The sequence below is a fragment of the Drosophila innubila genome (assembly GCF_004354385.1).
Source record: "Drosophila innubila isolate TH190305 chromosome 2L unlocalized genomic scaffold, UK_Dinn_1.0 5_B_2L, whole genome shotgun sequence".
NCBI lineage: Eukaryota > Metazoa > Arthropoda > Insecta > Diptera > Drosophilidae > Drosophila > Drosophila innubila.
The window spans coordinates 6,020,518-6,157,560 of NW_022995373.1; the positions used below are offsets into that span (position 1 = coordinate 6,020,518).

General features: G+C 37.3%; 25 protein-coding genes across 28 annotated transcripts; 11 read left to right on the forward strand and 14 right to left on the reverse strand.

Annotated features, from left to right (window-relative positions):
- Positions 1-14,087: 14,087 nt before the first annotated feature.
- Positions 14,088-15,236, forward strand: LOC117782741 (protein unc-50 homolog). The gene is made up of 3 exons (XM_034619772.1): positions 14,088-14,482; positions 14,544-14,903; positions 14,964-15,236. Exons 1-3 carry the CDS (start codon positions 14,152-14,154, stop codon positions 15,098-15,100), a joined length of 828 nt encoding a protein of 275 aa, XP_034475663.1. The 5' UTR covers positions 14,088-14,151; the 3' UTR covers positions 15,101-15,236.
- An 8-nt stretch (positions 15,237-15,244) lies between these two features.
- Positions 15,245-16,393, reverse strand: LOC117782738 (39S ribosomal protein L19, mitochondrial). The gene is made up of 2 exons (XM_034619769.1): positions 16,238-16,393; positions 15,245-16,176 (listed from the first exon to the last, which is right to left on the reverse strand). The coding sequence occupies exons 1-2, from the start codon at positions 16,299-16,301 to the stop codon at positions 15,311-15,313; spliced, it is 930 nt and encodes a 309-aa protein (XP_034475660.1). The 5' UTR covers positions 16,302-16,393; the 3' UTR covers positions 15,245-15,310.
- An 816-nt stretch (positions 16,394-17,209) lies between these two features.
- Positions 17,210-18,979, reverse strand: LOC117782734 (zinc finger protein 283). Its single transcript, XM_034619765.1, has 3 exons — positions 18,274-18,979; positions 17,634-18,203; positions 17,210-17,571 (listed from the first exon to the last, which is right to left on the reverse strand). Exons 1-3 carry the CDS (start codon positions 18,819-18,821, stop codon positions 17,310-17,312), a joined length of 1,380 nt encoding a protein of 459 aa, XP_034475656.1. The 5' UTR covers positions 18,822-18,979; the 3' UTR covers positions 17,210-17,309.
- Positions 18,980-19,025: 46 nt separating this feature from the next.
- Positions 19,026-20,365, forward strand: LOC117782742 (putative riboflavin kinase). The gene is made up of 3 exons (XM_034619773.1): positions 19,026-19,348; positions 19,447-19,703; positions 20,103-20,365. Exons 1-3 carry the CDS (start codon positions 19,264-19,266, stop codon positions 20,226-20,228), a joined length of 468 nt encoding a protein of 155 aa, XP_034475664.1. The 5' UTR covers positions 19,026-19,263; the 3' UTR covers positions 20,229-20,365.
- A 752-nt stretch (positions 20,366-21,117) lies between these two features.
- On the forward strand, positions 21,118-23,313 carry LOC117782733 (amidophosphoribosyltransferase). Its single transcript, XM_034619764.1, has 2 exons — positions 21,118-21,215; positions 21,281-23,313. Exon 2 carries the CDS (start codon positions 21,300-21,302, stop codon positions 22,944-22,946), a length of 1,647 nt encoding a protein of 548 aa, XP_034475655.1. The 5' UTR covers positions 21,118-21,215; positions 21,281-21,299; the 3' UTR covers positions 22,947-23,313.
- Positions 23,314-24,035: 722 nt separating this feature from the next.
- LOC117782728 (ER membrane protein complex subunit 1) lies at positions 24,036-28,171 on the forward strand. The gene is made up of 12 exons (XM_034619759.1): positions 24,036-24,284; positions 24,350-24,992; positions 25,056-25,202; positions 25,271-25,583; positions 26,143-26,477; positions 26,553-26,747; positions 26,802-26,879; positions 26,941-27,142; positions 27,209-27,361; positions 27,425-27,595; positions 27,658-27,891; positions 27,951-28,171. The coding sequence occupies exons 1-12, from the start codon at positions 24,178-24,180 to the stop codon at positions 28,109-28,111; spliced, it is 2,739 nt and encodes a 912-aa protein (XP_034475650.1). The 5' UTR covers positions 24,036-24,177; the 3' UTR covers positions 28,112-28,171.
- Positions 28,172-28,612: 441 nt separating this feature from the next.
- LOC117782736 (28S ribosomal protein S9, mitochondrial) lies at positions 28,613-43,954 on the forward strand. The gene is made up of 7 exons (XM_034619767.1): positions 28,613-28,745; positions 28,833-29,051; positions 29,106-29,279; positions 29,343-29,428; positions 29,490-29,850; positions 43,565-43,727; positions 43,806-43,954. Exons 1-7 carry the CDS (start codon positions 28,650-28,652, stop codon positions 43,895-43,897), a joined length of 1,191 nt encoding a protein of 396 aa, XP_034475658.1. The 5' UTR covers positions 28,613-28,649; the 3' UTR covers positions 43,898-43,954.
- On the reverse strand, positions 30,446-37,984 carry LOC117782727 (transient receptor potential channel pyrexia). 2 transcript variants are annotated; one of them, XM_034619758.1, is made up of 3 exons: positions 37,806-37,984; positions 33,307-34,651; positions 30,446-32,460 (listed from the first exon to the last, which is right to left on the reverse strand). In XM_034619758.1, the coding sequence occupies exons 1-3, from the start codon at positions 37,922-37,924 to the stop codon at positions 30,961-30,963; spliced, it is 2,964 nt and encodes a 987-aa protein (XP_034475649.1). In that variant the 5' UTR covers positions 37,925-37,984; the 3' UTR covers positions 30,446-30,960. The 2 variants fall into 2 exon arrangements, with proteins under 2 accessions (XP_034475649.1, XP_034475648.1); XM_034619757.1 differs by lacking the exon at positions 37,806-37,984 and adding an exon at positions 36,199-36,714.
- Positions 43,432-45,895, reverse strand: LOC117782732 (probable arginine--tRNA ligase, mitochondrial). Its single transcript, XM_034619762.1, has 4 exons — positions 45,825-45,895; positions 44,609-45,773; positions 44,186-44,552; positions 43,432-44,120 (listed from the first exon to the last, which is right to left on the reverse strand). Exons 1-4 carry the CDS (start codon positions 45,858-45,860, stop codon positions 43,967-43,969), a joined length of 1,722 nt encoding a protein of 573 aa, XP_034475653.1. The 5' UTR covers positions 45,861-45,895; the 3' UTR covers positions 43,432-43,966.
- A 237-nt stretch (positions 45,896-46,132) lies between these two features.
- On the forward strand, positions 46,133-49,273 carry LOC117782730 (vam6/Vps39-like protein). Its single transcript, XM_034619760.1, has 7 exons — positions 46,133-46,290; positions 46,357-46,829; positions 46,901-47,126; positions 47,181-47,428; positions 47,486-48,369; positions 48,425-48,827; positions 48,893-49,273. The coding sequence occupies exons 1-7, from the start codon at positions 46,221-46,223 to the stop codon at positions 49,190-49,192; spliced, it is 2,604 nt and encodes an 867-aa protein (XP_034475651.1). The 5' UTR covers positions 46,133-46,220; the 3' UTR covers positions 49,193-49,273.
- Positions 49,274-54,424: 5,151 nt separating this feature from the next.
- On the reverse strand, positions 54,425-55,074 carry LOC117782744. The gene is made up of 2 exons (XM_034619776.1): positions 54,753-55,074; positions 54,425-54,693 (listed from the first exon to the last, which is right to left on the reverse strand). Exons 1-2 carry the CDS (start codon positions 54,909-54,911, stop codon positions 54,529-54,531), a joined length of 324 nt encoding a protein of 107 aa, XP_034475667.1. The 5' UTR covers positions 54,912-55,074; the 3' UTR covers positions 54,425-54,528.
- Positions 55,075-56,760: 1,686 nt separating this feature from the next.
- Positions 56,761-60,117, forward strand: LOC117782616 (vam6/Vps39-like protein). Its single transcript, XM_034619637.1, is given in 8 exon segments — positions 56,761-56,830; positions 56,897-57,287; positions 57,289-57,364; positions 58,159-58,384; positions 58,439-58,688; positions 58,723-59,280; positions 59,336-59,738; positions 59,805-60,117. Coding segments are annotated over 8 exon segments (2,274 nt in total). The 3' UTR covers positions 60,105-60,117.
- A 118-nt stretch (positions 60,118-60,235) lies between these two features.
- Positions 60,236-64,429, reverse strand: LOC117782735 (homeobox protein B-H1). The gene is made up of 3 exons (XM_034619766.1): positions 63,934-64,429; positions 63,535-63,891; positions 60,236-60,818 (listed from the first exon to the last, which is right to left on the reverse strand). Exons 1-3 carry the CDS (start codon positions 64,427-64,429, stop codon positions 60,307-60,309), a joined length of 1,365 nt encoding a protein of 454 aa, XP_034475657.1. The 3' UTR covers positions 60,236-60,306.
- A 23,326-nt stretch (positions 64,430-87,755) lies between these two features.
- LOC117782673 lies at positions 87,756-89,422 on the reverse strand. Its single transcript, XM_034619701.1, has one exon. It carries the CDS (start codon positions 89,382-89,384, stop codon positions 87,987-87,989), a length of 1,398 nt encoding a protein of 465 aa, XP_034475592.1. The 5' UTR covers positions 89,385-89,422; the 3' UTR covers positions 87,756-87,986.
- Positions 89,352-90,103, reverse strand: LOC117782674. Its single transcript, XM_034619702.1, has 2 exons — positions 89,799-90,103; positions 89,352-89,743 (listed from the first exon to the last, which is right to left on the reverse strand). The coding sequence occupies exons 1-2, from the start codon at positions 90,008-90,010 to the stop codon at positions 89,386-89,388; spliced, it is 570 nt and encodes a 189-aa protein (XP_034475593.1). The 5' UTR covers positions 90,011-90,103; the 3' UTR covers positions 89,352-89,385.
- Positions 90,104-90,621: 518 nt separating this feature from the next.
- LOC117782675 (DNA-directed RNA polymerase II subunit Rpb4) lies at positions 90,622-93,235 on the forward strand. 2 transcript variants are annotated; one of them, XM_034619703.1, is made up of 5 exons: positions 90,622-90,822; positions 90,943-91,780; positions 91,850-92,310; positions 92,373-92,636; positions 92,714-92,834. In XM_034619703.1, the coding sequence occupies exons 1-4, from the start codon at positions 90,759-90,761 to the stop codon at positions 92,606-92,608; spliced, it is 1,599 nt and encodes a 532-aa protein (XP_034475594.1). In that variant the 5' UTR covers positions 90,622-90,758; the 3' UTR covers positions 92,609-92,636; positions 92,714-92,834. The 2 variants fall into 2 exon arrangements, with proteins under 2 accessions (XP_034475594.1, XP_034475595.1); XM_034619704.1 differs by lacking the exons at positions 90,943-91,780; positions 91,850-92,310; positions 92,373-92,636 and adding an exon at positions 92,955-93,235 and having other exon boundaries at positions 90,648-90,822; positions 92,714-92,894.
- A 742-nt stretch (positions 93,236-93,977) lies between these two features.
- Positions 93,978-95,811, forward strand: LOC117782656 (protein AAR2 homolog). The gene is made up of 2 exons (XM_034619683.1): positions 93,978-95,274; positions 95,335-95,811. Exon 1 carries the CDS (start codon positions 94,143-94,145, stop codon positions 95,268-95,270), a length of 1,128 nt encoding a protein of 375 aa, XP_034475574.1. The 5' UTR covers positions 93,978-94,142; the 3' UTR covers positions 95,271-95,274; positions 95,335-95,811.
- On the reverse strand, positions 95,296-95,694 carry LOC117782657. Its single transcript, XM_034619684.1, has 2 exons — positions 95,536-95,694; positions 95,296-95,474 (listed from the first exon to the last, which is right to left on the reverse strand). Exons 1-2 carry the CDS (start codon positions 95,668-95,670, stop codon positions 95,340-95,342), a joined length of 270 nt encoding a protein of 89 aa, XP_034475575.1. The 5' UTR covers positions 95,671-95,694; the 3' UTR covers positions 95,296-95,339.
- A 4,088-nt stretch (positions 95,812-99,899) lies between the features above and the next one.
- LOC117782661 (14-3-3 protein epsilon) lies at positions 99,900-105,427 on the reverse strand. The gene is made up of 4 exons (XM_034619687.1): positions 105,176-105,427; positions 100,617-101,086; positions 100,370-100,550; positions 99,900-100,269 (listed from the first exon to the last, which is right to left on the reverse strand). The coding sequence occupies exons 1-4, from the start codon at positions 105,237-105,239 to the stop codon at positions 100,202-100,204; spliced, it is 783 nt and encodes a 260-aa protein (XP_034475578.1). The 5' UTR covers positions 105,240-105,427; the 3' UTR covers positions 99,900-100,201.
- A 1,438-nt stretch (positions 105,428-106,865) lies between these two features.
- LOC117782659 (ribosomal protein S6 kinase delta-1) lies at positions 106,866-109,913 on the forward strand. Its single transcript, XM_034619685.1, has 3 exons — positions 106,866-107,083; positions 107,146-108,792; positions 109,300-109,913. The coding sequence occupies exons 1-3, from the start codon at positions 106,988-106,990 to the stop codon at positions 109,516-109,518; spliced, it is 1,962 nt and encodes a 653-aa protein (XP_034475576.1). The 5' UTR covers positions 106,866-106,987; the 3' UTR covers positions 109,519-109,913.
- On the reverse strand, positions 109,903-113,812 carry LOC117782660 (transcription factor mef2A). Its single transcript, XM_034619686.1, has 2 exons — positions 112,815-113,812; positions 109,903-111,520 (listed from the first exon to the last, which is right to left on the reverse strand). Exons 1-2 carry the CDS (start codon positions 113,810-113,812, stop codon positions 110,593-110,595), a joined length of 1,926 nt encoding a protein of 641 aa, XP_034475577.1. The 3' UTR covers positions 109,903-110,592.
- Positions 113,813-127,924: 14,112 nt separating this feature from the next.
- LOC117782715 (malate dehydrogenase, mitochondrial) lies at positions 127,925-130,649 on the reverse strand. Its single transcript, XM_034619744.1, has 4 exons — positions 130,486-130,649; positions 130,091-130,298; positions 128,789-128,985; positions 127,925-128,731 (listed from the first exon to the last, which is right to left on the reverse strand). Exons 1-4 carry the CDS (start codon positions 130,549-130,551, stop codon positions 128,192-128,194), a joined length of 1,011 nt encoding a protein of 336 aa, XP_034475635.1. The 5' UTR covers positions 130,552-130,649; the 3' UTR covers positions 127,925-128,191.
- A 137-nt stretch (positions 130,650-130,786) lies between these two features.
- LOC117782714 (ralA-binding protein 1) lies at positions 130,787-133,282 on the reverse strand. 2 transcript variants are annotated; one of them, XM_034619742.1, is made up of 4 exons: positions 133,076-133,282; positions 132,870-133,008; positions 131,915-132,808; positions 130,787-131,702 (listed from the first exon to the last, which is right to left on the reverse strand). In XM_034619742.1, the coding sequence occupies exons 1-4, from the start codon at positions 133,170-133,172 to the stop codon at positions 130,892-130,894; spliced, it is 1,941 nt and encodes a 646-aa protein (XP_034475633.1). In that variant the 5' UTR covers positions 133,173-133,282; the 3' UTR covers positions 130,787-130,891. The 2 variants fall into 2 exon arrangements, with proteins under 2 accessions (XP_034475633.1, XP_034475634.1); XM_034619743.1 differs by having other exon boundaries at positions 130,892-131,702; positions 131,915-132,805.
- Positions 133,283-133,433: 151 nt separating this feature from the next.
- On the forward strand, positions 133,434-134,379 carry LOC117782717 (COMM domain-containing protein 2). Its single transcript, XM_034619747.1, has one exon. The coding sequence runs from the start codon at positions 133,603-133,605 to the stop codon at positions 134,296-134,298; it is 696 nt and encodes a 231-aa protein (XP_034475638.1). The 5' UTR covers positions 133,434-133,602; the 3' UTR covers positions 134,299-134,379.
- Positions 134,312-135,560, reverse strand: LOC117782716 (ribosome production factor 2 homolog). The gene is made up of 3 exons (XM_034619745.1): positions 135,455-135,560; positions 135,175-135,390; positions 134,312-135,112 (listed from the first exon to the last, which is right to left on the reverse strand). The coding sequence occupies exons 1-3, from the start codon at positions 135,472-135,474 to the stop codon at positions 134,407-134,409; spliced, it is 942 nt and encodes a 313-aa protein (XP_034475636.1). The 5' UTR covers positions 135,475-135,560; the 3' UTR covers positions 134,312-134,406.
- Between the last annotated feature and the right edge of the window lie 1,483 nt (positions 135,561-137,043).

Consider the following 137,043-nt stretch of genomic DNA (forward strand, 5'->3'; position numbering starts at 1 on the left):
TTTTTTTTTGGTTTTTTTTTTTGGTACATTTTGCTTTTTTTTTTTGTAGCATGTGAATAAAAAACAGGTAGTTGCCTTTGTTGTTGATTATATTTTTTTTTTGTATCTTTCAGTAACAGATACTTTTTTCTTAAGGAGCACATGTTGTTGCTGAATAGATGTGGTCCCAAAACGGTTCGACTTATTGGTCTTTGTGAGGCCAGAAGTGCAAATGTCAGCTGGAAAACTGTAATGTGAGCAATTAGAGATGCCCCGACGAGGTATCATTATTAGTCCCAAACAACTTACAGGTGTCAAATGATATCTCTAAAACTGTCTAGTTCTTTTATCTGTAAAGTTGTCAATACGACTCACATATCAAGATGGGCGGATATGGGTATCGAGTTTTCGTTAACTGTTATGGGAGAAACCAAAAATCAAGTTTGTAAACCGATTCCGAGCCAAGTTTTAGTTCGAACATGTTTTCCGAACCAAAATTTTAATCGAAGCTTTACAATGGTCTACCACTTTAAGCAGAACCCGAACCTGATTCTTTTTTTAAAATAATAGTTTGGCTTAAAAGAAAAACTTCAATTTGTAAAAAAAATCTTACTGAACACTGTGACTAGCGTGATAATATAAAAGTAGCAATACAATAGCGTTACTATTTTAAATTATATTATTTTAAGAGTTTCCAATTTGTTTTTTTTTTAAGCAATTGAGAAAATGAAAAAAATTCCGAGTATACAATTAAACTAATAGCAAATCCTTGGATTCACGATTCCTTTCAACATGGAAATTAACAGCTGGAACCACAAGCCTTTTCTCACCAGGTCGTTAGGCAGGTGAAAACATTGACTGTCACCGCATCCATCAGAACTGTCGTCTATTTGTTTAACATGAAGTGCATCCATTATGTTTCACATATTTTGCTTGGTTATTGATTCAATTGTCTAGGGTTAAGCACATTTTCCAGCTGGTCACTAATTCAATTGAATTGTTGCCGATCAAAAGGGGGCAGCAACGCAGTTTTGCCACATTTCCATGTGCCATTCATTTTTGCCACATCAGCATAGCGCAACGAAATCATTTTCTTGCTTTTCATCCAAAAAATGCGAACATTTTGCATTGCACAGCCAAAAACCCCTCAAATAAAGGTGTCATTTTGTCAAATTTTGAACCCTTTTTCTAGTTTCTATTGTTGTGCGGGTTAACAAATCTCAAACATTTCTGGTGGTGACTTTTCACATCCAAATGCTGGAAATTGAAACAGCTGCTTGGAAACAGGATTGGAATTGGGATCATTTTCCCTAGCTGGATCAGTTAGTTCTTTCGAAAGCAATACTATATAACGAAGAATGAGTTACTAAACCTCCTCCTCCACTTTTCCCCATCCTAATTATTTCCAAAATTTCATTTAGTAAAGTACTCTCGGTTGATCCACTCTGAAAATAATATTGAAAAATTAATTGATTAAAATATATTATATGCATTTATGAAAATGGTACTTTAGTCTAAACTTGATTGCCCAAATTATTTATATAATTTGTATATTTTTGATAAATATTTAGTTGGTTAGTTGCTTAAAATCAGGCGGATTTCACAAAGCTCTGGAGCTTGCAAATGTTTTAAAATACCACCGTTCAAAATGTCAGTGTTTCTTTAATGTCAGAGATTTAATTTTTTCAAACAATATTTCGAAGTCACAAATTTAAAAAAAAATTATTAAGTTTAGACATATTTTATACAGTTAAAAAATGTTTAAAAAATTAAATTTATTAATTTTTTTAAAATATTTAAATTTTATTCAATAAATATTACATTTTGTCGTAGATCTTAACAATTTTTAGACATTTAAAAGCAATTTAAATGTTTCTTTTTAGAAACAACAACGATTGAATTTGGGTTCCATTTACGCTGCAAATCATAATATTAATATATATACCATTTTCCAAATTGTGACTCTGTTCGAATTTTTCGAAAAGTTAAAAACCAGTCGAAACTAATAGTCAATCAGTTCTGGAATTGTAAAACACTCAGATAATATACCTATATTTAGTCGATCGCCATTTTCTGTTTCTCGATCGAAACCCAACCCACAACCATTGAGTCTTCATTTTTCACCCACACATCATTATAGTTTGTCACACACACACACAAAGTTTCTACTTCCAATTCCCCCTTTTCCTTGTACCCCCTAAATAATCCCTTTGCGCACACTCCAAGTCGCCATCGAGGGGAAGAAAAACTCCAAATTAACGGCGCACAATAAAAACAAAATGAGATGAGACCCTGAAAGTGCCGAAAAAGAGTTTAAAGTGTTTGCTTTTATTTATAGAACACTTCTTCTCTCTCCTCTCGTCGCATTGTTTAAGATCACGTAAGAATGGATAAACATGGCATAATGGCGGGCCAATCAATGTGAGGGGATTACACGGAGCTGTCGGCATCTTTGGGCGCGTGGCACCGCAAGATCCCCGGCATTGAACTTGAAAATCTATTCGAAACGTGCTGCAGCTACTTTACCCTTTCAACACATTGGGCAATCAAAGAAACGCATTGAGACAAACCCTTCGACTGTCACACACGTCTTTATAAATAGCCTGATCCGAAAGGGAACCCTTTATTCCTGTTGCTCTTTTTAACGCTGAGACTTCGACCCGTGCCACATACTTTTACTTGTTGCATCATTATCGACATTGAGCTACCCTCATCACATCGAGTGCACACTCAAATTAACCACCAATAAAAAGGCAGCACTTCATAAAAAAAAAACAACTTCCGTTTTTTTCATTTTTCCCCTGATCCCTTGCCCTTTGTTTAGAGCCTGTTGCTTTCTCCCCTCACCGCTCGCCAGTTTTTTAAATTATGTTGTAATCGAGGAGTCACATACACACCCTAATATGGTTCTTAGCGCCACTTATCACGCACTTTTTATAGGGTGTTTTTTACATACACGATACAATTGACATGGTAATTGGTGTAGATATCATGTTCCATCTGAGGTCTCATTATGTGATTAACCTTTTGAGTGCTTTCTTTTTTTAAGGGTGTTCGCATGGGGTGTGGTTGTGGGATTGATCATTTTTTATGATGAGCATCGATAAAGACATCTAATTATGAAATCAATCAACGTATTAGTTCTTGATAATGGATGAAATTTTTTTATAAGTTAAATATATAACTTTTTTTTTATAAATTCTTATTTTATTATTATAACTCAAAACAACGATCCTTTATGAGAATTAACATGAAGACTGAAAATTCTTCTTTGAAGTTGACGAAGTGGATCAAAAATTGCAACTTTAAAACTACACCTTGAAACAAAACAGTGGGTTTAAAAGAAAACATTACATAAATTTCTAAATTTTTATAGTTTACCTATAGTACCTATAGTATAGTACCTAGTTTATCTATAATTTTATTTAAGCGTGATATAAAATAGTGGAGCATTAATAATAAAATCATAAACATTTCTTAAATAAACAAAAAATTATTATGAAAACAAGAATTTTGTAGGCTTGATTAAAATGAAATCATAAGATTAATTGAAGTCTTTTGAATTTCTTTATATAAAAAACCAAATTAGTGCAGTGTGCATTAGAGATTAGATACTTTTCCAGCTAAATGATTACCTTCGATCATCAAATATATATTCTAAGCTATTTTAATTTAATCCCGATAATCGAGTAACTAAGATGCTTATTGTTTGGCATCATATAAAATAGTAGAACATTAATAATAAAATCATTATCATTTTCTAAATAAACAAAAAATAATTAAGAAATCCAGAATTTTGTAGACTTGATTCAAATGAAGATCAATTGAATTCTTTGGAATTCCTACACATAAACAACCAAATTAGTGCAGTGTGCATTAGAGATTAGATACTTTTCCAGCTTAATGATTACCTTCGATCATCAAATATATATTCTGCGCTATTTTAAATTAATCCCGATGAATCTGAGTAACTAAGATGCTTATTGTTTGGCATCATCTGCTCATTCTCGGACTGCATAATGGAGTGAGTCATCGCATAATATGCTGATGTGCTGAATAGCTCTCGGATCGATCCTACAACAAATTGACGCCCATGCAAGCCAAACAATGAATCGGCAGCCTGAATTGTGATTCAGGTCTCTGCACAAATTTAAATGTCATTCAAATAACGGTCGTCAGCACAATGACAGTGCCAAATGGACGGGCACGCGGCCAGAAAGAAAAGTCCGAGTCCGAGCTCGAGCTCGAGTTGAGTGCGTGTAGGAGAATAAGAACCACGGGGCACAATCAGCAGTGTGGCAGTGGCTGTGGCAGTGTGGCAGCAACGCCTGCATCTCATTTCGGGGCAACTCGGTTTGTTGTTGTCATGAAAATAGGTTTTCAATGTGGCAGCGCGCCAATATCCTGGCACAGGATACGCACTCATATTGTTATTATTTTCATGTTTCATCCGGTTTCATATGCCCGCTGCCCGGTGTGACATCTACTGCGGGGCTACAAAAACAACAACAGTAAAGGACCTAAGAATGCGGATGAGGAACTGAAACTGAGCCAGCGGTCCTTTGAGCTAAACCACAACCTAAGCCAAAGGCAGAAGCAAAAGCAAAGCCAACTGCCATCAACCAGCCTCGTCCCATCCCCATCGAGATAAGCGTGACATTTTCATATTGTTGGCGATCTGAATGTGAGTCTCATTCATGCCACTGTCCACCGATTGAAATCTCCAAGTCGATCTGAGCCTGGCTGAGCTGCAGCACGCCAATCACACGCTGACGGGATTAGTTGAAGTGCAATTTTTTATCTTCTTCAGGCTGACGATTGTCCCGGCCTAATTGGTCTGATCGTGACATGGCCGATAGCCGTGAAATCGAAATCCCCTCTCGATAGTACAGATAAGTCATAGGTTTCTTCCTTTTTTTTACAAAATGTGCAATTGGCGTTAAATACGAGCTGACAACGTCTTGCCAAAAACTCTGACACACCACTTAATAAGTTCAACAAAAAAAAAGTAAGAAGGCTGTATTCGACTTGAAACACTCGGTAACCTTTACACAAGAGTGTAATATCTCAAAATTTGTCATTTTAAGTTTTTTTTTTTGCTTAAAAATGTTAAAATTTTGAATTGTTTTTCTCCTGTGCAAAGGGTGAGATGTGTATATATATAAACAGATAAAAAAGTCCATGTCCTCGTTTCAGAGATGTGTTTTTCTTCAGGTTGTTTCCTAAATTTTTTTAGATCTCTTTATTGGATCGACGGTCGTGATTAAATATATAAGCTTTTGTCATTTATGAAGAGTAAAATATAAAATCCTTTATAAATGTTATTTTGCTATGTTTTTTTCTTGACACGAGTAGGATTTGAACCCGTGCCTGCTTTTATCTGAAGCGGCGACTCTAACCAGAGCGACACGATTCCAAAATTGTTTTAACATGAAATATAACATATTTATACTTTCCTAATATTAATATTAAATATTAATATTAAAATTAGTAATATGGTCTTAAAATTTCTTTAAAGAACACAATTTTTAAGGTTAATGTTCTTGATTTTAGAGGTTGGTCTTATTTCAAACAAATTAAAAGACGCCTGTATCCTTTAGTTTCATTACCACATACCGAAAAGTACATGTTAAGTAGTTCTAACTCTCCATCTTTTTAAAAAATTCTCTACACAACAGGAGAACACACACATGCAGAAGCAATTTTTAACACATCGCTTGAAACGAAAGGCAACAAATTTTCATGGCTGTGAAATTAAGAAAAACTACAAGAAATTAGTGTCCATAACGCCAGCTTGGACAGATGTCAAGTTGCCAAAGGTCGCGCTAAAGACATACACATTGCTGGGTCTAACTTAACCCCGCGCTCATTTGAATGTCACTTCTGTAGAAACACAAACAAACCCCAAAGGACGAAGCATAAGAAAATCATTTGTGAGTCAACATTAATTCAAGGCAGACCCAACATGCACTTACTCGTTTATTTGAACTTCACCCCGGGGTCAGGCTACGCGTCTTAAGCATTGCTAAGGAAGCGTGTGCCGAGGGCAGCAGCATCAAGGGTCGCCAAATGCCATCAAGGGTCGCGACATTGGCGCGCAAGATTTGTGTGTTTCCGGAGTGAACCTCAGTCAAGGAATGTGTCGGGATCCGAGTCTGCAACTGAGTCTGCCTGTCTGCCTAGGGAATGTTATAGCGTAAACATATAATGGGAGCGTGTGCTGCGCACGCGCAACATTGAATCATCCAGAATATCTGAGTCTTAACCTCACGTCGGCTCAGCTCAGGATCTTCCCCTCGATCGCTCGTGGCGTCATTGTTTGATTTCCTTAAGGATTTGCGTGTCTGCATCAGCGTCTTATGATTGATTGAATGCTTTATATGCATTGTATTTATTGTATTTTGACGATCTTTCATGTCCATGATCACAATCTTGTGGCATTCTCTACAGAGCATGAATAACTTTGTGGTTTCTCTTCTGGGGGACTACAAAATATGTATAGAAAAACTGTTCGTGATTTATCATAACGGAAGGAGTTGATAAACCAACAGAATAAGTTGCTACAGAAGAGATTATTTCAATGAATAATATTTGATTAAAATGAAGAAATACTATTACGTAATGACGCACACTGATAAAAAAAATTTTCTAAAATCAAGATTTTGGTCTCAAAATTAAGAATTTTGGTCTAAAAATGCGTCGAGAACATAAAATTCTTTTATTTAGAAAACACATCTTGGTTTTGAGAGCATTTTAAATAAGACGACGCTCTTGTTGCCTACACTCAGAAAAATAAATCAAGATTTCCGTACTTCAAGTACAAACGATCTCAAAAGCTGTCTAAGTTCGGAATTTCTAAAGTTGAGAACAAAAATCTAATTTCAAGTTCGGTTGTCGTAAGAACAGAAATCTTTAAATGAGATTTTTCGGGGATACTTAAAGTACGTTTTGGGTTTAATTCAAGTCTGTAAAAATTGAAAACACACTAAGTACACAAAAATCTTGAGCTAAATCCAAAATGTAATTTTTTGTAGTATAAAACATTGTAATAATTAATTAATTTTAATCTTAAAACATACACTAGTATGTATACTAAAATTTAGTAGTCAAATATAATTATTATAAAACATTTTTTATTTAATTCTATAAATCATGACTTTTCAGATAATGGCTTTGAGATTTAAAGAGGCCCAACTACTTCAGCAAAGTATACAGACTTATGTAGATAAAAATTGCTATAGGGAGTGTTAAGCGTCGTTGCAAGTTTGTAGTATGTTGCCGCTGCCACACATGTGGCACAGTTAGCACCTCCAATTCATAATGAATGAGTTAAGAGCATCAACAAACTAAGCATTAACATATCGCGCAACTACTGCGACCTCTGACGCCTTGAGAATAATGTGTGTATGCAGGAGTGTATGCATGTCAGGGATACGCCCGCATGGATGCGACAGGACATGTGTTAATCAAGTAGCAGCCTCAGCAGCGCATAAGTCAACTGTAGCCTTAACTGTGACTATAGTAAGTGTAGCCTGCAGATGTAAGAGAAGTCCCCTTAAAGGAAGGAGGAGAACGAGTAAACAGCTGCAGATCGGATACCAAAGGAACTAAAAATAGTTGGTGGCAAGGTGCAGGGCAAAGTGCTGCTCCTCCCAAAGGGATTTATGTGACACAATTCTCATGTTTACGCTTAATTTTCGTTTAATTTTTATGGGCGCCAAGAAATGGCGGCTGCTCCTTCTGGTCCTTCTCCTTCTCCTGCTGCTGCTGCTGCTGGATAGCCAATTTGGTCATTTGTCTTGTTGCCAGGATCAGCTCTGACATGGATCCTTTTTATGTGTTGAGCAAACAAAAAACGTAACATGATCTAAAAAACCAATAACCGTTGGCAAAAGATGAATACAGAAAAGGTGACAAACAATCGGAAGAAACAAACATGAGAAAAATATATAAAAGTGCAATTGTTGCAACATGACAATTGTATGAAATCCGGAAATGTCCTATTCTGCCTGGACAAGATGGATCGCCCAAGTGGCAATCCAAAAAACTCAAATCAAATGCGAGAGAGAAAGAGAGACAGGCAAGAGGAATGAGTGATTAAAATTCCACCCCTGTTTTGTAAATGGATGCACTCAATAAGCAAAGGCATAGTTTGAGTTTTAGCTCAAGATCATTTTCTTGGGTAAGTCCCTAGTTGACCTCTAAGGCGACCTCAAAAAGGTGTCCGTCTGCTGCTCCTTTTGTGCATTCGCCGATCTTTTCTTTGACCTTTTCTGCTCCTGCTTCTCCGTCTCGTTCGCCTTTGGCACCCGCTTCCCTTTTGTTCTGTCTTGGCCTGATGTCAATGCCAAAGGGCATTGCAATAAATGTGATAAAGATTGCTTATTGTATTTTTATTTTTTTCTGCACAATTACTGAGAGTCTGTGCCATAAATTGCCCCTAGCCAGCTGATCGGAGTTTGGTGATCGGTGACCGTTGAACGTTGACCGTTGACCGCTCCGCTGATGTCGCACAGCGTTGAAAAATGCATTCAATGATGCCTTAATTGTGGCGCATTGCATTCGAAGGAGCAGCAGCAGGATCGACAGCTGAATCTGAACACTTCCATTGAACTCCTTTTCTTTATGCTGGAACAGCAATTGTGGGAGTTTAGCGTATGTTTTACTTCTGCTTTGTTGGCATTTTATGGCAGGGGATTTATGACCAACTTCTTGGCGTCTTACACATGTAATACTCGTCGACCATTGTATATATATGCTTTATATACATATACTAAATGAGAAAACTTAATATAAACCTTGAAAAAGCTTCGGAAAATATAAAGTTTACAAGAATATAATTAGTATTGCAACCATTTAAACGGCAGAAAAATATAAATCAATTAAAAAGCCATAGATAAAAATAGCAATAATTATAACAAAAAAACTAAATAAATAGGTTTTTGTTTAAGCTCATAATAAATCTCCAAAATGCAAGCCAAAAAACCGTTATTGCATCTGTAAAATGTTACCTGAGTACTTTAGATAAAAAGCTTAAAGGTAAAGCCCTTTCCAATGATATATAGGACATGTCTGTATCTTCTATGGCTTGGAAACTGTTGAGGTTCAATTTTAGCGGGATTTAGCGTTTTCCCGCTAAACTAGCTGTTTTTTTTCAAAAATTCGTAGAGCAAACATTTCTAGATTTTCGAAAAGGAACAAATCCCCATCATTACATCTAAGCTTCTTTAGCGCTTTGATGCAAACGGACAAACAAACAAACAGACAAACAAACTGACTTTTCATTTCATTTTGAGAAGTCCACTAAAATTTTCAAATTTATTTATCTTTTGAACCAGTTATCGGATTTGGGTGATTGAGGAATCAATCGACGCGTATTTTTTTTATTAGAATTTTAACAAAATTTTACCAAAAGGCCCCAACAGCCCCATTAGATGCAATCATTTAAGTTTTTCCCCTCCCACTTACACCCCCGTATCTCATGACCCAGGTGAGTTAGAAAAAGTTATTTTGTAAGTTAGGACTATACCTTTTGATCGGTATATAACAGTCATAGCAAATTTTCCAAATTAGCTGTATATATAGTTAGTCGCCTTTCGCACCCTTTGTGGTGCTTTCGTCACAGGCGCGAACTGCCGTCCGCAGTGGTTACGGTCGTTCAACAAAAATTGAACGAGCAAACTCAATTCTACAAATTAACTACGATAAGCAATCCCCAGTGAGCTGTTGCTTTTTTTTTTGGAAAAAATCAAAAATCAAAAAATCATAACTCTCTTAATTATATATTCCCAGTGGACCAAAGTGCGGACGGTGAGCGAGCATGTCGCAAAATGTTTGAAAATGAGCTTAGAATCGGACAAGTTGCGGACAACAAATGATCGATGACTGAAGTTCCGCAAAAATCTCGTTTTAGAGCTTAAGAACGGTCGGTAACCGGATCGTAAGTGAGCGAAAACTGGAGGTCCGGTTACCACTCGCCAGCAAGCTCAACAGCGCGCAGGAAACGGACATGAACATGTTGCAACTCAAAATTTTCGTTCTGTCGAGTGCGATGCTGCTTCGGGACGGTAAATAAATGACTTCGGCCTACAGAAATAAGTTTCGGCCCACGACACGACAGAAAATGTATTGACAACAATTGTTGTTTCTGTTATGTTTTTGGTTGTGTCGTCCGTTGTGTTGCGTTCTCTATGCAGTTCTACATTTGTGTTCTTTCAAATTTTGGCAAGGAGAGCGAACATGTGTGCCGTTTTTTGTGAAGAAAAAGTAAGTATTTAACTGAATTCTACCTATATGTTTTATACATTGGTGAAAGAATCAAAATATTAAGTTTTAGTTAGTTGTGATTGTCGTGCGCGGTTCACTTTTGATTATTCGCGTGCTGCGCCGCTGCGGAGTCTTAAGCAACAACAACTTAATAGTTTGAGAAGTATTGCTACATTTATAACTTGTATTATTGTATTATACCCTTTGCTTTTTTTTTTAAAATTAAAGCATGGAGCAATATCCCTGCTATGATCGCTATAATTTGAAGGGGAGTATATTTATTTTTATAACATATACATATATCTATATATATATATATATATATATATATATATATATATATATATATATATAAATATATAAATTATAAATAGTAATTGTTCTTTTTTTATATTCGCAGCGGCATTTAAACAAAAATTTGCGTTGGAAGATGGTGATTTCGATCGGACTACACAGTAATTTTTCCAATACGCCCAGGAGCGTTTGTCCAAATAAAGCAAAAAATTAAAAACAAACAATATTATTTAGATATAGTTATAGATTAAAAAACGAATTTGTATTTTTAGCTTTAAATATAAAAATATATTTTTAATCGTGGAAAAGAAAACATAAAATTATTGCAAATTGTATTTTTTTCGAATTACAAATGATATCATTGCCGATACTGCTTCGATATTGTTTACGAGTTAAAAACAATATCATTTAAGATACATTTTTAATATCATTAGCGTGTCATATAATCAATTACTCCCGACTCGTTTTTAATATGAAAAGCGTCCGACAAAAGTATCGGAAAAGGCTCGCAAACAATATTTTTGTAAGCCATCGCGAACGAGCGTTTCGCTGCCACAAACTAAGTGACAGATGATTCGTTTTATTATCGTTCTCGGATACGCAACTGAGAGTTGTGCACGTTTTAGATCCGCAAAACTTATCACAAAAGGATCGCAAACGATACTTTTTCGAGCTATCGCAAACGAGCTTTTCGCTGCCACAAACTGAGCGAGAGGTGATTCATTTTCCTATCTTTCGTGGATCTGAAAACGGACGTTTTGTCCGCTTGAAGCCCGCAAAGCTATCATAAATGATTCCGTCAACGAAGTTTCGGACCACTGGGATGATTCCGTCAACGAAGTTTTGGCCCACTGGGTTAATATAAAAAATGAAAATTTTTAACACTGCTTGTAATCCGGTACTTGAAATGCAAGCAGTGCAATCAAGGAAACCATTTACACTGCTTTCATTGTCCAAAAACCATATTTATGGCAAAAAGACAAAAGGTGGTGCTCTAAGTGATGTCGCGTGCCGGCCCTGTGGCGACATCTAACGACAGGATGCAAAACTAATAATAATACCAGAATATAATATTCAGCCTTGGCAGACCTGGAATATATCGATAGAGCTTGTGAACCGACGAAATTTTAATATTAGTTTAGTCAATTTTGCAATACATTAACATTTTGATATAAATTTGAATTACGAAAATAAATAAGTTAAATTTTTGTTGAACGAACTATAGGTGGCTAACTTGTTTTGTCGATATTGTCGCCCATCACTGATAAAAAAAACTAAAACAAAAAAAAAAAAACTACATGAAAATTTTAAATTCGAAATTTTAACGAAGGTTTGAAGTTCGTCAGCTCTCTGGAAGAGAAGTTCAAAAATTTAATTTAAAAAAATATGTAAAACAATCGAAAAAATTCTAAAAAACATTTTTAAAAAATTTACATATTCGAGCTAAAAAAATTGTTTTTAAAAAGGTAGAAAATTTCAGAATAATTTTTTTCGGAAATGTACTTGGTTTAAAAAAAAAAAAAAAAGTGGGAAAGGCTATAGTCGAGATCCCGACCATAGGATACCCGTTACTTATTTCAATATATATAAAAGTACTTTAAAGAAATTACTTGTATTAATTTCAAAACATTAAATTAATTTTCTGATATTGATGCGAGTTAGTAATAGGTAATAATAACATATTATATATAACAGTATTTACCATAAAATACGTATAATCTTGTGATGGCCGAAGTAACGGGTATAAAAATCAAACCAGATCTGAAATGTTATTACTTGAGTGGCAACACTCAATTTAAGGACGCTGCGCAGAAAACAAAGGCACTTTTCGTTCACTGAACGAATTGTCCTATCAGTGTTGCCAAGTCAGCTTTTTTGCAGGGACCATAACTGTTATGAGGAATATCCAAAATAGTCACTTTTAATGGTTATTTTAAGACTTTTATTTTATAAATACAAATTAATAGTTATTTTTATTTTTAAAAAAATAAAAATTAAAGTTAATCATTATTTTTGATTTTTATTTTATTAGTCTTTAGTAAGTCTTTCAAGTATTTTTTGATGAATAATTTAAAAGTCTGTAAAGACTTTAATTTCTGATTTTAAAATTTTAAAAGTCTCAAGAGACTTTTATTTTTGAGGAATAAAATAAAAGTCTTTGAAGACTTTTGTCGTATGAAAACTTTTGAATAAAAGTCTTTGTGAATATCTCCGCTTATAATCAAGATAAAAATTTCAAAATTACACACTTGGTTCTCTTTTATTTACACCAACTATGGAAAAGTTTTCCCCTATTACATTGTAAAAAAAAGTACTGAAGTAGTTGGAAAAACAGAAAAATATTATATTATTATAAAATAAATATATAAAAAAGTTTTCAAATCGTAAAAGGCTTTAAAAACTTTTATTTTATTTATCAAAATAAAAGTCTTCAAAGTCTTTAAAGACTTTTATTCAAAAAAAATAAATCAAAGACTCTTATGAAAGATTAATAAAATAAAAATCAATAAAAATTATTATTCTTAATTTTTTTGATCACAAATAATTATTAAATGTGATTTAAAAAATCAAGTCTTTAAATAACCATTAATTTTGATTTTTTTTATTTTATAATTCAAATAAAAGTTTATTAGCTGTTTGCAGAGATATGCAAATAACAAAAATTTTGGTACATTCAAAACAAAAATTGAACTTCTCCTTATGGTTGATTTTTTATGTAGATAATTTGAACAATAATCATTATTTTCAGTCCCTGCTTTTTTGCGTCATATCTGACGTGCTTCGAATGCAAAATGCCGCACAATTGTAATCTAGCGGGTGACGGGAATACTGGATTTATTGAAAGTTGCAATGGCTTTGTTGGCTTTTAGAACGTTTCTGGTAATATATCAAAATAGCAAAGCATGGCATAACTTTTAATCGATAGCTGCTGCAATAATATCAGTATCTGTCGGTTTACCATCTTTATTGTACTTTTCCATCACTGGCAAAATATTTTACAATTTTTGATTTGCGAGCGCACCTAAAACACCTAAAATACAATATAAACAAAAACCGCGAGAGACCCAGATGCATGATACCTCATTTACGAACTGGCTATCTCTTGATCCAGGGAATGAGACAAAATATTATTGTAGGTATTGCATATCAACACTAAGCAAATAATAATAATAATAGGTTATTTGCTTAGTGATATCAACCATAACTGCAAATCTGAGTGTTATAATCGTAAAATCTTAATTTGAAATTGAGACAAACCAATCTGTATAGCTGAGATCGACAATTGACTTTCATTATTTAAACTATAATAAAAACAACTTAAAACTATAATGGCTTTTTATCTGGACTGTTTTGAAAATTTTCTAGCTTATTTAAAATGTTATAGCTTTTTCCGACCCTGAAGAGTTGGCAGCACTGGATCCTATTCACTGAACGAACTGTATTGGAATTTTACTCACTGAACTAAATGACCTACAGTCAGGGATTTAGTTCGCTCGTTCACTCCAATGACTAGTTCAATAGAACTTAATCCGAACAATTCCAATCAGCTGTTAGTGCAGACAAAAAATGCGAGACGTTTACGTTTACATATTTAGATGTTAAACGCAAAAAATGAGCCAATACAGTCACGTTAAGTACACCACATCGCCAACGCCATCCGTGGTGTCTGGCTATTCTAGTGCATCGCGGCTGCAATCGCCGTTGCCACCGCCAGTTGGCTATCGCAAGGATTGCCTCTCAGCGACATCAAAAAGTTACAAATATCTGCGACGATTGCTAAAATTCAATCAAATGGATTTTGAATTTGCGCTCTGGCAAATGATCTACTTGTTTATAGCGCCACAGAAAGTGTACAGAAATTTCAATTACAGGAAACAAACGAAATCTCAGTTTGCTCGCGATGATCCCGCATTTCTGGTGCTGCTTGTGATTTGTCTATGTGGTAAGTGAACACCTATTGACATCCAATTAGAATTACATTAATAATCTTATGTGACTTTCAGTAACCTCTCTGGGATTCGCATATGTACTTGGCCTGTCCATTTGGCAGAGTATTTCCTTTATTTTCTATGTGGTTTTCGTCGACTGCATCTTTGCTGGCATCATAATAGCATCATTTTTTTGGGCCGTTACAAACCGCTATTTGCGAACCAGTAATCTAGAACCGGACATTGAGTGGGGCTATGCATTTGATGTGCATCTCAACGCATTCTTTCCGCCGCTAATGCTGCTGCATTTTATTCAGTTGTTCTTTTACAATTGGCTGATAAGTCAGACTTGGTTCATTTCGCGTTTCCTGGGCAACTCCTTCTGGCTGATGGGCATGAGCTATTATGTGTACATCACTTTTCTTGGCTATAACTGTGAGTAGACCCTCAACGGCTGAGGTTTTAAAGAAGTAGCTAATGATTTCATATTTACAGGTATTCCACATTTGAAAAACACGCGTCTTATACTCATTGCGCTGCCCATTATCTTTCTGTTGTATCTCGTCGTCACTATCATAGGCTGGAATGCAACAATTTCGTTTGTAAACTTCTATAAATATCGCGTGTATTGAACATTACCATAAGTGACGTGGATTGTAAATTATTTTGCTTTTAAGCTCTTAGGCGCTCCCTACAATAATGACTAATAATGTAATACTATCAACTGTAGCGTAATCCATGTTGAAATACATATTTAACTTCCCATAAGAATCAAGTCGATTTCTTGTTGGTTTTATTAAACTACAAATAAGAAAAACAAATGCCGTACTTTCGTATCGGATCTAAGCCAACTGCTTGGGCTTGACAAAGGTACGTTTCCGTTTGTTACGCTTTCTCTGCAGTTCTAAGGTATGCAGTTCTGTATGGACCTCGGCAAATATCTCTTTTTGCTCCTCCTCGGGAATGGTGGAACGGTACTGCTTCATGAGATCATATTTTTCCCATGGCTTTTGTACTTTTTCAGACGACTTGCGATGTTTGTCCTTTAGATACTGATCAATGTTGGCCACACCTCTCAAGTTTTGACGTTCCCAGCGTTCTAGCCAGGGACGAGGACGCAGTACAACTTTGATATCATTAACGGGCACAGGAGTGCCATCCTCCAGAGCTTCTGCTTCCATATTCTCATCAAAAGTGCTGTACTCAGGCAAGGCATCTCGCAAATAAAACAAGCTATCATCGAGGCGTTTCTCCACACGCAGCACCTCGACTTTCTGAATGGTGGGATCGTACAGCTCGTAGACGACCTCTATTCCCTGGTGATCGATAACGTTACGCAGAATAAATCGAGCACGTAATCCGCAGCGCTCACGATGAATGCAAATTCCCACAAAACGACTCGTTTTACCGGCAGCATGGGGATCGGAACTGGTCACAGCCAGAATGGAGCCCACATAGAACTCGGGTAGGTCAATTTGACGACGTCGGTCCAACATATCCAGACGCTCCAGCTTCTCGCGAATTGTATTTCTCCATTCCACTTTCGGATCAGGCAGGAACTCAGGGTACACAAAGCGATAATGTGAAGGTACAATGGGCTTCCGAGCTGAAGGCGCAACTACATCCTGCTGTTGCTGTTGTTGTTGTTCTTGCTGCGGCACGGCTGCTGCTGCTGCAGCCCGTTGTGTCGGCTTAGTGGAAAATGTGACTGAAAGGCGAGTTTATTTTATGCGGGGTTTCAACATAGACTTCATCAGATAAAAACTTACCAATCCGTTTGATAGCACATTGTTGCGCTAATCTATTAGTCAGAATTCTAGCGTTTACGTTCATTTTACCTTACAATAAAATGTTTAGATAATCACAAAATTTACTCTGTAGAGAACAAAAAACCGAGGGTTGCCCATCCGGTAAAAGTTTCCGAACTGGCTCGATTTTTTGTACTTAAAAAAACAAGTACATTTCCGAAATTGGGTGTTTTTTATTTTTGTACTTAATTTCGGATTTTTTATTTTCTAGAATTTTTAGAATTTTTGCATAGTTTTTTTTAGAATTTTCTTGATTTTTCGATAAAATGTTAAGCTTAATTTTGTCTCATTTCCAAATTTTAATTTTCATCAAGTTTATAATTTTTTTATTGAGTTTTTTGCATATTAAAATTTTCATTTTTTGTCTAGTATTTTAGCCCTTTTGCATCGCAATTTCAGCTATTGTTTGGAAACTTTCCCGCCAGAAAAGCTATTATGGCTGCAAAAACATCGCTGGTCTTACAAAATTTTCGATTGATGATTTTTTAACCATCGATAAATTATTAAATGTGGAGGCGCTAAAAATTTTTAAAGTTAACAAAATGTAAGAAAATTCATTGCATTAATTATGAAGTCCTTAAATTTGTCACTCTTTTATATTACTTAAAGTTATATATATTACTACAGTTTTTATATTAACATAGTTTGTTCCATGCATCCTTCGATATCGCAGATGGAGTCTCTATCGATGTCTTGCAGCCCTGCGCAGTTTTCCGATAAAATATCGCTACATTTTGGAAATTTAATTGTAACCGAAACCGATAGCTCGCAAGTACCCAACTTTCACAAACTGGATTAGCATTTAATATTTTTAAAATTTTATTTAAATTAGGCGAAGTTAAATTTGTGTGGTTAACAATTAATATGTCTAAATAATAATATTAATAATAATTTTTAATTCTGCACTCTACCTTGTATGAACAGCTTAAAACATTAAGAAAATTCCCATGCTTGTTTAAAAATAAATAACAAATAAAAAAACTAAAAAATGGAATTCAGTTTGAAACACGCCAGTAGATAGCGCCTTCCTCAGTCAATACGTGAGTACACACGGCAGTTGGACGCGGGCGACTCTAACGACCACTCGCTTTATCGGCGGAATCTGCAGTTCCTTGTGAGCGAATTTACTGTGAATCCTGCCGACGTGCCTCTTGAGAGCATGTCCCTGGGTAAATGCACTCGGGCAGTAGCTGCATTTGTAGGGACGTTCGCCGGTATGAGTTCGATTGTGTTGCGTCAACGCGTATCTTCGGGGGAATCCCTTGCCACAGGTGTCACAAAAGTGAATTTTGTGTCTGTTTATGATAAATAAAAGGTAAATAATGATTGAATTCATTTTTCATTCATCTACACTTACTTATCTTTGATTTTTGAAGAGTCTATTGGCTGTTTAGGCTCTTTCTGACTTTTGATTAGAGCCATATTTTTGGGCTTTTCGAAACTTTTTTGTTTACACTTTAATTTGGTCGGCGCAGTGTAATTATCGTTAAGTTCACATTCTATATCCAATTCCTCGTATGAGACAGGCGGAAGTTTATCACGTAATCCACGCTCTAAGACAGTTAATGTCTTTTGTGGTTTTTGCTGCACAATAATCTTAGTATTCTGCATTTTACCCTTAGTCGCATGTGTCTTTACCACAGTTTTTTTAACTGCATTAACAGGTTGTCCGTGCGAGACGGATTTATGTATTCGTAGCTGAGATTGCAATTTAAATACGTAGGGACAATGCTCGCAGCGAAAATCCTTCATTGTGTGATTTTGCATATGAGTTTTAAGAATATGCTTTTGGATGAAGGATCGTGGGCAGTGTGGACACTGGAACCGTTCACCGGTGTGAATACGAGTATGTATCTTCAGATCGTGACCGCGGATGAAGCCCTTGCCACAAGTGGAACAAAAAAAGGTTTTCTCTCCAGTGTGGCGTCTACATAGGAGTATAATAAAGAAAAGAAAATAGTTAAGTTGATTAATATATGCTTACGTACACTACTTACTTCTCGTGTAATCGCGTTGGATATAATCCGTTAAATCCTTTTCCGCAGAATTTGCACTTGTGGGTATATATATCTGTAGTTTGTTGGTTGCGCCTGATCTTTTTATTTATAGTATACCGCGGTTGTACCGATCTTATTATTGGTTTCACATTCAATTGAGGTTGCACAGTGTCACTGGTAATTGCTACATCTTGATGAGTTGGCTCCACCTTGATGCAATTCAAGTTCACCGGAATCTCCTCAGCTTGGTAGACAGCTTCTACGCAAGGAACTATGTACTTGGTACTGTCCTGGTTTCTTATCGCCAGCATCTCCAATAGCTGGCGATTGCTCTCCTCGCACGTCCGTTTGAATCTGTAAGCATTTTGCGCCGCAAGAACGCAGGACAGGCATATGGTCTGAGGCAGCAAATCCTTCGGTTTCACCTCGCAGAATTCATTGAGCATTTCAGCCAGGCTAGGGTCCTTTTTTGACGGTTGCAGCCGTTCGGCAAATATGTCAACCAACGTAACAGAACTGTCCATACAAACACGACAAAGTCGGTCCATATTTCGATATTTAACACTACGTTAGAACCATTCAATAATATTTTAAAATTCTACAGGACGCAAAATTAGTATGTACACAAACATATGTATGTGTATACATGTGTGAGTAAATTCTTTATGCTCAATTCCGATAACCGATAGCCGATTACAACTCATATGCATCCATGCAATCAGCTGATTTTGCTGTTCATTTCTACTATAAATATGATTGTCAATGAGTTATTGACAGTTTTGTTTTGCGGCATTGTTACAATAACATACGCCAATTCTAATGCATAATTGACTAGCTGTTTCAGGAAATTGGCGAGTAATGTGATCACGGCAATTCTACGAAGCCCCATAAGCAGTAATTGTATATTATTAAACCACAAAGCAATCGAAATTTTTGTTTAGTTCCGACATCAGTAAATCGCTCAACCCGTACACCAAAAATATTAGAATAATGCTAAAACACTTGCCAATCTATGCCTGCGGTGAAATTGTTCGCGGCTTTGGTCGTGGCTCCAAAGAACTAGGAATACCAACAGGTGAGTGTGTAAGCGTGTGTGTGTGTGTTTGTACCGAACTTCAATGTCATCATTCACAGCTGATAATTAAACTCAATGTATTTGATATTTATTGATAGCAAACCTCTCTCTGGAAGCGGTAAAGTCGCTGCCAGATTCCCTGCAAACCGGAGTCTACTACGGCTGGGCAAACGTCAATAACGGCGATGTTCACAAAATGGTACTTAGCATAGGCTGGAATCCATTTTACCAAAACAAGGAAAAGAGTGTGGAAACTCATATCCTGCATGACTTCAACTGTGATTTGTACGGCCAAATCTTAAAAATATGCATAGCAGGCTATTTGCGACCTGAGCAAAACTTTGACTCATTGAAGGCTCTAATTGACACTATTAAATCGGACATTGATAGTGCAAAATCGCTTCTGGACACTGTGGAGAATAAAATGTTGCAAGGGAATTCCTTTTTTACTAACAAATTGGAGAAGTTTTGAATATGTTGATAATCACGGCAATGTTAATGTTATCTTTAAAGTACTTTGAGTATTCGAATAGAGATTCACGTACATGACAAAATGTAGCAAGTACTTAAGATATATTTTTATCTGGGAATTAAATGCAATTATTTTCATCACGTAAACAGATTGATTGATTACATTAGTTTCAGTTATTGGGATTTGAGTAGACGTATTTGACTAATGAATACCGTATGGAGACACATACATTTGTATCTGTGTTACAAATGTTTAGAAATCTATTTTTTTGACTAATTGAAGGTTCTAATTGACACTATTAAATCGGACATTGATAGTGCAAAATCGCTCCTGGACACTGTGGAGAATAAAATGTTGCAAGGGAATTCCTTTTTTACTAACAAATTGGAGAAGTTTTTAATATGTTGATAATCACGGCAATGTTAATGTTATCTTTAAAGTACTTTGAGTATTCGAATAGAGATTCACGTACATGACAAATTGTAGCAAGTACTTAAGATATATTTTTATCTGGCAATTAAATGCAATTATTTTCATCACGTAAACAGATTGATTGATTACATTAGTTTCAGCTATTGGGATTTGAGTGGACGTATTTGACTAATGAATACCGTATGGAGACACATACACTTGTATCTGTGTTACTAAAATCCTTCATAGTATTTCAAATACTAAAAATCTATTTATTTTTTTTCACATAAATATGAGTATTTGATCCCATATGAATTGTGACTACACGTGATTTACTCGTGCTCCGTACTGTACTATTATTTTAACAAAAAAATATATATATAAAGCTGGACTGAGATGGTGATCCCAATCTTAGCTTAGGGCCCAATCGGCAAGCGCTAAAAGGCTGAAATTTTTACCCTTGTCATATTAAATTGGGTTCACAATTTAGTAATTCAGCATGACCATGAAATTAAATTTAGATTTCTTATTGCACTTACTGGCAATAATGGTACTATAGTTCTTGGGTTCATCAAACGGTGGTCTAAGGAATTTGACACCACAAAAATACTTTATACTTCTCTTGTGGTAATTCTATTAATCTGATTGAATATTTATATTTTTTTTAATAGTTTATTTTAAATCGTGCTTAATAACGTTCTTGAAATAACATTTGGTTAACTTGATACAAATAAAGAAAAAAATAAATTACAAAAAATTTACTCCGATCTTGAATAAAAAGCCCATTTTGATTTTCTCTTATGATTTATGTTACTTTTCCGTTATTGTTGATCAGCAGCTCATTCAATACTATCGATATTATGCAAATAAGCACTATCGATAATATCGTCAATCGATTGGCATCGGTTGCTTATGATCGCGCTAAGTTTTCTGCGTGTGCTAAGCGAAGATTTGTGTATATAAAACCGTTGCATAAATCAACAGGTAAATCAGATGAAAACTTTGCACTAACTGCACTGGTTAACAATAAAATTCCATCAAACACACAGCGATCGCTACAGTAACACTATGTCAAGCAACAAGAACGTGTCATTAGCGTCGCAGTCGCAGCCGCAACATGTGCGCATCGAAAGCCACAAGCAACAGGTGGAGGCCGATGCGCCCACGTTGGCGTCGGCGACGACGTCGACGTCGACGTTGTCCATAAGCGAGAGTAAGGAATTAACCGGTTTGACGCACGAGTGTGGAGTTTTTGGAGCCATTGCCTGTGGCGACTGGCCCACACAGATTGACATTGCGCACGTGATTTGTTTGGGTCTGGTGGCCTTGCAGCATCGGGGCCAGGAGTCAGCGGGCATTGTGACCAGCGAGGGAAAATGCTCGAAAAACTTCAATGTGCACAAGGGCATGGGTATGATCAGTACTCTTTTTAATGACGACTCGATGAAGAAGCTGCGAGGCAACTTGGGCATTGGCCATACTCGTTACTCCACGGCAGGAGCATCGGAGGTGGTCAACTGTCAGCCATTCGTTGTACATACGGCACATGGAGCCATGGCGCTGGCTCACAACGGCGAGCTCGTCAACAATGAATCTCTGCGCCGTGAGGTGTTGGGTCGAGGAGTCGGCTTGTCCACACACAGTGACAGTGAGCTGATTGCCCAATCGTTGTGCTGCGCACCTGAAGATGTCTCGGAACACGACGGACCCAACTGGCCAGCACGCATCAGACACTTCATGATGATGGCGCCATTATCCTATTCACTGGTCATCATGCTGAAGGACAAGATCTACGCTGTTCGCGATACCTATGGCAATCGACCATTGTGTATTGGAAAAATCGTTCCCATTAACTCTGGTCACACGGGCAACAACACGGAAACACATGCTGACGGCTGGGTGGTATCCAGTGAGAGCTGCGGCTTTCTGTCCATTGGTGCACGCTATGAGCGCGAGGTGGAGCCTGGCGAGATCGTGGAGCTTACGCGCAGCGGCTATCGAACCGTCGACATTGTGGAGCGTCCCGAATTTAAGCGCATGGCTTTCTGCATCTTTGAATATGTCTACTTTGCCCGAGGAGACAGCATCTTCGAGGGTCAGATGGTGTATTCTGTGCGGTTGGAGTGCGGACGCCAACTCTGGCGTGAGGCACCCGTTGAGGCGGATATTGTGAGCTCTGTGCCAGAGTCTGGTACTGCGGCAGCTCACGGCTATGCCCGGGAGTCGAATCTGGAATTCGCCGAGGTTCTGTGCCGAAATCGCTATGTAGGTCGCACCTTTATACAGCCCTCAACGCGCCTTCGACAGCTGGGCGTTGCCAAGAAGTTTGGAGCCCTGTCGGAGAATGTGGCTGGCAAGCGACTGGTTCTAATCGACGATTCCATTGTGCGCGGCAACACTATTGGACCTATAATTAAGCTGCTTCGCGATGCTGGAGCTCGGGAGGTGCATATTCGCATTGCAAGCCCGCCGCTTCAGTATGCCTGCTATATGGGCATCAATATACCCACACGCGAGGAGCTTATCGCCAACAAGATGAACGCCCAGCAGTTGGCTCGTCACGTGGGAGCCGACAGTCTCGCCTACCTAAGTGTCGCCGGTCTGGTGCAAACGGTGCAACGTAAGCATGTGGCATCCACCAAGCCAACTGGGCATTGCACTGCTTGTTTAACGGGTGAATATCCTGGCGGGCTGCCCGACGAGCTAAGCTGGTGAACAGCTCTATTATATACTTCCCGAACTATATCGAAAACTACAGTATCACGCCAATGAGTGCTCGAAATTACTGTCACAAATTATGTACTATATCTGCACTTTTGCATTTAACTACTGTGGGAGCGTGTATCCATTTCCATTTTGAAAGTCTTCTATAAAGTTACCTAAGTTCAAATTATACACTTTACATTAAGATTAAGTAGCTCTTCAGTGAAAAGCTCTTTCTTTCCCTATAAAAAGACATTTTTTTTGTATAAAAAATAGCCTTCAATATTGCCACCGAAATGGTCAATAATTCTACATTGTTATCATTTATTGTTCTGCTTTGTAATTCATGATTGCCAATAATAAATGACATTTAGCACAACTATCTTGAATAACAGCTCAATAGATGGGTACAGGCCAAGGCGCTCTGCAATCCTCATGCATCAGATCACATCCAGATCAGCACAAAAAGAAAAATAAAAAACCAGTCGAGAAATTTGAGATACTAGTATCAAATCAATTTATTACATAGACCATCGAAATAACTACCTATCAATCTAATATAAATTAAGTCGGTTTTCAATTGTTAGAATTTTTTCAAAATATTGATATATTTTAGAGTCGAATTATATAATTTCTCTCCCCGATAAACGACAAAATTCAAACCTTCATTAAAGTCCACACCTTTATTTTATCTAGTTTATAATTTGGAAATTTTTTCTTTGCATTTGAATTGTGGGCCGTTCATATTCAGATACAGTGTAAACAGTGTTAAAACGGCCAAGAAAAAACCAGTGCTGCCAACTTTACTAGAACATATATCTGTTTCTGACTGGAACGAATTTTTCTGTACACTTTTGGAAAGTTTTAGTAGAAATACTAATAGCGTAACATATTTGCATACATATTGAAAATGGCCATATTTCCGGGTATTAGCAATTTTAAAATTTTTATAGTGATCAAACTCTGAAATAGCCAGTGCTAGCTATGAAATAGCTGAGTTGGCAACAGTGCCGTTAGTACACATTACTATGTTATCGATGGACTAGAAAAGTTTTGAATTATCGGAATCGATATAGTTGAGAAGCTACAACCCTGTTGAAATTGTCATCTCATCCCCCTTTTACTATGACGGAAAACACAAATTACTGACGTTTTCATTAATTTATAACATAAAAACGTGTCGGTTACCGCAATATTCGTGCCTAAGATAGTTTAAAAGAGGTTTCATAGTGAACCACACAAAATGCGTTTAGCACTGCATCCAGCCGGTACGCTAATCTCACTATCGCTTTTACTGTTACTGAGCACCTGCTCTGCGCTATACGAGGACCAGATTAAAAAATTCGACTGGTAAGTGACACAAGAATTGAACATTGATCGTTAATCGTTGATCATTAATTAACACTCTGCCTCAGGCGTAGCGTTCATGTTGGTGCCTTAAAGCAGGTCCACGTCGACCTCAACCATTTTCAGCCGCGAATATTGCTAAGTACGAATGAGCAAGTGGTCGCCTCATTATGTCCAAAATCCGGAGAGATTGTCTGGCGACAGGTGCTAGAGCAGAAGTCAAGAGGCGACGTGAAGTTGTTGCAAGTAAGCGGATTCTCCGACGATAGTAGTGACACGGCTGCCGCTCCAATGGGCTCCCGTCTAGGCTTTGACATGCTGACTGTTCAGGGTCATGCGCCCTCTCTGGTACGTGGCTGGAATACTAACATTGGTACAATCGAGTGGGAGTGGTCCATAATGCCATTGAATACAGAACGTGCCCAGGACGCGCTCTGGTTTTATAAGAACTCGGTGCTGTATCACGTAGTGCCTGTGTGGCGGAGTCATCTAGAGGTAACTGCCTACTTTGCCACCTCAGGACACACAACCGGCAGCACGAGCAAGATAATGGCAGCATGGATTAAGTCCGACAGCTGTTTGCTCAGCGGAACCTACTTTGTTTGTTTGGATGGTAAACAGCTCATCAGCTTAGATCTGCTGGCCAAAAGTACGCAGGTTATTGCCACGCCTCTTCTAACTGAGCCCAGTGACAAAATCCAATCTCTACCGGTAAATCATCTTTAAATATATACCCACTAAGTAGCTGATTGACCTTATATAACCTTTCATTAGGGTCTAAACGGTGTGCTTATTGCCAACAAGAGACTTATTAGCGTTAATAAGGAACAAGCCGTGTGCTCTGAACTGAATAGTGCCAGCTATGTTATAGGAAGTTTCAATTACCGCAAAGTTGTGGCCTACGCGGATTTGGCAGACGGCGTAAGTGGCTTAAGATCCACATACCGAAAGATTGCTGTACTCAATATTTGTTTTTTCTTTATTTTCAGAATCTCAAAATTAACGCTGTTTATTTGGACAACTGCTCACCTGTCCCAGAGCTACAAATGAGCTTAGCCTTTGCTGATCATTATGGAACTCCTAGTCTGCGTTCCTTTGACTGCAAACTGAAGCGCAATAGCGATGGTAAAAGCTGTCTGTTTCTATTTGCCACTAGCGCCGAGTCCATTGTTGCCGTACAGCAAGGACGAGTACGTTGGGCACGTGAGGAGTCGTTGGCTAATGTTATTGATACGCAGTTCATTGACTTACCATTGTCTGATACAGAGGGCACTCTGGAGAACGAAATGAAGGGCAAAGCGGGTGAGTTTCTACACCAAACTATTTTTAAACTTAAGCAAACAAATACTAAATTTTCTAAAATAATGCTTACCAAAGTGGATGCCAGTAATTTGAAGCGTAAGTTAAACGATATCTAAAATTCTGAGATCTTAAATATAAGTATATTCTTTGTTTGCTCCTATATACTCACCTTTTTTTTAAGTCACTTTGCGCAATGTTATTTAAAATGTCGATCAAGTGTGCAAGCAGTTAAAATTTGCACCAAATAAGCTGCTGATCTCATAATTTAATCCAAAATGAATACAAACAAGTTTGTAGACTAGTGAAATAAGAAATTCACTAACGATAGATATTTTAATTATTCAGCGAGTCATTTATTAAGAGATCTGCTGTCCTCTGTGATTAGTATTTCAGTATCAATATTATCTTTTACCAGTGAACGTCAAGCTTTTGTCATAACGGAAACAGCTCTGTGATCTTTTTTCTCTGTTCCTTTATTTATTTATTAGGTTTCTTCATTTTATTTAACGAAAGTTGTTGTGTTCTTTTAATCTAATTTTCCCAATTCTGTATCTGATAGGCGACATTGTCAGTGCCTTTATGCGTCGAATCACCACACAAGCGCTCCAAATCAAAAGCCTGTTCCTGCATGTCATCGGACTGGGCCCACCACCTACGGATACGCAACGTGCTGGACTTGTGCGCGACTCTTTTGGTCTCCACAAGATGCTGGTGCTGTTGACACGCACTGGCAAAATATTCGGCATCGACAACGTTGCTGGTAAACATCATTGGAAGTTGTATCTCCCAAATGTATCGGGCTTTGAGAATGCCGAGGAGATGCGTCTGATTGTACAGCGAAGCTCCAAACATTTCCCATTGCAGCCACTGTGCGCAATTGTTGCCAAGTTTGCAGTAAGCCAAAATTCACTTTATTTACTACATTTATATATACGCATACGATTATTTTAACTGCCCATTTCTTTGCAGACTAATGGCAATGGAGTATTGTTTCGCTTTAACCCCATCACTGGTCTCGCCGCCGAAGGCGGACTCCTGCAGCTGGATTATCAAATCAAGCAGCTTGCGCTTTTGCCTGAAACGGAACAAGACTTTGTTAAGGGCATACTGATGCTGGACGCTGCCAACAAAGTTCATGTGCAGCCCAAGCATGCTACTCCACTGGTAAATTATACATTCAAGCAATTGAGCACATTATAACTCACAGTATTATTATAGGCTGATGGTATGTACTTGTATACTGCCGATGTAAAGACTGCTGAACTCGAGGGTTACTTTGTGAAATATGCGGGCAGCGTAAGTGTTAAATTGAAAACTGTATAGCAAACTGTATAGCAACAGAAAACATTTCTTGCAGGAACTATCTTGCACGCCCATTTGGAATGTGCGCCTTGGAGGGCACAATTCGGAACAGCATATTATTGGCGTTGCCAGCAAGAATCCCATCGAGCACGTTCACTCTCAGGGTCGTGTTCTGGGCGATCGCTCCGTGCTTTATAAGTACATCAATCCCAATTTGGTCGCTTTCGTAACACAGGCTCCAGATGCCATTCACAAATGTAAATCAACCCATTTTTCTATACCTTAATCAATTCTAAGCTATCTTTACTTTTAATTTAATGCAGCTGTGCTCAATTTGTATTTAATTGATGTTGTCTCCGGCTCCGTTATATTCTCTATGACACATCGCAAGGTGCGTCCTCCGCTTCATATTGTGCACTCAGAGAACTGGTTGGCCTACTCTTATTTCAACGATAAAGTGCGTCGCACGGAAATCAGTAAGTCAAATAACTTAAATATGAATATTAATTTCTTAACTAAAAGTTCTCGATTCCCAACAGCTACCATCGAGCTGTATGAGGGTAACGCCCAGGGCAACAACAGTGTCTGGAGCTCCTTGCAGGCACCTTCTATGCCCCTTGTAGAACGTCAATCTTACATCATACCTACCATTGTTGAGGCCTTGCGCGAAACTATCACCGAACGCGGTATCACCAACAAACACGTGCTAAGTAAGACTACCAATGATCAGTTTATTGTGAGCGCAATTCACATCCTTCTATTTATTTCACAGTTGGCACAGCCAGTGGCGGAATCGTTGAAATGCCCTGGCACCTCCTGGACCCACGTCGTCCGATTTCATCGACCACACAGGGACGAGAAGAAGGCGCCATTCCTTATATACCCGAGTTACCATTGCCCACAGAGAATCATATAAATTACAATCAGACCATTGCACGTTTGCGTAATATTTATACCGCTCCCAGCGGTCTGGAGAGTACCTGTCTAGTCGTGGCCACTGGCTTAGGTATGTCTATAGCAAGAATAAAATGCAATCATAAATTAACAATCCTTTTCTCACTTCAGATTTGTTCGTTACACGCGTTGCGCCTTCCAAAACGTTCGATTTGTTAAAGGAGGATTTTGATTATATACTAATATCCATAGTGCTAGTCGTGCTCACATCGGGCTCTTTGATTGTTAGGCATTTAGCGTCGCGCAAATTGCTCAAGCAGGCGTGGAAATAGACGCGACACTATTAAAAATATGTAATTGCTTTATATTAATTGTACTACGACCAAAAAAAATTAACCAGATGAAACAAGTGGAGTAGAAGTGAGAGATCAAATTGTAGTAGCTGCATTTTAACCAATGATGCAATTGATAACAATTTTTTTCTCTAAGCTTAGGCAATTAATTAAATATATAGCGTAAAACAAGTAATAAGCTGTTGAAAAGGTTTGCATTTTATGTTTTCTGTTTATTTTCCACACTACAAATATCAGCATTGAAATTGTGTTTATGAAGTTTAGTCAATAAAATAAAAAATTTGTAAAGGATGACTATGGTAAATAAAATAGTTTCAGTTTAATTAGAGAATAATAAATAAATACAACTTTTACTATGAATTAACAAGTTTTATTTGAATAATAAATGTTGCCCGAATTTGGCGGTCATTTGGCGTTGCCACCTAGCTCGTGAGGGTTATACAACACTGATACCGAGAAAACAGCTGACAGAATTCTTCCTCTTGGTAATTCATCGTGCTCAAAACACACAAGAACGATGGCTCTGCGTGTTTTTGGCTTAAATTTAATAAAAACTAACAGAAATCTGCTGCAAAATGCTGGCAAGATCAATGGAGTTAGCAATGTGCAAGCGGTAAGTTTACTTTAAGTATTGCAATTGGATTCATAGCCTTATTATGGACATGTGAATTCTTTTGGTATTTGTTTCATAACATTTCAGGTAGCAGCGGCAACATACGCTACGCAGGTGACCGTCGAGGCAACACCGGCAGCGGTCCAAAAGCAGAAAGTCAGCAAGGCAATGAAAGCTTATCTGAAGCGGGCCAACGAGCACGATGAGTTCATGAAAACACAGCACTTGGATTTTCAAATTGGCAAGCGACATTTGGCCAATATGATGGGCGCCGATGCAGAGACATTTACTCAAGAAGATATAGATGTGAGTATGTAGATCCATTTTACCTGTTCATCATCTAAATATCAACAATTGCAGGAAGCCATCGCCTATCTATTCCCTTCCGGTCTGTACGACAAACGGGCTCGTCCCGCCATGAGGTCTCCGGACGAAGTTTTTCCAGCGCGAAAGGCAGCCGAATTCGATGAGACAGGTCGGCCATTTCACAGTATGTTCTACACGGGAAAACCCAACTTTTTTCAACTGCTGCACGTAGGTTTATCCTTTGCACTCGATCAGAAAATTGTCAAGGTTAATCAATCATCTTTTCGATAGGACATTGTTACGGAAACCAACAAACTAAACGATTTCGAAGAACGCATGCTGCGACGTGGTAACAAGCCCGATGACAACCAGAAGCTGTAAGTGTACCCTTGACTTACGTAATGCAAAGAACTCGTAATTATACATTTTTTTTTCTAGCGAAACGGCTGGCTTTCAGCTGCTGCCGAAGGAGCAACTGGAACGTCTGCTTGTGGAGCATATTGCAGACATTGAATACCAGAATTTTTGCAGCAGCATGGATCGTTTAATTGCCTCACCGTATGCATACAAGAGCAAGGCGTTTATTGAGCGCTTTCTAAAGCCATTGATTGATCAATCCAAGCAACTCGAAGTGCCCAAGCCAAAGATCGATGAGCAGGGCCGTCAATATATAACCACCTATGAGTGCCTGCGCAAGACAGCACGTGCCGATGTCACTGTGCGTCTGCCCGGCACAGGAAAGATAACAATTAATGGCCATGATATCTCGTACTTTAGCATGGAACAGAGCAAAGAACAGGTGAGTGCAGAAGATCTTATCGAAATATATATCTAGTAGTTGCAGCACCTTTAAACGCAAGCGACATTTTTCCGAAATTTGTTTTTTTATGTGCTCAAATGTGTTCATTAATACCAACAGCATTTGCACCCAAAGTATTAATTTTGTATTGTATATATTTACGGAGATATTGGCCTGTCAATTATAACGTTAGCGGCACACGATAATTAAAAAAAAATTCGTCTGTAAAATTAGTTTTTTGTCGCTCCCGTAATTTTTTTAAATAGGGCTCGATATATTTTTAATCAGGACATTGAACTGTGTCTATATAGCCATGTCCGAAACTATTCTCTTAGATTTAAAGCTATATTGATGAAACTTTGGTACTGCACATAGAGTCGTCTGGATCGGATCTCATATCATATAGCTTTCATAGGAGCAACGGTCGTTAAGCAACCTTTAGAGTATTAAACATATATGCTAGCCAATCTTGTACGTCCTCAAGAAATGTGTCGGAGTAGCTGTCCAATAGATTGGTTAATAATATGTAGAATACTGGGCTCTGCAAGCCAATCAAATCTTTTACCTTTTTGAAAATAAAAAACAAATGCGTGAATTTATTTCTTTGTCAAATAATTACTTGACTAACTGTATATAAGAATAGGTGTATACATAGATAGTTTATTATTTAACGTATAACTTTGCATAATTAATCATCATTTAAACGCTTCTCATACGACAACGCCAAACAACAAAGACAAAGACAAAGACACAGCCTAAAGCCAGGCACAAACAAACCTGCCAGCTTCTCGCCTCTATAGTAGCCTAATAACTAATTATATGTATATTTCTATTTATATGTATGTAGGTATGTATATATTGTAGGTACAGTAGAGTAATTGCATAAATACGTAAAATGTGCGCCAAGCGCTTCGATATCAAATGTGTTAACTAAAACATAATATCAACAATATTCTTGGGAACTTGGGAGCAAGAGATTATACACACAAGTCAAGTCAAGTCTACAGGCTAGGAAGGTCAATTTTAAACTAATTAATTGAATATACTTGTAGTTAGTGATAATATCAGTAAATGGCATGAGGGGCGGGGCGGGGCGGGGCGTGGCAGCTGCTATTTGCGCAGATTCTGCTTCTGTTGATTGGAGATGACGATGAGCAGCTTGTCAATCACTTTGCTTGCCTGTTGTTGTTGCGATATCAACGCTTGCTTCAGCTCCTGAATCTCCTGAGTGAGAAACTCTATGCGATCCGCATTGTCATCAATTTTATTCGTTAGCGTGGTGAACTGTGCGGATTCTGGATCCGGATCAGGCAGCGCGTATGCAGTTGATACGCATCCATTGGTATTGTTGTACTTGTTCTTGTACGACAGATAGTTCTCGGCTGGATTCTTGGATGAAATGGTGTGGCCAAAGTGCTTGCGCATCTTACCCACCTCGTAGGCCTTCATGAGAATGTCACGTGGCAGCCGTTTCTCGCTGGGATTGAGGGGCTTCACACACAGCACTACACGATAGGCTTGTGGGGAAACCAACGCCGTGTAATGCAACAGATTGCGCAGCCAGGTGGGCAAATATCCATTGAACAGAGCCGACTCAATGTAGCTGATCAGCTTGGTTTGTCGCACCAGCTTGGACAGACCGGCGGTCTTCTTGAGACCCTGTATATCGTGCACGGCAATGCCCACCAGCAGATTCATCAAAATTATGGTCACAAACAGCAGAAAGAGAACAAACGTAATCTGTGCGCTGACCTCAAGTAGAAAAGGTGGATCCTTGCCATCGGGATCATTGATCAGCAGCGATAGATCCTGCTCGCCAATCATCATCACCAGGACTGTGATGAATCCCATAAAGGGATTGGCAAACGATGATGACGATGGAAAGATGACACAAAAGCTGATGGTGAATCCAATCAACATACAGGAATAGGCCATAAACAGTTTGGCAAACTCGCCCTGGACCCGCGTGTACATGGCCACGTATACATCGAAGACTGGGAGCTGGCCAATCATCAGCATGAGATTGGTCCAGCCAAGCAGGACGGCAAAGGCGCCAATGTGATTCTGGAACGTGTACGTCTGCTTGGTGTAAATGTATGAGATGACAAATACGCTGGTTATGACGAACCACTCCATAATGTTCTCCACCTGCGTCACATAATGTCGAAACGAGGAGTAGCCTGTAATCCCATACAGCTTCCGGAATATCTCCACTATGGTTATGGCTACCAACACCCACCATTGCATTTCCATGACAAACGGATTATTACGCAGCATGTCTCCCAATATGGACTGTTTCTGGCACAGCTCCTGCGCCTGGATCGTTGTATTGTCGTCCTTGCTGCCGTTGTAACAATTGTGCGCCAATGCCGTCAGCACATACAACGTCAAGAAGAGCACAAAGCTGAAGCAGAAGATCAAGCGACCTATGTAGTATTTACGTATTTTGCCCCACTTGATGTACAAAAAGGAGGAGCACAGTGGATGTTCCAGTATCTCCTTCTGACCCTCATCCACGAACGTGTTCAAATAACTGATCTCTCGAGGATGACAATGCTGCAGGAGCTGTCGAAAGTCTAGCTCAAGTTCCACCTCGCGGTTCACAGGATCCTATAAAAGGGATAAATAATACAAAAAAATTAACGGATTGAATGAATGACGAATATTATTATACCCCATTTGTACAACACACAAGTATGTGTAATGAACATACTTTCTCTGGATTTTTCATTTCTTTCTTAAATAGCCATAGTTTAAACCATTAAGTTTTTTAAATTGGTGTCACAATGCCGCCCCAGAAAGCCAAACAAAACCCAGCAAATGCTCAGCTTAGAGTCAAGGCGCTGAACACTTATCATTTGTGACCCTGCTCGTAGTAATTACAAAAACAAAAATTGTTTTATGGCTTTAAAGAGTTCATTTTCGGAATTCAAACGTGCCTTCCTCGGCTTTATAAAATGAGTATAGTTTTTAAATTTAAGAGCTGTATTTCAATTGTTTCCATTGTAGTTTTGTGTTGGTGTTGTGTTTATTGGTTAATTTTAATATTTTTTTCTTTAATTTAACTTGTTGCAGCTAAAACTGGAACTTTCTTATTTTACTATTAAAAGGTTTTCCTCTGTCCACAAAAAAGTTTATCTTTTATTGAAAACTAACATTTGGTAAAACTTTAATACTTTTTGCTTGAAAATAACTGAGTTCGATTCTTACCCTGTCATGTTAACGAACAGTCATATGTAACTACATAATAGTGTCATATGTTTTCAAACATGTGTTCTTAAGTTCGTTGGAATGAATCGCAAAAAAAACAATTTCTTAGTAATTATAAAAAATATAAGTGCATACACTTAGTAAGTAAGAATGTGCAATTTAAATGGAAATATGTATGTGCATACTTAAAGTAGCGCAGTTTTGATATAAGCTGTCACATTCTTGAGGATTAGTTGTCAAACTCACCTGGGAATGGTGCAGTGTGATGGCAGCATCCAGTTTCTGACGTATCATGGCCACGGATGCAGGCGTCTTGCGTGTGATGACATTCAGGGCGGAGGTGCCCTTCTTGGACTTGGTTGTGACATCGGCGCCATGGAAGATGAGCATCTCGACGCACTGAACGAGTCCATCGAGAGCCGCCAAGTGGAGAGCGGTGAAACCGTATATATCCTTGTGGTTCACATTGGCGCCCCATTGGATGAGAGTCTCCATGATATCATAGGCATTCTCAGATTTGCCGACGGCCGCATGCAACGGCGTCCGATGATCAAAGTCCTCGGCATTGGCATCCGCATTCCCGTTGCGCAACAGAGACTCGACGCACTCCAAGCTGGAGGTTCGTGCTGCCAGATGAAGTGGCGTAAAGCCACGATGGTTCTTCAGCTTGGCGTCGGCGCCTTTGGAAAGCAACAGATCAACGCACTCCACATTGCCCTCATCCGCAGCCAGATGCAGAGCCGTCGACTCCTTTTCCCGAATGCAGATGCGGACATTGGCATCGGCATTTGGGGCATTCAGCAGAGCTTCCAGGCATTGGAGATGGCCCAGATCAGCGGCCAAGTGAATGGCATTGGTGCCATTTGGCTTTAGAGAATTCACGTCAGCTCCCTCTCCAATGAAGAGCTGCAGGCACTCAAGGGCATTGGATCGCACCGCGCAATGGAGCAGGCTCTCCTCGCAATTGGGCTTGGTGGTGTCTTTGGTGATGAGAGCGCCACTATTGATGAGGAACTTGGCCGCCTCGACGGCATTGCCAAAGGCGGCGCAGTGTAATGGTGTGTAGCACTTGGGCTGCAGATTGACATTGATCCCCTTGGACACGAGTAGATCCAGTGTGGCCAGGCAACCGCTGAAGGCGCCCAGATGTAATGCCGAAATGCCATTCTGATCGCAAAAGTGCAGATCGGCACCTGTGTTTAGTAATCCCTCAAGCAGATCCCATCGCTTGAGAAATGCTGCCCATAAATAGCTGAGATTCTTCTCCAGCTTCGAGGAGGTCTCAAAGTGCGTTCCCAGCCCCTCGGCCACCACGTTGCCCTGCTCAATGTCCTCCAAGAGGCGCACACGTCCCGCGGCACTCTTCATCTGGTCTATAAGGCTAATCCTAAGCGTATCATTGCAGATCTGAACGCTCAGCTCGCTCGTCGGCTCCTCAAAGCTATCGTACATGCTCGGCGCACTCTCCGCCGGCGGCGATGGTCCACACTCCATGTATTCGAATTCTCCAGCTGTCGGGTACTGGGCTTCGATCATGGCGTCAGTGTTGTTGCGCCATCGCACCATCAGATTGGGTGGAATCGATTTGAAACTGTTTTGCAAACAGAATATTCTCATTAGTTGTGCCAGTTATTACAAGAATAACAAACTAATTAATTGATTCAAGCTATTAAATTAACTATTAGAAATTTTAGACAAGTTTATTTCCTTTGTTTTCCAACATGCACAAGAGTTAGATAATCTCAGTTTTATTGCTGAGATTTCTTAGAACTTACTAGTATGATCAATTAAATTTTTAATAGATTCAAAAAATCACTTGAATTAACAAAAAGTCTGATAATAATTATTTTGTGAACTTTTATTATCATTTGAAATAGTTTTTAATCCAATATGATAAGTCCTATAAACAACAATAAACGGTTTTACTCATAGTACACAATTCGGCGACCTTTCAAACTTTCGGACTATTTTAGAGGGAAGATTTCTATCGCACACTCTACAATTTTAACGTATTCTATCATTTGTAATCAGTTATTAATCCATAAATTCATTATTTCGGATTAAATTTCACAGTGAAAACAAACGATTTTACAGATTGAATCAATTGATTAAATAGAGTTAAAATAAAAGCTCTTATGCTGACTTTATCCTTAAATTAAACAGCTTTCAGAATTTAGAACTTAGCTTTAAAGTTAATGTTACCATTACACAAATTGTTATACTTTTTAATCAAGCTTAGTTAATTGATTTCAGAGTGAATGGTAATGAGTTTTTCGTTGCATAAAGAATGAATTGATTAATAAACGGGTTAATAAGAATAATTTTAGTTCGAATATTTTCATAAATCTTGAGATATTTTAGACTAATTTTTGGAGTGAAAATTATATTTACATAATCAACAAATAAATTTTCAAATTGTGTACAAAGAAGTGTTTTTCTTTGCTAATCGCTTTTAATCCTATTCAAAAATGCAGTGATCTTTCACCCTTTACCGTTACATTTTGTTCGATTATTTGATATAAATTCCGTCATCACATAATGTATTTGGTCGATATCGTATTCATTTCAAATCGGTATTTATTTACAACAACTGGGACTGATGGATCACGTGTACTTAAAGTTTTTCTTCTGAATCACATAAAGTATGTATGCATAAGTCATACATTTGTATTATTTTGTTTTGTTTATTTTTACTATCTTCTCAACTTGTTGTAAATATTTTTGTTGGAATATTGTTAAAATGACACTGAAAGCTCGTAGCTTGCTGCTGACTTTGAAGCATGCATAATTTAAATGCGGTAAAGAAAAACGTAGTTTATTAAGCCGAGAATATGATAAGTTATGCAAAAGCCAGTTATTCTTTTACACAGTTGTTGGTTTGTTGTTTTTTTTTATATTTATTATTGTTGCAGTTGAATCAGATCGCTCAGGTGTATAACATAGACGAGTAATGCCACAGCTGCGGAATATGCCGGCGGAATTTGTCTTATTGTTGACTTCGAGCAGTTGATAATTTATTTGTACTGCAGCTTTGAATAAACCCGGTTAGGGACTGTTTTCTAATCTCAGTCTCTCTTTACATTGTTCTGCACTTAGTCGAAATAATAAATATGCGAAATTTGAGCATATAATACATACACCGTTTGCAGCCATATCCACGGATGATGCCAGTTCGCTAATGAGCTATTTTCAATTTCTAATTTCATTTCCAAAATACGACAGCGCTGTTATACACATAGGAGAGCCCGACGAACACTCGATTGACTGAGTGACCCATCTACAGACCGATGCGACAGACAGACAGTGGGACAGACAGACAGACCGTGGAACAGACAGACAGACAAGTGGCTCACAATGGACGCCTTTTGTGGCGGATCAACAATTGTATCTAACGGGCGGAAAATGCAAAAATGTTGTGTGAAAAACTCGAATTTTTCACTTCCGTTTTCTTGCTGTTTTTTTGTCGCTGTGTTTTTGTTGTTGAGAACTACGAACTGCGAACGCGTTTTAACGAATATTTTACTAGTTTTATTTAGCCAGCGACTAACGCGTCCGCCTGCATTGTTGTTTCAATTCCGACTGATGGCAAAACTGTAAGCGCTGTTCACTGTTGGCCCCTCGATCGAGCTTGAAACGTGAGAGAAAGAGAGAGAAACTAAGAGAGAGAGAGGGAGAGCAACTGCCAAAAACTGGCAAGACAGACAGATAAAGGTAAAAAGCGAGTGAGAGAGATATAACGAGTGGGAGTCAGTTGGAATGAGTGTGAAGAGTTGGCAATTGGTCCAGGAAAAAGACCAAAAATGAAGGTAACAAACAAACAGAGACATGACTTAAAGTATAAACTGTAAGGACAACTATTTTCAAACTAATAAACCTAATAATATTAGGTGAACACTTGCCATCGATTGGTCACAAAAAGAAGCCTTGAAATTGTTGAGATTAGTCTAGTTTTCTTTTGACTTGGTTGCAAACCAGCTCATGATGCGAACCCTTAAAATTACAATCTTAAAACAGTGTTTTGGTTCGGAAAAACTAAATGTGACATATTTATCCATTTTATTATTCATTTATTTATTTTGGCTTGATTGTAATAAAATCGTTATCTTAAAATAAGTTCTTTAAAAAATATGAAATCATTTTTTTGGTTTAAACATTAAGAAAAATTTTAAAAGATTAAACTATTTGATTGAGTACGATTGAACCAAGGCTCGAACCCCAAAGCGAACCTAAATGTTGCACTACAGTTCAAAACTTTGACTTGTTCGATCTTAGTCAGATTAAGGACAATAAAATGAAGTATTGTATGCTAAGTAAACTACTGTCTCTATTATTAATATTCAAAATAATGTTCAGTAAATGTTTGCAAGCGTGTGAATATTGATGATGATGTACAACTATGCAACTAACGATCTAACTACGACAAAGTACTGTTAAGTTTTCCGCAATCAGCGGGGTTAACTATAAACCTGTTTTCACACCTCACAATTAACCCCCCTGATTTATCGGTCCAGCCCCACCCAAATTCAATTTCAAATCCAAAGTCAAAACTCAATGCGAATTTCGTTGTTTATTTTTTTTGTTTATTTTTTTTTATATTTTCTTTCACTTGAAAGTAATTTCGGGGTTCGTCTTACATGCATGATGAGAGTACGTGGGTGTGCGTGTGTGTGAATGTACGAGTATGTGCACAATTCAATGGGCCACTAAAATGCATCGCTGGCCTTTAGGCCGCAACTGGCACTTACCGGTTATTCGCATTATTGTCTGTGAGCGGCTGCTCCACTTCGGTTTTGGTAACGACGCTGATGGAACGTGTCATGCGACGGGGCTTCGTGCTGCCCTCCTTGTAGCCAAGATTCTCCATGACGATGACGACCACGACAGAGACGAAGACCTTGCTGCGTACTAGTTTTACTTGCAGTTGAAGTTGTTGTTGTTGTTGTTGGTATTTAAAACGCGCAAATATGCGCTTAAAGTCAACTCGAGTCAATTGGCTGCACTTGCGTTGCAAATAAACCAACGAAAACTTTCTAATATCAGCTAAGCAAATTTTTAGACCAGTTTCTTTCGGCTTACTTTAAATAAATCTTGGGTTTGATTTGCCACTTAACTGCAACGACAAATGGCCAAATGGTAAAATGTTATTTGTGTAGCTTTTCTACTTTAAAGTATGTGATCCAATGCGAGTTTGAATCGCAACTAAATTAACGAATTTGCTATCTCCACAATTATTAAATTAAATATTATCTTTTACGTCACTTTTTTAACTGGCCAGTGCTCTGACTTTCCCTGGTATTCTCCTTTTCTCGACTTGTTTTTTTCGAATCTCTGCGCACGCCGTATGCGACAATCTTGGGTCGGAGTTATCTAAGCATTCTCATCCCATTTGACGCAGCGATAAAGCCATCATATAAACAGTAACATCACAATGATTATCATTGTTGGGATTTATCTGAAAGTGCTACTGTCTGGCATTTAATATGAACTTAATGGACAGTGGCTGCGGTTCTTAGGGGGAATCAAATTAGAATATTACATATGTAGTTAATAATCCCCTTCTAACTTTATCCAATAGAATAATAGTATTCGAAGTTTTGTTGCTGATATATTGACCTTACACTATTTTGGTTTTGGTTCAACAAAATTCAATACATTTAAATAATAATAAGGATTATATAACAAGTCCAATTTATTTACTTCTGCTTATGTCTTTATTCTGTTAAGCTATCTATAGTTTGTGAAGTATTCTGTTTGAGAAAATAATAATTCCACAAATCTTTTTTTTTATAATTATTCCCTGACTAACTGTAGATCAATATCATGCACAAAAAAAATGTTCTCCTCTGTCTTATATAATGGGCCATAACTGTGAAAAGTTTCTCCGAATATAAATAATTAGCCAATTTTTGTTCCCATTATTTGTATCTACGTCAATCATTTGTTAAGTAAATTTTATTTAGAATCACCTCAAACCAGATATTGTTAACTTTTGTAACATTTTAAGTAAAGTTGCCTGTAAATCAAGCTAAAGTTGTTGAGAGATTGATTAGATTGATATGGAAACTCTTTTTTAATGCACTAAGTGTATATAATTATGTTCTTTTAATTGATTGGTTTATATAATTAGTTTATTTCAGTTGTTTTATCTTTTTATAGTTAGCACACTTGCCATTGCACAATCTATTCATTGTTTATGTGAAAACAGTTTAAAGAGTATTACGTAAAAGTGTTTTGTTTTGTTTAGCGTTTTGCTGTAATTGCAAAAACTAACAAAAAGTACTGAAAATAATTACAGACTGGCACTGATGTCAATTATTTATCAAATTTGTAAATTATTAAATTTGTTTTGGGAAGCTTTCTGGGGAAATCAGCAAACCTGTTTGAGAATCAAAACAAAAAAAAAAACTCGCCAATCACTTAAGTACTCGTACTCCGTCTGCTTGGAAACAAGAAGAAGGGGTATAATAAACAAACTTTCTTAAAGAGTTGACTTATTAGCTAATTTTGTGGTCAATCAGACGCTGAACGAAACGAATCTCAAAAAAGCTGTTAACTTATTATGCGCACAAATTAATTAAATTCTCGGGGAGGCCATTGACGAAGTTGAAAAACCAGTTTGCAGTTTTCAAAATCCAGTCGCCAGTTGAAAGTTTCTAACACAATAAACAAATATTTGCCATCATCATCGGGGGCGTCATGGTACAATACCAACTAAATAATGTCTGACTCTGGCTCACAATTATCGAAAAAACGAAGTATTTATTATTTCGAAAATATATTTGAATTTTGTACTTTGAAAAGAAAGACGAGACTTTAAGAGCGGCACGCTTTTGCTGATTGAATTACGAATAGCTTGGGGAAAATAATGGAACCGAGTAGAAAGAATATTTTGAATGCTTAATCTATCAGTTTCATCTGTTTGCAAACAGAGCCGGAAGCGCCATTTGCAATTTACCGTTTAGATGCGACGTCATTTTGAAAACTGCGCTGTCCCCGAAAGCAACTCTGTCTTCGTATCATGATATTGTTTAGTTTTCTTAGTTTACTCGTTCCTTCGTTTGGTTCGTTCGCTTCTTCGGATCGCGTTGATTCAATTATAATTGAAACTAATTTGAGTTTCTACGAGCATCATGTACATATATTATTTGGAATAAAAGCCTTCGGGTTGTGAGAGAGAGTCGGGAGAGAGGGTCGGGTATTATGCGAGATGAAATGACGAGAGTCCATAGTAAAGAAAAGGCAAAGAATTTGCGAGACGAGAGTTTTGTATTTTGTATATTTATTTGTTGCATTGCTTTTAGAATGCCCTTGAACCTGAAGTCGCAATCAGAATTTGTTGATGCATAACTGTAATTGAATCACTCTCAAATTAAAGGATAATGCAGCTAAAGAATGTCATTTAAAAAAAAACTAATCAAATTAATATTTATGACATGCACATTTCGTAAATATATGAACGATATTTAAGAGATTCAAGGAGAGCGTATACAGAAGGGGTATATTTGACTAATGATATTGTTTGTTTGCTTAAAGTATTTGAGAAACCAATTAATCACAGAAATGAAAATATTTTGAAATTATAAATGCATTATGCAGAAAAATAGTATAGTGATTTCTATTGTATAAACTGAGTGCTGTCAATTTTAATTTATGAATGCTGTAGAATCGTACATATCTTAACTTTACACTTGATGCGGTTTTACTTAATAATTGTCTTTGACAATGCCAATGTTTCAGCAAAAGGCGCGACATAATCCATTATTAATACAAGTAGACGAGATCCGATTTTTAAAAGGAATTCAAATTGAAGGAGCTTTTATTCTCGCTTCTCGGTGTGATCGGTGTGAAATTTTCCGCGACTTTAAGCGCGACAACAACGTCGATTGACTGATAAAAAGAACTGCGCCGAAATGATAATGTACACCACAAGTTGGATGCGATGTGGATGCGAATGTGGGAGGTGGATGAACAGATCCAACTTAAGCCAAGTGAGCGCGCGCCAATGAGGCTGAATGTACACTTAGTATACTATACTATATACCCTCCATATGCTATCAACACTATCATCATCATCATCATCATCATTCGCTCTTTTAGATATATAGACACTCATATACTCGAATGTATGTAAGTGCTGATGGGGAAAGTGCGAGGAAAGCGAACGCAGCTTTTGGAACGCTCCAGAGAATCGGCTATCAAATTCATTTAAATCATAATAAAATGTGACGCGAGATTTTCGTTAAAGCGCCGGCTCGAAGAGTTCTTTACGAGACATTTACCGAATAACACAAATCTCTTGTAGAGTTTTGGAAACCTGTTCCATACATACTCGTTGTAATCATAAATGTATCCATCCATTCGTGACTTTACTCGCATGTGGATATTTTTGTCTTTTGCTTTATTTAATCGCCAGTACATTAATTTAAAAGTCATGTTCGCTATTTGCTGTTGCGTGAAGTCATCTAACAAATTGTTTAAACAAATTACAGATACAAACAAATCAAAATAATTTTGTCAAATCTGCAATGATTAATTGTGTTTTGTCAATTTTCAGCTGCTTTGTGTTAGCCTGTATTTTTGCCAAATTTGTAGTTTCTGTTTTTTGTGCGCGCCTTTTATTATCTATTTTTTATTGTTTATTCGTTTTTAATCATAACGTTTATTGTTTGTGTGCCGTAGACCATATTGTTTAAATATACGACTTTGAAGCTTGTTGACTTGCTTTCCCACGCATTGGACGAATAATCAAAAACAAAAAGTGAATACTAGTATAAAAAAAAACAGAAAGAACTCTTCTTCGGGGATGTCGCACATTAAATGCTCTAGCAGACATACTTATTATTCCAAATAGTTCAAGGAATTCTACAGTGTAGTTAAACGGATCTTAAACCAATTATAACCAATATTGATAATTAAGTCGAAACTTTTGAAAATGTTGCTTTTCTAACGAACGAAATGTCGGTGTTCCTGAAATGTCAGATATTAGAAAATAATTTCAAAATTATCACTTTCAACAACATCTACAATTGCTTTTGGATAGCTTTATATTTGTAGAGCATGCCTGTTATTTCCAGTGGGTCATCCTTGAATATATTGCAGAGTTCTTTATAGAACTGAAATATCCATTCTAAAAGAGTATTCTAAATTTCATATTTTTTTTTATTTTTTTTTTGGGAATACCCTCTCAGCGTGGACTTTGATACTCGCGTCAGAGTGGTAATAACATTTGCATATCTTTGATTTTTGCAAAAAAAAAAAACAGTCAAAATGAACTTTGGATCCAGAGAAGAAATTATTTTAGAGATCATTTATTTACTTTATGCAACACTTGAAAGTGTTACATAATTCGCGTTTAAGGCGCCATCAAATAACACGCTATGACAATAAATTACAATTTCCCTTCCTTATCCATAAATTATTACCAGTTTCAGCAGGTTTCGAAGTTTCCTTCGATTGCTTTAAACTGTTTTGGCAGACAATCAATTGAAATTTTTGTCGATTCGCTAGAAAATTTAAGGGAACTGTTAACGGTTATACAAGTGTTGCAGCCCGGAAACGTTATGTACTTGATATTACTAACACCGTTTAATGCCTGCGGCCGCAATTACCACCTTTTTCTGAGATAATTATACCCTTCGTCTGCCTTGGGCATATCAACTGATGACTTAGCTTATCAACATCTTAGCCCGAGGGAAGTGTTTTTAGCAGGGACCGGAACAGTTATAATTTTTAAAGTAAAAATTATTAAATAACAATTATTTGCTGATTATTACAAAAAAGTTGAAAAATAACTATTAGTTTCAAAATATATTTTAAGAATTTAAAAATAATTATTAATTTGAAAATTAAAAATAATTATTAATTTCAATTTTTATAATAAAAATCAAATATAAAAATTATTCGTCAATTTCTATTATAAAAATTGAAAAATAGAAATCCAGTGTACATATTTTTTTATAATAAAAATTTAAGCTAAAATTTTTATTTTTTTATAATAAAGATCTAAAATAATATTTATTATTAATTTTTTTAATTATAAACAATTAAAAATAATTATTAATTTCAATTTTTACTATATAAATTTTTAAGTTATCAATTTTTTTTAAATTTATAACTATTATTTGCAGTCCCTGGTTTTTAGTATGTAATCTTTCTCGATTTCTTAATCAGCTTTTTTTAATTTACATCACGCATTTAATTGCCACAGGGGTATGCAACAAAATGTTGCATTTTACTATATACCGGTAGCTAACCTGGTATTTAATTTGGCTAACGATTTTGTCATTATTTGTATACATCTATTGTTGTTATTGTAGTGCAGGAAATAATCTCGCAGGTTAATTTTGCATTACATACACGAAAATACAATGCTTTGATCAACTTATTTTATTTTGTATATCTGCATATATATGAATAACGTATATAAACAATAGCCGCCTCGAGCGCTCTGAACTTGACATCAAACGCGATAACATAACGATTGTGTATTCTGAATTTTTTTCAGTTACTTTTTCCGCTGAACTTTACCGAAATGCTGGGCAAAGTTGATGTGGAGGCCAATGTGGAGGGCGGTGGTCCGTCCGGTCAGGCAGGTGCCATTCGTTGGGGCATTGCAATGAGCTTGCGCAGCTTCGTTGATCAGGAGATGATTGAGTCAATGCGCTTGGGTAAGTGTGCCGATGTCTTACCAGCCCGCATCTTATCATTGTCACTAATTGCTTTTACATATGTCTTTCTGTACACAGCCGGCTTGCTGACACGTGACTACCGCCGGCGGGAGCGCAAGAAGTTCGGACAGGAAGGCGCTCGGCGCAAGTACACGTGGAAGAAGCGCTAAGCGGCTAAATACATTGCATTTCTACTCAAATGTTCAATAAAATTATGTTATTAAATTAAGTAGCATCAACTACATTTGGTTTAGGGGCTTGAGGCCCAACAGCTGCATTCCGCATTGTAGCGTACGCTTAGCCGCATGGAAGAGCAGCAGACGTTGCGATTGTTTCGCTGGACATCTCTCCAGCTTCACAGGCAAGCGCTTTAGCGCACGACTCGTTGCATTGCTGTATTAAGACAGGGAGAATTAAAGATCAGATTGAGAATTAAATATATAACATTCTCTACATACCACAAGCCAAACAGATAGTTGACCAGCACACAAGCCTCTAGCTGCTCCTTGGAATGCCACACGCATTGCTCGAAGCGAGCCAGCTCATAAAGCACATCCAGAGCCTCTGATGGCTCTTGGGTTAAATGCTGCCAGCTTGGCTTTATATTCTCCAGCTGAATATGTCGAAAATTATCCAGCAGACTGTGCAAACGGCAGTGTGTATATTGTAGCTTGATGCCCGTATCGCCGTTTACCTGTAGCGCCTGATCCCAGCTAAAAACATGATCCCGCTGGCGTCGCTGTTTCAATACGTTGACAAGTACAGCAGACACACCCAGAATGTCGCAAACGTGCTCATCATTCATACAGCTATTAACTTTAGTGGCTGTAAATGCAAATTCAAATAACTAAGATGTTACCCAGGTATAATTTATCACTCACTTGCACTGAGGGTTCGCTTCTCGCGCATCACCTCCCTGGCCTCGTTGAGCACATCGCTGAGGAAGATGGCTTTGCCCTGGCGTGTGCTCATTCCATGAATTCGTCCGAATTTCACATGCTGTAGTTTACCATTGAAGCGATTGTCTAACGCCGTAGCTGTTTGGAACAAGGCATTGAAATGATCTGTCTGGCCATTATCCACGACGTACAGCATGCTTGAGAACTGTAGACGCCTTTGACGCTCCAACAGAGCCGCAATGTCACGTGCCAGGTATAAAGTGGAGCCATCGCTTTTGATCACAGGAACTCGACGCTGATCGACAACAACGATTTCACGGCCATCCAGCTCGCGCTGTAGGATCCCTGCTGAGCGAAGCTGGGCCAGAACTTCACTGATCTCATTTTGTGAGTACTGTGATTCCCATTCATAGCTGTCAAAATGCACCCCAAGGCGCTCATAAACAGATGTGAGCTCGTCTATGGTATAATGACGATACTGCTGCCATTTGCTGGTCATGGTTGCATCTGTGCCCGCCTCCAGCGCAGTGAACAAATCGCGTGCTCGTTTAGCCAGATCAGGATCCTCAGTGGCAGCCTTGTTTGCTGCCACATATGCATTGTATAGAGTTTCGATAGGCGCCACTCGCATTTCAGCATCGGACACGTTCTTCAGTTGCACGCCCAGTGCCAGTAAACCAAACTGAGTGCCCCAATCGCCCAAGTAGTTGAGGCGAGTCGTGCGATAGCCCAAATGCTGGTGAAGATTGGCCAGCACATTGCCTATGATTGTAGAGCGCAAGTGTCCGACATGAAAAGGCTTTGCAATGTTTGGCGAGCTGTATTCTACAACAACGTGCTCCTCAGCGCAAGCTGGTGCCACTGAAGGGGTCGGGGTCGTCTCCACTTGCAGAAGGTGGGCTGCAAATGCATCTGGCTGCAGCTGGAACTCCACCTTAGCTGCACTACGTCCTGCACTAGGCACCACGCGCACCTGTTCAATGTATGCGGCATCAAATTGTTGACTTTTCACCGACTCCAACAATTCGCTTTCCTGTTGTGCAACAGTTGCCGACAATGTCCACTGCAGCACGGGTCGTGAAGCAGCATTCAGTTGCTTTTTGGCAGGCACCTCCAACGCATAGTATATGTTTTCCAATTGCGGCAACTGTAAAGCATCAGCATTAATACACGAATAACTAAATTTCCGTTTATTTACCTGCTCACAAATCGCGCGCCGGATGCGGCTGGTCATGTTAATTCAAACAGGGTGGTAGCACTTGCTCAGTGCTGGTAAATGTCATAGTTTTTGTGGCAGCATGCACGGTAAAATGTATTAGCGTAGATTATTTTCTGTAATTACATCTGCTGCATAGCTTAACTTTTTTAAATTATAATTTATTTAAATAAAGAGTCTGGTATAACTGCTTAATAAAGCCTTTGGAATTTAAAAATTCTAGGCAATTTGTGTCGTGTGTGGGATACATGCACATATCAGCTGTTTTTGTTAGTAAGATCTGGCTTGGGTTAGGCTTGTTTATGTTCTTTGTCTAGCCATTCAACAAGCTCTATTTGCGATTCTTGTGCACCGAAATTCTTAAATCAATTTAACAAAATGCATAAGGCCTACAGTGTGCAGTCAATCCTGAAGCAAGGCGTTCAAATTGAAGCAATTGCAGCTTACGGTAAAAAAGTGTAATTATCATTTAACACTTATAATTAATTCAACTGTTTCGGCTGTATGAATCTAGGTAACCATGTTATATTGGGCACCAGGAGCGGTCAGCTCATAATGTACTCAGTGGACAAAAATACAGGAGTGGATATGCGAATGTTTAACAAGAATTTCAGCAAGAAACCAATTACACAGATGGAGGTGGTTGCTGCTGAAAATCTCCTTTTCGTGCTGACGGACAATATGATTCATGTGTGTGACATAAGTCGCATTGAGAATAATTTCGAATTCATGCACAGTTCTGCGGACACAAAGGGTTGTACGCTCTTTACAATGGATGTGGACTCTCGTAAATCGACAACTGGCGAATTGGCCACGTTTATACGAATTGGCTGTGCCATCAATCGCCGTATCGTGTTCTTCTTTTGGAAAAAGGATAAGCTTGCTTCCTTAGAGTTGACTATCGAATTGATTGATGTGCCTCGGGCAATAAGCTGGGTGAATCAAACTGTGTGTGTGGGGTACAAGCATCAATACGTTATATACAATGTAAGTCTTGATACATATTGATATTGGATTTCAATATTTTTACTTGATTTCTTTATATTTAATATTACCAGATATCTTGTACTCCACCAAAAAAACACGAACTGATACTAACCTCCTCCACCATCAGCCAGGAGCCCAACATTTGTCTCATACGCAAAAATATGTTAGGCATATCCAAAGACAACTACCTGATGCTCATTGATCCCAGTCAATACACAGCTAAGGAAGGCAGCGCTGATGGTGGAATGAATAATAAGACAACGCTAACAATGTGGACAAGTCCACTGATGGGATTGGGTAACTTTATTATTGACTTGTTTAGCGAATTCTTTTAATAGTTACCATTTTCAGTTTGGGATGAACCCTTTGCTATTGGACGCATTAAAAACACCATCGAAATTCGAAGCTTGGTAGGCAAGGAGACATTGGTGCAATCCCTGCCAGAGATAAAGAATACCAGATTTCTTGTTCGCTCTGATAAAGGCACAATATTTGCCGCCGCTACATCTGAACTGTGGTGTATACGTATGGTGAACATCCCTTCACAAAGGGACGAATTGTTACTTCAAAAGAAATTTCAATTGGCCATAGAACTGACGGTGAGTTCAATAACAATACTTTATTCCATCAAATGTCACTACTGAATCCATTATTAGGAAATTTCTGAGGAAGAGGTCAACGATAAGGCACAGACCATACGACAGATACATATGCTGTATGCCAAGGAGCTATTTACCAATAAAGAGTTCTCAGCTGCTATGAAGGAGTTCGAAAAGGCTGCTATTGATCCCTACGATGTGATACGCCTTTTCCCCAGCCTTGTACCGGAGCCCAAGAACAGTGCAGAGGATGCTACAGTGCCCACATCCAGCGTACCAAAGCTGGAGGATCATGACCTGGAAAATGCGCACATGGCCCTTATTGAGTTTTTAGCCCAGGCACGACAACGAGAAGTGGTCAAACTGCTCGATACCAAAAGCAGCTCCAAGGCGTTATTGGAGATCATAGACACTACGTTGTTAAAGTGTTATCTACAGACAAATGATGCGCTAGTTGCTCCACTTTTGCGACTTAATCAGTGTCATCTAGAGGAGTCTGAGAAAATGCTCAAAAAACACAATAAGCTTTCGGAATTGATCATTCTCTATGATGGAAAAGGCATGCACAAGAAAGCTCTGACACTACTAAAAGAACAAGCCAATGTGGAAGGATCTGTGTTGCAGGGTGTTCAACGCACCATCGGTTATTTGCAGGGACTTGGCGCAGAACACTTGACGTTGATTTTTGAATTTGCCGAGTGGGTTATAGCTAAAGATCCGATTGAAGGTCTTAAAATATTCACCGAAGAGCTCCTCGCTGTAGAAGCACTACCACGTGCCAAAGTTCTAGACTTTTTGGTGAGCAAATTCAAGAATTTAGTCACACCCTACCTGGAGCATATTATCGACGTGTGGGACGACACCAACACACTACGGCACAATGCACTACTTAAGGAGTACAGTAAACAAGTGCAGCACTTACTCGCTGAGAAGACAAAGGGGTAAATCATCGAGTATTTATTAAATTCAAATATATAATTACATCATTTTTTACAGGCAGGAAACGCCGAAGCTGCAACATCTACGCTCCAAGTTGTACAAAATGCTAGATGAATCCCAATACTACTCTCCAGATCGAGTGCTGCAGGATTTTCCCACCACAGTGCTGCTAGAGGAGCGTGCACTTATTCTGGGTCGCCTCAAGATGCATGAAAAGGTGCTGGCCATTTACATTCAAGTGCTTGGCGATGTTATGAAGGCCAGAACTTATGCGGAAGGAAACTACGAGCTGGACAAGGACGTTTTCAACAAGCTCCTAGCGATCATACTAAAACCAATGCAACAACCGCCATACGAGGGTGTTTCCATGCATCCAGACTTTGTAAAACCTAACTTGAAAGTGGCACTCGAGTTGCTTAATGTATATACTGTAAAAATAGAACCAATTAAGATATTGGAAGTAAGTTGCGATATTTAGGGCTAAACATTATGATTCTTTGTTTACATTCGATGTTTGATTTACAGTATCTGCCGGATGATGTGCCCGTGCATGAACTTAAAACTTATTTGGAGATGGTGATACGCACTGATCTGGCCGAGCAACATCAGCGTAAAATAATGATGGGACTTTTGCAATCAGAGGCAAAGCGACTCCAATCTGCAGTAGACATTGAGAAGAAAAAGTGCTTTGAACTAAACGAGGCAACTGTGTGTCCGGAGTGCAAGAAACGCTTTGCCAATCAAACGGCCTTTGTGCGGTATCCAAATGGCCAGGTGGTGCATCTGTCCTGCTACGACAGATGTTTGAAAGCGTCCCAGCAATAAATCATCTCCTTTTTCTATATGTGTGATAGTCACTTTAAGTATTGTAGCTACATAAATTGTAATGTTAAGCACTAAAGTCGATATCTACCTTCTATCTATTCAATATATACTATATATACACATATATGAAACTCTTTGTTCTGACTTACTGACTGACTGATCATTGCACAGCCCAAAAACCCTAGGAGGCTGAAATTTTCACACAAGATAGTTGAGACAATAATACGGCGCTTTGCGAAATTCAATTGCAAGGGAGTCAAATTCGGGGTCAAAGTTTACACTACACCTCACAGACTGTGTATTTGGGACTGCCTGTTTCATGTTGCCATTGCCCCTCCCATAGATTCATGGCTAGCAAATTTTTAGCTTCATAGACCCACTCAGAGTTCTATCAAATCAGATAACAATAAAGACTTCAAGCTCTAGATCTTTAATTGCTTAAAAGGCGTTAAAATTGAATTCCAATTGTGGTACTATTCATAAAAGATACAGAAAATCGCTTGCCACAACTTCATTTTAAATTTCAGTAGAATTTTTAATCATTGAAATATTATAGTTATATTTATTTAATTTAAAAATAAAATTCATTTTATTTCATAATTTTGACATTTAAAGTAAACATTGTTGATTTTTGGAGCATGGACTATTTCTTTTTTAAGCTCTTTTGAAATATTTTTTGTAGAACAAGTCTGAATTTTCTTTTAAAACTAGCAGCTGTGTTCCAGAATTCTCTAGAGATTTAAAGAGAAATGTTTTTGAAAACAATCGTTCGGAATAATGGTGTTTCTCATATGTTTGAGTATTTTCGAACATATTTTCTAAAATCTTTATTTAATTTAAAGATATTTTAATTCAATTAAATACACCAAATGTTCTACAAATTTATTACAGCGCTAAGGCAACCTAAAAGCTGCTCCCGAAAAAAAAACCATTGCTCTCAAATATATAAAAAAAATTTAAGAGATTTGACAAAATGAAATATTTATCAAAAAGAATTAAAATATATTTAAATTGAATAAAAATGCAAGAAAAAATATGCTCGAAAATATTAAATCTCTGACATTTTAGGAACACCACATTTCGAGCGGTTGTTTTCAAAAACATTTCTCATCAAAATCTCTAGAGATTTCTGTAAAACAACTGATAAATTGTGAAAAACTCACGATGACTTTTATGATCACGAGGTTATATTGCTAAAGCTGGTATTCCTGAAACCTAGCAACGTATGCTATAGAATTTCAAATAAATGGTGAAAAGATTTGTTAAATTTAAAATGTATTGCATTATATTAAATTATTTTAAAAATGTTAATAAACTGAAATATATATATTTTTAATCAATCTATTAATTATATAAAACATATGTTTGATTTAGTAGTATTGTTGAATTTGAAAATAAATTTATGGCAGTTTAATTTTGTGATTTCGGAAATACATATATGGGCAATTCCACAGAAAGGTCCACAGCGACCAAAATCTTAAAATTGATAAAAAAAAAACTCACATCTTGTGAAATTTTCTTTCGGAAACGAATTTAAGTTAGTTGTTGAAACAATTTACACATAAATTAAACCACTATACCGCACGTACCGGCTGCAAATAAATTAAGTTTTTCTTTATTTAAGAATATTTTCTTCCAAATTACTTGCCACATTTTGCAGTCTTTCGCATATTTCAAGATGAAGTTAAAAGTGTCTTCAATTTTTCGTTGCGTTCTCTATGCATTGTTTTCTATAAATAACTCAAAAACGACATGTCTTCAAACTTGTGTTTTATAATAAAAATATTGTTGATAAAATAACACGCAAGAAAACATTTTTGAAAATGTAATTTTTAGAATTTTTTTTTTTTAACGTACATATGTCGCATTCTCGATCCTGGAAATACCCATATCCGTAAAATAAAATCTCTTACATATAATGAACTCCGAACATTTTAAACGGCTGTTCTTAAAAACAATTTTTTTTTAAGTTCTAAAGATTTGTGGTGTGTTATATATTATGAATAACATCGCTACGCTCGCCTACCCCCGGCTCGCTTCGCTCGCAGTGATGTATGAAAGGACTACAGTCGAGCCCACTAAACAGTTATATGCTAGCTTAATTTAATTGACACTTTTAACTTTAAAAATGTCAAAATAAAAGAAAACTTAACATACTAACCATCAAACATACATAAATTTATGCAAATTTAACATTCAAATATAAACATAATTTAATGAACAATTGAACTAACAGAAGAAATGTATATTAACATAAAATTAATTAACATAACATTCATATAACATGTCTAACATATATTATACTATGTAAGTATAACATTGATGTAACATGCATAACTAAAATTATTGGGCCTGTTCCGAATTCCGAAAACGAGTGGAATTGCCGCAAATCGAGTTAATTGCTGTTCCGAATTCCGCAAATCGACAAGAATTGTCGTTTTCAAAACGTGTGCTGTTGAGCGAGCGGAATCAAAAGTAAGTGCTACAAAAAGCATTAAAATAATTCCATAAAACAATAAACTGAAAATTCAAAAAAGTTGAAGAGTAATTTGAAGGATTTTTTTAATAATCATCTATAAAATATTGCATACAAAACAAAATCGAGCGGCAATGACTAAACCGAGCTGTTCTAAATTCCACTTTACTTTTTGTTATCTCGCAATCGAAAGCTGCTAGAGTTACTTCAATTGATAAATAAAATTCGAAAAATGAAATTTTTGTCTAATTTAGATTTTATGTGCTATATTTAACATGAAATATTTAAATTTAATTTTCAAAAATAGTTTTAAGCAATTCTTATCGGATTTAAAAGATAAATTAAAGATTGAATGTTTTTATTATTGAATTCATGACAACACTGGTTCATGTCGATATGCACAAGCCAGGCTATCAGCTGGTGACAAAAAAGTAACCATAATTGTCGGCATTTTGCAGAATTAGATTAGCAATTTATATTATTTAAGCAATTTCTATTTCTTCATTGGCTAAAACAGCTGATACTAACTGACCATGACTAACTGCTATCGAAACGTTTTCGAAACCGAATTCAAAGTAAAAACAAGTCCATTTCGTTCGTTTCTTTTTCGTTTTTACTTTTTGAAGACGTTCGGAATAGGGAACAGGCCTGATTATGTTATTATAACATTAACATAACATGTGTACCTGCTGTTACCCCCACCACTCCAGACTGTGCGTACCACGGCGTGCAAAGCGAAACTTATTTGCTTAATATATTCGTGGTTTATTATCCGATCGCAATGAAATTTTCATTCATTGCATTTGAAATCTCTACCTATTAAATTGGCCTTGTAATTGGATATTTCAGTTGTTTTTGTTGATTACAGAAAAATTAAGAGGCGTGGCAAAATCTTAATGCAAACTTGATCTGCGTGTATTGTCACCGAATTCGGTAAATCTAGCCCTTAAAGTCTCTGAGATCCAAGTGATTATATGTCCTCCATATATCATATTTCCTCAAATATCTTCTCTGTTTACTAACCGATCTCAATGAAATTTTCAGCACACCTCAGGGCTAGTCCTCCTCTCTTTATTAGAATTTATATCATTTACGTGGGCGGATATAGCTCAACATCCTCGGAGTATTGTCGCCAAATATGGTTGTTCTAACTGTAATAGTCTCGGAAATAAAGGTGTCTAAAAAAGTGTACCACAATTGTCACGAATCTAATAGGCTCTAGTACCCATTTTTTTTTTTTTGGAACCGTGCCAACAATTGGAAATCAAAATTTTGGGACGTGAAAAGACTTTCGTCTTCCGTCACAATTACTTTAAAACAAGCAGAACAGTCGACCGCATTGGATAGTAGAATATCATGTGCTTGACTTTTAGAAGCCGTTCAGCACGCCAAAGATTCTATGTCCTTGCAGAGTGCTGCATTAAATTTTTGACTGATTGCTCCAATGACAGCTATTATATAGTCAGCCGATTTGAATAAAGTTTGTTCAGGGTGTATAAGATCGACGTAGATACATTATCAGGGGTGCCCCAGAAGTCTCCTGGATATGTCAGATTGGTTTAGATAATTATCTCAAAAATCAAAAAAGGCTATTCTTACGAAAACGCCATTTTCGATCTACCGTAAAATGTATATATTTAGTTAAAATGTAATGTATCATATATCAAACAAACGCTAAATGTAACGCATTACAACATATTGTAAACTAATAAAAATCGTTAGCGCCATTTTCTCATAAATCGCCAAGATGTAAGCTAAAAACCTTATTTAATTTAATTTAAGTGCCAGAATTTTCCCATATGAAACCTGTAGATAGAAGAAGAGTCACATTTGTCAAGATGCGACGAACTTTCCGAATGTGTGACAGTATTCAACTAGTATTTAATCGAAATGTTGTGTTTTTTTGTGACAAAAATCGAAAGAGTCGATAAGCAACAGAAGAAATTAAGCCGGGAAAATAAAAATATTTTTAGAAAAAAAAAATGAATAGTGAAAAACTAGTGGGCCGGTGCTACAGTCGAGCATACTCGACTGTCGGAGACTCCGTACTTACTATGGCAAAAACTAAGAATGGAAAAAATTAAAAAATATTTACTTAACTTAAATGCATATTCTATAAGTTTGGTTATGATATCTTATAAAACATAAAAGATTTTCATACTAAGACTTGATTTTTGCCCGATCGGTCATTTGACAGCTATGTGATATAGTGATCTGATTTGAACCAACTTTTGTCAGGATATATAAGACTTCATTTTAGACCGATTGTGCCTATGGGCGCTATATAACAAAGTGGTCCGATTAAAAAAAGAAACAAACTTGATCTGTCTGCAATATAGAGGAATCTACATACCAAATTTGGCGTCACTAGCTTTTAAATTGCTCTTATAATTTGGATATGAAATTTTTTTTCGATTTGTGGGCGATAAAGTGGGCGTGGCCGAATTTTGAAAAAAACTTGATCTGCTTGCAATATAGAGAAACCTACATAACAAGTTTGGTGTCTCTAGCTCTTATAGTCTCTGAGATCTAGGTGTTCATACAGATGGACGGATAGACAGACAGACAGACGGACATTGCTATATCGACTTAGCTATTGATGCTGATCAAGAATATATGTACTTTATAGGGTCTGCCACGCCTCCTTCTGCATGTTACGCACATATTCGTTAAAGCAAACCCAATAGACCCCTGTACTTTTTTTTAAGTACGGGGTCTAACAAAAGAAAAAGGAGTGGAAAGAATCACCAGAAGAGTACTCAAGATCCGTGAACATTTGGTTCACACAAATAAAATTTTAAGTAAGTAATAAATACACACTATAATAATTTAAAATATTTGCTAATTCACACACTTTCCTTTAGAGGAACAAACTGCACAAAAGGACGAACGTTGACTTGGCAGGCCGAAATTTAGAGCACTTGAAGGGGAAGAACAAGACCTTCAGGGATCGTGATAGAAATTGCTTGAAGTCGAGGCGCCGTGGATAAAGAGTAGATCCTACCAAAATCATTTTTAAGAAATGCTAAATAAAGAAATATTTATAAATGCAAAGATATCGAATTTCTTATAATTTGCGCATACTCTTGCGATCTCCCTCAGTGAAATCCAATTATAGCTGTTTTGCCTGACATTGGTAAGAACCTCTGCGGGAGCTCCCTCTTGTAGAAGGTTGGCGTCATTTCTAGCAATGATGAAATTAAGTAAAATGGAGATGCTTTTAATTATGGCGTTTGCATTCATTGGAGCATTTGTTAGCCTCCTTTCAATTCGCCGAAACCGTTCCTTCAAATGGTCTAAAGCGTTATTTCCGAGAATTCAATTCTTTTTTCTTGTACATATCATTCCTCCTTTACGAGCTCCATAAGCATATTGGTAAAGGCATTGTAATTACCAAATGCACCGGTTAAGAGATTTTCCCTCATTTTGGATCTATATCATTTCAGGAATTTTTGTTTTGTTTACGTCTCGAATTGTTTTTGACACTGACAGCAGTTTTGAATGATGCGACTTCAATGTTAACAGAGGTGGAGAAACATCGATGGACGCAAACATCGATGTTTCTCCACCTCTTTTTACATCAGAACATCGATGTCTTTCGTAAAAATACTTTATTTAATGCAGTGGTGACCAAAATGTAATTATGCTGTGAAAAGTATTGTATAGTGTACATTTGGACCACTAATTGATTGAATTCCAAATTTACGTAAGGAAAACTGAGTTTTATAATTATAATAAACATAAACATTTTAATAACTTAGAAATAATTCATTTACCATTCATAAAAAAATGATACACCTTAACTAAAAGTGCATATATCAGATTATAGCAAATATCTTTGTCCTTAACAATTCCGAATAATTAGCCTGTTTTAGCAAATTCATATGTATGTATGATTTTCCCTAACTAAACAGAGTTATTTTTAACTGAAGGCCTAGTCATACTGGATAGTGGAATGAAAAACTCCACATAAAAATAGCAGTCCAAATTTTTTCGCTTCCAACACAACCAACCAAATGTCCGATACATGTATATAAAAGTTAATATTAAAAACTAAAAAGGAACAAGAAAAACATCGATGATTTGAATTAAACATTCGATGCATCGATGTTTCTCCACCTTCAAAACACTTGCATCATTTTTTCGGACCTTCGACAATGATGCGGCCAGTATAAATGGGGTATTTGTCTCGAAAAAAATAATTCTCAGACATTAAAGGAACACCCACATTTCAAAAGGTTGTTTTTAAAAACATTTCTCTTCAAAATCTCAAGAGATTTCTGGAATACACCTCTGTATGTTAGTATATTTTTTGTCTTTCTAGTTAATATTTTTAAAAGTCAAACATTCATAAAAGAAACTAAAAGAAAATACAATTTTTTTTGTGTCTAAAATTGATGGCTGTAAAACTATACGTTTTAATTTGTAACTGTCTTTTGGAAAACGTAAATCATTTTCAATTTAGTTTTAGTTTAATCGGTTTTGCCATTCTCAATAAAAACATAAAAGAAATAAATTTCTTTTTTTTTTTAATATAGAATGGTACACGTTTACCCAGAATAGTACAATTTGCAAATACGATACATAGCATTTTCTTCAAATGGCAAGTGTGATTTAAGGCAACGAATGCGAATGCAAATGCGAATGTGCACTGTATGCCGCTAACGACTGCTATTCTTATCATCAATTAGGTTATTAAGACTTTAAGTGTCGTTTTTTGCATAGCTGTTTCTTTTGTTGCTGATACCGCATTGCCAATGAAAAGTTTATCAGGGGTGCCATTTTATTCATTTATACTTTATACATTTTTGGGAGATTTTCGGTTGGTTTTGCTTTCTGTGGTCCCCCTGTATAGTTGGCGGTTACTTTCTCCTTATATGATGTGAAAAGTTTTGGGCAATTTGTATCGTGTGTGGGATACATGCCCTCATAAAACAATTGTTTTATTAGTAAGCGGGATTGGACCAATGCATCGATCATAATATAGTAAATTCAACTGCGGTTGCAGTTGATTATGTTCTTTGCCTAAAGTCACTCACAAGCTCAATTTGGGAATTTTTTAGCACTAAAATCCTTAAGTCAATGCAAAAAAATGCATAAGGCCTACAGTGTGCAGTCAATCCTGAAGCCAGGCGCTCAAATTGAAGCCATTGCAGCTTACGGTAAAAAAGTGTAATTACCATTTACCACTTATAATTAATTCAACTGTTTCGGCTGTATGAATCTAGGTAACAATGTTATATTGGGCACCAGGAGCGGTCAGCTCATAATGTACTCAGTGGACGAAAATACAGGAGTGCATATGCAAATGATTAACAAGAATTTCAGCAAAAAACCAATTACACAGATGGAGGTGGTTGCTGCTGAAAATCTCCTTTTCGTGCTGACGGACAATATGATTCATGTGTGTGACATAAGTCGCATTGAGAATAATTTCGAAGTCATGCACAGTTCTGCGGACACAAAGGGTTGTACGCTCTTTACAATGGATGTGGACTCTCGTAAATCGACAACTGGCGAATTGGCCACGTTAATACAAATCGGCTGTGCCATCAATCGCCGTATCGCGTTCTTCTTTTGGAAAAACGATAAGCTTGCTTCCTTAAAGTTGACCATTGATTGATGTGCCTCGGGCAATAAGCTTGGTGAATCAAACTGTGTGTGTGGGGTACAAATATCAATACGTTATATACAATGTAAGTCTTGATCTTTTAAAAAATAACCTCGTAAAGAGGTTTTTTTTTAAGATATCACAAATTTCATGAATTTCATTAATACTTGGATAAAAGGTTATTAAATACTAACTCTAAATTTAAAATTCCAATCACACTAACTTTGGACAGTAGAATATCATGTGCTTGACTTTTAGAAGCCGTTCAGCACGCCAAAGATTTTATGTCCTTGCAGAGTGCTGCATTTAATTTTCGACTGATATTTTTAATGACAGCTACATTATATAGTCAGTCGATTTGAACAAAGTTTGGTCAAGATGTATAAGACTGACGTTTAGAAATCGAAAAAAAAAAAAAATTATTCGTACGAAAACTTAATTTTCGACCGACCGTAAAATGTATATATTCAGTTAAAAGGTAATGTATCATATACCAAAAACCCAAAATTTATACAAATTATTTAGCGCAATTTTCTCAAAAATCGCCAAGATGTAAGCTAAAAATCCTATATTAATGTGCAGTTTTACCCGAGAACTTAAGAAATAAAGTTAACAGGTACGCTTAAAAGCTCTCAATGATATCTTTCCAACTATGTATGGAACATATCTAATGTGTGTGTGTGGTTTGTGTTTTAGCGTTTTCCCGCTAAGCTAGAGGGTTTTTTCTTCAAAAAGGCGTAGACAAACAAGCAAATTTTATATTTTTACTGTAGATATGGCAAGTTGTCTTTCGCACCTTTCGTGATACTGTCGTCAATAGCGTCCACATATTAATATTAATTGATAAAAATAATATATCTGCTTTATATTTATTAATAGATATCTTGTACTCCACCAAAGAAACACGAACTGATACTAACCTCCTCCACCATCAGCCAGGAGCCCAACATTTGTCTCATACGCAAAAATATGTTAGGCATATCCAAAGACAACTACCTGATGCTCATTGATCCCAGTCAATACACAGCTAAGGAAGGCAGCGCTGATGGCGGAATGAATAATAAGACAACGCTAACAATGTGGACAAGTCCACTGATGGGATTGGGTAACTTTATTATTGACTTGTTTAGCGAATTCTTTTAATAGTTACCATTTGCAGTTTGGGATGAACCCTTTGCTATTGGACGCATTAAAAACACCATCGAAATTCGAAGCTTGGTAGGCAAGGAGACATTGGTGCAATCCCTGCCAGAGCTAAAGAATACCAGATTTCTTGTTCGCTCTGATAAAGGCACAATATTTGCCGCCGCTACATCTGAACTGTGGTGTATACGTATGGTGAACATCCCTTCACAAAGGGAGGAATTGTTACTTCAAAAGAAATTTCAATTGGCCATAGAACATGGCCCTTATTAAGTTTTTAGGCCAAGCACGACAACGCAGCTCCAAGGCGCTATCAGAGATCATAGACACTACGTTGTTAAAGTGTTATCTACAGACAAATGATGCGCTAGTTGCTCCACTTTTGCGACTTAATCACTGCCATCTAGAGGAGTCTGAGAAGATTCTCAAAAAACACAATAAGCTCTTGGAGTTGATCATTCTCTATGAGGGAAAAGGCATGCATAGGAAAGCTCTGACACTACTAAAAGAACAAGCCAATGTGGAAGGATCTGTGTTGCAGGGTCTTCAACGATCCATCGTTTATTTGCAGGGACTTGGCGCAGAACACTTGACACTGATTTTTGAGTTTGCCAAGTGGTTGATAACTGAAGATCCAATTGAAGGTCTTAAAATTTTTACCGAAGACCTAGAAACAGTGGAAAAACTACCACGTGACAGGGTTCTAAACTTTTTGGTTGGCAAATTCAAGAATTTAGTCATACCCTACCTGGAACATATTATCGACGTGTGGGACGACACCAACACACTACGGCACAATGCACTACTTAAGGAGTACAGTAAACAAGTGCAGCGCTTACTCGCTGAGAAGACAAAGGGGTAAATCATCGAGTATTTATTAAATTCAAATATATAATTACATCATTTTTTTCAGGCAGGAAACGCCGAAGCTGCAACATCTACGCTCCAAGTTGTACAAAATGCTAGATGAATCCCAATACTACTCTCCAGATCGAGTGCTGCAGGATTTTCCCACCACAGTGCTGCTAGAGGAGCGTGCACTTATTCTGGGTCGCCTCAAGATGCATGAAAAGGTGCTGGCCATTTACATTCAAGTGCTTGGCGATGTTATGAAGGCCAGAACTTATGCGGAAGGAAACTACGAGCTGGACAAGGACGTTTTCAACAAGCTCCTAGCGATCATACTAAAACCAATGCAACAACCGCCATACGAGGGTGTTTCCATGCATCCAGACTTTGTAAAACCTAACTTGAAAGTGGCACTCGAGTTGCTTAATGTCTATACTGTAAAAATAGAACCAATTAAGATATTGGAAGTAAGTTGCGGTATTTAAACATTAAACATTATGATTCTTTGTTTACATTCGATGTTTGATTTACAGTATCTGCCGGATGATTTGCCCGTCCATGAGCTTGAAACCTATTTGGAGATGGTGATACGCACTGATCTGGCCGAGCAACATCAGCGTAAAATAATGATGGGACTTTTGCAATCAGAGGCAAAGCGACTCCAATCTGCAGTAGACATTGAGAAGAAAAAGTGCTTTGAACTAAACGAGGCAACTGTGTGTCCGGAGTGCAAGAAACGCTTTGCCAATCAAACGGCCTTTGTGCGGTATCCGAATGGCCAGGTGGTGCATCTGTCCTGCTACGACAGATGTTTGAAAGCGTCCCAGCAATAAATCATCTCCTTTTTCTATATGTGTGATAGTCACTTTAAGTATTGTAGCTACATAAATTGTAATGTTAAAGTACTAAAGTCAAAACACTTTATAACATTATTCTTCGTTAATGATATAAATAGTTAAAATTACCATAGATGGGCGCATATTATACACATTTATTGTACTATATTTACAAGATTTTGTGGCATTATTCGAACGTTTATGCCTCCTCACTACCATCCATAAGACTGTCGCCATCCAGGTCTAGAGAATCATTACATATGGATAAATCCGATTCGGAAGCATGACTCAAAGGCCGCAGTGGTAGAGAAAGCGAATGTTTGCTATCCTCATTCTCCTCATCCAGCAGACTAGGAGATGCGGTGCTACAGGCAGCGGTCAACGGCAGCTCGGCGGATGTTGTTGTTGTTGTTGTTGATGATGCAGCCGCAGCAACTGCTGCTGCTGCTCCACCTGGCAATTGAGTTTGTCTGATCAACGCCAGACGCTGTTGTGTCAATTCCAAGTGATGTTTACGCCATTTAATGCGTCGATTTTGGAACCAGACCTTCACCTGTGCCTCCGTCAGCTTAAGAGTGTGTGCCAGATATAAACGCTCCGGTCCAACCATGTACTGCTGACGCTCGAATTCCGCCTCCAAGCATTCCAGTTGCTCCGGCGTGAAGATTGTACGCACGCGTTTGTTCTTCAGCGCACTCTTCTTATGTGAATCTATGGAGGAATGAGAGAAAAACTTGAAATGAGGTCGAGTAAAGGCTACTGGTAAAGACTGTTGTAACATTTGGTACATTTATACAACATTTGATACTGCTTTTCAATGTTGGACCACTTTTGTTCAAAATGGTACGCTGTTTAATAGAAAACTAGGCGGCTTCGCTCCTTGTTTGCTTCGCTATAGCATATACTCAGAAAATGTTAGTTCTATATTTAAGAATATTGCCATAAAGTTACCCTTAAATTGAGAAACATTTTCTAGTATTGAGAATAAGTTTTTTTAAACCCCGTACTTAAAAAGAGTACAGGCAGAAGCAGGCGTGGCAGACCCCAGAATGTATATATATTCTTGATCAGCATCAATAGCCAAGTCGATATAGCAATGTCCGTCTGTCTGTCCGTCCGTCTGTATGAACACCTAGATCTCACAGACTATAAGAGCTAGACACACCAAACTTGGTATGTAGGTTTCTTTATATTGCAAGCAGATCAAGCTTGTTTCAGAATTTGGCTACGCCCCCTTTACCGCTTAAAAATCGACATTGAATATGTCATATCCAAATTATAAGAACAATTTAAAAGTTATTGACGCCAAACTTGGTATGTAGATTACTCTATATTGCAGGCAGATCAAGCTTGTTTCTTTTTTCGATCGGACCACTATATCATATAGCACCCATAGAAACAATTGGTCGAAAATCATGTTTTTGTATGAAAAACTTTTTTGTATTATGAGATATCAAAACCAAACTTATAGAATATGCATTTAAGTTAGCCTTATACATCCTTACCTAGGTTGGTTCAAATCGGACTACTATATCATACAGGTGTCATAAGACTGATCGGGCGAAAATCAAGTCGTAGTATGAAAAACTTTTTTGTTTAACGAGATATCATAACCAAACTGATACAATATGTATCTAACTTAGTTTTATATATTCTCACTAAAGTTGGTTAAAATCGGATCACTATATCATTTAGTGCCCATAGGAACAATCGGCCAAAATTCGTGTTTTAGTATGCAAAACTTTTTTATTTTATGAGATATGATAACCAAACTTTTAGAATATGCATTTAAGTTAGTCTTAAACATCCTTACCGAAGTTGGTTTAAATCAGACTACTATATCATATAGCTGCCATAGGAACGATCGGGCGAAAATCATGTCTTAGTATAAACAACTTTTTTGTTTTTAAAAAAAATTTTAACCAAACTGATACAATCTGTATTTAACTTTGTCGAAAATGTAAAACAGCGCCCTGCAATGGCTTCAAGTGAGCAGAAGAATATTGAATTTTGAATAGTCTTAGGTTTTCCATAGTGAGTAAGGGGTCTTCGACAGTCGAGAACGCTCGACTGTAGCTCCGTCCATCTAGTTTTAAATTAAACTTATAAAAACAAAGACATTTTTTTTAAAATGTTGGTCAATTGCAGTAGGCTACACAATGAAAAGGCTTTAAAGTCTCATGAAGTTGTCTTGTGTTGTAAATGCGCCTACAATTGTATTTGTTTTCTAGTGGGATTTCAAGATTCAAAAATTGCGTTAGCCCAAGTTATAATAATACATTACTTGTTAGATTCAGTAATTGGAAAAAACTTGGCATAAGTAGGTAGGTAGTTTCAGAGCCACCTTTCTATTACAGAGCTGCATAAATATATTATTTTATAAAACAAAGTGAGGACTCAAAATTTATTGTACCTGTTCTCGTTTGTCCTGACTGACTGACTGAATGATTTGTATGCAGCCCAAACTGTAAAACCTAGGAGGCTGAATATTTGGCACAACATAGCTGAGAAAAATTCATCATTCAATATATTGGAAAAATAATCCTAGAAGATGGTCAATCTCGAAGTTGTGTATTTGGCACTTTCTTATACATTATGGTCAAATTTAGTCCAATTCGAATTACTATATCTTATAGCTGCAATAGGAAGGAACCAATGAAAATAAACATTTTGCAAAATTTAATTTAATTTAATTTCTGCAAAATCTGGATAATTTTCCGTCAAATATGACTATAAATCTGACAATTTTTAAGTCAAATATGACCCTTTTCTAATAAATAAGGTTTTTCAGCGCCATTTTAAAAGCAGTTTTTTACTAATTTAATAAATAAGGTTTTTCAGCGCCATTTTAAAAGCAGCTTTTTACTAATTTAGACTAATTTAGGACGATTTTACGGTAAGATTTTCATAAGTATACTCGACTGTCCGAGACTTCACAAAGACTGATGAAAACTAAAAAATATTATTATACACTTGGCCCTCGCTTAGCACGGACTCTTTTAGCATGAGCCCGGTTTTACACGGTTACAAATTTGCTCCCTTCCCCCTTTTAGCGTGTTAACTAAAACCGTTGTCTTACACGATTTTTTGATAAAAAGCCACAAAGAAGGAAAAACGGCTTAAATGAAATGGATTAAACTATAAATGCCACCAAATGCATTTCAAATTTGATATAAAGCCTTTCGCACCCTTCTCTGTATGTTGCCTAAAATAATCTTTATTTTCTTTTTGTAATCTTAACGTACACCTTAAGGTATTTTTATAAACTGTTTTTTTTTCGAATGAAAATTATTTTGCTCTTTAATTTCTGATAGCACTGACTAGAGTCGACGATAATGGTACACTCTTAATAGAAATGGTACATTTTTACTATTTGGTACATAATATTTTGTTTAAATGCCGAGCGTGTTTTTTAGTCTTCACTTACCCGACTTGAGCTTGTCCCGTTGAAAAGTCAGTGACGCCTGCTGTGCGTGATGCTGATGCAGCTGCTGCAGACTCTGCAAGGCCGAGGGTGCCCCACCCACTGCGGCGGCAGCGGCGACGGCGGCAGCAGCAGCGAAATTAGCCCGCTGATGGGAATGCGAATGCGGAAGCGGATGCGGATGCGGATGCGAGTGTTGCACTGTGGGCAGGTAACGACTGCTGTTGTTATCACAATTGAAGTTATTTACACTTTGACTGTTGTTATTGCCATAGTTGTTGCTGTTGTTGTTGTTGTTGGTGTTGTTTATGTTATTGTTGTTGTAGCACTTGCTGTTGTTGTTGTCGTGGTCCACAGCGTCTGCAACAGCGGCAACATCTCGGCTCGCAGCCAGAGCTGAGCTGCCGCCATTGAGAGACAAATTAATGGCATTATTATACTCCTTGCTCTGCTGTTGGAGACCCAAAATGGCGGCTATTGTAAACGATTTGCCCACATCGAGGGAGGTATGCGCCGCGGCCGCCTCAATGAGCTGCGCGTGCGACGTCGCAGTCGCCAGTTGCTCCCTGTGCTCCCTGTGCTGCTGGTGGTGCGACTGTGACTGGGACTGTGCCTCTGCGGTGGGCGGCGGTGGGAGGCAAAGTGGAAGTTGCTGCTGCTGTTGCTGCTCCATTTGGTATGAACTTTGACCCGCTGCCGTCACTGCAGCTGCCGCCGCAGCAGCAGCCAACGCTGCCGTGGGCAGTGAATGATGTGGTTGCAACTGTCCATGTCCATGTCCGTGTCCGTGTCCGTGTCCGTGTGCGTGTGCATGTGCCACGCCATTGGCTTGTGTGTTATGCAATGCGAGAAAGTGTGACAAAGGATTTGCGTGATATTTGGATGGATTCTGCAACATGCTTAGTATTTAGCACAATCCTTGCTCCGACTCTGTGTGTGTCTCACTTGTTGGTCGTCTGAAAAATGCAAGCGAAATGTTTAATTGTCTCAGGTGTCTGTTCAGGTGTCAACGACTGCAGTTGCCCATTGTATGCGGCTCTCTCATTATGCCCACAATTAAGTGGCAATTGACCAGCCGTAGCGGCAACAGGAATGGGAACGGGAACGGCAACGTGTGTAATCTGAGACCTCTTAAGGGAATCAAAGTGTTAAGTGTGCAATACGAGTATATGTAAAAGAGGAGGCAGGGGCAATATTGTCCAAAATGAGCCAAGAGTCTATATATAGATACGCATGTGGCTTAGCCAAACAATTGACCCTGCCAACAAGTAACAACAGGTTGGAACTGGCTAAATACAAAATGCAAATGACCGCAGACTATTGCCCACACAGAGACATTCACACACTCATTCATTCGCACAGTGAGTGCATTCATTTATGCACTTAATTGCAACGCTTTCCTCTCTCACTCCTAATCTGTCTCTCTCTATTTCTATATGTCTATCTCAATCGCTCTCTCTGTTTTATTGCTATCCTGCTTTGTTGCTGCTGTCGTTGTCACTGGCAATTTGATAGCCTAATTGAGACATTGTCACAGTTTGCTGTCCTATTGTTGTTGCCTGTGCGTTGTTGTTGACCAGGTGCGTAAAATATCCATTTGATAGCCACACAATGTCATCTGCATACATATTAAATATATATATATATATATATATATGCACGAATATTGAAGTGATTGTAAATGCGACCATGTTGTTTGTGCTTGGCTTCAAATAAATTAGGTTCATTAGGATTACTTACAAGTAACTGTTGTTGGCATTCTATTGGCAAGTAATAACAACTAAGCAGTTAAATGAGCTTGCAATTGAATCAAGTTTAAATTCCTTAAATTATATTTTCACAGGCAATATACAATCTACGTTTACTCTTCTCTCCTTAAAGTCTCAAAAAGCAATAGAATAAGGAGTATTTGCTTTAATATTTAATTCTTTGCAAACAATGAGTATTCCTAATACAACTAACATGTGTTTCTATCATATTTCCGTATCTGACAGATTACTCGAATATGAAGAACATTGTACATAAATAACGCTACAAGAAGTCTTTTAAATTTTATATTCAATTAGTACATTTCTTATAATTCTACCTCGTGAAATTCAAAGGTTCTAACTTAACTTCACAGTGTAGCTTAAATAATTTTTAATTCTTTAGTCCGTATCATGAACCAAGCCTTAAATGCTATGTATGTACCCCTAGGGGCACGGCTAGCGAAGGGGGAAAGAGGACAAAAGGGTCAATTTGTCCCGGGCCGGGGATCATGAGCCCCGTTAATTATTGGGGTGGTCTTTAATTTTCTTAAGCTTAAAAATAATTATAATTTCTTTTGAATTCTTTGAATTTATTCGTTTAAATGAAAGGCTAAACTTCTTACTAAATCGTATGGCTCGTGTCGATAAATATAATTATATTATCACCTTGCTTAGTAGGATGCAAGACCTTGATTTCAATTTGTTGACGAAAAGTTGTTACAAGTTGCTGAAATTTCTCAACAAAACAAACAAAATTCTACAGAGTTGCTTAAATGATTCCTACCCGACACTACTCACCGAATCTATCACTATAACAACATATTCAAGAATCGACACTGACTAAGAGAAGTTAGTTTACACATAAGAAAGAGAAAACGATTTAACGATGAGAGAGAAGAGCATATTTATTATCCTGGAAGTTTTAAATCCGGTGATGGACTTTTTTTAAGCGATATAAACACATTTTAAAGTCACCGAATGTCAGAGAAAATATACATTGAAAGTGCTGCCCAAGCGTTGAAGACAACTTACTTAGAAATTTTAGTTGAAGGACTTTGCATAGCTAAATAAAAATAATATAATTAATCAAATGGAACACTCTCAACGCCTTGAAAATTCGTCCCTGTATACTATAATAAATAAATAAGTTTTCATAGTAAGACAATTTTTTGAGTTTGTGTATTAAGTTTAAGAGAATCAACAAAAGAAAAACTTTTGTATTCCCCAGGTCCCCAAAATGTCTAGCTGTCTTTTCTATCTCAAATTTTATAAATAATTTTTTTTATATTTAAATTTGATTTAAATCAAATTTTAATAAAATCGTTATCATATGCATTGATTCTGTAAAGAGTCAGTCTAATTAAATAATATGATTGGCTTAAAAACAAGGCAAAAAAGGAAAAGAATTTTAACGGAAATTTGGTATTAAATTGATAAAACCAAAAGTTTAAATTTAGGGCTTTGTAATACAGGTACCATAAGAAAACCAAGAACAAAACCAACCGAACCTTTTTCAAATATTTCAAGGTTGAAGCCTTGATAAATGTACCATAAAATATCAATAAGTAGTTTAACAAAATATATATATTTAAAACAACAACATATGGGACATATTTATAGTCCTTTAAAATATAACTCACAAAATCACAAGCAAAAAAAAAACTTTAGGCTGCATATAAGATTAATCCACGATTTTTCGCTAGACGAAAAGGCGTCCTAACTTATTACACTACAATTCTAACATCTCTTAGTTCTACATTCATTCTAGTATTTTAGAAGTCATTAGAGCTAATTTTATTAATGTATTATAAATGTATAATAAAATTAGCTTTAGTGAAATTATTTAATTAAACTTTTTTCCGATAGAAAACGTAAATTGTTTTGTGAAATTTAGCTGCTTTGAAAAAGTTAGTTAAAAGCTCTGTCCCTAGATTGCCTAAGTATTCTTAACTAGAAAATTACCTAAGATATCGTAAGTTATACCCAGCTCTAATGTCAAAAACCTCTTCGTAGTTAAAGGATAAATGCCGTCGGTATTACGACAATGGACTTGAGAATTTCCATACAAAGATTCGAGGAACTTGTTGCAAGTGTTTTCCAAGAAATGAGCAAATGTTTTGACGGATGTCATATTTAATGCAAACCTTTATAATCCCACGAAATTCTGATGAAATTTCCTTGTAAGCAGAGACGTTGGTGTAATCCAGAGGAAAGTGGAGCTCCTTATTGAATAATTGTCGTTTAATAGACAACATAAAGCGGTTAATCACTTGAGTACAATAATTGTACAATAATTAAGAATTTATAGTCCGAAATCAGCCGACGGAGAATAAACTGTTGCCTACAATTGCGCGCGTTTCGGGAATTCCAATTGATTGAGTCGGAAAAACGGGTAAGCGGAAAATCTGAGCCCTGTTGCTGGCTGCATGCGAACGTGAACGTGTTGCAAACTCAACTGAACTCAAAAGTTGCTGGCAGTAAAATTTTTACAATATCAGCAGCAGCAGCAGCAACAATCAAACGCCGACGCCAGCAGCGCAGCTTTTCCTCTGCTTGGGTGCGTGTATGCGTGTGGGCGAGTGTATATGTGTGTGTGTATGAGTTGGTGTCGTGATTTTTCTCATGCTCTTATGGGATGCGGTTCTCGTTATGCTTGTGCTTGCTTTTTTCCGGGATTTACACAGCAGCGACCGAGGCAGCGACTGAGGCAGCGACAGAGGCAGCGACAGCGACAGCGACAGCAGCAGAAGTTGCTGCTGCGTAACATCATTATCATTCGGATTGTCAGGAGCAACCACCAGCAGTTACATAAAAACGCAACCACCCACCCAACAAACCGCCCACCTATCGCAGCGTACACTCACCCCCTGTGCCTTGCTCCCCGCCTCACACTAAAGCCCAGCTGGATTGTGCTCATTTGTGCCGCATACGCGAGTGTATAAAAAGTTATTGAAATTATTAATAAATGGATAATTGGCTGGTTGCTGGGTGAGTGAGTGGGTAAGTGGGTGGCCTGAGAGGGCGGTGCCATCAGAACGAGAGGAAAAACAATATGGCGTTGCAATATTTATAGTATTTTGTGGGGGGAAATACGAGAAGAAACCAGCGGTTTGAGTCCATAATTAATTAAGCAATATACCAAGAAAATTACCGAGTATAAGGATCTAGCGCTGAGACTCTCTAGATAATGAATTTGCGCATTTTATATTATATGTACAAATTATTTTACCATATTTATTTGATACTTTTGGGGATGAACCCGTAATCATTCTAGATGATGCTCTTCGGGTTTGGAGCCAAAAATAATTACATACATTTATTTTATTTCATTATATTTTAGTGAATTATATTTTACCAACTATAATTGTATTTTAGCTAGATTTTAGAAAAGAGCAAAACTATTAATAATAAATTATAATTACATACTTACCTCTGTACAATAATAAATTATGCATTTTATGTTAGATTCTTTTAATATTAATTAATTTTATTGACTAAAAAAATATTTAAAAAAAACACCATTTCGAAAATAAACATATCCGTTACTTATTTCAATATACATAAAAGTACTTTTAATAAGAACTACTGCATACTTTTGGGTGCTTGCATTGCCTTAATTTTTAATAACTTTGGTTAGCTATTACTGCCGTTCTACTTGTCCGATCTTGCTGCGAGTAAGTGAGATAATAGATAATAATAATAGATAACGTTAATTATAATAAAACGTATTATCTTAAAAACTGTGGGTGTGGTGGTTTTTACACTGACGGACAGTCACACAGGGCTATATCGATTCTGCTGTTGATGCTGATCAGGAATATATATACTATATAGGGTCGGAGATGCCTCCTACTCCCTGTTACATACATTCCAACGAGTTAAATAGACCCCTTAACTTATTTTTTAAGTAACGGGGATAAAATGCCAGGATAAAAACTTTGGCTCAGAAGTTCCTGAGACAGATCCGAGCATTACACAAGTGATGTAAATTTAAAGTGAGCATCGTGTTTAAAATTGGGTATTATAAGCACAGTTTCAAAAATTCAAATCGTTTTTCTTCAATTCGATTCGTTTCTGTTGCTCTTTGAAATTTTTTTAATGCAACAGGCAAATATTGAATAGAAAAAACAAAACTGATTTCATATGATCATCGATTTATTTTTTCATCACAACAAAGAAAAGAAATCTTGCTCCATGGCTCGAGCCATAGATACAAATATTCTCAATACTTCTCACAGAATGTAGGATCTGATTAATCTATTTAATTTAGAAATGTTGTTTTTTGTTAACAGTATATCTATTTCCATTTCCATTTAATCGTATTTTGTATTCGATTTCCTTTTTAACAAAGTCGATTTAAATTTACCACTTGATAAACTACCCGAAATACCAACGATCATTACCACGAGAGAGACCCCAATTAGCGCCCATCAAAGTGAATCAATGCAAAAAGGAAAACGGCATAAAAAGAAAAATGGAATACCAAGTGTCTGGTGAGACGTGGACGTAGTCAAAGTGGAGCATGCGTCTTCCCATCTTACTGCACGATGAACTTTAAATTCGCAACGAGATACAAATTTTAAATCAAAGTCTGAAATTTGCCGAACCGAAAGAGGCGTTCGTGTCTCGTCTTTCTGGGCTCTCTTTCGAGGCTGAGAATGTGACTAAAGAGTAGACTGAGGCGGATGTGAATGTGGATACGGATGCGGATGAGAATGAGTTTGAGGCGACACGTTTGTCGTTTCAATCATCATTAGTGCTAATGTACCCACAAGAATTGGGCAGACGCTTGGCACCCAGCGAGGGAGAGACAAAAAGTTTGTCTGCGGAGAGAGCGAGAGAATACACACAGACACGAGAGCATAACACATAAATAAGTTCATGCGTTAATGTGTGTAAAGTAAATGGTACATGTATTTTTATATACATATATTTATATAGAGATGTACAAGTATTATCTCAAATTTTGTTTATTTACCACAATTTTAATATTTTTTGCATTGCCAGCGATAAGCGAGTTAAGGGTAAAAAATTCCACAAGTTACAAGTGAATCATACATGTGTGTGTGTGCGTTTGTGTGTGATAGCTTCTGCGCATGTGTCCGTGTATCTGTGTGCCGTCTGTTGGAGTGAGAAGGCGTCGCAGCCGCAGTCGCCGTCGTCGCCATTGTTGCTTGGCCTTTTGATAAACTTCGCCGTTTGCGGAAACAGAGATGGATCCAAGGATGGATGGGGTAAAGACGGAGGCGGATGCTGCTCATCATAATGATGATAATCTTGTTGTTTTTGTTGTTTTTGTCGCTCTTGTTGCTGCTGCCGCAGCCATAATATTTATTTATTTTCAAATAAAAACAAACATATTTAATATATGTATAACAGCGAAAGAAAAAAGCCAAAACAAACTTTCAGCCAAGCAAAAAGTTTTTTCATTATGAATTATTACGCAAATGGGGCATGGAGCATGTGAAGAGAAAAGATAAAGTGGCAGAGTGTACACAAATTAAATTGCCGTTATAATATACAGGGTTGCATTGCGGGTTTCATTAGACATAAGAAAAAAAACGTTGCCTAGTTATTTGGGAAATTTGTTTGACAGATTTAAAAATGATATAACAGAATGATACTTAAATTATAATAGAGCTTAAAAAAATAAAATTAACAAACTATTAGAATAGCTTACTATCCACACCTGTTCTCGCCAGGATACAAGTGCATATAACTTTTAAATTACCGCACATCTTCTGTTTCAAAGAAGACTCCTCATTTAATGAAAATATTTTTATTATTATTGAGCTGCACTGTGTTGTTGTATGCCACACAGCACACAAGCGCACATACAATGTTAATAGACGTTGCCAGAACGATAGCACACACACACACACACAAACTTGTACATAAAATCCCTTTTTTCTCTCTCTTAGTCTCTCTCTCTCTCTCTGTCTCTTTGGACAGCGCTTAATTTCATTAGCTTGTCAATGAGAAAGCGGGACAGCAATATTCATTTGCCAAACTGAACATCATAATGTCGTTAGTAAAGAGCCAGCAATGCACACCAACCACCACACACCATACACCACCCACTTGACCCACCCCCACCCCCACTCGACCCACCACCCACTTGACGCCGACAACAAAATGGACTCAAAATTTGAGCGCAGCAAAACATTTGCGGCATGTTTTTAATAATGTTGTTTATAATGTTGATGCTTTTTCTTTATTTTTTTTTCGTGTTGTTGTTATTGTTTATTTGCCTTTGGATGGATTTTTATAGAATGCCTTTTATGGCTTTTTGGAGGAGGCATAGTCATATAGCCGAAATAAATGCCGTTAAATCTGTTTTTATTTCAGTCATTTTCTCTTGCCAATTACGACAAACAATTTATGGCTGCCAAAGCGTTTTCTCTGTGTTTTATGTGCGCATTTTTCAATAAATACCTAGTCCAAAAATTAATTAGTATCTCATCTGACACTCAAAAATCAAAACCAGCATAATGAGCGCAATTTAGAAATTTCTCAATTCGCCGAAACACAAATACAAACAAGCCCAATGCTACAGCTTCTCGGCCCCCATTTTGACTTTTTAATTAAATCGTGTTTTGGCCAATGCAGCTGATGTTATTATTGCTATTACCAGTGCTATTGTTGTTGTTGTTATCGTTGTTAGTGGCCGCGACCACTCCAATTTGCAAATGCAAATGCGGCCATTGTCGAAATGAGTTTTTGGTACCTAGACCAATTGGCCAAAGTGCTGCAAGTGAAAAATTAATTTTAGCCAAATTACCAATTTTGGATTCGCAAAGTTGTTGCCGTTGCAACTGACCATTGTAATTAGAAATATATTTGGTTTTTACTCACTAATAACTGAGTTTTTAATTGCATATTGCGTGGCATATTTAATTAAAATTTTGTAGTGCCTTTTGTGGCGTATAATTATTTTAGTTACATCTGCAAATTTTGATTAATGTTAACAAAACGAGTCAGAGATATCCTGTAAGCTGATGAAAAATAACATACACATTAAGGCGTGCCAATTTATTGTCTCAAAAAGTGTCTACCAAAATCGGAATCTCTTGAAAGATCCGAAGAAAATATTTCCAAATAAACATGCGTCTAAAGTCCAATTGTAGCTCTCTTTAAGAATAACACACTTAAGTTTTAGGTATTTAACTGCATAGATTTGAAAGCAACTTGTTATTACAAAACAAGCATGCCACAAAATTTCGGAACGCCAATTTTGTGATGAACGATATTAAATTTAATGCTCATAAGAAAAAAGGATTCAAAAGAAATATAGATATAATATCAACATCTTTTCAAAAAATCTCTTTACGTGGTAAAAGTCTAGTGACGAAAGTCTTTCCATGCCCCAAAATTTCTGATATCCAATTTTGTGACGAGCGATATTAAATTTTATACACATATGAATAAAAATAATATAGATTTATTATAGTATAGAACACATCTGTAGCTTTTGTGTTTTGGAAACTGTAGCGGTGTCAATTTTAGCGGTTTTTTTTAGCGAGTTTCTGCTAAACTGGCTTTACTTTTTATCTCATTTTAGGAATGTCACTAAAAATGTTCAATTTAATTATCTTTTAAGCAAATAGTCGCATCGGGATTATTGAGGTATTATTTGGCGCGTATGTTTGGCAATAATAATTGAAATCAGGCCTCAATTATGCAATTATGTTAGTTAAGACTATATTTTTCGATCGGTATATAGCTCGTCTATAGCGTGCTGTGCACAGTGATTGCTTACACTACTCCAAAGTTATATTAGTCAACCAATTCTTACTATTACAGGGTAAATTAACTTACTGAAATTCAGCTGTTCGGAGCCACACAAGTTATATTTCAATTCCTCCAGATACAAACATAATTTTTGTAATTCAAACATTTATTAATTGATAAATAATTTCTAGAGGTGCGTGTCTAAGAATGAGTTTCTGATTGTCAATAACAGCTTAAACTTTACAAACTAGGAAGCTGTTGCATCAAACTTTAATTCAAAGATCTATGATTAATAAAAATAAACGAGATACAAAAAAAAAATAGTCCTAGTTTGGCGTTTCTAAAAGCTTTCAAATATTTCCAGATGCCAAAGAATCCAAACAATCTCTATTTCAGACAATTAATATGTATGGGTTTTTTGTTCATTAAAAATAAAATGTCGTTTTGGTTGTGGCACTAATTACAACTGTAGATAATCGTCGATTAATTAATTATATAAAAATAGATAAAGTTGTCAAAAACAATAGAAAATGTTCCTATATAATTATTTGCTTAACTTGCAATTAAAATAATTCTATCATTCATTAGTATTTTAATAGTATTTTTGTTTTTTTTTTTTTGCATATATATTTTTCAGCCGGTAAACATCCAACATTATTATAATCTAAGATATTATTTATAAAATAGTCGTTCACCTTTTGAACAGTCATTGGTCTTAAGGAATGTGAGCACACAGAGATACAAAACAGACGTACAGAAACATTAAGGGAGTAGCATTCTGTATCCGGGTCGGACTAGGGTTCGAGTTCGGGCTCGGTCTCGGGCTTCTTGTCGGCTCAACAAAAAAACACCTCGTAATCGCGACGCGTTTGCTTTGCTTTTGTTCGTTCATAAAGCGTTGGAAATTATGGAAATTAATTGAAATTCCAAGGATGCCGTTTGCTCTTTTGGCCAAACCAACAAATTACCATCATTATGCCAGTGCGGTGACGCCAACCACCCAACCACCCAACCACCCAACCACCCAACTACCTAACTATTCAAGCAAGCTTTCAACTAAGCCCATTAAATGCCTCGAAGCGCAAATGTGGCGCTTTGAGTTAGCCTAATTTTAGGCGCTGTGATTCGCAGCTGTGTGAGTGTGAATATGTGTGTGTTGAGTTCGTTTGAATTTGGCTGCTGTAAACTGCATTACATTGGCTTTAATTGCTTAATATGTATATCTTGCAATGAAGAAAACGTGAAACGTTGCATACTTTTGTGCGTCACCTGCATTAAAATGAACTGATTGACTGTCCGATTACTTTATGTACGAGTATGTTCTTGTATTTGTGTGATGCGTATATAAATATAGTTAACATATTCTGAAGTTAAAAGCAACAAAAGCGTCCCCCCGCCCGCTCAGCATCATCATCATCAGCAAAAAGTCATATTAAAAATCATTCGCTTGTGAAGATCAAAAGCATTCTTTTTCACCGAAATGCCATGAAGAATGATGTGGGGGCACTCGCAGGGTTGGAATGAGCGGCTGCAAGGGATGGCGAAGTTAGCTGCTGCCCGCCTTGTTCAAGCATTCAACCAAAAAGGCATGACACACACACACACACACACACACATACATACGCGTACAGAAAGCCTGCCTACCATACAGCTGTATACAGGAGATGGAGATGGAGATGGAGATGCCAACACGTTTTTATCTTTTATGCGCTTTTCTGTGTGTCGGTGTATGTATGTGTGTGTGTGTGTGTATATTTATTTATGGTTTTCGCATTCAACCACCAAAATAAAACATATTGTATGCGCTGTGTATGTGTGCACATTTATTAAATATTATTGCTCTTATTTTGTGCGATACTTGGGATTTTTTATTGCCCAGGCACAAAGTTGTTATTGTTATTGTTATTGTTATAATTTTTGTGGTTGTTATTGCTGGTGTAAGTACATACATGCTTTTACATACAATATATACAGGTGCATAAGTGGCTGTAACTGGTTGTTGTTGTTGTTATTGCTGTGATTCTGCTCTGACTTTGCCAACGTTTATTAATTTTAATTCCTGGGCCATGAATAACGGTTAATCAATAAGCCAAATGCATGACTATCATAATGTTGGACACAATATCAGAGCTATTTATTCTTTCTGCAATTATTGTCTTCCTTCCAAATGCAAGAACATTCATCTTTAATATTTTGTTCTTAAAATAAGACCATTTTAAGAAAAATTTACTAATACTTAAAATATCAATCTAAAATATCTTAATATGAGAATAAAAATCTAAAATTGTTAGGAAAGTATAAATAAAGCCAAACTAGTGTTCCAGAGGAGCGGGTTCGAGTCTCGCTCTTTACAAGGAAACTTAATTCCTTTAATTCATTTTACGATCAAAAAAAAATATTTTATATTTTCCGGAACGATTGCCGAGTTTAGACGATTAGAGAGTTTTTCATCATTTGTGTTTGTACGCAAACGTTTAACCTTATCATACCACCACTAATCGTTGTTTTTAACAGAGTAAAGTCTGAATAACATTTATAATTCAATTTTTTGGCTTCAAAAGTATTTTTTCCATAAAAAAATTTTTTTTTGAATGCAAGAAAATTTAGATTTTTTCATTGTATAAAAATTTCAAAACGGACCTTATTTTGAGTGACGGTTACTTGTAAACTAATAATTCAATTTAGGTATAATTTGGACACAGTACTTATAAAGGACGAAACTTTCCAAAAAAAAATTGGATTTTTATTAGTGGCACCAATTATATCTAAAGCCCGGGACTAATTAAGAGATGTTTTAGGAATGTAATATTTATAAAATTACTAAGCCAAAAACAAATTTATAAATATCATAATTAAAAAACAATAAAAAAAATTTAAGTTTTAAAATCTTTCTTATGTTTGTTGACTTACATTTTAAGAACATTCTTTTTTATATCAAGAACTTGGTCTTATTTGAAACTTTCTTAAGACCAAGATTAATTAATTCTTAAGAATTATATGTTCTCAACGCATTTTGTAGACCAATATTCTTAGTTTTGAGACCAAAATCTTGAATTTAGGACATATTTTTCAGTGTAGTTGTGTTTGTAAACATTGTTTTGTTTTGCTAGAACGCATACCAGTCCTGAACCAAACCTCTCGAATACAGTTCCTTTGTGTTACCCAAACGGGAGCAAAACTGGAGAGTGTAACTGTTACATATAATCGGACGCCGAAAATTTGAGTCTCCTACAGAGCCCTGAGATATCTTAAAAATTAAAAAAAAAATATAGGAAAGGCTAATAATATAATAATAATTAATATAAATAAAATTACTTTAAAGAAATTACTTTTATTACTTTAAAAACGTCTACTTGTCCGATCTTGATGCGATTCAGTGGGATAGTAGATAACGTTAGTTACCATAAAATCTGTATTATCTTAAAAACTGTGTGTGTGGTGGTTTTTCGCGATTTGTGGGGCGGAGGGGCGTGGCTTACATTTGAACAAAATTTATCTGCGTGGGGCTTATAGAAATCTGTGTGTCAAATTTGGTATCTCTATATTTTATGGTCTCTGATATCTAGGCGCTCACACATGGCTATATCGACTCGGCTGTTGTTGCTGATCAAGAATATATCGAGCCCTATTTGCATAAATATCGTAAGCACCATTTTTCCAAAATTTTATCATACTCCGTACTTAAAAAAAGTACAGGGGTCTATTGGGTATGTTTTAATAAATATGTGCGTAACAGGCAGAAGGAGGCGTGGCAGACCCTATAAAGCATATATATTCTTGATCAGCATCAATAGCCAAGTAGATATAGCAATGTCCGTCCGTCTGTCTGTCTGTCCGTCCGTCTGTATGAACACTAGATCTCAGAGACTATAAGAACTACCCATACCAAACTTGGTATGTAGGTTCCTCTATATTGCAAGCAGATCAAGGTTGTTTCAGAATTTGGCCACGCCCCATTACCGCCTAAAATCGACATAGAAAATTTCATATCCAAATTATAAGAGCAATTTAAAAGCTAGTGACACCAAATTTGGTATGAATATTCCTCTTATTGCAGGCAGATTCAATTTGTTTCTTGTTTGAATCGGACGACTATATCATATAGCGCCCATATGAACAATCGGTCGAAAATCATGTTTTTTTATGAAAAACTCTTGTTTAATGAGATATCGTAACCAAACTGATACAATATGCATAAAACTTGGTTTTATATATCCTGTCCAAAGTTGGTTTAAATCGGACCACTATATCATATAGCTGTAGTAGGACCGATCGGACGAAAATCAAGTCTTAGTATGAACATCTTTTATGTTTTATGAGACATCGTAACCAATCTGATAGAATATGCATTTAAGCTAACTAAATATTCTTTAGTTTTTCCATTATTAGTTTTGCCATAGTAAGTACGGGGTCTCCGACAGTCGAGTATGCTCGACTGTAGCACCGGCCCACTAGTTTTTGATGCAAATGTGTTCATAATTACCAACCGCATCTGCACACAAAATATTTAATTTGTATTGTTATATTTACGAAGATATTGACCTGTCAATTATAACGTAAGCGACAAGCGACATACGAAACACGACACAAGATTACCTAAAAATACTCTCTTCTGTAAAATTTGATTTTTGGCGCTTACGTTATTTAGTGCTCGATATATACTTTATGGGGTCTGAGATGCCTCCTTCTCAATGTTACATAGATTCCAACGAACACAATATACCCTTTTACTTATTTTTTAAGTAACGGGTATAACAAAAATAAAAAAATATAATAAAATTATCTTAGGAGCAACCCTTTATAAATAGAAGGTTCGGCTTGGAAAAAAAAATTATTAGAAAAATTGCTTGTTATTTTAATATTTCACCATAAATCATTAAATAAAAAATCATTATTAAATCCTAACCCTTAGTACGATTATCAAAAATATAAGAAATTTATTTAACAATCAATCTTATAGTCTTCAAAAATCAAGACAAAATATAAAATTAAAACCTATTGATAAAATAAAATTGTTTCTTGTAATAAACTGAACAAAGGTTCGAAACAATCAAATAAGATGGAGATAATGAGATAAAAAGTAAAAGCACTTAACATGTTTAACATTATTTGTTGCTATAGGAGCTTTTGGGGACTGTTCAAATTTTAATTGTCAACGAATGGTATAAAAAGTGTATTTTCCTAAAATTGTTAATAAAAGACAAACGAATTGCGTCACGCGTCAATTCTGGCATTATCGGCTACTTAAATCATTTCAATATTTGTATACAAGATCTGGTCCCGTTATTAGACACGCGTAATTGCCGTTTTACAGTCGCCGCATTTTGTTGAGGGGTTGGCAACAAATTCAATATTAAGGGCGCTTCATAAAAAGTGGCAACTCGCGATGTTGTTGTTGTTGTTTTCGTAGCTCTTGTTTGTATGATAACCAGATAAGAGAGTATTTTATTAGAAAGCAAGCACGTGTTCACAGCTCATCTCCCGTAATCGTATCGTAATCGTTAGTATTTTAATAGTATTTTTGTTTTTTTTTTTTTTGCATATATATTTTTCAGCCGGTAAACATCCAACATTATTATAATCTAAGATATTATTTATAAAATAGTCGTTCACCTTTTGAACAGTCATTGGTCTTAAGGAATGTGAGCACACAGAGATACAAAACAGACGTACAGAAACATTAAGGGAGTAGCATTCTGTATCCGGGTCGGACTAGGGTTCGAGTTCGGGCTCGGTCTCGGGCTTCTTGTCGGCTCAACAAAAAACACCCTCGTAATCGCGACGCGTTTGCTTTGCTTTTGTTCGTTCATAAAGCGTTGGAAATTATGGAAATTAATTGAAATTCCAAGGATGCCGTTTGCTCTTTTGGCCAAACCAACAAATTACCATCATTATGCCAGTGCGGTGACGCCAACCACCCAACCACCCAACCACCCAACCACCCAACTACCTAACTATTCAAGCAAGCTTTCAACTAAGCCCATTAAATGCCTCGAAGCGCAAATGTGGCGCTTTGAGTTAGCCTAATTTTAGGCGCTGTGATTCGCAGCTGTGTGAGTGTGAATATGTGTGTGTTGAGTTCGTTTGAATTTGGCTGCTGTAAACTGCATTACATTGGCTTTTAATTAAGCTTAATATGTATATCTTGCAATGAAGAAAACGTGAAACGTTGCATACTTTTGTGCGTCACCTGCATTAAAATGAACTGATTGACTGTCCGATTACTTTATGTACGAGTATGTTCTTGTATTTGTGTGATGCGTATATAAATATAGTTAACATATTCTGAAGTTAAAAGCAACAAAAGCGTCCCCCCGCCCGCTCAGCATCATCATCATCAGCAAAAAGTCATATTAAAAATCATTCGCTTGTGAAGATCAAAAGCATTCTTTTTCACCGAAATGCCATGAAGAATGATGTGGGGGCACTCGCAGGGTTGGAATGAGCGGCTGCAAGGGATGGCGAAGTTAGCTGCTGCCCGCCTTGTTCAAGCATTCAACCAAAAAGGCATGGCACACACACACACACACACACACACACACACATACATACGCGTACACAGAAAGCCTGCCTACCTATACAGCTGTATACAGGGAGATGGAGATGGAGATGGAGATGCCAACACGTTTTTATCTTTTTATGCGCTTTTCTGTGTGTCGGTGTATGTATGTGTGTGTGTGTTGTGTGTGTGTATATTTATTTATGGTTTTTCGCATTCAACCACCAAAATAAAAACATATTGTATGCGCTGTGTATGTGTGCACATTTATTAAATATTATTGCTCTTATTTTGTGCGATACTTGGGATTTTTTATTGCCCAGGCACAAAGTTGTTATTGTTATTGTTATTGTTATAATTTTTGTGGTTGTTATTGCTGGTGTAAGTACATACATGCTTTTACATACAATATATACAGGTGCATAAGTGGCTGTAACTGGTTGTTGTTGTTGTTATTGCTGTGATTCTGCTCTGACTTTGCCAACGTTTATTAATTTTAATTCCTGGGCCATGAATAACGGTTAATCAATAAGCCAAATGCATGACTATCATAATGTTGGACACAATATCAGAGCTATTTATTCTTTCTGCAATTATTGTCTTCCTTCCAAATGCAAGAACATTCATCTTTAATATTTTGTTCTTAAAATAAGACCATTTTAAGAAAAATTTACTAATACTTAAAATATCAATCTAAAATATCTTAATATGAGAATAAAAATCTAAAATTGTTAGGAAAGTATAAATAAAGCCAAACTAGTGTTCCAGAGGAGCGGGTTCGAGTCTCGCTCTTTACAAGGAAACTTAATTCCTTTAATTCATTTTACGATCAAAAAAAATATTTTATATTTTCCGGAACGATTGCCGAGTTTAGACGATTAGAGAGTTTTTCATCATTTGTGTTTGTACGCAAACGTTTAACCTTATCATACCACCACTAATCGTTGTTTTTAACAGAGTAAAGTCTGAATAACATTTATAATTCAATTTTTTGGCTTCAAAAGTATTTTTTCCATAAAAAAATTTTTTTTTGAATGCAAGAAAATTTAGATTTTTTCATTGTATAAAAATTTCAAAACGGACCTTATTTTGAGTGACGGTTACTTGTAAACTAATAATTCAATTTAGGTATAATTTGGACACAGTACTTATAAAGGACGAAACTTTCCAAAAAAAAATTGGATTTTTATTAGTGGCACCAATTATATCTAAAGCCCGGGACTAATTAAGAGATGTTTTAGGAATGTAATATTTATAAAATTACTAAGCCAAAAACAAATTTATAAATATCATAATTAAAAAACAATAAAAAAAATTTAAGTTTTAAAATCTTTCTTATGTTTGTTGACTTACATTTTAAGAACATTCTTTTTTATATCAAGAACTTGGTCTTATTTGAAACTTTCTTAAGACCAAGATTAATTAATTCTTAAGAATTATATGTTCTCAACGCATTTTGTAGACCAATATTCTTAGTTTTGAGACCAAAATCTTGAATTTAGGACATATTTTTCAGTGTAGTTGTGTTTGTAAACATTGTTTTGTTTTGCTAGAACGCATACCAGTCCTGAACCAAACCTCTCGAATACAGTTCCTTTGTGTTACCCAAACGGGAGCAAAAACTGGAGAGTGTAACTGTTACATATAATCGGGACGCCGAAAATTTGAGTCTCCTACAGAGCCCTGAGATATCTTAAAAATTAAAAAAAAAATATAGGAAAGGCTAATAATATAATAATAATTAATATAAATAAAATTACTTTAAAGAAATTACTTTTATTACTTTAAAAACGTCTACTTGTCCGATCTTGATGCGATTCAGTGGGATAGTAGATAACGTTAGTTACCATAAAATCTGTATTATCTTAAAAACTGTGTGTGTGGTGGTTTTTCGCGATTTGTGGGGGCGGAGGGGGCGTGGCTTACATTTGAACAAAATTTATCTGCGTGGGGCTTATAGAAATCTGTGTGTCAAATTTGGTATCTCTATATTTTATGGTCTCTGATATCTAGGCGCTCACACATGGCTATATCGACTCGGCTGTTGTTGCTGATCAAGAATATATCGAGCCCTATTTGCATAAATATCGTAAGCACCATTTTTCCAAAATTTTATCATACTCCGTACTTAAAAAAAGTACAGGGGTCTATTGGGTATGTTTTAATAAATATGTGCGTAACAGGCAGAAGGAGGCGTGGCAGACCCTATAAAGCATATATATTCTTGATCAGCATCAATAGCCAAGTAGATATAGCAATGTCCGTCCGTCTGTCTGTCTGTCCGTCCGTCTGTATGAACACCTAGATCTCAGAGACTATAAGAACTACCCATACCAAACTTGGTATGTAGGTTCCTCTATATTGCAAGCAGATCAAGGTTGTTTCAGAATTTGGCCACGCCCCCATTACCGCCTAAAAATCGACATAGAAAATTTCATATCCAAATTATAAGAGCAATTTAAAAGCTAGTGACACCAAATTTGGTATGAATATTCCTCTTATTGCAGGCAGATTCAATTTGTTTCTTGTTTGAATCGGACGACTATATCATATAGCGCCCATATGAACAATCGGTCGAAAATCATGTTTTTTTATGAAAAACTCTTGTTTAATGAGATATCGTAACCAAACTGATACAATATGCATAAAACTTGGTTTTATATATCCTGTCCAAAGTTGGTTTAAATCGGACCACTATATCATATAGCTGTAGTAGGACCGATCGGACGAAAATCAAGTCTTAGTATGAACATCTTTTATGTTTTATGAGACATCGTAACCAATCTGATAGAATATGCATTTAAGCTAACTAAATATTCTTTAGTTTTTCCATTATTAGTTTTTGCCATAGTAAGTACGGGGTCTCCGACAGTCGAGTATGCTCGACTGTAGCACCGGCCCACTAGTTTTTGATGCAAATGTGTTCATAATTACCAACCGCATCTGCACACAAAATATTTAATTTGTATTGTTATATTTACGAAGATATTGACCTGTCAATTATAACGTAAGCGACAAGCGACATACGAAACACGACACAAGATTACCTAAAAATACTCTCTTCTGTAAAATTTGATTTTTGGCGCTTACGTTATTTAGTGCTCGATATATACTTTATGGGGTCTGAGATGCCTCCTTCTCAATGTTACATAGATTCCAACGAACACAATATACCCTTTTACTTATTTTTTAAGTAACGGGTATAACAAAAATAAAAAAATATAATAAAATTATCTTAGGAGCAACCCTTTATAAATAGAAGGTTCGGCTTGGAAAAAAAAATTATTAGAAAAATTGCTTGTTATTTTAATATTTCACCATAAATCATTAAATAAAAAATCATTATTAAATCCTAACCCTTAGTACGATTATCAAAAATATAAGAAATTTATTTAACAATCAATCTTATAGTCTTCAAAAATCAAGACAAAATATAAAATTAAAACCTATTGATAAAATAAAATTGTTTCTTGTAATAAACTGAACAAAGGTTCGAAACAATCAAATAAGATGGAGATAATGAGATAAAAGTAAAAGCACTTAACATGTTTAACATTATTTGTTGCTATAGGAGCTTTTGGGGACTGTTCAAATTTTAATTGTCAACGAATGGTATAAAAAGTGTATTTTCCTAAAATTGTTAATAAAGACAAACGAATTGCGTCACGCGTCAATTCTGGCATTATCGGCTACTTAAATCATTTCAATATTTGTATACAAGATCTGGTCCCGTTATTAGACACGCGTAATTGCCGTTTTACAGTCGCCGCATTTTGTTGAGGGGTTGGCAACAAATTCAATATTAAGGGCGCTTCATAAAAAGTGGCAACTCGCGATGTTGTTGTTGTTGTTTTCGTAGCTCTTGTTTGTATGATAACCAGATAAGAGAGTATTTTATTAGAAAGCAAGCACGTGTTCACAGCTCATCTCCCGTAATCGTATCGTAATCGTGAGTGGTGGCGTCTGTCGGGGCAAAAACAAATTAAGTCACCCTTTTATTACGCTATTTAATTTTAACGTAATATTGTCAACGTTCTTGACAAATGGTCACCCTGCCCAAGAAACAAAACCAACTGCAACTATGACTGCATGTTTGATCCGTAATTTGTCCCACTTGACGATGATGATGATGGCTTAGCCATGGCCTAGGCCTAAACGGCAGGGTGGTTTATTTGTACTACAAGTTTTGACAACACCAAATGCGATTACGCCGTGAAGCTTGCCGGGAGTCTATACACGTCTACAGGCAGCGGAAAATGCGATTGTGCAGGTGCAGCTTCCAGGCGCAGCTAATTAAGCGTGATGAGCAGCCGGAACGAACAATGGATATCATTCTGAGTTGATTTATGATGCTCAGAAACCGAAATCTGCGTTTCGACAAAGCCTACATTTAAAATATTATACTTTTAATTCATTTGTGTAAGTTAATTAATATTATATAGGACCGTTTTTTTAGAATCAAGCTTGTATCTCAGTTCATCAGTGCTAGGTATTTTGACGTAAAATGCAGAGAAACTGATGTCAAATTCAAATTAACTGTCAGATAATTTCTAATCCATCAATTTTGGAAAAGGTTCTGTTTTTCGGTTCGAGCCATAGATTGCCATTTAGGTTCTGTTCGCGTTTATTTACCCCATGAATCTAATATTTAGTTTAGAACCGTTGCAACGCGTTGTTCAATTTAATACAAATACATATTACATGGTCGCTTCGCTCGCGGTGCTACAGTCAAACATACTTCACTGTCGGGGACCCTGTACTTACTATAAAATAAACTAAATTAAAAAGTATTTAGTATACCGGACTGTAGGATACCCTGCCCAGGTATTTATATGATGTTCAGCACGCCAAAGATTTGATGCCCTTGAAAATCACTATATTACACTTTCATCTTTTTGTGTTAATGACAGCTACATGATATAGTAACCCGAACTGAACCAACTTTGGTCACGATATATAAGACAACCCCTAGACAATATCTGGAAATATTAGTGGGCCGGTGCTACAGTCGAGCATACTCGACTGTCTGAGACCCCGTATTTACTATGGCAAAAACTAAGAATGAAAAATAATTAAAAAATTATTTAGTTAACTTAAATGCATATTCTATAAGTTTGGTTATGATATATATAAAATAAAAAAGTGCTTCATACTAAGACTTGATTTTCGTCCGATCGGTCCTATTACAGCTATATGATATAGTGGACCGATTTGAACCAACTTTTGTAAGGATATATATGACTAACTTAAATGCATATGCTATAAGTTCAGTTATGCTATCTCATAAAACAAATAAGTTTTTCATACTAAGAATTGATTTTCACCCGATCGGTCATATGACAGCTATATGATATAGTGCTCTGATTTGAACCAACTTTAAACAGGATATATAAAACCAAGTTTAATGCATATTCTACCAGTTTGGTTACGATATCTTAAAAAACAAAAAAAAATTCTTACTAAGACTTGATTAACGCCCGATCGGTCCTATGACAGCTATATGATATAGTGGTCCGATTTGAACCAACTTTGGACAGGATATATAAAACCAAGTTGTATGCTTATTGCATCAGTTTGGTTAAAATATCTTATTAAACAAACAGTTTTTCATACTAAAACTTTATTTTCGACCGATTGTTTCTATGGGCGCTATATGATATAGTAGTCCGATTCAAAAAAGAAACAAACTTTACCTGCCTGCAATATAGAGGAATCTACATACCAAATTGGGTGTCACTAGCTTTTAAATTGTTCTTATAATTTGGAATTGAAATTTTTTTTTCGATTTGTGGGCGATAAAGGTGGCGTGGCCGAACTTTGAAACAAACTTGATCTGCTCGCAGTATAGAGAAACCAAGTTTGGTATCTCTATCTCTTATAGTCTCTGAGATCAAGGCGCTCATACAGACGGACAGACAGACGGACAGACGGACATTGCTATATCGACTCGGCTGTTGATGCTGATCAAGAACATATATACTTTATAGGGTCTGCCACGCCTCCTTCTGCCTGTTACGCACATATTCGTTAAAACAAACCCAATAGACCCCTGTACTTTTTTTAAGTACGGGGTCTAACAAGCTTGAGCTGCTTTTTCAGGAAGAGAGGCACAAAAATTACTATGTGTTAGTGTACTCTACACTTAGAAAATCGGAGCTATGAAAACAATTTTTTGGCTTGCTTGGAATTTGCATGAAATTAATAATTAAATAATAAGAAACATATACAGATTAGCTGGATATTTTTTTTTTTTATTTGACAATTTTACTATTTTTGTGTATTGATTGTTAAAAATTACCTGCTGAATGTGAAAAGTAGTAATGAGGTATCATGATTGGTGATCAAAATTACCCGCTGAATGCCCCCATTGTTTTTATCGCAGTGAACAATTGTGCTCTCTTGCCTAATCTGAGGCGCGATTTCGTGTTGACCTCGGCTCGTGCTTGTGTGAAAAGTCGAATAAGTTCGGTCCCGGGGCATAGGCTGAACATGTTGAGGATTCGCAAGCATAGAAGGCTGTTAAACATATTTATTAGAATCGAAGAACTTAGAAGGATGTGAAAGCCGAAAACGTACTGGAATAACGTACTAGCATAATAAGTAAATATATATTTAATCGTATTTTTCACAAAAACTGGTAAGCCAAAGTAGTAATCTATGGTCAATTCTAAGATGTTTTTTCCAGGAAAACATAGTTCAAAAACCAATTCCTGGTCCGCGCATTTTAAGTATACATTTTTTTTCTTTTAGTTTTACGAGCATATCTTTAATGCTGTTGACCCGATCCTGACAACAATGGTATCAAAGCTCTAGATGAAACCAGGAAATATAGAATCAATTGTCCTTTAAACATAATATTCGTCGTTGCAAGAAAGATTTTATGAATCGATTCTGCCTAGGTAAAATCGTTAAAATCAACACTAATTTTGTGCCCAAAAAGAAGGCTACAATTCCTTAATCTGTATTTAAAATATCTAACAGCCTGAAAATAATTAAGTAGTTTAATTCTACACGGTGTTCCAAATAAATGATGAAATAACTACCAATTGGTTAAAAAGCCCAAAGGTTATGGAAAAATCAACTTAAAATTACGAAAAGGCTGTGCTCGCGATCGATAATATCATTTCAGTTAGTAAGGCTTGGGAAACAAATTTCTGGTTCGATTGATAAGTTCTTTAATGCGTTTGTTTTAAATTGTGACTTTTTTTAAACTAATTCATAAGTAACTCCTAACTTTGCCATTTTCATACTGAGAACATGCAACCCAAATAAGCTTTTAAAATACTGAAGTAATTGCCAAAAGTTTACAGATTAATCCTTTGATTCTATAGATTTTTTAAAGTCCTGTTTATTCAATGAAACATCGTTTGCACTTAAAATTAAACAACCAAACTGGTATCGACTCACAAAAGCGTCTGAGCCGTGGAAACGTCCATATTTTTTAAATTTTGTTTTTATAAATTACAGTTATCTCCGATACTAGACATTTGTGCTCTATTAATAAGTTAATTTACTACTAATCATGGAATAAACAGAAAGTAATTTTTCAGCAATTGCCTGGAACGAAATTAACTGAATTTTAAACTTACACAAATCAGGGCTGAAAAGCATGCACAGCATATAATTACGACATTTTCAGTTTTACTAATAAGTTAATCAAACTAATTAGACAGTTGCTCTAAAAATACCGAAAGTCGGCAACGGCAAGAATAACAGAAACAGGAAAAGGGAAAACGAAATGCCATTGCCATTTAGCAGCCAGAGATTCCACAAACACATCCCTACCCCATTCAACCGAATGACCTAAGTATGTTGTTAACGACGAAAAGGGTTGCTGATGTCGGTGGTCCTGTAGCTGTTGTTGTTGTTATCACGTCTACACTGGAATTTATGGGTAACTTTTGTGACATGGACATGTTAATTGCCCCGCTTGGTTGCCAGGCTTAGAGTTGTTTTACAAAGTTCTTAAAAATTGGCGTACGCTTTGTTTCGTTTGCTTTTTAATTAAATGTCGCAATGTGACCAACAGTATGGCAGGGGAAAAGAGGGAGTTACCATTCTGGTTATGACCATTGGTCAGTGGAACTCACCACATATAGACAAACAGTTAGAGCAGAGAACATTTTAAGCTCTCTAAATTGGATAAAGTGCTTGCGCTTTGGCTGCTGTCTTGGTAACTCTTGTGAATGGACAACGAAGCATCAGCACAGCACTGTTGAGAGATTAAGCATAAAGGACAGACTTTATTTATTAGTCAAGTCGTTATCAATGTGGTTACAGCACTTTTGCTTTGTATTTGTTTCGACAAAGTTGCTAACAATGAAAGAGATACAAATAAGAATTCAACATTAAATATGCAAGTAGATATATAAATTAGTGATATATTTCTTAAAACTAAGATAAAAATCAAAGTTGTAAAACATACTTCCTTTAATAAAATTCCATTTCACTGTCATTCGGTTTGGCAAACTTATATATTATTTTGTGCTTTCATCATTTGTCTTCTCTTCCGGCTGCTGATTCTTCACCAAGCTGCCATAGTACGCCGTAATGGCTACCAAACGCGTATCCAGATAATTGTGCTCCACCTCACACTGCCCGCCCACATGTGAAAGGGCAATCACCTGCTTTATATTCGAGCTGCGAGGCAGAAAGATGCCAATGTTGTCCGACAGTCGCCTCGCATGTTGCATCAACTGCGTGGCTCCTAGTGGCAGCAGATGCTGCTCAATATCGAATGTGGCCTGCTTTTGATATCCCGGCCCACCCCAGGGCGGACTGAGGAACACAACATTGGGACGCAGGCGTGTGCTGTTTGCGAATTGCATAAAATCCGCATGTATGAACTCAATCTTGTGGGCTACACCATAAATGGTGGCATTGTGCTTTGCCATGGCCAATTTGTTGGCATCGATATCAATGGCAATCACTCGTTCGCAGGTGTTGGCGAATTGTATGGCATTGCCGCCGCATCCGCAAAAGGCGTCCACAACGATATCGCCGGATAGTCGAAGTGCCGTCTGCTTGGCAATCTTCTCTGGCGTCACGGAAAACCAGCTTTCATGATCCAAAAGTATGCCCCGATCAAAGCGTGAAAACAGTGAGAAACGCTTGAACCAATACTTTAACATGGTGCTGTTCTGCATAAACTCTGGGATTCTACCGTTTGGTACCTTTTGGCGCTTCTTTTTCTTGATGCTCCGAGATTGCACCGAGTGCAGCGCTAAGTCCTTGTCTGTGTCCTTAGACATGATTAATAAAGTCGAGTCGTTATCACTATCAGACTCACTATCAGACACAGACTGCGGCTTTGGTTTACGTTGCTTTCTGGCGAGTGGGGCACCAAAGGATGTGGGTAAACCAAGCAATTTTAGCTGCTGCTCCTCGTCCAGTGAGTAGGGATCGTCGTTGGCGGAGAAGTACAGTTCGTCACAACTCTCCGGATTCTCTACACCTTGATCAATATTTAAATCCGCCAAATGCTCATTAACATTTGATAAAGGTTGATCAACGTCTCCTAGTCCATTAAACAGATCGTTTTCGTAGTTTTCAAAGGCACAGGTGAAAATATGCCAAAAGTGTTCGCTTTGCTTACTGGCGTGTTGCTGCCACAACTCCTCCCAAGTTGCTCGCTCTGCAGCTGTAGCTTCTTCAATCTGCTGCTTGTATTCTGGATAATGTTTATGCCACTTTTGTTCCAGCAGCTCATGACCCTCTCGTTGCCAAAACTCAATCCAAGCAGTTTGCTGTGTCTGATCCTTCCACTGGGACTCCAACTGAACGCCGTTGGCAGTGCTCTCAGTATGCTCAAATAACTGGGAGAATGTATAAAATTGGGGATTGCTTCGCGATGTGCTTAGATAGTGCGAGTTCATCTCATAAGCTATTGATATGGTTTTCGTTGCATACTACTCGAATCTCCAGTCGACGTTGAATCAACTGCTCGGCCTGATCGATGCGACGCGTGTTCCAGACATTAAGCGCCGGCTTGTGAGTTGTGTGTATCTGCTCCAGGAATTGGGAACGTGCTTCCTCTCTATCGCCAAGTAGATACAATTGTTCGTGCAAGCCTCGAATGGTCAGAGCTTCACTGTTTGCCTTCTGAACGTTACAGAGCACAATTTCACCGCGGACAATGCAATAGCTACCATGCGCCAGACTTTTGTCGCCAGATTTATCGTAGGTGAAATTTAGCAGCAGCAAAGACACCGCTCCAGTCGGCAACTTGTAGTCACTGATTATTGTACGAGTTATTAATAAATATATAAGCAACTAGTTCACTTACTTACCTTGGCAGGTGAGGTACTGTTACGTTCTCCAGCCGAAAATAATCCGGAATTGCAGATAAACGACCAATAACAGCACATTTGCCGTAATGAATCTGCCTGTAATCGGACTCGAGTGCCAACTCCTCGACTAGCAAATGTTTGAAGAAGTGGCAGTATTTCGGGAGTTTTTCAGCTAGATCGTCGATCGGTGGTGAAACATTAACTTCGTTCATTACTTTCTAACGTATTCAGTCAGAAGTTCCCACAAATCGAAGTTGCGCCTCAAAATTAATTGCAACAGCATGCCGGTTCAGTGTTTCCAAATTCTTAGACAAAAAAAATAGCTGTTTCTGTTTTTAGTTATGTGGCAGCCTTGAATCCTAGAGAATAATACCGATAGTTTGAACGTCTGGCAGTCTCTCTATTCAATACAAGTGCGAAAAACTTGGCAGCTGACGGAAACGCGCGTGAAATTTAAAAATTTAACAAAAAACGTTTTAAAAAGCAATTATGACAAGTCCAATGAAATTCGAAATTTAATAAAATAAAGGTAAATGATTTTATAAGCGCTTAAAGAAATTACAAAACAAATTTATAAAAATATATTCAAAAATCAGCAAAATTCTATTTCAAATTAAAAAAAAAGAAAAAATTACCTTTTTTTTTTTGAATATTTACCTTTTGTAGGTGAGCCAGATCGGAAATTTTTACTGGGTGGCAGCCTTTAGTAATTTTTCCAAATAGTATCTTTTTATGAATTGAATGACTGCCCAACGTTCAAACTATCGGTAACATTTTTCTGCCAAGGTGGCAACATCTTTCAAAAAACAGAAAGAAGAAGAAGCAAAAATTTCGTGCTTTTTGTGGTTGTCGAAAAAAGGCGGCATTGCGGCATAAAACAATTTCATTAAAACAACTCGTCTATTAAAACGATAGTTTTATATATTTTAATAAAGCGCGAGCATTAAGTAAAGTACAATCATGTCGTTCATGAGTCCCGTGGATATGGTGGATGAGGATGCCGCCGATTTGCAGTTTCCCAAAGGTAACAACAATAACAATAGTTAAATATGAAAATAAGCAACTTACAAGTGAAAGAAGAGTGCTTTGGGTGGCCACTAGGCACCAATTGTTTACCATAACATATTCAATTACTTATTTGCAGTTAAATTGAAAACAAGTCAGGTGCCGCAGTCTCAGGAGCATCAGCAGCTTTCTACAATAAAATTCGAGCGGGCACGCACCGATGAAGAGACCAAGTGTTCTTCGGTATTCTATAATGCTCAGGCATTTCATAGCCAGATGGAGAAAAGTGTGGCTGTTGTCACCAGTGGTGCTCTTAACAGCGGCCATGCATCTGAACCAACTTGTGCCACGTGTCGTTGCATCGTCACTGAACCATACATCAAGTGCTCCGAGTGCTTGGACATCTCACTTTGTCCACAGTGCTTTGCACGAGGTCGTGAAATTGGCGCACATCGCAACAACCACGCCTACACTATAATCCGTGATGACATTCAGGTGTTTGCCAACGAATTTGGATGGACGTCACGGGATGAACGAACTCTGCTGCAGGCGCTGAGAACACACGGGTATGGAAACTGGGATGCTATAGCAACTGAGCTGGGCCGACGACACTCGCCAGCAGAGGTGCAACGGCACTATAATGATTGCTACTTTGGTGGCATATTTGAGCGATTGGTTGGCCTGCAGCATGATCGTCTTTGCTACATGCCTGAGCGTATGCCATATGTGTTCAAAATGAGATCGGTTGAGCCACCGCGACACGATGATATAGCGTCCATTCAGTTCAAAATCAATGCCGGCTATCGCTGTGCACGTGGCGACTTTGATACACCTTACGATGCCTCTGCTGAAGGATTGCTGACCATAATAAACGAACAACAACATGCTGATGATGAGCTTGATTCTGAATCGCATGACAGAGAACTGGACGAGGAGCTGCAATATGCGCTAGTGCTTGCCTATAACAATCGCATGAGGTACTATAATGAATTCCTAATCAACCTGACAAATGTCTTTACCTAATATATACAATTATTCTTTTGTAGGGAACGCCAGCGTCGCTACAACATAATGCGAAAGCACGGCCTCATCATGCCCAATCGCACGGTCAGCTGGATAACGAAGTATGTGAATGTATTCCGTAGCGATTCCAGTTGCATGCGTTTTCTCGCTCTCATGCAAATCTCAGAACCCGTCCAGTTTGACATGTTGGTAGAATCGCTGCGCTACTATCGCCAGCTGCAGAATCGTATCCATTGGTTGCACGATCTCCGACAGCATGGCGTTCGCACTCTCTACGGTGGCGCGCTTTATACGCGACTGTCCAAGCAGCGACAGCACGCTCAGCGGGAATATGCTCGACAAAGGCAGAACGATGCCAATGACTGGCAACAGCTGGTCCATCATTACGAGCAGAATCAGAACATGGAGCAAGCGCCACAGGGAAGCAGTTCCAGGGTGTATATGATGTATCCACGGCGCAAGGCAAGTCCAATGGAGATTAAAGGTAAGCTAAGCCTATAATCACTCCAAATCGGAAGACTAATAACATGATTCCTTTCCTTACAGATATGCCAGGCTACTCCAAGCTGGATGCTGGAGAGCGTACACTTTGCAGCGTAGCACGTTTGATACCCCAAGCTTACTTGGAGTACAAGAATCAACTGATTGCGGAGCACGCCAAACTGGGAAATCTTAGACTGGGCGATGCACGGCGACTCATCAAGATCGATGTGAACAAAACGCGACAGATTTACGATTTCCTAGTTGAAAATGGCCACATCCGGCCGCTTTCTTATGGCTAAACCCATAAGCATTATTTATATTTCACTTGTAAATTGCACAAGCAAATTAAATATTTAGTTTATCAGATCAGATCCACTTATGTACTCCATCCGACTGTTTTGCAGAGTTCGAAAATGCGGAAACGTTGCTGATATCTGAGGTTCACATGCTGCTCGATCATCGGAAGCGTCAAAACGAGTCCGCCGACGAAGAGCAGGAATTTTCCGAGGTCTTTATGAAAACGTATGCTTACACAGACAGTTTCCGCAAGTTCAAGAATAAGGAAACAATTATGTCTGTACGCAGGTAATTGTAAACAGTTCCTCTTAGATGTAAATTTTTAAAATACAATGTTTTCTCTTCTAGTTTGCTAATGCAAAAGAAACTACACAAATTTGAACTAGCAGCGCTGGGTAATCTGTGCCCAGAGGCACCAGAGGAAGCTAAGGCATTGATACCATCACTGGAGGGTCGTTTCGAAGATGAGGAGCTTCGTCAAATACTTGACGATATCGGCACTAAACGTAGTTTACAATACTAAGTCACCTGTATTTTAAAGTGAAATCATGTAAACTTTTAACCATAAAGTAGAATATAAGAATTACAAAATAACAGCACGTTAAAATACTGTGCGATTCACATTTCTATATTTATTTTATTTTCTTACCAATATGTAAAATTGGAATATACATAATTGAAGAGATAAAGCACTTTTTTCTATTATATTTAAACTCTGACTAAATTTAGAGTCACTTGCAATCCTTGGGGCGTACGACCACTAAGTAAATATCCTATGAGAACGCATTTCATACAACGAAAGTAGAAAAAACGGACCGTTCTTTTTTTAAGGACCATTGTCAATATCACAGCGGACTCAATGCTTGGCGTTTTCTGATGAAACTCAGTTGTATGGGATGTGTTCTCTACATGTTGTTTTCTTAGTGATACGACCTACGTCTTCCTACGGGAAACTGCATCTAATTCCCAGCCTAATACGGCTATTTATCTGTGAGTTCCTTTTTTTTCACAATTTGGTACAATTTGAATAAGTTCGGCGATTAAATTTGCGCCATTTCACTGATGACTGTGCGAATGATAAGCTATCGAAAACCATTAGAGTAAGGCTACCATCGATTGTATTAAATCATTTATTGATTAAATTAAATTTTTCAATTTTTCCACATTTCATAAATTAAATTTCCTTTTTATTTTAATTTTTTACATATTCCACTTCAGTTTTCCTTGCTAAAAATTTATCCATTTCCAATATATGCATAACAATTTAAAAATATATTCAATTTGTCAAATTTCCGAATCTGTAGCAGGAATACCTCTATCATATGAGACAATTAGGGATGTGTGAGTTTTAACCAAAACAAAATCGATTAAAAATCGAGTCGAGTCCCACAACTATAAACATATTTCACTAAAAGCAATATAACTATTGCTAAACATGCTAAAAGCATTTAAAATCTGAAACTGATTTCCCAAATGAATGAATAATAAATATTACAAAGTAAAATATAACACGAATCAAATAAGAATATATTCAAAATGAATAAGGACAACTCCAGCATGGAAATGGATCCTGATTTGGCGCTGCGACTGCTTTCCGAAGGCGCCGTTTTGGTCATAGCTGGCGTTCCCGTTGGCACCGAGTTCGGCGTGGACTTGTGCTCGTACACCATCGGTCCAGAGTTCCGAGGCGTCAAAATGATTCCACCTGGCGTGCACTACATCTGGTGCGCTTCCCGCGGACCTTATGGCGACACTGCACCGCGTGTTGGCTTCGTCCACTACTTTCATCCCAACGAAATTCTGGTACGCGAGTGGGACAGTGAACTGGAGGAGCTGCGTCCACGTCAGACTGCCGAGCCAGAGGTGGAGCGTGAACGTATACGTAGAAATCTAGCGCAGTTGGAACGCGTCCTCGCTCCTTATGACTATCGATATGTCTGCCAGTGGAAGGATCTGACAGGCAGTGTAAGTGAGCCATGTGTAGACCGTTGTCGCCCAGAGCTCGGAACCATACGCACAAACATTGAGCTGCAATCCTGCACGGATGCAGATAGACCCCGGGGGAATGCCGGTAATATGAGCAAACGCCATACAGCTGCCAAACTGCTGCTGGACGAGACTGACATGCTTCCCAATCTGAAGCCTGTGGCGGGCACAGCGCCACGCTTCTGTGTTGTGCCTGCGCGTGTGCCACAGGATGCACTACCAGCGGATATATCCCGTCATGCCATTGACTGCATTGCGGCTGTTAATAAGCTATTTGAAAGCTTCGGGAATAGCCCTGATGGGCTCATTGAGGAGCTGCAGCTGGCATTTGTCTTCTTTTTGGTTGGCTACTCTGTGGAATCGTTGGACCACTGGCGTAAGTTGCTTGCTTTGTTGGCACACTCGGAAACAGCTGTCAGCAAACACAAACTGGCCTACATGAAGTACAGTGAAGTGCTGGCCCACCAGCTGCCACATCTACCGGAGGAGCTAATAACCCCCAGCCCATATAACACAGTCTACAAGGATGTGCGTGAGCTGCTGGTGAATCTATACGCCGGTGGACTTATGGTGAGCGCGGAACGTCTGATCAAGCGACTGGGAAAACAGCTCAACTGGCATTTTGAAGGTCTCCTCGACGAGGATCCAGAGGACCAGCCGGTGATAATTGAGTCATAGTTAGGTGAATTAAAAAACACTCAAATCTCATTGTTAGTACTTTATTGTTGGTATTTTCTGCTAGCTGTTTCAGCGTAGTGAATGCTGAGTACGCAAATAGTTCCACAGATCCCGAGCCGTGCGTATACTGACCATAAACTGACACAGCTTCGTCTCAATCAGGCAGAGGATGATGAATTTGGCGCGCTTATCCTTGAGCAGGGACTGCAAAAGGTCAACAATGGCAATGAATGTAAACACTCAATTAATTCCGAGTACCGGGTACCTCTTCATTATTCTCTGGTCCACTCTCGACCACACTCCACAGATCTTCGGACTCCAGATACGCACGCACCGTCATCGACCAGGCCTTGTAATTGTCCAGACCTTTGAGCTTCTCAATTTGCAATTGCAGCGCCATGTCTTCCAATTCCAATTGATGTCGTCTCCAGCTCAGCGACGTTTTACAAATAAATCGTTAGGCCTTTCGGCTCGACCACTTTGTGCTGCATTTATTCTTTGCCAATTTGTGTAGATTTTCAAATATAGATATGTAAGCATATGCCATATGTGACACACGTCTTTTGTAATGTGAAGGGGATGGACAATACGGGGTAGAACTAACCCAAACAATGCCCACTAGACCTAGTTCACTTGCTGCTGTGCTGTGCTTTGGCAATGAGCTCAAGTGGTCACTGCCACTTTTATTTGGTTCATCTGCATTGCTGACTTGTCTGATTGTTATCGACTAAAAGATACCCCTCTAGTAATAGCACAGATAAAGCTAGTTTTAATATATATACAGGCCTGCTCTGGTTTTCACTTCTTATTTTATAGGATTTCATAAAATGTATTTTTAATAAAAAATAAGTAATTAAAAATTGTCTTTTTTGACCTAATCAGGATTAAATTTACCAACTCGAGATGAATTCAATACGCCAAATGTTAGTCGAATTAAGATTTGAACAGGTTTAAGAATTTCACTTCCGATCAATCATTCCGAAAGTGGCAACCAGAACAGGCCTGATAGTTACACCACAATTTAATTAAATTGTGTTTATGAACAACCAGAAACTAAACTACAAAAACTTTATAAATAAAATTTATTAAAAATGAATGAGATTATGGTTAAAGTTAGTATATAACTAAGGTAATAATATAATTCCAACTACGTGACGTAGTTTAAGCAAAGTAAGAAATTCAGGAAATTTGGATTGTACATCAAGGATATCCATGTCGAACTAGAAAACAGGATAAATCAATAACAAATAAAATGGCTATCTTTAAGGACTAGAAGCTACTGAACATAAAACCCGGACAAGGACAGGGGTATATCCTTCAAGATAAAGAAAATATGTAGAAAATTATTAGGATTTGTATTTTAAGGGGAAAAAAGTAAAGTTGGACTATGCTTGCGTAAACCAAAACTAACCTAGAGCCCTAGATAACACTACTTAAAACACTTTTATGTAATTGACATTTTTCTTAATTTTCAAAATCTAGTATTTTTTAAAAGCTTATTTCCAGAGGTTAGCTTGCATTTTTGAACATTACTAGAGAATCTCACAGCCGATCTTTAAAGACATTACACTTTTAAAAACCTATATAAATTTTAAAAATCAAAAAAATAATATTTTTATTTAGATATTAAACACTGAAGTCTATGGTAAGTCGGCTACTTGTCACAAACTTAATAAACCAGCACAGGGTAAAAAAAAACCTAATATAAACCTATATTTTATCCTACGTCCGGTCGCGGGAAACCTTTCTGTAAATGCAATGTTTTATGCTTTACTGCATAGAATTGCTTAATCAATATTACATAATCGTATGGCGTCTTGAAGGTAGGTGACCATATTTCATTCTTATAAAGAACTGACATAAAAACATTTAACCTAAAAATGGTTCGCTGTTTCTTTTTATATGGAGCTGTAACTAGCCCTTATATAAAAAACTGCGATAAATAAAATTAAATGATAAATATTATAATATACCACAATTAAAGTAAATTTCCACTTAATTATATTAACAACGTGACACATCTGCAACCTACAAAGTTTTGGAACCCATTATTCTATAAGTTTTTCAAGAAATATAAGGCATACATATTTGTAAATGTATATAAATTCTACCAGAATGTTCTAAATTCTGCGTTTATTATTCAAACGTTATGAAATTTTTGGGATACATAAAAATAACTTTAAGATTGTAATTTGTTTTTATCGATTTGCGGGAAGTGTTAGGGAAATAGTACAAAATTTGATATAAACATGAACTGTGTATTGTGTAGAGAAGTGGGAGAAGCTTCCCTCTGACTTTTACACCCATCTTCAAGCGAACAAATCAAATCAATAACAGAAACTTAATCAAAATTTGTTTATTCATGTGAGTAATGCCTACAATTCTGATAAAAAAAATAAAATAAAAGCCGCACATTCATATACAGTGGCTCAGAGCATAATTCAACGAGCAGCTGGAATTTTGTTTATTAGTTATAACGGCTAAACTAAAAGAGTTATCAAAATTATTAAAAGTATTTTGTTAGCTTAATGTTTTAACTTGTCGAATACAATTTCATTTATTTTTAATGTTAAACAATTTAAGACTTAAAAATCATCCAAAACAAATTACGTATTTATGGTAATTTTTTTAATTTTAAATTGTTTTGAAATGCTTAATAAATAAATAAAGTTGTATCTGATAAATTTAGGCATTAGGCTTACAATCTGCAATAATTTTGATATTTCCTTTAGTTTCGTTGTTATATTTAAACAAATTTTGCCAAGTGCTGTTTGAAATAAACTGTGAGCTACTGTACATACATTTGTCATACGTACATACATATCCATTTAGTACTAGGGCACACATATTGCTAGGGACTTGCATTACAGTACCCCCACCCACAAAGGTTCGTTGAAAAAGTTTCCATTTCGTTCTGTCGATAGGTCGAACAAAAATTTATTAAAACTGTGCGCATTTTCTTTTTTTAAATATTTTTATTTGAAATGAATACGAATGCCAGTTTAGTTGTTTGTTGCTTTTCGTTATTAATTAAGTATCTGCCGCTGCTGTCTCGAAATACCTATTCAACTTCTGCTCGGTTCGATCGCTCTATCTTTTTATTCTTTTTCTCAGATTGCTCTTAGTTACTCTTAATTACCGAAACAGTGTTGAAAAAAAGTGCTCTTCGATTTGGTTGTTTTTTGTGTCGTATTCAAAAATCAATCGCTTGGCGGCACGCAGCAAGAATCAAGAAAAATAATCCCAAAACATTCTCTTGTTGAATTTTTTTTTTTTTATGCTAAATTAAATATTTTTCTGCCTTGTTGTCGAGTGTTAAATGCAAACATATTTGTCGCCCTTTTGTTATTGGTTTTTTGCTTAGGGGGAGGGAGTTGGGTTTTCACTTGGAAAAAATCGAAATCTACAAATTACATAAGTGGTAGGCATAGAAAATATACAAGTATATACGAATGTATATATATACTAAGATGTATACAATATATATTTATATATGTGTACCAATTGTTGTTAGCAACTACAAATACTTTTCGTTTTAATATTTATATTTATATATATGAAATGTTTGTGGCGAATTGAATAAAAACTGTTAAACAAACTTGTACATATGTATAAAAACACGAACGTAATATGCGCTTAATTTTTTGTTTGTTTTTTGTTTTTTTTTTTCTATTCTTTTTGATTTGCATGTGAGAGAGCAAGAGACAAATACAGAGGTGATGGAAAGAAATTTAAGAGTAAAACGAAAATGAAACATTCCATTTGCGTTAGTGTTGTGTGTTATGTTTGCTTGGTTATTCTCTTATATGCGTGTATGTGTATGTGTGTGTGGGTGTCTCAGTAGTGTTATTAAACAACACACTTAAACGTTACATACAAATTTAGGCTTAAGAATTCGTTTTACTTTTACTCTTTCGAATTTCGCATTAACTAACATTCATTTGTTATTTTACTTTTTCGTTTTTAGTTTTGTTGCTTGACTTTGTTTGCTCATTTCGTTCTTACTTCACATTTGCTTTTCTTGTTTTTCGATTCGTATTAAATTTAAATTAATTGCTGCTGTTTTGTTTCTGCGTTTGCTTCTTACATATTTTGTTTTATATTCGTTCGCATTATTTTTTTTATTCAAATTGCGCTTATTAAGTTTGCTTTTCTTTCGAATGTTATTACCTTTTTATTTTAGTTCTTTTAATTACTTTATGACTGGCTTAAAATTAAAGTTGAAGTTGTGTATCTTATGTGTTGTTGTTCTTGTTGCTGATAAGATTGTAAATATAATATGCCAACTTTTTCATGCGTACTGTTTCTGTGTGTGTGTTGTAGTGATCTTTTTGAAATGAAGTTTATTTTGTTTTCGCTTCTCAGAATTAAATATAATATTTATTTAAATATAATATAATGCTTTTGTTTCTCGAATGCAAAAAATTTCAAATGTAGTAGTTGCTGCTGCTGTTGTTACTGTTGTTGTTGCTGCTGCTGTTGTTGTTGTAGCTTTGGGGAAGTCACAACAAAGATGACGACGGCTGCACCTCATGCATGCCCCAACAACAGCCACGCCCACGAACCACCCTCAGTTAATGTTGTAAATACACTGTTGTTGTTGTTTTTCATTGTTGTTATTCATATTCATTTGTATTTGTGTGGTTTTCATCTTTGCCTGCTTTTCCTGATGGTTTCTACTTGCTACTTGCTGCTGTTGTTGTTCTTCATCTTGTGGTTGCCACTGTTGCTGTTGTTGTCATTTATCGTTGTTGTTATTACTGTTGTTTCTTCTTGTTGTTGTTATTGTTGCTGCTGTTTACTACCCGGTTGCGTGTTGTTGTTTTATTGTTGTATGCATATATATTATATGTATTATATTTACTTTAGAAGGTATATGTTTTTTTTTGTTTTGTGTTTTTTTTAAATGGAAGGGCGGGGGTTTACTTAAATTACGACACATCCTGATCCTCAACATCCTGAATTTCCGGTTTAGGCTCGCCGTCACCTGTTGTGGAGTCTATATACATTTCGGTAAAGATCAGAGATATATATGTGTGTTAGTTTACAATTGGAATTGCTAATGATGATCTCGAATCGGATTGGAATCCGTTACTCACCATCTGCCTGCATATCAGACGTCCATAATGTGAGGTTGTCCCGCAGCAGCTGCATAATCAGGGTCGAGTCTTTGTAGCTCTCTTCGCTCAGTGTATCCAACTCAGCGATGGCATCATCAAATGCGGCTTTCGCCAAGCGACAAGCGCGATCCGGTGAATTGAGAATCTCATAGTAAAACACCTATTAACAGCATCATTTGTTACGATCTTTGATTTTCTTATTATTCCTTGTTTATTGTTAACTTACCGAGAAGTTCAATGCCAAGCCCAAACGAATTGGATGTGTTGGTGGCAGATCGTTCATGGCAATATCACTTGCTGCCTTATAGGCAATCAATGAATTCTCTGCAGCATCCTTACGATCCGAGCCGGTGGCAAATTCAGCCAAATAGCGATGATAATCACCCTTCATCTTATAGTAGAATACTTTACTTTCGCCGGATGTGGCGCATGGAATGAGATGTTTCTCGAGCACATTTAATATATCCGAGCAAATGTCGCGCAGCTCCTTTTCCACCTGACCGCGATAGGTCTTGATCATCTCCAGCTTCTCCTCGGCGCCCTTGTTCTCTTCCTTCTGTTCAATGGAGGTGATTATACGCCACGAGGCGCGACGTGCTCCAATCACATTCTTGTAGGCAACCGAGAGCAGATTGCGCTCCTCAACGGTCAGCTCAACGTCCATGGAAGCCACCTTCTTCATAGCCTCCACCATTTCTGCAAAGGTTCGACAACACAAATATCGGGCAATTTAAAAGAGGAACAACATTTTCAAAACTCTTGTGCATAGGATATTTTAATTTTGTCAAGAAAAGTACAGTAAGATATTGATAAAACCGTATACTTTAGAGCCCAATAAACTAACAAAATTGGTAACCCAAATTCGTAATCTACGATCAATTCTAAGATGTCTCCACCAAAAATCCATAGTTCTAAAATCAATTCCTGGTCCCCGCTTTTTAAATTGATAAATGTATTATTTTTTTTTTAATTTAAGCATGTTATAATCATATATTTAGAGTCTTTAGTCCTATCCTGACAAGATTGGTATCAAATCTCTTGCTAGGACCAGGACTTCTGAAGAAATCAGTCTGAAATCGGACACTATATAGGTCTGTCGATAATTGAGGACCTGCAATCTTTTCTTTTTTTGTTTGCTTTCGCATTAGAATCTACAATCAAATTTTCAGAAATACATTAACTATAGATAATACACACCTTTGATTTCATTTGTATATTTATCCTATCTTTATATACACACACACCTACATAAATATGTAGATACGTATATCTATTATCTACACACTCACACATACACACCCAATCTACAATGACATAACTTGTCACACATTCATGACTACCTAGGCATAACGGTTTCCTGTGCTGAGTCTTTTGCCCTTTATAGACCGATTCTGTCATTGTACTGATAAGAAGCGTCAAGAGAGCAAAAACCCGCCCAGACACATTGTTGCACATTCCTTCAAGCTGACCGCAACAACAACAACGACAACAGCAGTTGAGGCGTCATCAACTTCGTGCAAAAAACGCGTCATGAATCACAATCATTGACAGTGACTGTAACTGTGACTTTGACTGCAACTGTGACTTTGACTGTGATCGAGTGGCAGCTGCAACTTAAAGTCGACGCGGCGTCGTTTCGGTTTGCGTGCTGATAACACATATGTATGCACTCAGCACACATACGCACACACACATTGAAAGAAATCAGCGCTAAATAGAGTAATTGTAGCATTTTGCCTTTGCCTGCATTTCAATTTGCTCTGTCTTCATCTCTCACTCTCTCTCTTTCTTTCGCAGTCAGCTGCTGCTGACGTACATTCGTCACCCCCAGCCCCCCTCCTCTCTAACACTCTAGCAGCAGCAGCTTTGTTATATTGCTGTGAAAATGGAAATAAAGTTGACTGCGTGATTCATGCTGTTCAATTTAGAAAAATCTTGTTGTTGCATTCGGTTGAACTTCAAATTGTTGTTTGGCAATGGCACAAAACTCCAAATGCGTTTTCCAACACACAACTTAGTGTCGGCATAGCAGACTACAAAACTACTCTACAAATTGAGGATATCAATAAATATACAACCAAAAATAAAATATAAATCAAGTCAAATTCCCACGCAATGATCCAACGAAATATAATGAATCAAAATGAAAAAGCTGATATGTCAACCAAAAATTAAATCGCCTCCCACTCCCACTCAACTCACACCCCACACACATACAAAGTCAGGGCGCGTCACGAAAAAAAAAACATATACATATGTATGTACATGTATAAAAATGTACATACTTTTGAAAGTACAAGCACAAAGGGATCGTCATTGGAGAGCAGGAATCTCTTGATCCTTGGCTATACTTCATTGCTCGTGGGTGTGTCGAAACATATGTATACAGATAAATATGTACGATTATACACACAAATCATATGCACGTATGGGTATGTGGGGGGGCATTCATTCATACATACTCGTATCTATGCATGTATGTGTGTGTACGCTACTTGGCATGCGTACGTACCGTTACAATAGTGCAATTACACAAAGGAAATACAAAAGTCAGTCAAATCCGTAAATGCTATTATAACATTTGTAGATTTTACTGTTCTCTTATTTTATTTTTTTGTGTTCATTGACGACATTGAAGCGAGCGTCAACAAAAAAAAAAAAAGAATAGAAAAAAAAGAGCGCGGCAGCGACCTCGAAAAAAAACAGCTAGAATAAGCGGGAGCAGCACCTGAAAGTACACTTAAAGGCAAAAACGTTGCTGCTGCCGCCACTGACGTTAATGTGTACAAAGGGAGGGATGGGGGGCACGTTGTGGGGGCGCCGGAAGAGAAGACAAGAGTCGGAGGGTAGTGGCTGAGACTAAGAGAGGCAGACAGTCGTTGCCGGTTGCCTGGAATGCATTTGTATTGGTCTCTCCAGCATGACTAAAACTGCCCAAGTGCGACAAGGCCAACGCCAAGTGTTCACACAAATACAAATACACAGGCCATGGCAGTTTGAAGCACACGCAGGCGAAAATAAGAAGAAAAACATGTGATACAGACTTTAATGTTCACGTGTATGTGTGTGCGTGTGTGTGTACCCGCAGTAGCTGCAAATAGTTGATTGACTTCTTTAGACCGTCAAAGCAGCAGCAACAACAAAAACAACCAGGGGAAAGAAGTTTAGAATGCCGCCAGTGTTAATGTTGTTGTCAGTTTTCCTGACAATTGTCAGTAGTATTTCTTTTTAACTTAGTAGTTGGTGCTCATTTTCAAATACAACGAAAATCAGCGGCAGCAGACTTTTCAACGCCACTGTGTTGGGGCAGCAGAGGCAGCCGTGTCACTGTCGGCAGGCAACACACTAGTTATCTCGTTTTAACGCACATGGCGACGCATTTAAGCGATGTTGTTGAGCTCGCGCGCTTTTTTAGCCAAACGCCAAAAACGCTGGTCTGTTCGCTGCCTAGCGTTTTGCATTTTGAGCAGCCACAGTATTTTAATTAATTGAAGTATTTTTAATTAAATAAGCAGCAACCAACAGCAACAATAAAAGTGCCAACTATGCTGGTGTGAGTAGTTAACAGTGTGTCGGTGTGCGTGCATGCGTGTGCCTCTCAGAGGCACACATACACACACACACACATGCGCGCAGAAACATGAGTAATGCTAGTGCAATTTTTTCCTTTTTCTTTTTCTCTGCACTATCAAGCAGAGTTGCCAAGTGGCTTGTTGTAAGAGTTGCGAGAAATTTGTATTTATTTTTTTTTGTTTTTTAAGTATATAAGGACTAACAACTAATTTGCATAGAACACATATAAAAGAAAATTGACTGTAGAGATGCTGATCGCAAACCGAGCGACAATTTGAGCGGCAGACTCACAATCGATTCATTCATCGATTTTTCGCAGTACGACATGATGACGACGGCGCCGCCTTGCTCTGCTGCTGCGCAACAAAGCACATTTCGAGCAGCAATGAAACAGCGAAAGAAACGAAACAGAAACTAGAGAAAGAGAGTATGCCGAAAAAGTTTTCACTCTCATCGATTTGATTCGAGTTGAGTTGTGGGGAAACACCACCCGTTAGCATATTTAAATATCTAACAAATTGTGTTGAGTACGATTTTCTTCACAACTTGAAAACTCTGCCTTGGCAACACACACACACACCCAAAAAGTTACTACCAAACAGCCCTTAGCAACGATGTCGTTCGCCCGTCGCGCAGCCCTCACGCGCCTATCACCAAACGCTAAATACACAAAATTTTCAATTTACCCCCATCCCTAAAGCTCTCTAGTCAAAACTACTATATAAAAATGTAATACGCAACAAAGTTGCTTTTTGCAAAAGAAGCCAACGCAAAAAACGAAAAACCACGCGAATTTTTGCCGGTAAAAAAAATCAGGTTTGTTTCACATTTTTCTTTTGCACAGTCTTTCTTTGCCATTTTCTACAGTGCTGTGCTGCCTCGCCTCCTTGTCATCTTCTTTTTCATTCGGTATTCGGTCTTTTCGAAGAAACACTACTCATCGGCTGCGACGACGACGCCGACTCGACGCTGCTGTCGAAAGTTACAAGCAGCGAGGCGCACCTACACATAAATGTCTGCAAAATTAAAAATTCCACTTCTTTTTTTTCCCATCTACCACTGTATATAATGTGGACATTTTTCAGCAATTTTTCGATGAAGCGCAGGCCACGCGACGGCGACGGCAGCGCTGCTGGACCCCTCCCCAAACTTGGCGCTCCGCTGACAAAAAATTTTTTTCGCCTAGTTTTTTGTCTTTTTTTTACTACTTACCATCGTAGCGCTCGGCCTGTTCGGCCAATTTTGCCTTGTAGACGTTGTTTTCACGTTCAGTCATTGTGTTTAAATCCTTTTTAGTAAAATTAATCCACAGAAAAAATTATTTTAAATGCTCCCGGTACGTGCGGCGTCGATTTTGCTGCTGCTGTCTTCGTCGCCTTCTTTTTCTCTACTGCTTTTCGAGTTGACAAGCGCTCTGCTTAGCTCACTCGCACGCTCGGTTCGGCTGCCGTTCAATTTTCAATGTCGTCGTGGACGCTACACGAATCTGCGAGTACAGTAAAGAACGTTTGGGGGTAAAATGAATAATTTATACACTGAGAGCGAGCGTGCGCCGTATAGGTTTCTTAGTTTGTAAAACTATTTTAAAAGAACTGTCTTTTTCCACACACTGACACCGAACAATCTTAATGTAAGAGTTATTTGATTGATTTTTAAATTCCTACTTTGTCGTTGCTTGCTCAAAAAATCGGTCTTTGAAAATGAGAGACGAAAGGAGAAAGAGAGAGAGAGCGACCAAATTTGCGAACGGAACTTGTTCAGTTGTGAATAAACAAATCAGTCTCTCTGAGGCGCGGCTAAGAAAAGATGGCTCAACTTCATTGTTGCCAACTTAGCTATTTTATAGCTTATTCTGGCTATTTTCAGAGTTGGATTGCTAAAAAAATTTTAAAATTATTATTAGACGACAATAAGGCCAATATCAATTTGTATTCATCTATCTATGACTATTCAAAAGTGCACTCAAAAAGGATTTCCAGCCAGAAACAGATATTTGCACTAAAGTTGGCAGTGCGACAGTTTTTTCCGGACGTTGTTAACACTGCCTACACTCTTAATGAACATGAGCAGCGCACAATCGAAATGTGAACTGAATTTAGCAATAAATAAATATTTGTAAAGAAAATAAAATAAAGATGTTCTCTTCTCCTTGGGAGAAAAAGTTATAAATATAATTTAACTCTTAAAAATTAAATTCAGCTGAACTACATGCCTACACTCAGGGATTTAGTTCGTTCCATTATTGTAGTTAATTGAACTTAATCAGAACTATTTGATCAACGCCGGCTCCGAATAAAAAGTAACGCCGGCGCACAATTCAAATGTGGATTAATTTTTAGTTCATTTTAAAATTAATTAATTTTAGAAATTATTTTTCAAAATTAAATAATATATATGTGGTAATTTTTATGAATTTTAAAATTTCAGCACTCCTCGGGGAAATATTGGAATATTTTAAAATAAAAATTCCGAAGTTCGAAAATTATTGCTTTAAAATTATAGAAATTGTAAAATTCAAAACAATTTGGAATTTGATCAAACTATGAGCTGCGAAACAAGCATGCCAGCCCGTTTTTTGTTGCGACATGATTATTAAAGCAAGTTGGCAGCCCTGCTAACTACATTTGTAATTGTAATTTTGTATTCGGCAGAAATACGAAAACTAAACAGTAACAGCTGAGTCTCGAAAATGTCTACGGATTCGTCAATATCCGTAACGGATTTCGGACAAATCCAGCGAATTGCATAAACATAAGTCTAATTATTAGGAAAACAGTGAAAGTTGATGGTGACAGGCTCGCAGCAAAATATAGTAAGTATATCGCCGGCGGACAGCTCTAAATGGGGTGAAATTTAATGAAATAGTAAGTTATATTGACCAAGCAGTATTTGTAAATTTCAGAAAATTAGTTAACAGCTGCAAGATACGATTGATAAATCAAATTGCTTACCTCTACGAGAAGAATTTGGTGAATCCCAGTTGATTATTGGTAGGATATGGAGTAAGTGGCGTCAGCTTCCAAGATGAGTCTGAATTTGGGAGGTTGGATACATAGTTTCACTGTAACCGACACACAACAACACAAGGGAGGCTACACAATTTATAAGATTACATCGATTGTAAGCAGCTTGGATATATAGTATTGGAAAAAATAACTGACATGAGATGTCCACATTTGCAGGTATTCCCCCGCTCAGTTCCCCAGGCATTGACCTGTCTGGTCGTATGGAAGCGATTTCATGAGATCAAGCGACTGCATAGGGAGCTCAGTCGCCGGCACAAGAGTATGCAACTGCCTGGAAAACTTCCGGAGCCGACAGACAGCAGTTACTTCAAGCGCTTTGATGCGGATGTCATACAACGACGCAAGGATTATATACTAAAGCTACTTGATTTCGCCGCTCAGCATCCGGTGCTGTACAAGTGTAACACATTCACACAATTCTTCAGCGAGGCGCAATCACCAAATGCATCGCCACTGCGCAAATTGTATGTGGAGAGATCTCTGAAGCCGCCTGGCAGCGGAGCGATTGCTGAAATTTGCGATAAACTCGATTTGCCCTACGATCCACACGATGCTAATGGCATAACACCATTGGATCCGCGTTGCGACAAGCCGAGCATTGATAGCGAACCACACGAGCAACATGAGCAGCCTAATAAAGATAACAGCACTCTTGATGCTGAGGAGAAACAGTCGAAACGCGATTATACGCGACTTCTAACGCCCATGGCATCTGTGGAGAGCGACGATAGCGATTACATTTATGAGGCGGCCTTGGAATTCAGTCATGCCGTGCAGGCGGAGGTTAATCTGGAGTATGACGAGGCCCATAAGCTGTACAAGCGTGGCGTTGAGCTGCTGCTCGTTGGCGCCAAGCATGATGCCAATGAGGATCGCAAGTTTATTGCCAAGGCCAAGATAGCCAAGTATTTGGCGCGTGCCGATGAAATTCATGCCAATTTCATACGCTCCTCCGTCGGCGGCAGTGGTTCCAGAAAGCTGCAGTTTCAGCTATCGATCGATGAGGTGGATAATGTCAAGCAGCTGGAATGTGCTTGGAATCAGTTGGCCAAGTACAAGGTGCTCAAAGTATTGGGTCAACGGGTCATGCAGGTGCAGTGCATCACACAGCCGCAGTCACAGCCGACGGCCGTCATGAAGGGCATCGAGAAACCCGCGAGCAATTCACCCACACAAAGCATCTTTCTACCCCAGCGTGTGCCGTATATGACTCAACTGTTGGCCTATTTTCAATCGGATCAGAAGATCTTCCTTCTGCTCAAGCAGGCGGAGGGAGGTCGCCTTTATGACTACATACAAAGCTATACGCCCACGGCGAGTAAATGCAGCGATTACGCCGATCTCTTTCCGGAGGATCAGCCACTGACGGCAGACAGCGATGTTAGCGATTTATTGCGCAACTCTCAGCAATTGCTCAAGTCCGTATCGCATACGCTGAGCAGCTTGCAAGCGGGTGCACTGACTCCCAGACGACATGGACGCAAAACAACTGCCAAACGCTTGCCGGAGGCCTGTCTCCGGCAATGGGCCTGCGAATTGGCCCTGGCCATTCACAGTCTGCATGGCAAAGGCGTTATATTGCGTGATTTGCATATGGAAAACATTTTACTGGGTAACTCTGGTCAATTAATGCTCACATATTTCTATCAGAACGAGGGTCTCACCTCCGACGACAACTATGTACACAAGGCGCTCAGTTTGATTGCCTTAACGGATCATTTTGTGGCCCCGGAGCGACCTCTCAGCTTCCGTTCCGATTGGTGGAGCTATGGCGTGGTGCTTTATCAGCTGCTTCTGGGTGTGGTAAGAGAATATAGCTACTTAATAACCAACTGCTTGTAAACCCTTGCAGAGTGTGTTATCATTTGGTCATGTTTGTCTGTCCGTCTGTTAGTCAGAAAGGATCGGTTGAAAATCAACCTTAAGGTTGAAAAACTTTGTTGTTTCTTTAGATAACTTATCTTAAAGTCGGACTAGCGTATTATATAGCTTACATTAGAATTATTAGTCGATAATTGAGTACAGATCTCTGCCAGTGTGTTAAGTTTTTTGTGCTAAGAAAATATACCTACTTTATAGCCAACTATTTGTAAACCCTTGCAGAGTGTATTATTATTATTATTATTATTATTATTATTCCTTAGGAAGGATCGGTTGAAAATCAACCTTAAGTATAAAAACTTTGTTTCGTTAAATATCTTATCTTAAAATCGGAATAGGAGTTATCAGTCTATGATTGAGGTCAGATCCCTGCAAGGGTATCAAATCTTCAGATTAGCCTTCTTTCTTATTCACTGTATGTCATTGCAGTCCTACAAGTCAACACATCCTGGCCATCTGGAGCTATACGGCTGTGTGCAGTATCCATCGGATGCTTTGGATATATCGGATAATGCACGTGACTTGTTGGAGCAACTACTTCAACTGACGCCAGAGCTGCGCCTGGATTATGATCAACTGCAGGCTCATCCGTTTTTCGAAGGCATCGATTGGCAGGCGGTTAAGGATCAGGCTAATGCGACGCCTTAGGTTTAGAGAAGCTTAAATCTAGGCTGCTAGCTACTAATTTAAATCTATGGTCTACAAACAAATACATCACATAATTTGCTAAGGAACAAAATGTACTAAATTATGAGTCTCCATATTGTTATTATTTGTGTTATTGTTTTTTGTTTTTTTTTTCTGTTGTTTTCATTGTGGTACAAAATATGTTACTTTATTCTTTAATATTCATATGTATATTGTTAATATGTGTATTTATATGTATGTACATTGCAAATAACTATAGTATTGAATTAAATCTAAGGATTTACGTAGAAACGGAGCAGCTATCGACTCGAAATGCGAACAACATAAGTATTAACATTTTTTGTAAAGCCAATGAGCCAATTATACAAATATATAAACATTTTATTGTCTACTTACACAACAGTTTAATTTTTATTTATAATTAGTGAATTTAATATAAGGTAAGGTCAGTGCCCAGAATCTAAACAATGCTAAATCGCTTATATAACAATTCTGGCCACATTAAGGCACATTTGGAATGCATACTCGGGTTATCGTTGTTCAACGGAGAGAACTAACAGATTTATTAAGAACTAGACACTAAAAATAACCATAATAATAATTAATGATTTTAAGTTTTGGCAAGACTTGTCGATTTTGTTGTCGTTTTTTGTTTAGCTTAATTAATTATGCATACAAACTAAAAGGAACCTATGGCAACAATGAGCAAATGATTGTGTTATACTCGATATAACAGTTGTATCGATAATTGCTCTACGTTTGTTCTTGACATTGGCACATGGTGAAATGATTAAGAAGGCAATGAGAGGAATAATTAGAACTCAAGCAAAAGTATTTTTTTTGAGAATTTGAATGTCACCTTGTTAATCACTTCACTATGTTCTCTACATTGGCATTTGCTAAGACTTTAGGACACTTTGAAATGCTCCACACACACACATGCACGCATACACACAGGCATTTTGAACTGAGTTATTCAAAATGGCCGCTTGAAGCGTACTTTTGCGCTGACAGCGGCAGACGCAAAGCGTCGCAGCTGCTGCTGCTGCTGGCGTCGGTGTGTGAGCATTTCTCTTAGGGCAAAAAAGGCGGCAGAACATAATTTTGCGCCTGCTGCTGTTGTTGCTGTTGTTGTTGTTGTTGTTGTTGCTCCTCGCTTTTGATCACAGTATGCAAGCCACTGTCATTGTCATCGCTGCCGGATGCGGATGCTGCTGCTGCTGCGGCCGCTGCCGCTGTTGCTGCGCTGACGTAATGATGCGCCTCCATGTGACAGGCAGCGGAATTGTTGTCCAATCCCGTCGGCGGTTGACATTGAACCTGGACATACTTGGCCTCCTCCGGACTGAGATACTTGCCATTGAGCTGCTGATGTACCGTTACCAGTGTTCCGTCCGGTAGTTGCTGCTGAGTGGTCGTCGTTCCGTCCAGCTGCTGCAGATCCGTCGTCTGATAGCCATTGACCGCCTCACTTGCCACATCCACACCGACTCCGGCACTGACTCCGCCTGTGCCTCCTCCACTGCCCCCACCCCCGTTCATCTCAATGCGCGGCGGACTTCCGTAGTCAAAGTGCCGCATCGAGAAAAGTTGACTCTCGTGGACGTAGGTGCCGTACTGTCCGGAGTAGGTGCCATATGGACTGGGCGCCGGTGACAGCAGTCCGAACTGCGGACTCAGCTCGTACGGCGTCTGGTAGCTTGTCCAGCTGTCCATGCTGCCCGGCGGAGTCACCGTTGTCGTCTGCGGAAAACTGGCAAAAGGTGGCGCCAATGTGCTGTTCAGCGACGCCGTCGGCGGAGTGTTTGTCTTAATGTATCCGGTCTTCCGGGGTGGCTCGTGCTTACGCCACTTGGCCCGACGGTTCTGGAACCAAACCTGTACTCGGGACTCGCTCAAATTCAACTTGATGGCCAATTCCTCGCGCGCAAACACATCCGGATACGGAGCACGCTCAAACGCTCGTTCCAACTCCTCCAGCTGATATGCCGTAAACGTCGTTCTGCAAATACACACAAAATTTAAAAGAAAGTTTAATTCAAGGTGCTCGGAAAACTGTAAAACCGTTATTTTTCCCAATTATTATATCCTTAACTCAATATAATATATCTAATACGAGAATTGAGCACTCTTATTCCTGAAAAACAACGAAAAATTCGAATGTTTCCTTTTATTCCTATTAAATATTAAACTCAGCCTTTTTTAAATTTAATGTATAAGTAGTTTACTTTTATCGCGACTGTACATCGATTGTAGGGGGCCCAAAAAAATTGAAAAATGAAAAATTCATAATCTACGGTCAATTTTAACAAGTTTTTACCAAGAAACCAAAAATCAATTCTTAATCCACTTTTGAAGTTGAAAATTTTATATATTTTTTTTTTAAATTTTTAGCATGTCTTTAATTTTTTTATTTTAATTAATTTTCTTCTGATCCTGACAAATTTGGTTTTAAGAACTCTTGTTAGGACCACAACTTTCAAAATTTCATAAAATTTCAATTTCATTGTCCTGAAAACATAATTATCATCCATTCAAGGACTAAAAACCCAAAATTTTACAACTCCAAAGGTTTTTTGGTGATAACATCTTACAATTGACCGTAGATTACAAATTTGTTTTGCTATTTTTTTGGTTAGCTGGGTTAAATTAATAAAAATGATTTTCAGAAACTTGAACTTGTTTTGAACTTCTGAATTTAAAAAGTCAAGCTAATAAAATTATATAAAATAAATAATAAAATATTAAAAGGAAATAAAAAACTTCACTGAAAATAAAACCAACTTCTAAAATCACGAACAATCATCTTAAATATTATATTCTTTAAATAAGACCATTTTAGGAACATTAATAATTCTAAAAAAATTAATTTTAAAAATCGAAGTTCCTATTACAAGAATAAAAATCTTAAATTGTAAGGAATGTATAAATATGCCATCGACGCATTTTTCAGACCAAAAGTCTTAGTTTTGAGACCAAAATCTTGATTTCAGAACATTTTTTCTATCACTGTAGATTATTTAAAAGCTGAGTTATTAATTTGTTATATATTTTCATTTCTATTTAGTTTCAGTTCTAAACAATTACTTTTCTGATTTATAGAAATGTAAGAATTGTAGTAAGTTTATTGCTTTAATATTTATTTCATTTCATTTCACCTCCTGTTGCTTTCTATCATGCGAATATTACGCATACGCCCCATGGCGCTGATATAAATTATCAGATAATTTCATAGATTTCCCGTCGTTAAGTTAATTGCAAAGGCTGTTCGTTGAGTCGTTGAGTTGTTAACTCACCTCGTTTTCTTCTTTTTAATGCCATTGGGATCGCCCTTCTTCTTGTTGCTGTTGTCCTTTTTGGCCGCTGTTCCAGGAATGCCTCCTCCCACACCACCCACCGCTCCACTGCCCGCTGTTCCTGCTCCGTTATTGGTCGCAGTAGCGGAGTTGTTGGCACTGTTGTTGTTGCTGTTGTTGTTGCTGTTATTGTTGGTGGAATTGCTGGAAGTGGCACTGCCATTGGTTGTGCCACTTGAGTTCTCCATTTGGCCGCACATCTCCTCTGGTTTTTTATGCTTGCCACCCGTGGCGTTGCCATTGGCGAGCAGCAGCGGAGTGGGCTCCATCAGACTGGCATCCTCATGGGGCAGGACATGGGCATGGCCATGACTATGATGCGGACTGTCGCCGTACAGATGCATAGCGACATGTTGCTGTGGCTCATACTGATCCTTCGGCGAGTAATCTAACTTGCCATTCAGCGTATGATAATCACTCATAATCCCCACCAGCTGCTGTTGTTGCTGTTGTTGCTGTGGCTTATGATGCAGCATTCCATTGTGGTTGTGTGTATGCGAATGTGAAGGCGGAGGAGTTACGGCGTATTGCTGATGATGTTGCTGAGGCTGCTGCTGCTGCTGTTGTTGTTGTTGTTGTTGTTCGACCAGCTTCTGTGGCGTCGTTATATACTCATATTTCTGGCTGGGTGAGAAGCAGCCCATCTTATTGCCGAAATCCATCTTCTGTGCATAGTTGGGAGATCCAGAGCCACCGCCTCCGCCATTTGGCAGGATGGTGTTGCAGTCGGGCAGACGCTGCTGTTGCTGTTGTTGTTGCTGCTGCTGCTGCTGGCTGCACAGCTCGTGGACAACACTGCCGAGCATAACGGGATGCAGAGTGCCGTGCTGGATGGTCGTTGTGGATGTGGGCAGAAGTGGTTTGCTGGCGCCCAGCGGACTCAGTGGACCGCTGCCAAAGTCGCCAAAGATCTGATCGTCGAAACTGGCGTGCTCCATTTCGCACACACACACACACACACACTCTCACAATAATAATCACAAGCACCCAAAACTGTTTTAGATTAGTTGATTTATTTGTTGCTCAAGTGTTAATCCATTTAGTTATTAATTAAAGTGCGCGCAAAACCAAAACGAAAATCAAAATCAATTTTCACTAATTGTTGTAAATTAATTAATTGTATTTAGTTTTTGGCGCACGCGCAAAAACATTTGCCGTAGTTGATTTTTTGTGTTTTGGTTTTTTCTGCTGCTCCTGTTGAACACTGTATGCAAACGCTGCTCGCACACTATTTGAACCGTACGAGTCTATGCCTGTGGCCTTAATTGAGCCCACAACTGGCGATGATTGCCCTTTTATACCAATTTGCGGGCAGAGACGCCGCGCAGCCCGTTTCGACCAATCAGCGATGAGCTATGGCTGCCACCAGCAACAGCGAAGCGACGGAGCGAGAGAGCACATTGAGTGAGCAAGCGACAGCGACACTGCTTGTGTGTGTGTGTGTTTGCGCGTGTGTGCTATTTTTCTGTTTTATGCTGGCGCGTGTGACTTTTTGCCTTTGCTTTTACGTTTGCCTTTGGCTTTGCCTTTGTTTTTGCTTTTACTTTTCGTAACAACTGCGGGGTGTGGTTTTTCTTTCGCCTGAGAATCTGATACTCCTCCTCCCCTTGCAGCACTACAGCTGGCACTCTACTAAATTTATTCTGCCAGCAGATCAGCAGACAGGAGCAAGTCCTGGGAAAGATCATAATATTGTTCAATGAAATAACTTTTTTTTCTTGAATACCCTTGCTGAAATTGAACTTTGATAAAACAGTTAAAATAGTTAAAACATATAAATATGCTGTCAACATTATTTTTAAGAAATAATCTGTTGTAGCAATCCCGGCATTAGCAATCTTTTTAATCCAAAAAAAAAATATATTAAATCATAATATTTTGTATTAACAATTGCTTATTTATCTATGAATAGAGTTTTGCTAAATTAGCAAATATTTCTAGAAAAGTAATTTTTTTTTATAATATGGCTAATATTACTCGCTAGTATATAGAATGATTACCGTACTTTATTACATAATATACTATACTTCCGAACAAAAAAAAATGTTTTGAAAAAAAAAACGATCGATTTTTGTTTGTATATTTTAGTATTAAGTATACGCTTTTATAAAAAATAGCAAAAAAAAAATAAAAACACTCAGACTTGAAGAATCATTTACAATTATGTAGAATCTATTGAGAATGTTTTGAAAACGATTCGCACAAATAAGCTTTTAATTAATGAATGAAGTCTATATAAGTTTATGAACTATATTTTCTTAATTTGTGCTTAATTTTTTGTATCCACGTTTTGGATTTATTGTTAATTTTAACATTAATGCTCGAAATTCAAAAAAGGTACCCTCGGCATCATTTACAGAATTCTCATAATAACAATAACTAAATTTCACATTTTATTTTCCATACTAAATTCTGTTTTCCATTTTACTAGTAGTCCCTCTTTTATTTACAATAGCATCACATTCCTAATATGTCTCGCCTTGTTTGCCCTCTATTATTAAAATGTACGAGTATTTCCCTTCACCTGCCTGCATGTCCACAAATGTTGCGCTTCCGATTAGCTTTGGTCAGAAGGAATCCCAACATAAACACAAGTCCAACTGGAAGTATCACGCGACAGACGATCGAATAGGGGTCTAACACTGAACGTTGGAATTTCCCACCACCGAAACGAGACTTTAAGGATCGCAGCACGCTTCCCTTCGACCTTTTAGTCAGTTTCTCTGCGCGTGTCACCCTCAGTCTGTGACTGAATTTCACCCTCCAAGGATCGGCGCACGTTCAGTTGCGAGTGCGACCTTTTGGACAAATGCTGGTATTACCCTGGTCACTTATGAGATGAGAAGTCAGAGCAATGTTATGGATTGTTTGCATCGATTTTATAAAGATTTCATAGTGAAAGTAAATTGGAGGTGACATAGGTCGTTAAAGCTGCATAAAAGCTAAGAAAGGTCCTGAATATTTAAAGATATATTTATCAAGTTTCTGAAAATCCCTTCAATATTATTAAATTTTAAAAAACAAAATAATCAATAAATATTTTTATCCATAATATTTAAAGTTTTTCACACAAGGAATTTAAATAGTGAAACTGAATAGGAGGTTACAAAGGTCGTTAAATCAGTATAAAAGTTGAGAAGGGTGCTGAATATTTTAAGATATATTGATCAAGTTTCTGAAAATCCCTTCAATATTATTAAATTTTAAAAAATAAAACAATCAATAAATATTTTTATCCATAATATTTAAAAATTTTTACACATGGAATTTAAATAGTGAAACTATTTAAAGATATATTACTCAAGTTTAAATTTTAATAAAAAAAAACAATCAATAAATTTTTAAAATTGTTTAAAAAAAAAAAGTAAATCTTGAGATATAAATACTTAACCTTTAAATCTTATAAAATAATTACTCAAGTTTCTGAAAATCCCATAATGGTATTAAAACTTAAAAAAATAAAATAATCAATCATTATTTGTTTCTTTAAAAATGTAAAACTTGTATCAAATAGTAGCAAACCACGAGGAACAAATACTTAAATTTTCTTAAAAGAGTCCCGTGGAACTGCTTACCCAAAATTCCCACAAGTTATTTAGTTGCCACTCAATCAGCACCACCCAATCCCAACTTTCGATGTGTATTGAAGCCCGCATTGACCTTTGGCAAAGGGAACAAAAAAACTTTAACCTGAACTTCCCAGGATACTCGCATCACGCTTAAGGATCAGCGAATTATTTCCCATCGTTTTGACCGTCGAAAAAGAAAACCCATCAAATTCCACACAAACTACATGAAAATCTCACAACAACAACAATTTGATACTTTTGGTCTCGCTATGTGGCAATGTCGATGGATTTGTCTTTGCAGGTTTCAAAATGCGGGCAACGGAAACAGAATCGGAATCGGTACGAAAACGCGAACGGAAAATGTGCACGCGATCGGCGTTGAGTGAAGAACGCACCCCCCATAAACAACTATGTATATAGTACAGGCACTACACTGAAAAAAAAGAGCTACTTCTAAAATCAAGAAAATTCATCTTGAATATTTTGTTTTTAAAGTTTGACCATTTTAAGACCATATTAATAATACTAAGAATATTAATCTAAAAAATCGAAGTTCTTAATACAAGAATAAAAATCTTAAATTGTTAGTATGGTACTACATCATATGAAAAAAATAGTGCACCCGTGGAACTCTGGTTAGAGACGCCGCTTCAGTTAAAAGCAGCGGGCGCCGGTTCGAATCTCAATCTTTTTAAAATTACCAAGCACATAATAAAATGTATATAAAACAAAATTAAAACTATAAAAAAATTTTAACTATAAATTTAAAAATTGTTTTTAATTTTTTTTTTATTTTTTGACTTAAATTTTAGGAACATTCATTCTTATAATAAAAGCATTTATTCTTATAATATGAACTTGGTCTTAGTCCAAATGTTTTTAAAACCAAAATGTGTTTTCTTAATTTAAAAACTTTATGTTCTCGACGCATTTCTTATTTTTGAAACCAAAATCTTGATTTTAGAACATATTTTTTATCAGTGTATATAGTAGAGGAATGATGCTACCCAACCAAAGTCTCAACTCTTGCGTGTGAATAATCAGACAGCGTTTTGCATTGCGATTGCGCCAATTATGTGGGCACTCTTATGGTGCGGGACCATCCTCGAGGAGCGAACAACGACAGGGTATGAGAATTGAAACTGAAATTGAAATTGAATTCGAAACTGGGATGTCCTGCTGTCTCAGGGCTTTGTGGGTTAAGAAAAGTCAACGATGATAGCATCTGTGAGAGATCAAGAGTCAATTACTGTTGAGATGCTTACTCAGGAGGCTGAAGGGCAAAGGGGAAAGTCAGTAATTAACCAAGACCTTGACAATTCTGTTGCTACCTTAAGATCACCGATTAAATCTTAATTAACTCAATAAAATCAGGGATGAAGTGCATAATACTTACAATAGGTTTAAGATTTGAGTGGGAAAATGTACGGGGCATATATTTAAGCCAAGGCTGGGGTTTTTGGTCCGAACCTTTAATATTAATTACCCCTCGACCATGAACTAGGAAAATGATTAATAAGTTAAATTGACATCTATAACTTTATTTCCAGGACTTAAAACTAACATAAGAATTATTTCATTTGTTTTTGCTTCGACTTTGAAAATATCTGAAGTCAAAGTCAAAATCTTGACTTGAGAATTAATTAAAAATAATAATATATTGTCATAAGTAAGATTCATTTGAAGTTGGAATTTATATATTAAATAATTCTATAGGTCTATGGCTCTAGCTACTCAAATTTAATTAAAGCAGTAAAGTTCATAAACAACAATAAATAATAAACAAATAAATAAATAAATAAATAAATCAATAAACAAATAAATAAACAACAAATAAATAAACAAATAAAATAAATAAATAAACAAATAAACAAATAAATAAATAAACAACAAACAAATAAATAAACAACAAATAAATAAATAAACAAACAAAAAATAAATAAACAAATAAACAAATAAATAAATAAATAAATAAAATAAATAAAATAAACAAATAAACAAATAAACAACAAATAAACAAACAAAATAAAATAAATAAACAAATAAATAACAACAAACAAACAAACAAATAAACAAATAAACAAACAAACAAACAAACAAACAACAAACAAACAAACAAACAAATAAACAAACAAACAAACAAACAAACAACAAACAAACAAACAAACAAACAAACAAACAAACAAACAAACAAACAAACAAACAAATAAACAAACAACAAACAAAAAACAAACAAACAAACAAACAAACAAACAAACAAACAAACAAACAAACAAACAAACAAACAAACAAACAAACAAACAAACAAACAAACAAACAAACAAACAAAAACAAACAAACAAAAAACAAACAAACAAACAACAAACAAACAAACAAACAAATAAACAACAACAAACAAACAAACAAATAAACAAACAAACAAACAAACAAAAAAACAAACAAACAAATAAACAACAAACAACAAACAACAAACAAACAAACAAACATAAACATAAACAAACAAACAAACACACAAACAAACACATAAATAAATAAATAAATGCAGAAGTAGTCTGGTGTTGGTGTTACCAACTGGAGAAGACACTCGCAAGACAGGAAACAGAGAAGGAAACTTGTGAATCAGACCATGCCCCAATAGGGGATAAAGGGCATATAATAAAAGTAGTAGTAAATAAGTTAATGGTATTCCTATTAATAGTCGGTAGTCGATTTATAAGCTGCTTTATATTAGTGCACGGTTTCGCAGTTTCAATTCTCCATCAAGCAAACCGAAACTTGGTACAGTTTGTCACATAAACCAAAGTGCGCTTCCTAAGCTTTTGATGAATGCGAGTGCGATCGCGAGTATCTTTCATGTTTTTTCCATAACCATTAAGATACACACACTGACACACACACCGACACACACTCACCGACGTCGCACTTGTTCACATTTGTTTTGAACTCAGTGACAGTCACTACTCAGCATCATCATCATTCCGAATTCAGAATTTAGCATTCTCAGTCTCCAGTGGAATATTATCACATTGTATTACGATATACTTACATACATATAAGTATGTTCAATACATACATACATTGACTCTGTTATGCATTTCTCCACATATGTACACTCAGAAAAAAAACGATTAATTTTTAACCCTGAAATTCAGATATTCGCCTTTGAATTGTTTTCAAGGTTGATATGCATTTTATATTTGAAAATACATTTCTGAAATATGTAGCTAACCTTTCCGAAATGTAATATCAGGGCTTCGAATCCATATTAAATTCACAGGCAGACTTTCTTAATTTAAAAAAATTTGGTAAAGCTAACAAGGGTAAATTTCGCATTAGTATTTAGAAAAGATTGAAAGCGAAAACCCTATTTTTTCTTAGAAAAAAAACCGCTTGTCCATATTTTAAAAACGATATTTCTTAAAAAAAAAATTTGTTTATGTTTTAACTTTATATAGTTAAGAAAAATAATTCCAAACAATAGACATTTTTCTAACTATTATGGCGATTTAAATCAAAGTGGAATGTTTAAAACGAAGTTAATTTTTATTTTCTGAGTGTACACATATAAATACATATGAATATATAAGTCGCTTGTCGTTTTGCGATTGTGATCTGTGACAACGAAATTCCAATATGGCGTAAACACTCTCTCACACACACACACGCACACAGACACTGTTAGAGTCCAGAGTCGAGGAAAACAGTTCACCAATACAAATGCATTCAATTAAGCTTCGTTAAGATCAATTTAAAATCCCGCATAAAATATCAAATAGTTTTTGTACTTTAGTTCCATATCTGCTGTCGCTATTTGTTGTCGGCTGTCGGGGCAGCAACAACAGCAAAAGCATTTCGAAATCCACAGCCCACGGAACGAGACAATGTCTCCAAGTCGGTCGGTCGATCGGTCGGTCGGTCGGTCGGACCCAGAACCAGACCCAGACTCAGGCCCAAGCCCAGATCGCAGATCGCAGACCGCAGACCCCCGAGACCTCAGGCCCCGACATGACAAAGATGTATAGTTTTTCATATTTCGTTAATTCTCTATGGCACTTTGGGGTTCCAGTTGCTGCCCGCTGCCCACTTGATGCCCACTTGTTACCCCCTTTGGCTCTTTTCGAGTACTACACATGATGAGACACTAGGCATGCTTGAAAAAAATAAACAACGGATGTGCGGACGTGTATCTGACTTCTGACCCAAACGAGCAAACGATCATCAGCAATACGAATTCACCCATCTATCTATCAGCTATTTGCAAAAGATTTAATATTACTCAGGGTATCAAATGCATACTTGCTATTATTATACAATACTTGTATTTTGGAAAATCTACAACTCAAACTCTCATCATATTTTCTTTTGTAGGAAGAACTCCATTTAAAAAATAAGGCTTAACTTATTGCTCTTGATTAGCACTAGTTTGATCCGATTCTATTGCTTAATTGTTCGTTTTCAAGAAACTTTAAAAAACAGGAGTCACTTTCAAGGCTAACAATTCAAATATTGTTTTCAGCTTAGCCTGAGGGAATATTTTAATCCGACCAATTTTAAAACGTCAGGAATTGGTGCATCTTAGTAATGTTTTTTTATACCCGTTACTAAAAAAATAAGTAAGAGGGTATATTGTGTTCGTTGGAATGTATGTAACAGGGAGATGGAGGCATCTCCGACTATATAAAGTATATTTATTCTTGATCAGCATCAATAGCCGAGTCGTTATAGCCATGTGTGTCTGTCCGTCTGTACGTCCGTCCGTCCGTCCATATGAACAAAAGGATCTCAGAGACTATTAGAGATAGAGATACTAATCTTTCACTCACAGACTTTTATATGCCCCACGCAGATCAAGTTTGTTTCAAATTAAAGCCACGCCCCCTCCACCCCGCAAATAGCGAGAAACCGTTCGTTCGTCTGTTTGAACAAAGCGATCTCAGAGACTATAAGAGCTAGCGTAACCAAATTTGGCACACATATTTCTATATACCTCACGCAGATCAAGCTTGTTTCAAATGTAAGCCATGCCCCCCTCCGCCTCCGCAAACCGCGAAAAACTACCACACCCACAGTTTTTAAGATAACACGTTTTTTTTTATAATTAACGTTATCTGTTATCCCACTGAATCGCATCAAGATCGGCAGTTTTGGCGAATAAAGGTTTTCAGAGCAAATCAAGTCTTTTCTTTAAAGTACTTTTATATATATTGAAGTAAGTAACGGGTATCCTATGGTCAAGATCTCGACTATAGCCTTTCCCACTAGTTTTTTTTATTAAAAAGTATTAAGTAGTTGTTTAATTATTTACTTTTTTCACTGCTGTTTTTTTATTTATATTATATTAATATTATATATATTAATTTATTTATAAGAGGATAATACCGAAAAAGAAATCGTTTCCGGTACGTGCCGAAACGAGGTTATCGGTGTATTTATTTTGGGTTTATCGCTTCGATTTTTTAGTGCTATAAACGTTTCGGTTTTCGGTTCATGATTATTCAACTACCTTTTTGGTACAAGATGTATAACGGTTCATTTTCGGTAATATTCCCTTTCTATATATAAATTAATGTTATCGACGTATTCATTAATATAATTATTGTTTTGTTTTGGGAAGCTCAAGATTTAACCATAATTGAAATGAATTGCGTGTTTTAGGTTTAAGGATTATTATCCTTAAAATAATAGCGAAATGTAGGAACTTAATGAGTTTAACAACAACAACAACAATTTTGAGTCTATCTTGATTTATCCACAAAACAAAATGAAACAGATAAAACTTAATGCAATCAAAGTGAAAGTGAGAACACGCCAATAAATTAAAGCCAATCACAATCACTACAATATAATGTATATATAGTGAGCACAGACATATATAGCTATCGTCCATATGAAGATGACAACTACTTCTCTTAGCTTGGGGCTTGATGCTTGGCCCTTGTAATTGGCTCTGGTTGGGAGTCTTGTCGATTCGTAAAAATCCCAACACAGCGCGCGTAATTCAAATTAATTGCCGACAATTGTGACTTATTTAAGGCAAAAGCGCCATTTAATGCAGCCCAACATGGACATGGACACGGGTATGGACATCGGTACGGACATGATCTACCCCTGTCACTAACAACTTAAACAGTGCGATCATCGTCAATGCAATCAAGACCAAAGGTTTCTAGAAATGTGTAATTGATATCGAATACTTATGAAATGTGTAGCACAAAAATTTACAGCTTCACACACCCGAATTTGTAGCCAAAAAATACCGGCATTAAACGTTTATTTTATATAGAGAGCAAGCCGTAGGGTCGGTTCGGGAAACGGTCCCCTGATCCCAAGGTTTGGGTTCAAGCCTTGGCAAAACATTATATAAAACAGTATTTTTATTGTCCTAACTTTTCTTAAAGTAAAAAAAAAAACTAATTTATTTAATGAAATTAATTTTAGTTCTTTAATAATACTAAATCAATTTTAAGATTTAAGAATGACTTAATATCTTATGATTTTTTTTCTAAGACTCAAATAGTTGCGCCATATTAGAAAACATAAAATTTATGAAAGTGTTTCTTTTTATCGTACCGAACCTTTTATTTAAGAAATGAGTTCGGTTCGGGCCCGCGGGGTAAATAATTTCAAAGGCTCGGATTATGATCCGGCTCTGCGAGGTTCAGTTCAGAACTGGTTTGCAGCCTTGGTTTTGCCCAAAAAAATTTTATTTTGGTACAAAGAAACTGGGCCTTTTATGGACAAAGTGCGGAAAGCCAAATTTTTTTTTTATTTCAGAAATGTTTATATATTCCTTCGACACAAAGTTTAGATATAAGAAGTATTGGTACTAGAATATGCATCTGTCCGAGATTTGTAGCCTGTGTTATATGTTAGTGCTATAAGTATTTGTGATAAGTGTATATAACTATTATTAAAGGACACAGTCGAACAATCTCGACTATGAGAAACTGTTCGTCATGCAGCAATATTATAGTTAATATGCCAAATCTGGAAGCGGCAAATTTTAGAACGTGCATTTATTGTATTTCTATCTCTTATAGGCTCTGAGATATAGGTATTGAATTACACAATGACATGATTTTATCGACTCAGTCTGTCAAACTCCTTGCACTTTTTAAGTAAACAAGCGTAAAAATTGTTCTCTACTACTTAACTTACAATTACAAGTAGCATGAAAGATTTATGAATGAATTAAATCGATCATCTTTGTTTTTAATTTTTAATTGTATTTTCTGTTTATTTTATTGTGAATTGTTGCTGTGGACATCTCTGGCCGTTTTTGGCAGGTCGGTCAATGTGTGGGCCTTAATTGTTTGTAATTAAATAAAATTGTACAAGGTCGTTTACAAACTGATTCTCTCTCTCTTTCGCTCTTTCTCTCGATGGCATTGGAACTGGAAAACCCATGGCTTTCAATTTGTTTTAATATACTACTTGTAGCACAATAAATACTGTAAATGCCGGCCGGCCGGCAAAATTGTATTTGTTTTGTGTAGTACGCATCTGAAAATTGATTCCTGCTCATTATTTCATTAAAAACACTCCCAGCAATTGGCCAATTGGTCCTAAGAATATGGACCGAGATGGAGACATGACAATTCCGACGTTGTCGTCATCACGTTTGAATCTGCTCTGTGATTTCTGCTTGCATTTTGATCAGATTTTATGAATGAAATTGTATCAATTGATTGTTTTGGTGCTGTTATCGTTGCCTTTTGATCGTCGATAATTAAGTTGGGGGTGTGTTTTCTGTCTGTTCGTCCGTCCGTTTGTCTGCTGGCTAAATAGAAGCGAGTTATTGGGAGTGGGTCAATCGGCGGCAGTGGCTTAATGAACAAATCAAATTGTCTAATAGTAATCTAATTGCTTTGATTGAAGCAGGCGCCCGGCAATTCAATTGGATTTAACTGAAGCACTTGAAATACATTTAATATCGATTGTACAGGTGAGATTTGTATAAAAAATCAGTCAGAACTCTACAGTTGCTTTATTAAAAAAAATTTTTGTACCTTTTTTTTAGAGGTGCGCCCACACTTGTCATTATTACTCGAGAATGCCAAAGCCGATTTTCTAAAGCTAATGAATATGTCTATAATTCATTAATACAAAGTTTAAAGTTTAAGATTTTAACCAGTAGTGGACAGTAATAGACAGAAATTTTCGAATTAAGAAAATAATGATTTTTGGTTTAGCTTTTTTTAGATTCTTTTTATTTAAAATGCAAGGAAAATCGAAAAAAATTTATTACATTTTATTTTCTATTTTATTTACATATCTGCATTAATTGCACGTCGATTTAACTATGATTCATTATCTATGATTCAAATCTATGGACAGACGGCTAAGTAATTAGCATATAAACAATGAAACAAGTTTTACGCAAAGGTTGATTTTCGACTGATCGGTCCCATGGAAGCTATATGTTATAGTGGCCCGATTCAAACCAAATTTGAACAGGTTGTATAAGTCAATACGAGGCTTATAATTTGTAAGTTTGTACAGATAACTTAAAAAATAAAGTTTTTCATACTAAAGGTTGCTTATCGTCCGTTCGTATCGATCGTTCCTATGGCAGCTATATGGTATAGTGGTCCGATTTCTACCAAATTTGGCTAGGATGTAATGGCAATTAAAGATATCCAATTTATGAGTTTGATTGAGATACCTCCAGAAACAAAAAAAGTTTTTCATACTAAAACTTGATTTTCTAACGATCGGCCGATTGGCAGTTATATGATATAGTTGACCGATTTGAACCAACTTCGGTAAGGATGCATAACACCAATTTATATGCATATTCTATCAGATAAGTTAAGATATCTTAAAAAACAAAAGAATTTCATACTAAAACTTGATTTTAGATCGATCGGTCCTAAGGTGAAGATGTAAAGGTCAATATAGAATACTCAGTTTGTGAGTTTGGTTGAAATATCTCAAAAAATAAAAAAGTGTTTCATACTAAAGTTGGATTTTCGATTGACCGTTCCTATGGCAGCTATATTGAAAAGTCAACCGATTTGAACCAAATTCGGTAGGAATATATAACACAGATACACAACCTGCGAGATTGGATAATATATTTTAAGAAACAGCAGAAGTTTATACTAGACCGATTTGAACCAAATATGGTCAAAATGTGTAAAATAACAACCAATTGATATTGTGTGCGATTCGTTAAAATATCTAAAAAATCACAAAAAATTTTCATACTAAAGGTCACGCCGCTCCAGAAGGAAGTCATCAAAGTCGACAAAAACATGACTGGACACAAAATAATATTATATCGCCGTCTCTCCATAGATTTTAATAAATCATATCGTAAACGACGTGTAATTAATGCTGCTATGCAAATAAAATACAAAATAAATAAAATTTTAAAGTAAAAGAAGCTGAAAAAAAGCTAAGCAAAAAATCATAATTTTCTTAATTCTGAAATTAATAGCTCTAAAACTACTGGCTTAAATCTAAGACTGCGTATAAAGTAAATATAGATATATTCATTAGCTTTCAGAAAAAGATTAATGATGACAAATGTGGGCGCACCTCTGAAAAAAAGTCAAATTTTAAAAAATTCTAAATATATATATTCAAGACCTCAGCATAAAAAAAAATGTTTTTTGTCATGTAGGGTTCCAAATCTATCCAAAAAAGTCGGTTTGTTTCTTGTAATAGCTAAAAAGTTCAAATTTGTTGCCTAGTGTTATTAAGCTTATTTTTAATTAAATCTTGATTACTTAAACTTTTTTAATTAACTTTTGGATTAGCACTGATCAAAAAAGCTAAATTATATTTAGAAACGACTTAGTATGAGACGCCTTGAATTTTTTGTGACATAGTCCAAAAAGTCTTTCCTCTCCCATTGTGCCATTGTCACGTTTTCACGAATAGCCGCTGAAGTTTATGGTACAATTGTTTATTGTGGGAAAGAATTCGCCTGCTTCTTTAAATAGGTTTACAACTTCAATATATTTTCATTTATATTCTACAAAATTATTTTTCTATCCCAGTTTGCTCTGAAGAGTTAGTTCACCACCGAAATCTAGACTTGCTTTAAAAAGATTCCAGTTCATATTTAGTAAAATTAAATCCAGGTTCAATATAATAATAAAACATTGCTAGTATTGCTGGACGATTCCTTCTGTTCCCTGGTCCTAGATTATTTTGAGTCATATGAATGCACATCAGGTCAAAAATCGGTCAAAAACTCAAAAAATCCGACATAATTGTGTTTAAGCCCCAAAAGATAATAATATAAATAGTAAATATATTTTTTTTAAGTTTGCCCTAACTTTTTGCATTTCAAAACAATAGCGACTGTTAAGATCGGTTGAAAAACATCGGATTTACGGAGTTTTCAAGAATACCAAGATACTCATAGCTGTGTACGCTATTGCACATGTCTATATCGATTTGCTGATCAATAATATTTGCTTTAAAGGGTCGGTATGCCCTATTCTCCCTGTTCTATATATTCCAAATAATACAATATTCTAATTTTTTTATAGTCAGACTTTTATAAAACTTTGTTTTAATCTTGTCTTACCATAGAAAACTTTAACTCCCCCATATGGAATAGAAAATGTGGCTATTTAAAAACTGTATTGTAATCACTTTGTTAACACTTTATTAACTACAATTATTATTTACGGATGCAAAACTAACTTTGAAATTGAGTTATGCATATTTACAAATGCATACACCTATATCTATATGTATGTATTTGAGAAGTTATAAATAAATTAAAATACAGAAATAATTGATATTTTAAGAACATCACAACAAACTAAACGCTCGACAAACATGCAGAGAAAATGTTCTTGTACAGAGTATACATACTATCCTCATATGTACTAATCGGGAGCTGTGAATATATCAAAGAATACTTAAGTTAATTTTTAAGAATTTTGTTAGATGACTTTTACTCATGTCACTCATAAATATACATACACAACATTTTTATGTTCAATGTACATATATGAAAATATGAATATGCATACAAGAAATACCAAAATATGTACGCACTAGGCACAGTCTGTGCATATGAACGAGCATAGGCCAGAAGGAGGCGAAGGTGGACGAAGAGGGTCGGCGTATGACATGCGGGCAAGTTTTTCAATTGATCTTAACGAAGCTTAATTGCTTGCGCGAGTATTGGTGTGTACATGAGCGTCAGGAAAATACACACACAAGCTGAACAAGCCCCATGACTGTGTGTCGCATACACTTTAAAAGAAAAGTTAGTTTAAAATGAATAAAAGTTTGTTATGCAGTTGACAGAGCAGATTAGCATTTTGCACTGTGCACTCAGCGGGAGACAGTAGGCCAAAAGACCCAATACCTTCGAAAATTACTTTAAAACTCGATAACACCTAATCGGGATCGAATTATCATCTTTACGTAATTCCCATTTTTTAAAACACTCAAATATATAATAAACTTCTTTCTGGAACACATTTTAGCTGAATTAATTTATAGCAATTGTAATTTTCAATCACTTTATTCGTACTAAGTTGGTAATTTATTTAGGTTTTAAGTATCAACTGGTTCCATTATTAAAATGGATGGTATTATCTTTGGAAATACGAATATTGTACACTTTTCAACTTAAAACGAGTGAATTTTTCTAAGTAAACAACCAATTCTTTCTCATATGTTGGATGTAATGAAATCTAGATGATGTCTAATGATGGAAACAGTTTGGGGGTTGATTGATTGACTGGCTAGTGAATAGCTGGGATATAATTCAGCCTAAGCGTTGGCAAAGTCAATGCCCTTCTGGATGTTCTTCTTCAGCTCGGGAATTGCTGCCTCCAACAGCTTCTTCTCGTAGTCGTTGAGCTTGGGCAGACCCAAGTTCTCCTGCAGACCATTCTTACCCAACACCAGGGGAGTGGAGAAGAATGTCGCCTCAGTGATGTTTGACTGGACGTAGGAGCACTCGATGACGTTCTTCTCACCGTTCAGACCCTTGAGCAGGGAACCAGCGAAACGGGCGCCTGCATAGGCCATCGATAAGGTGGCGGAACCAGCGCCAGCCTTAGCCTTAACCACCTCAGTGCCGGCTTCCTGAATACGCACTGTCAGCTTCTCAATGGCATCCTGGTTGCCCTTGAACAGAGGCTGGCTCTGCGACAGCACAGGCAGAATGGTGACACCAGAGTGGCCACCAATGACGGGGATCTGCACGCTCTGGGGATCAACACCGAGGGCATGACCAATGAAGGCACGGGCACGCACCACATCCAAAGTGGATACGCCAAACAGACGCTTGGGATCATATACACCAGCCTATAAAATGGAAATTAGTTAATGTCACTATACGAATTGTTGTTTAATAATGTTTACCTTCTTCAGGATTTCGGCAGCAATGGGCACACAGGTGTTTACTGGATTCGTGATGATGGCCACCAGAGCCTTGGGGCAGTTCTTGGCAATGGATTTGGAAATGTCGCGAATGATGCCAGCGTTGACATTGAACAGATCATCGCGAGTCATGCCAGGCTTACGTGGCACTCCGGCGGGGATGACAACGACATCGGCACCTATGCAAGAAACATTCAAATCAAATTAATTATAATTACTGACTAAATGAATCCGAATTTCATTATACACATTAAAAATTTTACAAAAATGGTAACATTTGTTTGCCAGAATGTATGTAAAAGGCAGAAGGAGGCTTGGCAGACTCTATAAAGTATATATATTCTTGATCAGGATCAACAGCCGAGTCGACAGCCATGTCCGTCTGTCTGTCCGTCCGACCGTCTGCCCGTCTAGGAAAAATTTTTTTGGTCACAATATACATCTGAGCTGGTATTAAACAACCTGACCCAATTTGGTACAAATCGATCCACTATAGCTGCCATAGGAACGATAGGTCAAAAATATAGGTTTAGTATAAAAAACTTCCTGACTTTTTGAGATATCTCAACCATTCTGACACAATATACATTTCGGCTGGTATTATGCATCCTGACCGAAGTTGGTTCAAGTCGATCCACTATATCATATAGCTGCCGTAGAGACGCTCAGTCGAACATCAAGTTTTCATAAATATTTTTGTTGTTTATTTTTTTAATATCTGAACCAAACTGATAGAATATGCATTTAAGTTGGTTTTGTACAAACTGGCCGAAGTTGATCAAAATAGGTCCACTATATTATATAGTTGTCATAGGAGACCGATCGTTCGAAAATCAACTGTTAGTATAGAGTACCTGGACACAGGGTATCTTACTCTCGAGCGTGCTCGACTGTAGCCGCACCTCACCCCCCTTGTTTCCTTGTCCCCTTGTTTAATATTAAATGCATAAAACTTTATGACAACTATATTTGACTTTTCAATCATAAAAGACTTTGATCTTTTGTATTATGCTCCTGAAGGTAGCTACTTGCTGATAAGACTCCCTGCACTGATTACAAGTTATCAGTACTCATAGATAACAATTAACTTCTCTTAATCTTATCAGCACACATGCGTACACCTAAGCAGGTACATTTCTTTATTGTATTACAGAATATTCCCTAACCATTATGCAAATTAAATGCATAACTTGATTGTTTGACTCAAAGTTTTGTAATTTTCCATTAGATAGTAAGAACCTAACCTCACTCACACATTACCCCCACCCTGCACCCTCCACTTACCCTTGAGCGAATCTCCCATTTGTTCGGCGCCCATGAATCCGGCAGTCTTGCTCTTGGTGTCGATGTGAGACAAATCGGCTGCCACGCCGGGAGTGTGCACAATATCGTACAGAGCCAGATCCGTAACCAAGGGATTCTGCTTGAGCAGCAGCGACAACGGCTGGCCAATTCCGCCGGAGGCGCCGCATACGGTCACCTTGTAGTTGTTCTGTCACAAAAATAAATACATTTATGTCATTAGAATCAGCATAGAAATAATGAATTATCTGTAATGCACTTTGCATTTTGGTTGTGATAAGAATGCAGTGAATGCTCTATCATTTTTTTTGTCATTACGTAAACTTTGGCAGTCTGAGCGAAAAATAAAATATGTTTTTTTTATGTTTCCAACTTACCTGTTGGCCAACGGAAAAGCTGCGCACGCCCTGCAGCGCCAATTGTTTGGTCACTTGCTTAAACATTGTTTGTTTTTAGTGTTTTTAATAAATTGTTTAAAAAATGAATACGCTAAACAATAAGCAGCTGCGCAGCTTGCAAAATCCCAATAGCTATTTGCAAAAAGCTTTCGGCTACCGGACGCAAGGTTAAATGTGGCGCTGTTGTTGTTGTTGTAGTTGAGCTTTAACATCTGACGCGCACACAACGGTGCTGCCAACTTATTTGCAGATGTCAACATGTCGAAAAGCGTGCCAATGCTTTCGTTTGAAATGAAGCTTTATCATGTATTTGCATTTCTTTCTCTGTTTTTGTTTTTGTTTTTTGTTCGTTTGACATATAGATATTTAGTAAAATGTGAATAATTTAAAACTGCTGCATACGAAGCTCCACCTGAAGCGCAATGCAAGCACGCCGTTCTTCCTTAAGCTCCATGCCCAGCATTTGCTTTTTGTGCTCCAGCAGCGCATTCTCCCGCGTATAGTGCTCAATAACACGCTCATAATCACCCTCTCCAGACAACTGCTCCTGACTGCTGGTCGCATCAGCTTGTGGCTTTAGCATTTCCTGCTCACATAACTGTTTCAAGCGAAAGACTTCATTGCGCTCGGCAAGAATGCGAGTCTTGAGTTCATTTTGCCAGCTTATCAACTCGTCATATTCAATTTGCAGCCGAAGCAGCTCATCCCGTTGTGGATTCGATTTGGGCAGCAATAGATAGCCCGTCTGCTTGTCGGTGGTGTACTCAATCGTTGCTGCATTTGGAGATACAGATACGCTAGGCTCTTCAGGAGGATCTTCGGTGGCGACAATGTGCGAAGACGCAGGCTTGGAGTCGGTGGTATCCTCGCTAACATTATCTTCTGGTACTGTTGGTGCTGGTACTGTTGGTGCTGCTGCTGCTACTGGTGGCACAGAAGGTTGCGCAGTTGCACTGCTGTCCCCCTCATCTATGGACTTCTCCTGCTTCTTTTCACAGCTTCGCAGTTTCCGTTTCAACTGTGTGATAATACGTTGCACCTCCCAGAGTTGCTCCTCTCGCTTCTTGGTGATGAATCCCGCATTCATTTCGCTGTGTATTTGAGCCAAAAGACTGTCCTGCTTGCGCAGCTCAGTTTGTATGTCCTCGGGCTTGTCCGGCAACCCAGGACTGCTGGATGTAAGTGGTGGCACATATCTGCAAGAGAAAGCCAACATTTAATATCAGATTACATATTTAGTTAGTATTCATGGCTGCCTGAACAAAAAGCTGACAATTCGCTGGAAGCGTTTACGTTTACGCGGCACCAAACTCATGGTATCAACAAACTGCTGCAGAGATCTATCTAGATAACTGCGGACAGATCCACAATGCGGTGCTTTAATCTAATCTGCTTGGTATTTACTTACTTTATCAGCTTGACGTCTGGAAAGAGATTCGTGCAGTGGCACAAGAGTGCGACCATTAAACGGTGAGACATCTGCAGAGTTGGACTGAGCAACATGGCCAGAGATTGGGCATTGAGTTTATTGTATCGCTCCTGCTGGATGACTGCGTCAAAGTGTAGCATCATCCAAGCCAAGAGGGTGCGATTACACTTGGGCAGCTGGTCCAGCAGTTGCTGCAGCTCCGCTTGCTGCTCGGTGACCTTGGGATGCGATGCCACCTCCTCGAAACGTGCCACCAAATCCGTGGTTAGCACCGGCTCTGGCAACTCAAGGAAGAACAATTTGATCAGACTGCAGGCGGTGGGAATGTTGAGCTCGTCCACAGACGCATCATATTCGCGATTGTTGTACAATCCCTTGTAGTGCATGAGACGCGTCTTGATGGGCTCCACTTTGTAGATTTGCTCAGCCTTGAGCGATTGCTCCTGCTGCAGGTAATCGATGCAGTCGCGCACAACCAGCGGAAGATCGACGCCGTCATGGCACCGTGATCGTTCTGTGGCCAGACTGACGGAGACGCCAAAGATTGGATAGCCCAGAGCCAGGACTTCTTCGACGCCGCCAGTGTCCTCTTGTTGTGTTTGTTTACTCTTCTTATCCTTTTTGTCTTTCTTCTCTGACTTTTCCTTTTTGTCCTTCTCTTTGCGCTCTTTGTCCTTCTTTTTGTGCTCCTTCTCATCATGTTGACGGTCCTTGTCTTTATCTTTATCCCTTTCCTTGTCTTTTATTTTGTGAGCTGTCTCTTCGTCAGGTACCTTTTGCTCCTTTTCCTTGTCGCGCGACTTCTCACGCTTCTCCTTGCTCTTGGAGCTTGTGAACTTGAAGGTCTTGGATTTCTTGGACTTCGATGGGCTTCTAATTAAGCAAGGCATCAGCTTAGGGAGTTATCAGAGGGTCGGTAAATATGTGTACTTACTTAGTGTCCAGCTCCTCTTCGGGTGAACTTTCACCTTCTAAAGCAGCATATCCGCGATCCTTTCCCTTTTCTTTCTTGTCCTTGCGACGTCCAATAAGCAGATCCTTCTTGCCGTGCTTGTCGTGATCGCCTTCGCTAACTAATCAAGCAACAAATATTGATTTTCCTGTTGCGCTTTATATTGTCCCGCCTACGCATTTACTTACAGTCACTCTCCTCCTTGCTCTTTTTGGACTTGGCATCGGCTGCTTCGGATGCATATAAGCCGGGAAACTCCTTTTCCTCTGGACTATCGAAATCCATACTGTTGTGGTAACTTGCTTTAATAAATAACTAATATTAATTAATGTGTTTACGCCCCGCAATCAATAAACAAAGCAAAAAAGCTGGCAAGCAATCGACTATCGATTGCCCAAATGTATAATTTCGATTGTTTTTAAATCGATATTAATGCAAATTAGTACGCAGCTTAATTTTATTTATTGTTTTCTATAAATAACACAATAAATGATATGCTGCGTGTAAATGTAACAAACATATGCCAATACAACATCAATTTATTAAAATTGATATGATTTAAAAATATTAATTTGCATGTGAGCTGCATACTATTCTGCAAAATAAATTTGCAAACAGAATACTTGAGAGCGACGATTTGTTTACGTTTTGTATGAAGATCTAACTTCTGTGCTACTAATAAAATCCATCAAAAGTGGGTGTTGAATATATAAAGATGTCTTCGCCGCGCTTGAGTCAGGAGGAACGAGATCATCTGGTGTTGCTTCAACGTCCGGCAAGCGAAGTCGTTGAACTCTGCAAGTCGGCGTTTGATTATCTGGTGAACGGACCCAACTTGGATCGCTATGATTTGCTGGCCAAGAAGTACACAGGCGATGTGAACAGCGAAGCTGTGAAGAAAGCTGTGGAGGCGTTGATATCACTGCTCATCCATGTAACCACTCACACGCAAACCAACGGCGGCCCAGCAAATATCCGCCAGATATTTCCTGATCTGAGCGATGAAGTGCTTGAGGTTCTGGAACAGTTTGTAAGCAGCAAGCGCAACTTTGTGGAGGGCTCCATTAAGTCTGCCAACATACGCGCCTATCGCCTAATCAATCTCGACTGGCGGCTGGAGGTACGCACAGCGTCTCGATGTCTGCTGAACCAATCAAACGTGGTGATAACAATGAAGTTGTACCTGCACACGGAGCCAAAGAGCGAAAACCGCGAGTTGCTGGAGATCGACACATCTGATCGCAGCGAAAGGGAACTTGGTGCCATGCATGAGGATCAGCGACGACATCGCAAGGATCTGTTGGTGCAAACGGATGTCAGCAGTTTGGTGCACTTAATCAAATCCCTGGAGGATGCCTTGGTAGAGTCCAAGACACGTCGCATTAAGAACATTGTTGATGCAATACATTAGAAACAAAATACTAGTTGCTAAGTCAAGATCTTAACTATATTTTAAGCTGGACCAATTTATTACAACTACAACTAACTAGAATTCTATAAAGCCAATTCGGCTTGGGTCTTATTCCGCTGCCAAAGCCTCTGCTGCAGCCGCCCTTAAAGCCACCTTCTTTTTCTGGCGGTCGGTGCGTTTCTCCTCCGGTGACTTTTTGAGCGCCTTGACGCGACGCGTCTGTATGGAGCTCGTCTGCTGCTTGCCCATATGGACACGACCCTTGGTATTGCCCAGGGCATCCGTGCTGACGTTCTTCTTCTTGGTTACCTTCAGCTGCTTGGGCTGCTTTCTGGACAGCTTGTATAGATCTTCAGAAGCAATCTTGGTGCGACGAATGGAGAAATCAGCTGATGGTCCAATTTCCTCCAGCTCTATGCGTGGTGTCTTCTGACCAGATTTCTTCAGTAAGATTTTGTACGAGCGCATCAGTACACTCATATCGTTGGTCACCGTGAAGCTCAGCACATGCTCAATGCCCTGTAGGCGTATGGAGTCGACCTTCTCGCGATGAAACATGTCGATAAACAGATTCCGCAGGCGACGCAGCTCCTCTGTTTGGGCCCACTTCGGTCCATTGAAGACCAGGCAGGGCTTGACGCAGGAGCCAATCTTCTCGTTCTTGAATTCGGCAATAGCTTTATAGCGCTTTATTCCCAGCTCAAACATGTCAAGGACTTCGTTCTCGAAGATGCGGCCAATGAGAATGTTATCAGGGCGTTTTTTGGACGTGGAGCCGAAGGTGAAGAGGGCCGTATCGTTTTTCATTGTCAAGCTAAAAGAAAACAGAATCAATTTAACCGGCAAATTAGTGGAAATTTATAAGGAGTTACTTACAATTCCAAGGAAGAGGGATCATCAAAGGGTGTAATATCGTTTTTGCGATGCAAGACTTTAACTAGAGGCTTCTTCAGCTGGTTCAGATCCTTCATGCACTGTTTCACATTGCCACCGCACTTGCGTCCGTCCACAAACAACATGCTGCGTGCTGCCTCAATGAGCTGCGGCTCACGAGCCAACAACACTTTCTTTCCTTTGCGGGTCTTCGGTTTCCTGAATATGATAGGTGAGAAATGAATTATTATGTTATACCACTCACTGTTGATTTATAACTTACCTAATCCGTAAAAGCGACATTTTGAAGTTATTTATTAAATAATCTTAATAATTTTAAATGTTCAAAACGCACGTGTAGCGTCGCCGACAGAGCTGCAAAACTATTAATGGCACTATCGATATATCGAATATTATGTTTTATTGTACACATCGATGGTTCAGCTAACCAGAAAAAATCGATACTTCTTGGCATTCCCTCTAATTTTAAATTATGGCATGAAATTTCTTTTAAGAGCAAAGTCGATGTTTCAAATATATATTTTTTAAATTAAATTTAATCTTTTTTAAATTAATAATTTAATTATAAGCTTATTACATAAATTTAAGTTGTGCGCCATGCTTCGATTCTATTACATTTATATCAGCTTGTGCTTATCGTGTAAGTCGATTGTGCCAGCTAGAGTTGTTCATCGTAGTTCAATTGATAGATTTAGTTCAGTAGACCAATTTTTAATGAACGAACTAGTCTTACTTACTGGCGCCATGTTGCTTATTTTAAATTTAGGTATTGCAAATATCGAAATGCCATAACTTTGCAATAAATTAATAATTTTAAGAAAATTTGAAATTCGAAATTACATTAAATTAAGGTAAACATTTTAGTGTTGGTTTGAAGCTATTTATAACAAGGGGAGATAAGTTACAAATTTATTTCTAAAAAAAAATATTAAGAAATTCTGCAAGAATTTAAAAAGTTCTAGCTTAAAAATTAAGAAATTGTCAAAAAAAAAAGGTAAAAAATTTAAAGTTACCAATTTCGACATTTGAATCAAAATTGTAAATTTTGCCAGATCGGTGAATTTAACAAGGTGCCAGCCTTTCGATTGGGTGGCAGCATTTTGGCCAGGTGGCAATGTTGTGGATAGAAAAGCGTTTTGCAGAAGAAATATTTTCGCTTTTTGTTAAGTGTAATAAACAATTATGAAAGATGAATAAGTCATTCTAATCAGTTTTTTAGTTGCTTTTGTAAAACGATCATTGATACCGCTTGATTTGTTCAATTGAGATGATTTCACACTCGTTCCTTGACAGTAAAATTTAAAGTTCTTAACTAGGAACTAAATCAAATGTTTTTAATTCTTAGATTTAATTCTTAGACTCTTATCGTAATGAATGAATGCCCTTTGGAATCATTATGAGCACCTGTAGGCCAAGTTGGTCAATATTTCTCATAGTGATAAAATTTACTGAGCAGCAACCGAAACTAGTGAACTTTCTCAGATTCTGATAAGCGGCAGAAGCTAGCGTTTCCTGACGATCCAAGTCTTGAGGCACGTTGTGGCACTTCCGGTTTTTGACCGTTAAAAACGGCCAGATATGAGACAACTATTACAAAGAAATGAAGTAGAAAAAAAAAATTAATAATGCAAAAAAAAAAGGCGAAGCACCAAAAACCAATCACCAAAAACACAACGATGAAAGGTTTTAGTGTTTTTTTACGTGAAAAAACTTTTAAACCCCTAAAAGCTAGCTAAATTGTCATCAGTGCATTAATATGGATTTTAAAGAAAATTTCAGAGTTTATTAAAAAGACAAGTGGAAAAGGCAACAGTCTAAACTTAAATTCGCTTAAAATTTTATATGAGTGGG

Coding starts and splice junctions, on each gene's coding strand:
- LOC117782661 (XM_034619687.1), bottom strand. CDS start 105,239: ATGACTGAACGTGAAAACAACGTCTACAAGGCAAAATTGGCCGAACAG. Junction 100,551..100,616: donor GCTTGGCATTGAACTTCTCG/GTAAGTTAACAA, acceptor TGCTGTTAATAG/GTGTTTTACTATGAGATTCT. Junction 100,270..100,369: donor GTCTGATATGCAGGCAGATG/GTGAGTAACGGA, acceptor AAATGTATATAG/ACTCCACAACAGGTGACGGC.
- LOC117782741 (XM_034619772.1), top strand. CDS start 14,152: ATGAGCCAATACAGTCACGTTAAGTACACCACATCGCCAACGCCATCC. Junction 14,483..14,543: donor GCTTGTGATTTGTCTATGTG/GTAAGTGAACAC, acceptor TGTGACTTTCAG/TAACCTCTCTGGGATTCGCA. Junction 14,904..14,963: donor CACTTTTCTTGGCTATAACT/GTGAGTAGACCC, acceptor TCATATTTACAG/GTATTCCACATTTGAAAAAC.
- LOC117782716 (XM_034619745.1), bottom strand. CDS start 135,474: ATGTCGCTTTTACGGATTAG. Junction 135,391..135,454: donor ATGTCGCTTTTACGGATTAG/GTAAGTTATAAA, acceptor TATCATATTCAG/GAAACCGAAGACCCGCAAAG. Junction 135,113..135,174: donor GATCCCTCTTCCTTGGAATT/GTAAGTAACTCC, acceptor GTTTTCTTTTAG/CTTGACAATGAAAAACGATA.
- LOC117782715 (XM_034619744.1), bottom strand. CDS start 130,551: ATGTTTAAGCAAGTGACCAAACAATTGGCGCTGCAGGGCGTGCGCAGC. Junction 130,299..130,485: donor GCTTTTCCGTTGGCCAACAG/GTAAGTTGGAAA, acceptor TTTTTGTGACAG/AACAACTACAAGGTGACCGT. Junction 128,986..130,090: donor AATGGGAGATTCGCTCAAGG/GTAAGTGGAGGG, acceptor TTTCTTGCATAG/GTGCCGATGTCGTTGTCATC.
- LOC117782736 (XM_034619767.1), top strand. CDS start 28,650: ATGGCTCTGCGTGTTTTTGGCTTAAATTTAATAAAAACTAACAGAAAT. Junction 29,851..43,564: donor TGGAACAGAGCAAAGAACAG/GTGAGTGCAGAA, acceptor AATTTTTTTCAG/TTACTTTTTCCGCTGAACTT. Junction 43,728..43,805: donor GATTGAGTCAATGCGCTTGG/GTAAGTGTGCCG, acceptor TTCTGTACACAG/CCGGCTTGCTGACACGTGAC.
- LOC117782673 (XM_034619701.1), bottom strand. CDS start 89,384: ATGAACTCGCACTATCTAAGCACATCGCGAAGCAATCCCCAATTTTAT.
- LOC117782742 (XM_034619773.1), top strand. CDS start 19,264: ATGCTAAAACACTTGCCAATCTATGCCTGCGGTGAAATTGTTCGCGGC. Junction 19,349..19,446: donor AGAACTAGGAATACCAACAG/GTGAGTGTGTAA, acceptor ATTTATTGATAG/CAAACCTCTCTCTGGAAGCG. Junction 19,704..20,102: donor AAAACTTTGACTCATTGAAG/GCTCTAATTGAC, acceptor GACTAATTGAAG/GTTCTAATTGACACTATTAA.
- LOC117782659 (XM_034619685.1), top strand. CDS start 106,988: ATGAGTCTGAATTTGGGAGGTTGGATACATAGTTTCACTGTAACCGAC. Junction 107,084..107,145: donor TTTATAAGATTACATCGATT/GTAAGCAGCTTG, acceptor CCACATTTGCAG/GTATTCCCCCGCTCAGTTCC. Junction 108,793..109,299: donor ATCAGCTGCTTCTGGGTGTG/GTAAGAGAATAT, acceptor ATGTCATTGCAG/TCCTACAAGTCAACACATCC.
- LOC117782732 (XM_034619762.1), bottom strand. CDS start 45,860: ATGACCAGCCGCATCCGGCGCGCGATTTGTGAGCAG. Junction 44,553..44,608: donor GAAGCGAACCCTCAGTGCAA/GTGAGTGATAAA, acceptor TTGCATTTACAG/CCACTAAAGTTAATAGCTGT. Junction 44,121..44,185: donor AACTATCTGTTTGGCTTGTG/GTATGTAGAGAA, acceptor GTCTTAATACAG/CAATGCAACGAGTCGTGCGC.
- LOC117782734 (XM_034619765.1), bottom strand. CDS start 18,821: ATGGACCGACTTTGTCGTGTTTGTATGGACAGTTCTGTTACGTTGGTT. Junction 18,204..18,273: donor CCAACGCGATTACACGAGAA/GTAAGTAGTGTA, acceptor ACTCCTATGTAG/ACGCCACACTGGAGAGAAAA. Junction 17,572..17,633: donor TCTTCAAAAATCAAAGATAA/GTAAGTGTAGAT, acceptor TATCATAAACAG/ACACAAAATTCACTTTTGTG.
- LOC117782660 (XM_034619686.1), bottom strand. CDS start 113,812: ATGGAGCACGCCAGTTTCGACGATCAGATCTTTGGCGACTTTGGCAGC. Junction 111,521..112,814: donor ATTAAAAAGAAGAAAACGAG/GTGAGTTAACAA, acceptor GTGTATTTGCAG/AACGACGTTTACGGCATATC.
- LOC117782733 (XM_034619764.1), top strand. CDS start 21,300: ATGTCAAGCAACAAGAACGTGTCATTAGCGTCGCAGTCGCAGCCGCAA.
- LOC117782717 (XM_034619747.1), top strand. CDS start 133,603: ATGTCTTCGCCGCGCTTGAGTCAGGAGGAACGAGATCATCTGGTGTTG.
- LOC117782675 (XM_034619703.1), top strand. CDS start 90,759: ATGTCGTTCATGAGTCCCGTGGATATGGTGGATGAGGATGCCGCCGAT. Junction 91,781..91,849: donor GCCTATAACAATCGCATGAG/GTACTATAATGA, acceptor ATTCTTTTGTAG/GGAACGCCAGCGTCGCTACA. Junction 92,311..92,372: donor AAGTCCAATGGAGATTAAAG/GTAAGCTAAGCC, acceptor CTTTCCTTACAG/ATATGCCAGGCTACTCCAAG.
- LOC117782738 (XM_034619769.1), bottom strand. CDS start 16,301: ATGAACGTAAACGCTAGAATTCTGACTAATAGATTAGCGCAACAATGT. Junction 16,177..16,237: donor ATGTGCTATCAAACGGATTG/GTAAGTTTTTAT, acceptor CTCGCCTTTCAG/TCACATTTTCCACTAAGCCG.
- LOC117782735 (XM_034619766.1), bottom strand. CDS start 64,429: ATGTTGCAGAATCCATCCAAATATCACGCAAATCCTTTGTCACACTTT. Junction 63,892..63,933: donor TTTGTCTCTCAATGGCGGCA/GCTCAGCTCTGG, acceptor CCGCTGTTGCAG/ACGCTGTGGACCACGACAAC. Junction 60,819..63,534: donor ACGGGACAAGCTCAAGTCGG/GTAAGTGAAGAC, acceptor ATTCCTCCATAG/ATTCACATAAGAAGAGTGCG.
- LOC117782727 (XM_034619758.1), bottom strand. CDS start 37,924: ATGGAGAATCTTGGCTACAAGGAGGGCAGCACGAAGCCCCGTCGCATG. Junction 34,652..37,805: donor GACAATAATGCGAATAACCG/GTAAGTGCCAGT, acceptor TTTGCAAAACAG/TTTCAAATCGATTCCACCCA. Junction 32,461..33,306: donor TCACACTGCACCATTCCCAG/GTGAGTTTGACA, acceptor TCCCTTTTATAG/GATCCTGTGAACCGCGAGGT.
- LOC117782657 (XM_034619684.1), bottom strand. CDS start 95,670: ATGGCGCTGCAATTGCAAATTGAGAAGCTCAAAGGTCTGGACAATTAC. Junction 95,475..95,535: donor GACCAGAGAATAATGAAGAG/GTACCCGGTACT, acceptor GACCTTTTGCAG/TCCCTGCTCAAGGATAAGCG.
- LOC117782674 (XM_034619702.1), bottom strand. CDS start 90,010: ATGAACGAAGTTAATGTTTCACCACCGATCGACGATCTAGCTGAAAAA. Junction 89,744..89,798: donor ACAGTACCTCACCTGCCAAG/GTAAGTAAGTGA, acceptor TACAATAATCAG/TGACTACAAGTTGCCGACTG.
- LOC117782656 (XM_034619683.1), top strand. CDS start 94,143: ATGAATAAGGACAACTCCAGCATGGAAATGGATCCTGATTTGGCGCTG.
- LOC117782730 (XM_034619760.1), top strand. CDS start 46,221: ATGCATAAGGCCTACAGTGTGCAGTCAATCCTGAAGCAAGGCGTTCAA. Junction 47,429..47,485: donor AATTGGCCATAGAACTGACG/GTGAGTTCAATA, acceptor ATCCATTATTAG/GAAATTTCTGAGGAAGAGGT. Junction 48,828..48,892: donor AACCAATTAAGATATTGGAA/GTAAGTTGCGAT, acceptor TTTGATTTACAG/TATCTGCCGGATGATGTGCC.
- LOC117782714 (XM_034619742.1), bottom strand. CDS start 133,172: ATGGATTTCGATAGTCCAGAGGAAAAGGAGTTTCCCGGCTTATATGCA. Junction 133,009..133,075: donor GAGCAAGGAGGAGAGTGACT/GTAAGTAAATGC, acceptor TTGCTTGATTAG/TTAGCGAAGGCGATCACGAC. Junction 131,703..131,914: donor CCAGACGTCAAGCTGATAAA/GTAAGTAAATAC, acceptor TTTCTCTTGCAG/ATATGTGCCACCACTTACAT.
- LOC117782728 (XM_034619759.1), top strand. CDS start 24,178: ATGCGTTTAGCACTGCATCCAGCCGGTACGCTAATCTCACTATCGCTT. Junction 26,478..26,552: donor CAATTGTTGCCAAGTTTGCA/GTAAGCCAAAAT, acceptor ATTTCTTTGCAG/ACTAATGGCAATGGAGTATT. Junction 27,143..27,208: donor TCCAGATGCCATTCACAAAT/GTAAATCAACCC, acceptor AATTTAATGCAG/CTGTGCTCAATTTGTATTTA.
- LOC117782744 (XM_034619776.1), bottom strand. CDS start 54,911: ATGAATGCAAACGCCATAATTAAAAGCATCTCCATTTTACTTAATTTC. Junction 54,694..54,752: donor CACTGAGGGAGATCGCAAGA/GTATGCGCAAAT, acceptor TTCTTTATTTAG/CATTTCTTAAAAATGATTTT.